Source organism: Ovis canadensis, chromosome 23 (genome assembly GCF_042477335.2).
Source record: "Ovis canadensis isolate MfBH-ARS-UI-01 breed Bighorn chromosome 23, ARS-UI_OviCan_v2, whole genome shotgun sequence".
Lineage (NCBI taxonomy): Eukaryota > Metazoa > Chordata > Mammalia > Artiodactyla > Bovidae > Ovis > Ovis canadensis.
This window is the reverse complement of record NC_091267.1, coordinates 38,848,965-38,993,143: the sequence shown is the minus strand read 5'-3', so window position 1 is coordinate 38,993,143 and position 144,179 is coordinate 38,848,965. Positions and strand designations below refer to the sequence as shown.

At 38.9% G+C, this 144,179-nt stretch overlaps 1 protein-coding gene, 2 non-coding genes and 1 pseudogene across 5 annotated transcripts; 2 read left to right on the top strand and 2 right to left on the bottom strand.

Annotated features, from left to right (window-relative positions):
• Positions 1-29,671: 29,671 nt before the first annotated feature.
• TRNAG-ACC (transfer RNA glycine (anticodon ACC)) lies at positions 29,672-29,744 on the bottom strand. The gene has a single exon. It is a non-coding gene; the product is annotated as a tRNA-Gly (tRNA).
• Positions 29,745-55,940: 26,196 nt separating this feature from the next.
• TRAPPC8 (trafficking protein particle complex subunit 8) lies at positions 55,941-142,141 on the bottom strand. 3 transcript variants are annotated; one of them, XM_069568933.1, is made up of 29 exons: positions 140,722-142,141; positions 134,200-134,394; positions 124,363-124,452; positions 122,933-123,107; positions 120,625-120,778; positions 116,803-116,896; positions 115,913-116,172; positions 115,460-115,575; positions 114,596-114,746; positions 109,663-109,763; positions 103,070-103,175; positions 96,875-97,006; positions 92,956-93,180; positions 91,952-92,060; positions 90,314-90,508; positions 89,769-89,899; positions 88,564-88,638; positions 87,953-88,079; positions 85,752-85,906; positions 80,369-80,811; positions 78,691-78,838; positions 77,242-77,338; positions 75,155-75,223; positions 75,006-75,064; positions 73,626-73,799; positions 70,178-70,279; positions 66,641-66,786; positions 58,091-58,180; positions 55,941-56,989 (listed from the first exon to the last, which is right to left on the bottom strand). In XM_069568933.1, exons 1-29 carry the CDS (start codon positions 140,876-140,878, stop codon positions 56,755-56,757), a joined length of 4,311 nt encoding a protein of 1,436 aa, XP_069425034.1. In that variant the 5' UTR covers positions 140,879-142,141; the 3' UTR covers positions 55,941-56,754. The 3 variants fall into 3 exon arrangements, with proteins under 3 accessions (XP_069425034.1, XP_069425036.1, XP_069425035.1); XM_069568935.1 differs by having other exon boundaries at positions 75,006-75,066; positions 75,160-75,223; XM_069568934.1 differs by having other exon boundaries at positions 115,913-116,169.
• TRNAF-AAA (transfer RNA phenylalanine (anticodon AAA)) lies at positions 64,971-65,042 on the top strand. Its single transcript has one exon. It is a non-coding gene; the product is annotated as a tRNA-Phe (tRNA).
• On the top strand, positions 113,045-113,392 carry LOC138428072 (small ubiquitin-related modifier 2 pseudogene; annotated as a pseudogene).
• Positions 142,142-144,179: the final 2,038 nt, after the last annotated feature.

Genomic DNA, 144,179 nt, shown 5'->3' with positions numbered 1-144,179 from the left:
CGGAAATTGAAACGGTAATCAGAAATCTTCCAGCAAACAAAAGCCCAGGTCCAGACGGCTTCACAGCTGAATTCTACCAAAAATTTCGAGAAGAGCTAACACCTATCCTCCTCAAACTCTTTCAGAAAATTGCAGAGGAAGGTAAACTTCCAAACTCATTCTATGAGGCCACCATCACCCTAATACCAAAACCTGACAAAGATGTCACAAAAAAAGAAAACTACAGGCCAAATATCACTGATGAACATAGATGCAAAAATCCTTAACAAAATTCTAGCAATCAGAATCCAACAACACATTAAAAAGATCATACACCATGACCAAGTGGGCTTTATCCCAGGGATGCAAGGATTCTTCAATATCTGCAAATCAATCAATGTAATTCACCACATTAACAAATTGAAAAATAAAAACCATATGATTATCTCAATAGATGCAGAGAAGGCCTTTGACAAAATTCAACATCCATTTATGATAAAAACTCTCCAGAAAGCAGGAATAGAAGGAACATACCTCAACATAATAAAAGCTATATATGACAAACCCACAGCAAACATTATCCTCAATGGTGAAAAATTGAAAGCATTTCCCCTAAAGTCAGGAACAAGACAAGGGTGTCCACCTTCACCGCTACTATTCAACATAGTTCTGGAAGTTTTGGCCACAGCAATCAGAGCAGAAAAAGAAATAAAAGGAATCCAAATTGGAAAAGAAGAAGTAAAACTCTCACTGTTTGCAGATGACATGATCCTCTACATGGAAAACCCCAAAGACTCCACCAGAAAATTACTAGAGCTCATCAATGAATATAGTAAAGTTGCAGGATATAAAATCAACACACAGAAATCCCTTGCATTCCTATACACGCATAATGAGAAAGTAGAAAAAGAAATTATGGAAACAATTCCATTCACCATTGCAACAAAAAGAATAAAATACTTAGGAATATATCTACCTAAAGAAACTAAAGACCTATATATAGAAAACTATAAAACACTGATGAAAGAAATCAAAGAGGACACTAATAGATGGAGAAATATACCATGTTCATGGATTGGAAGAATCAATATAGTGAAAATGAGTATACTACCCAAAGCAATTTACAAATTCAATGCAATCCCTATCAAGCTACCAGCCACATTTTTCACAGAACTAGAACAAATAATTTCAAGATTTGTATGGAAATACAAAAAACCTCGAATAGCCAAAGCAATCTTGAGAAAGAAGAATGGAACTGGAGGAATCAACTTGCCTGACTTCAGGCTCTATTACAAAGCCACAGTCATCAAGACAGTATGGTACTGGCACAAAGACAGACATATAGATCAATGGAACAAAATAGAAAGCCCAGAGATAAATCCGCACACATATGGACACCTTATCTTTGACAAAGGAGGCAAGAATATACAATGGAGTAAAGACAATCTCTTTAACAAGTGGTGCTGGGAAAACTGGTCAACCACTTGTAAAAGAATGAAACTAGATCACTTTCTAACACTGCACACAAAAATAAACTCAAAATGGATTAAAGATCTAAATGTAAGATCAGAAACTATAAAACTCCTAGAGGAGAACATAGGCAAAACACTCTCCGACATAAATCACAGCAGGATCCTCTATGATCCACCTCCCAGAATTCTGGAAATAAAAGCAAAAATAAACAAATGGGATCTAATTAAAATTAAAAGCTTCTGCACAACAGAGGAAAATATAAGCAAGGTGAAAAGACAGCCTTCTGAATGGGAGAAAATAATAGCAAATGAAGCAACTGACAAACAACTAATCTCAAAAATATACAAGCAACTTCTGCAGCTCAATTCCAGAAACATAAACGACCCAATCAAAAAATGGGCCAAAGAACTAAATAGACATTTCTCCAAAGAAGACATACGGATGGCTAACAAACACATGAAAAGATGCTCAACATCACTCATTATTAGAGAAATGCAAATCAAAACCACAATGAGGCACCACTTCACACCAGTCAAAATGTCTGTGATCCAAAAATCTGCAAGCAATAAATGCTGGAGAGGGTGTGGAGAAAAGGGAACCCTCCTACACTGTTGGTGGGAATGCAAGCTAGTACAGCCACTATGGAGAACAGTGTGGAGATTCCTTAAAAAATTGCAAATAGAACTACCTTATGACCCAGCAATCCCACTGCTGGGCATACACACCGAGGAAACCAGAATGGAAAGAGACACATGTACCCCAATGTTCATCGCAGCACTGTTTATAATAGCCAGGACATGGAAACAACCTAGATGTCCATCAGCAGATGAATGGATAAGAAAGCTGTGGTACATATACACAATGGAGTATTACTCAGCCATTAAAAAGAATTCATTTGAATCAGTTCTAATGAGATGGATGAAACTGGAGCCGATTATACAGAGTGAAGTAAGCCAGAAAGAAAAACGCCAATACAGTATACTAACACATATATATGGACTTTAGGAAGATGGCAATGACGACCCTCTATGCAAGACAGGAAAAAAGACACAGATGTGTATAACGGACTTTTGGACTCAGAGGGAGAGGGAGAGGGTGGGATGATTTGGGAGAATGGCATTCTAACATGTATACTATCATGTAAGAATTGAATCGCCAGTCTATGTCTGACGCAGGATACAGCATGCTTGGGGCTGGTGCATGGGGATGACCCAGAGAGATGTTATGGGGAGGGAGGTGGGAGGGGGGTTCATGTTTGGGAACGCATGTAAGAATTAAAGATTTTAAAATTTAAAAAATAAAAAACTAAAAAAAAAAATTCCTTTTAGGTATCTGCCTTTGTTAGAATTAATGGGTAAAGAATTTAGAAGAGAGACGTGTAGAATCTAAGAGTAGCTAAATTCTTCCACATGAGAAAGAGCATGGAGGTGCCCATGAAGAAGAAACTTGGGAAACAGAGAGAATAGGGAGAGCTTGACAAATTGGGGGCTGGGAGTCAAGAAGAGAGCTAGCATGGTGGCAAAGAGCAGCATGTGAAATAGAAAGAAAGATGGCAGAGGGAGTGGATATGAGAGGTTCTGTGGAGGCTGGAACTGTGGGGAGCAGGAGTAGTATTTAAATACAATTGTATTAAAGTTAAATTCAATTATACAAAAATGTAGTATAAATCCAGTTTCCAAATTCTCAAGAGATGTTTGGTAAAGACCTGCATGCAGTCCAGTCTGCATTTCTTTTATGTGTGTAACCATTCAGAGACTGGTCTCATGAAGGGTGGGAACATTTAGGCCCCACTGACTGGGCTGCAGTATTCAGATGCCAGGAAATGTTTACATGGTGGTTGTCCTTCAAAAGGCTCCCCAGGTGACTCAGTGGTAAAGAATCGACCCGCCAGTGCTGGAGGTGCAAGAGATAAGGGTTCAGTCCTTGAGTGAGAAAGATCCCCTGGAGGAGGAAATGGCAACCCACTCCAGTACAGAGGAACCAGGCAAGCTACACTCCATGGTGTCACAAAGAGTCGGACACAACTGAGTATGCTTGTGTGTGTGTGTGCATACACACACACACACACACACACACACACACACACTCACATTATATCCAGACAGTGAAATCATTGGAGAAAAATCAAAATAATAGATCAAGACCAGAAAGGAAATATTAATAGTAGCCAACATATCAAAATAGAATCAACACTGTAAATGTTGGATAGACTCCATTTCCATACTAGAAAGATACTGGGAGAAATACAAAGGGTGAGATAAAAATAAAAGAGAATGATAACAAGGTTCATAATTTGAAACCATGTCATCAGCAGATGCTGTATTGGCTGCCTTCCTGGGCATTTATTTCATTAATAACTCAAAACAACCACTTGCAGTAAATATTACACCATTTTCCAGATGAAAAACACAAGGGTCACTTCCCTAATATCCTTATAGCTTTTTAATAGTGAAGTTAGGATTTGAACACAGATGAGTCTTATTCTAAAGCTTATGTTCTTTACTTCTTCTGGTCTGTACTGTTATTTTGGTGTGTTGCTGTTGAAATTCCTGAGTAAGGTTTATTGCTGTGAACTACAAATTCTGACGAGAAGGAAAAGATTTTCCCAAGCTCACAAATACCAGGCACCATTGTAGACAGAAGGTTAACTAAGCCTCCTGATTCTAGATGAACCCACAGACCTGTCTCATCAAATCAAAACATGAAAGTAGTCTGGGATTTCCCTGGTGGTCCAGTGGTTTAGAATCCACCTGTGAATGCAGGGGACACAGATTCCATCTGTGGTCTGGGAAGGTTCCACATGCTGCTGGGCAGCTAAGCATGTGTGCCCTAACAACTGAGGTCCAGGGGCTTAGTACCTGTGCTCCACAAGAAGAGAAGCCTGCACACCACAACTAGAGAGAGCCCTCTTGACGCAACTGGAGAAAGCCCTTATGCAGCAATGAAGACCTAGCGCAGCCAAATAAACTAAAAAAAAAAAAAAAATCCCATGAAAGTAGTCTGAATAAACTTCCACACAATGACTGTCTGATACGTGAGGAGTCCTTTTGAACAAGCATGGCAATATCTTTCTAAATGAGCTCGATAAAATTAAAACCAGACTAATCCAAAGATGCTAGAATCCCTAGATATTAAAAGACATAGACACTACTTGTGTTTCTTCCATTGCCAGCTTCCTCTAAGGGTACCATGAAGATACGTTCCCAGTCATTTTCCTAAGGAAATGTTACTGAAACTTTTAAAAATTATTATCTTTTTAAGTTGGAATATCCTAAGTGAGGTAAAAAGATTTTAGTGTAATTTTTCAGGAAGACAAAACAAGCTTTATATCCAGAAGCACAAAAGCTGGGAATTCATAGCCTGCCAGTTAAGCCTTGGAATATTCTTTTAAAAAGAAAGAGAAAAGGAAAAGATGAGTAAAAGGTTGAAAGTTCTATATGCTGCATGGAATTCACTTGGGAGAAAAAGAAGTGTCAGGTGGAAGAGGCATAAATGAAATAACCTGGAAGCCCATTTTGCCCCACAACTCAGGGCGCATCAGATGTTTCTATTTCATGTGTGTGTATGAAGGATCAGCAGAAACAAAAATAACCTCCCTCCCAGGAACAGTGAAAGACTTCAACCACAAAGTAGGTCACAGCACCCGGCTACACCGCCCTCTGATGTGCACTGCCCACTGTAAACAGAGTCAAATGACAGGCTTTTTTGGGATCAAATGATGGCGCTTCCCTGCCCATCCCACTAACAGATTCCTGTAGTGAATTGCTCCTGAATGAATCCTACAAACCCCTGAGTCCTCTTTAAACTTCAGTGAAAAGAAATAAAACCTCATAGAAGGAGAAAGGAGACACCAACATTCAGACTCAGATTGATTTTTGTAGCAATGATTTTCATTAGAAATTTAATTGCTGTGTATTAAATATTAGCACTGCTGGGAGCTGGAAGGATATACTTTTTCTTTTTTCTGTTTGTTTTGTTTTCTTTGGTTTGCTTTGCTTTTCTTTGACATCGATAGTAAGTTCTCACTTTTTCTGTCAAGATGTTGGCAATCAGAATGCGGTGAAAACAGAACTAAAGAGAGATGCTCAGAGTCTCCTGGGGAGAGAAACTTGCCCCTTCCCAATGTGCCCCCCACACTAGAGCTGAGGTGATCATCTTCCTAACATATCTCCCTGTGTAAATTGTTTTCTCCCTGCATAAATCATTAAACAATATCTGAAAGATAAAGGTCCCTCGTGATCTGATGTCTTCCTACCCTGGGCCCTATCTGCCAGCACACTTCAAAAGGCACTCTGCACCAGCCCCATATCAAACGACTTGTCTCCAGAAAAAAAGCATAATGTGCTGGCTGACACTTCTTTGCCTTTGTATTGTTATCCCCTCTGCCTAAACTGTCCTTCCTTCTATCTCCTACTTAGCTTTGGGGAGTCTTTCCTAAATCCTCAATCTAAACACAGACCCCTTCTCCCCATACAAGCACAGCGAGGCGCTTGGCACCCTCTTCTGCACCCAATGGTGACTATGTTCAGCTTCGTGAAGACACACTCCACTCTCATGCCACTACACATCCCCCAAGGTCTCAGCACGTGCTTAGGTCTTCACCTGCAGAAGAATGTTGATATTTGTGTGAGTGTGTGTGTGTGTGTGTGTGTGTGTGTGTGTGGTGAAAATACTTAAGTTCTACTCTCATAGCAAAGTTCACAATACAGTATCATCTAGGATGTGCCTTTTTAATAAGCCTGCCCAGATGACTCCGATAGGGATCCTATAAGTTAAAAAGTTAATGGCAGAGCTGGACTGAAATCCTGAGTGATGTTTTGCAATCTCCGCACTTTCTGCTAACTTAGAAGGTTAAATATGAGTATAAGACACTGATTTTGATTCTGAGTGAAACTCTACAACGGAACTCTGTATGGGGCACACCCAAAAGGCAAGTACTACCTTCCCTGCCCCACTTGTTTCTGTATCTTGTACAACATATCCCAGTTTTGGTATCAACCAGATGAGTTTTGAACATTTCTTGCTCTGATCAGCATATGAGTGTCTTAAAAGCAGGCGCTGTGTCTCATTCACTTTTGTGACTCCCAGTGGCAAGGCCTATCACATCATAGACCATCAATAATCTTTAGTGGGTAAATATTTGGATCAAAGTTTCCATTCTAAAATTATTTCAAAACAGAGAAAAAGTTAGAGTGCTAACAGTGCACTAACAGTATTTTTAATCAATATTGCATGACCATTTAATTACAGAAAATAATTTAATATCCTACCAAAACTGAGCAAGTTGTCTAATCAAAGCAACTAAACTAATCTACCAAATAGAGTAGGTGGAGTTAACCAGCATGGCTTCAGCTTGGCAAGGATTTAAATAGAAATATGCCTTTAATGAATTCTAGTACTAAACAAAGTCACCAATGATGCAATGCTCTATCTGAAGAACTAACACTCTATTTCAGGCCAGAACTCCAGATCCTCCTTCCTTACAATTGTCGATATTTACATATTTAATAGCAGCCATGTTTGGAAAACTGGCACCATAGTGAACATGAAGGCGTGTTCACCATAGTGAATGTGAAGTAGGATCTCTCCTGAGGTCGTGCTCTAGGAGAACGGGTTAATGGTGTTTCAGGAACACATCCAGGACCTGCAGTAAAGAATCTTCCTGCCAATCCAGGAGACTGGGGTTCAATCCCTGGGTCTGGAAGATCCCCTGGAGAAGGAAATGACAACCCGCTCCAGTATCTTGCCTCAGAAATCCCATGGACAGAGGAGCCTGATGGGCTATAATCCACAGTGTCTTGGTGACTAAACAACAACAACATTCATAACACAGGCCCCAATAGAAATGACTCCTCCCCACACACACAAAAAATAATGATAATAATTAGACTTAGAACAAAGAGGTAGCACAGACATGAGAAGACTGTAACCTTGAGCAGCCATTCCTTGAGTACTTATAGAAGCAGATAACCAGAATTTTGAAAAGAATATTGGAGAGAAGCAAAGACTTCTTGGTATAACTGAGATAAAGATTGAATTCCTAAAGTAGTAATAAATGTTGATATTTGCTGATGTCAAGGCAAAGAATTGTCTGCAAATACAAATCCACAATCTCTTCTTTGAGAACAGTTGTGTTTCAGACTTCAGGATGTTTCAGATTTTGAAAAGGAAGGCACCACAATAAGAAGCTCAAGCACCATAATGAAGAGTAGCCCCTCGACTAGAGAAAGCCCTCATGCAGCAACAAAGATCCAGAGCAGCCGAAAATAAATAAATCTTAAAGAAGAGAGAGAGAGAGACCTGGCGCAGCCAAATTAATAAATTAATTAAATTAAAAAAAAATCAAAACCCTTCAGTCATCTAGCTTTCTAATCAGCCTTTTCAACATCCTCACGATTCTCAGAAACAAGACCTGAAGGAACTGTAGAGGTTCTTCCCATTCCTCTCTTGAATTTGCCTTGGAGAGACATTTCTCCATATTGGGGATGAATCTTCTGGTCCTAACTGACACCGGAGCCACATTCTTATTCTTCAACCTCATGACTATTAAGCAACCCCTGTTCAAATTATGGGGATCTCTAATGAACTTCGAGAGGTTCCAAACATATTCCCTTTTGTTTAGGCTCTTCCCCCATACCCTCAACCCCAGCAGTGTCAGGCAACATGTGGGATGTTAGTTCCCAGTTATAGTTCAGTTGCTCAATTGTATCCAACTCTTTGTGACCCCATGGACTGCAGCATGCCATGCTTCCCTGTCCTTCACCACCTCCCGGAGCTTGCTCAAACTCATGTTGAATCAGTGATGCCATCCAACCATCTCGTCCTCTGTTGTCCCCTTCTTCTCCTGCCTTCAATCTTTCCCAGCATCAGGGGCTTTTTTAATGAATTGGCTCAATGCATCAGGTGGCCAAAATATTGGAGCTTCACCTTCAGCATTAGTCCTTCCAATGAGTTCCCAGACCAGGGATCAAACCCACATCAACTGCATTGGAAGTGCAGAGTCTTAACCACTGGACTGTCAGGGAAGTCCCTGTTTAGGCTCTTTGAGAGATACACATCCCTTTCTCTTTAGTTCCTCCGCCCTATTTGTTAGGGCAAGACTCCTTACAGTAGGATTTTGCTGGGATTCCTTTCTCCCAAAAACGGGAAAATAATTTTAGAACTTGGAAATAAGTGATCAAAGCAGTCAACCTAACTGTGATGCATTGTATTTGTTCCATCTCTAACAGTCTTAGCGCAAATCTGAAAATACCTATCATTTGTCCCTACTGAATCAGCTACCACCGTCTTTACGGGCAAAATCAGCAACTAATATTAGAAAACTTCACAGCACAACTCTCATCAAGATTCAATAGATCTCTTGAAATCTCTTCCCAGAATGAATCAATATTCTGTAAGTAAAGAAGCCCTTCCAGGCATAAAGACTATAATCGAAGATAACAAGACTTAAGACCTCATGATCCCTTGTACTAGTCTTTGTAATTACTGGTGCAAAAACCTAAGGGGTGAGGGTGGCAGTCTATCTAGGACCTCCCAGCAATAAACAACCTTGTTATCGACACCCAGCTGCCCCTAATTCTCATACATGACTAACATCCATCCCCACTACTGTAGTTGATTTATGCTGTGTAGTCTTTAGTATCTCAGTTGATGAAGCTCGTCAATACTTCACTGCCTTCATCTGGGGAGGAAAAGAGTTCACTTGGACAGCAATGCTTCAGGGTTTTACTGAGAATCCTTCTTATTTTTTTGCAAATCCTTAAAGCTAATCTGTTTGATATACAGTTCCCAAGAGGGTCTAGTTGGTTGCAGGCAATAGTGGGTGATTTGTTTCTTTGCTCTTTTTCTCAGGCCTCATCACACGAAGCCAGAACCTACTTGCTAAAGCATTTAGCCTTAAAGGGATATAAGATCGCCAAGGAAAATTAGAGTTTGCCCAAACCCAGGTTCAATATCTAGGGCATCTGCCATCAGGACAAGGACAACACCTGGATCTAGCTAGGCTTCATGGTGTCCTGAGTTTCCCAAAACTAAGAAGCAACTGTGACATTTTCTCAGGCTGGTGGGTTATTGCTAGAGATCAATTCTAAATGTCTCTCTATGGTCAAACCACTGTGTTTTACTCAACAGTAACAACCCCAGACCTGAGTTCATGGGAAGAACCGTGGGATGTTCAAGGCCTTAAAGGAGAGTTTGATGAATCCACCCTTGGACATCCCATTATTGATTCCCTTTTTCCTTTTGTATATGAGAAGGAAGGGAATGCCCTTGGGGATTAGCATTAGTGGCTAGTGACTAAGTCATGGCCGACTCTTTGCGACCCCATGGACGGTAGCCCGCCAGGCTTTTCTGTCCACAGGAATTCTCCAGGCAAGAATACTGTAGTACGTTGCCATGCTCTCCTCCTGTGGATCTCCCAAACCCAGGGATCAAAGCCAGGTCTCCCGCAATGCTGGTGGATTCTTTACCATCTGAGCCATGAGGGAAGCCCTTGGGGTACTCACCCCCAAACATGGGGCCACCAATGACCCATAGGGTATTACAGCCGGCAACTGGACCCTGGGCCTTGTGGGTAATACCCACCTTGTCTTAGAGCCTTTACAGCCACTGCCTTTTGGGTTAAAGCCACCAGAAAAATCACTGTGGGATCCTCTTTAAACACTTTTGTACCTCGCACAATAGAAGCCCTCCTGAATTCTCATCACATTCAGTATTTCTCAGTCGGATGTCTCGCCTCCTATGAAGTCCCTTGTTAAGTGCTTCTTCCTTCACTCCTTCCCACTGTCATAACCTTAACCTGGCTACTCTTCTCCCCTCTGTCACTGACCAAGTCCCTCATGACTGCTTAACACTGACCTGTCATCTGACTCCTTGCAAAGATCTGCAGGAAATCCCATTGGGTAATGCTGACTTCTTATGGTTTACTGGTGGTTCTAACTTAAAAGTGACAATGGCCAATGATTCACTGGATATGCTATTGCTACTCCTTTTGATATTGTTGAGGCAGCATCTTCAGCAATGGCTACTTCAACCCAACATGCTGAATTATATGCTTTTACGTGAGGGCAAGGGCAAAACTGCCAACATTTATAACTGGTAGTGAACAGGCTTTTGAAATAGCTTATGATTTAGGAATGTAAAGTAAAGAACTAATGTGACTTCCTTATGCCCAGTGGAAATAGAATTTTAAATGGCCCCTATTTCAGGAATTATTGGATATAATGGTTTGACCTGCCGTTTTAGGTGGAAATAGTGGTTGACCTTATTTTTCTGGGCTCCAAAATCACTGCAGATGGTGATTGCAGCCATGAAATTAAGACACTTACTCCTTGGAAGGAAAGTTATGACCAACCTAGATAGCATATTAAAAAGCAGAGACATTACTTTGCCAACAAAGGTCCGTCTAGTCAAGGCTATGGTTTTTCCAGTAGTCATGTATGGATGTGAGAGTTGGACTGTGAAGAAAGCTGAGTGCCAAAGAATTGATACTTTTGAAGTGTAGTTCTGGAGAAGACTCTTGAGAGTCCCTTGGACTGCAAGGAGATCCAACCAGTCCATCCTAAAGGAGATCAGTACTGGATGTTCATTGGAAGGACTGATGTTGAAGCTGCAACTCCAACACTTTGGCCACCTGGTGTGAAGAGCTGACTTATCTGAAAAGACCCTGATACTGGGAAAGATTGAGGGCAGGGGGGGAAGGGGATGACAGAGGACGAGATGGTTGGATGGCATCATCGACTTGATGGACATGGGTTTGGGTGGACTCTGGGAGTTGGTGATGGGCAGGGAGGCCTGGCATGCTGCAGTTCGTGGGGTCACAAAGAGTCAGACACGACTGAGCGACTGAAGATTTCAGGGCATTCTAAACTTGACTCTCTGGAAGCTAAGGGAAAACACCTTGCTGACGTTCCTTCCCCCCCCCCCCCCCCCGCAAAATGCTGCCTTTGAGACTTCCCTGTGGTCCAGTGGCTAAGACTCTTCACTCCCAATGCAGGGGGCCTGGGTTCCATCCCTGGTCACGGAACTAGATCCCACATGCTGCAATGAATATCCAAGATCCAGTGTGCCACAACTAAGACCCTGCACAGCCAAATAAATAGATTTTTAAAATGCTGCTCTTAAAGAAACCAATAGCAGCCAAGTCTCTGCCATTGTCCTAAAAGATACTTCCCTAAATGATAATTTAGGAAAACTTGTTAGAAACGTGCAATAACTGACCTCAGAAAAGGAAAAACAAGATTGAAAATTCAGCAACTGTTGGTTTGTAAAAAGAAGAAACTCTGGTTTGCACCAAATAACAACCTGGTCCTACTGGAGACTCTAAAATTCCCACTCCTCTCCACTGTACATGCTTTAAACCATTGGTCTACTGAAAAAATTGTAGCATTCATGGATCAATATCAGTGGGGAAACATCAGCAAGGCCACAAAAAGTGCCTACTTCACTTATTCCACTTGTTCAAAGTACGACCGAAGGAAGCCTGTTTGTACAGTTCCTGGGCATTTTAAATTGCCTCATGGACCATTTGAGGTTTGGCAAATGGATTTCATACAACATTCTCCATCTCATGGATATAAATATGATTAAGTCATGGCCCATTTATTTTCACTTTGGACTGAAGTCTTCCCATGCGGACAGGCAGCATAAGCCAAGATATACTTTGCAACTTTCAGCCCCATAGAACCATCAGTTGAGGGCTTGGTTGCTTCAAGTCTGGTCCCCTTTGTGGTCTCTGTGCCAGTGTCAGACACAGATGCAACTTTCAACCCTTCCAGACCTTCCAACAGGTCACTATCAATAGTAAATAGATCTCTTTCACACACACACACACACACACACACACACACAATGCTCATGAGGACAAACACTGATTCACAGTATGAACCCATATACTTTTTCATCTGCATGCTTGTTCTGTGTGCTTTTTCCTGCCTTGGGAGTGTATTAATAAGCAAAGCATCTAGTAATGAGCATTCTTAAATTCATCAAAGGCCCAGCATACTCTCTAAATGAATGTTTTGTATTTTTAAAATTTTTCTGCTTTGGAGGGTGATGTCAAATGCTCATGCAATATTTTGGGTCAGTTCTGTAAGATGAAGAACACTGGATGGGCATCTATCAACCTCAGGTCCCCAAAGTATGGGAGAGGCCTTAATTTTCATCTTTCTGAAATGCAGCTATTTCTGAAACCAACTTCCAAGTCCATATCATGAAGACTCGGAGCCCTGGGTCTAGGAAAATGGTCACTTTCCATTCTGGTCTGCAGTTCTCTTCTTGACTCTAAAAATATTTTCCTAGTTTCCCACATCATCATTTCCCACCCTCTGCTGCTTCTGCTGCTGCTGCTGCTAAGTCGCTTCAGTCATGTCTGACTCTGTGCGACCCCATAGATGGTAGCCCACCAGGCGCCCCCGTCCCTGGGATTCTCCAGGCAAGAACACTGGAGTCGGTTGCCATTTCCTTCTCCAATGCATGAAAGTGAAAAGTGAAAGTGAAGTCGCTCAGTTGTGCCCAACTCTAGTGACCCCATGAACTGCAGCCCACCAGGCTCCTCTGTCCATGGGATTTTCCAGGCAAGAGTACTGGAGTGGGGTGCCATTGCCTTCTCCATTCCCACCCTCAGCTACACCTATTTATCATCTTTTTATATTAGGTCTCTTTACTGTAGAGGTTGCTGTAGAGTTGCTTCCCTAGTGGCTCAGACAGTTAAAGGATCTACCTGCAATGCAAGAGACCTGGGTTTGATCCCTGTGTCAGGAAGGTTGCCTGGAGAAGGGAATGGCAACCCACTCCAGTATTCTTGCCCGGGAAATACCATGGAGAAAGGAGCCTGGCAGGCTGCAGTTCATGGGTCACAAACAGTCAGACACGACTGAGCAACTAACACCAACTGCAGAGATAAACAGTCCATTACTTGCAACACCTGTTCACCTAAAACAAATAGACAACCTATTATTTCTCCAGCAAAAAAAAAGTATTACTCAGGATCAACAAAGAATCACAATTCAGGGTCTGCAACCATGGCGAGCCACATGTAAGTTCCCTGCAGCAAGGAGAGAGGGACAGTTTTAAAGAGGAGGAAGGAAGTTGGGGGAGTGTAATAAACAAACTTGTAAGCATTGAAAGTTCAAAGTTTAGTGACTTTTCATTGACTGAGTTGTGACAGCTACTTGTTGGCTGAATTCTTGTAAATGTCATTCTGTTTTTGAAAATTTAAGCTAAATTAGATGAAACTACTTGTTCACACTTGAGAGAGGTCTAAAGTACAACAGATTAGAACTTTGAATGGTCTCCAAGAGGAACCAGAGATCAAATTGCCAACATCTGCTGGATCATCAAAAAACCAAAAGAATTCCAGAAAAACATCTATTTCTGCTTTATTGACTACGCCAAAGCCTTTGACTGTGTGGATCACAATAAACTGTGGAAAATTCTGAAAGAGATGGGAATACCAGACCACCTGACCTGCCTCTTGAGAAATCTGTATGTAGGTCAGGAAGCAACAGTTAGAACTGGACATGGAAGAACAGACTGGTTCCAAATAGGAAAAGGAGTACGTCAAGGCTGTATATTGTCACCCTACTTATTTAACTTATATGAAGAGTACATCATGAGAAACACCAGGCTGGAAGGAGCACAAGCTGGAATCAAGATTGCCCAGAGAAATATCAATAACCTCAGATATGCAGATGACACCACCCTTATGGCACAAAGTGAAGAGGAACTAAAAAGCCTCTTGACGAAATTAAAAGAGGAGAGTGAAAAAGTTGGCTTAAACCTCAACATTCAGAAAACTAAGATCATGGCATCTGTTCCCATCACTTCATGGGAAATAGATGGGGAAACAGTGGCTGACTTTATTTTTCTGGGCTCCAAAATCACTGCAGATGATGACTGCAGCCATGAAATTAAAAGACGCTTACTCCTTGGAAGGAAACTAATGACCAACCTAGACAGCATATTCAAAAGCAGAGACATTACTTTGCCAACAAAGGTCCATCTAGTCAAGGCTATGGTTTTTCCAGTGGTCATGTATGGATGTGAGAGTTGGACTGTGAAGAAAGCTGAGTGCCGAAGAATTGATGCTTTTGAGCTGTGGTGTCGGAGAAGACTCTTGAGAGTCCCTTGGACTGCAAGGAGATCCAATCAGTCCATCCTAAAGGAGACCAGTTCTGGGAGTTCATTGGAAGGACTGATGTTGAAGCTGAAGCTCCAATACTTTGGCCACCTGATGTGAAGAGCTGACTCATTTGAAAAGACCCTGATGCTGGGAAAGACTGAGGGCAGGAGAAGAAGGGGGCAACAGAGGATGAGATGGTTGGATGGCATCATCGACTCAATGGACATGGGTTTGGGTGGACTCTGGGAGTTGGTGATGGACACGGAGGCCTGGTGTTCATGGGGTTGCAAAGAATTGGACAGAACTGAGTGACTGCACTGAACTGAAGGGTTTCCTTGAAATAAAAGCTATGACAAACCTAGACAGCATATTAAAAAGCAGACATTACTTTGCTGACAAAGGTCCACATAGTCAAGCTATCGTTTTTTTGTTTTTTGTTTTTTTCCAGTCATCATGTATGGATGTGAGAATTGTGTGATAAAGAAGGCTGGGCCCTGAAGAATGAATGTTTTCAAACTGTGGTGTTGGAGAAGACTCCTGAGAGTCCCTTGGACGGCAAGGAGATACAACCAGTCCATCCTAAAAGAAATCAATCCTGAATATTCATCAGAAGGACTGATGCTGAAGCTGTAATAATTTGTCTACCCTTTCCTACTGGTTGGAAAAGACCCTGATGCTGGGAAAGATTGAAGGCAGGAGGAGAAGGGGGCAACCGAGGATGAAATGGTTGAGTGGCATCACCGACTCAATGGACATGAGTTTGAGCAAGCTCCACAAGATAGTGAAGGACAGGGAAGCCTGGCATGCTGCAGTCCATGGGGTTGCAAAGAGTAGGACATGAGTGAGTGACTAAACAATAACAAGGGTTTCTGCAAATTCCCCAGAGTTTATGTTTCCCTGAGCAACTCCGGGTTTGTGCTCCCAGAGGACTCATGAAACTCAGAGATCTGCCACCTCCTGTGTGCCAGCCTGGATGTCAGATCCAACTTCTTTTCCTTGCTTAACACACGCATAGACTCGTATGCTCACACAGAGTCAAATGAGGCATTCATGCATATAACAGAATTTACTGACATTTGAGGTCGACAGAGGTATCCATGAGACAGCAATTCCAAATCCTAAAAATTAGATGAAGCCCATTCTTAAACTGTTTCTCACGACCTCATCATGTTATTCAACTGCCCTGATTCCTCCAACACCATTCTCTTTTCAGAAATCCCCTTTCTCACATAGTCCACAGAAACTTAACTCTCCTCACTTTATTAGTTAGAACAATTATATTGTCCCATATGCTCTTTAATAGTATTGTTAGGGGAATCACTGACTTGAAACCACCTGCCCTGAGCAGGACCAATAGTAACCACTTGCATGAGTTATCCAAAACAGGAGGTCCTGGTAAGGAATGTGGAGTTAACAAGTTACCACCAACCGAAAGAATTCAGCAGAGGTCTAACGGAGAGAGGAGATGTCAGTCTGTATGTCCTGCCAACCTCCCAGACTCCCCTCACTGGAATCAATCTTAGTTGAATGATATGTACCACCAGGAAGGACCCTGAGTCAGAAAGATTGTTCAGAGACAACCTGGAAACTAACCCAACTACCATAAAACTCGAGACTAAAGCCACAAGGCAGAGCAGTCCTCCTGGGCTCCCTCCCCTGGCTCTCCGCCCAGGCGCCCCTTCCCAGTAAAGTCTCTTGCTTTGTCAGCATGCGTGTCTTCTCAGACAATACATTTCTGAGTTAGAAAAGAGCCCACTCTTGGACCCTGGATAGGGCTCCCCCTTCCTGCAACAATATCATGGGGGGAGAATAGTCTCCAGACTGGAAAGTAACAGAACTGTGTGTTCTGCATCTTTGTTTGGATTCTGAAAAGCATCATGACAGGCAACGGCCTGTTTAAAGTTCAGCTGCATTCCTGGGCCCTTCACTTCTGCTCTCTGCCTGACCCCATGTCACCCTTTCAGGTTGAGGGGACTAATGAGCACCTCAGCTGGGGGAAGAAATTTTGTTAATCCAGTGATGAGCACCATAGATATATCTGCATCATCGGCTTGTAGATGGTTGTTCGTTCCTGTTGGGTAGACAGCACAACTGGCACCTGGGACCCAGCCCTCACAGCCTTTTTTTTGTAACCACTGCTAGAGTCGTGAAATGAAATGAAATGAAATGAAACTATAATATTTCCTACTCTGAAAAACACTAGCTGCTTATGTAATCATTCTTTCTCCCAGCTAGTTAATACCTTGATTTTCATTGCCTCTGTCCTTCTCCGCTTTGAATTTTACTGGTTCCCTTGACCCTAGAAAATTAGCAGCAGAAATTTAATAAATGTAGGCAAAATCATGATCAAATTTGTCTAAGAAATTTTGTTCAACAATAAGCTCTTCTAAATTAATGACCAAAAGTTACATGAAAAGACAAATTTATGGGGGAAATACAATTTAAATCCCCCAAGAGTTACTACCTCAAATCTACTAGAATCATTAAATGTAAAAGAACATCTCAAGTGTTGGGGAGGCCATGAATGACCTGGACTGCTGGTGGCAATATAAAGTGATACAGCCCACTTTGGAAAACATTTTGGTAGTTTCTGAGGTGGGTAAATGAACACCTATTCTGTAATCCAGACACTTCACTCCTTGGCATTTTACCAAAAGAAATGAAAATACATGTCCATTGAAAGACATATACACAAATGTTCATAGCTGTTAGCTAAAGTTCATTATGAGAGCCAAAATCTGGATATGTCCTAAATATCCATCTACAGGTGAATGGATAAGCAAACTAAAAGACTAGGTTCTTACAATTCAATTCATATATTAGCTTGGTGCAAATGTAATTGTGGTTTTTGACCATGAATTTTAAATCATTGTAACTAGGCTCAAACACATCTTTATTAATCAAAATAGAAACCATTGCAATCAACAGATTTTTTGCCAATGAGAAATAAGTTTGTTTATTCCTGTAGCATAAAAGTCTGTGCTTTGGGATTTGACAAACTCTTGGAAAGCATTTTTTTTTTCTGCCTCTTGCTAGTTGTGGAATTGTCTTCCCTGCAAAAATTTGTCAAGATGCTTGAAGAAGTGACAGGTAGGTCAGAGGTCAGATGAATATGGCAGATGAGGCAAAACTTTGTAGCCCAGTTTGTTCAATTTTTGAAGCCCTGGTTGTGCAATGTGCAGTCAGGCATTGGGGCCCTTTCTGTTGACCAATGTCGGCTGCAAGCTTTGCTGTTTTTGGTGCATCTCATCAATTTGCTGAGCATGTGTCTCAGATATAACGGTTTCAACAGATTCAGAAAGCAGTAGTGGATCAGATGGGCAGTAGACCACCACACAGTGACCATGACCTTTTTTTGGTACCAGTCTGGCTTTGTAAAGGGTTTCCCTGGTGGCTCAGATGATAAAGAATCTGCCTGCAACACAAGAGACCCAGGTTCAATGCCTGGGTAGGGAAAATCCCCTGGAGAAGGGAATGGCTACCCACTCCAGTATTCTTGCCTGGAGAATTCCATGGACAGAGGATCCTGGTGAGTTACTGTCCATGGGGTCACAAAGAGTTGGACAGGACTGAGAGACTAACACTTTGGCTTTGGGAAGTGTTTTGGGGTTTCTTCTCTGTCCAACTGTCCAACTACCGAGCTGGTCATCACCAGTTGTCATATAAAATCCACTTTCCATTGCACATGAAATGATGAGAATCTGAAAAATGGTTTGTTGTTTTTGTGTAGAATAAGAGAAGACACTTCAAAATGATGATTTTTTTGATTTGCAGTCAGCTCATGAAGCACCCATGTATTGAGCTTTTTCACCCTTTCAATTTGCTTCAGATGCTGAATAACCATAAAATGGTCAACACTGAGCTCTTGGGCAACTTCTTATGTAGTTGTAAGAGGATCAGTTTCGATAATGCTCTCAACTGGTGTTGTCAGCTTCTGTAGAATGGCCACTGAGCTTTTCATCTTCAAGGCTCTTGTCTCCTTTGCAAAACTTCTTGAACCACCACTGCACTGTATGTTCACCTGGGTTAAATGCATTGTTGAATCTGTGAGTTGTCTCCACTGCTTTATAACCCATTTTGAACTCAAAAAAGAAAACTGCTTAAATTTGTTTTTTGTCTAACATCATTTCCCTAGTTTAAAATAAATATAAAATGCACAGCAAGTAACAAGTGATTAGCAAAAATAAATAAAGCAAGAAATGAACATTAAAATAATGTACATGATGTGTAACATAACCACATTTATTTAAGAATCTGTTCCAGTACTGTGCTGTGTGTAGTCACTCAATCATGTCTGACTCTTTGCAATCCCATGGACTATAGCCTGCCAGGCTGCTCTGTCCATAGGGATTCTCCAGAGAAGAATACTGGAGTGGGTTGCCATGCCCTCCTGGGGGCAAATTTCAACAATGCAAAAACCGCAATTACTTTTGCACCAACCTAATAAAATCATAAGAAATGCATACTAATGTGGAATAACAGAAAGCAGATCAGTGGTTGCCTTGGGCACAGAGGAGTTGGTGAAGAACAAGAAGGAGAAATGACAAAGGGGACTTGGGGAGTCTTTGTGGAGGGGGTATATTCATTATATTCATTATACTCATTGTATGAATACATTCATTATCTTGATTACATTCATTATCTTGATTCTGCTGGTAGTTTCACAGGTGTATGTACCACTTGTCAAAATTTACCAAATGTACACACTCTAAATATGCACAGTTTATTATGTGCCAGTTACACATAAATAAGACTGTTAGACAAAGACTTTGTGTAATTTTATTTATTTATTTACTTTGGGCTACCCTGGATCTTTGTCGCTGCTCAGGGTTTCTCTGGTTGCTGTGAGCCAGAGCTCCTCTCTAGTTGTGGAGCTTGGGCTTCTCATTGCGGTGGCTTCTCTCGTTGTGGAGCACAGGCTCTAGGTGCTGGGCTTCAGCAGCTGCAGTACACAGGCTCAGTAGTTGTCATTCACGGGCTTAGTTGCTCCACAGCATGTGGAATCTTCCTGGACCAGAGATGGAACCAGTGCCCCCTACATTGGCAGGTGGATGTTATCTACTGGGCCACCAGGGAAGTTCCAGAATGTCACCTTATGTGGAGTCAGTCTTTACAAAAGTCATCAAGTTAAAATGATGACATTAGGTGGGGCCCTAATCCAACAGGATTGGTGTCCTTATAAAAGGGGGAAATTTGGGGTCATCTACACTTACAGGCAGAATGCCACATGAACATGGAGATGGCTATCTACAAGTCAAGGAGAAAAGTCTAGAACAGATTCTGCTCTCACAGCCTCAGAAGAAGCCAGTCTGCTGACACCTCAATTTCAGCCTTCCACCCTCCAGCACCGTGAGACAAGGAACTTCGGTTATCTGAGCCAACTATTCGTGATACTCTGTTACAGCAGTCCTGGCAAACCAATATAACACTCTTGTGTAGAAGAAAGACAATGTTCTCATCTGGAATTTATGACCAGGGATGGAATTTTTGAGAGAACCTGTGAGGAAAATATCACTTGGACTCCACTGGGTAAGAAGCTAATTGTGCCAAAAGATACATATTTGGATTAAGGAGATTAATAACTCCTTAACTAAATTATAAGGAAAAGCCTGTTGGTAAGCAATAACAGATCACATTTGGTTCCTGTTAGAGAGAGGGTGGGATGATTTGGGACAATGGCATTCTAACATGTATACTATCATGTAAGAATCGAATCGCCAGTCTATGTCTGACGCAGGATACAGCATGCTTGGGGCTGGTGCATGGGGATGACCCAGAGAGATGTTATGGGGAAGGAGGTGGGAGGGGGGTTAATGTTTGGGAACGCATGTAATAATTAAATATTTTAAAATTTAAAAAAAAAAAGACAAAAAAAAAACATTAAAAAAAAAAAAAGAAGTTTCTTGAGGGGCTACCAGGGAAAGAGGCTCTGGAAAATGAGAAGAGAAGGGCATCAGCTGACCCAATTTTGACTTATGAGGAAACGTACTTTTTAAACTTTCTATTATATATTGGAATATAGCTGATTAACAATGTCGTGATAGTTTCAGGTGGACAGAAAAGGGACTCAGCCATATATATACATGTATCCACTGTCCCTCCAACACCTCTCCCATCTAAGCTGCCACATAACATTGAGCAAAGTTTCCTGTGCTATATGGGAGGAGGTTTAGTCGCTAAACTTTAGAGCAGTTCTCCTGGGTTCCCTTACCCTACTGCTCTCCCCCCGGGTGCCCTTTCCCAATAAAATCTCTTGCTTTGTCAGCACATGTGTCTCCTCGGACAATTCATTTCCAAGTGTTAGACAAGAGCCCGGTTTCGGGCCCTGGAAGGGGTCCCTCTTCCTGCAACAAATGGCGACTCTGGCGGGGACTCTTCTTCACTGAGACAGACATCCTGACCACTCGGGGTACTCAGGGGCCAGCTTGCCTGCCAATGGACCAGACCCAGCGGCCACAACTGGGACCCTTTTGTCCCTGGTCTCCTCCTGACACAGACAACTGGCCAGAGTGCCCCGACCGGTAAGGAACAAGAGACTTTATTGACCTCTTTCCCCTCTCTCCTTAACCCTTCCTATCCAACCCTGTTTTTCTAGTCCCCCGGTCCTGGACGCAGGAATCTGGTCGAAGGGCCCTCAGCCTGAGCTAAGGATTGGAGACTGATCACCTCCTCTTGGCAAAGAACTCGAATTCTGGTTCTGGTCTGGTCTGATTTCTGGTAGGGCCGAGTTCCAGTCCTCCCTTCTCTGGAGGCCCAGGGAAAAGTCCCATAATGCCTGGGTATCTGTAGGTGGCAGGAGACGTCTGTAAGGCCACCCCTTTCGCCCCCCTCTCCCGCCTCCTCCCCCTTCTTCTTTCAACCTGGCTTCCTTTCCTCCCTTGAAATCTTTGATGTTAGTACTTGGATCTGAAGTTCTGTGTCTCTATAGGAGGTTTTCTGAGAGACTGTATTCTTGCATTTAAGGGCTTCCCTGGTGCTGCAGAGGTTAAAGCGTCTGCCTCCAACGTGGGAGACCTGGGTTTGATCCCTGGGTCAGGAAGATCCCCTGGAGAAGGAAATGACAAGCCACTCCAGTATTCTTGCCTGGAGAATCCCATGGACAGAGGAGCTTGGTGGGCTACAGTCCACGGGTCGCAAAGAGTTGGACAGGACTGAGCGACTTCACTTTCACTTTCACTTTCACTGTAAGTCCTGTCTGACTTTTGTGATTCCAGAGACTGAAGCCTGCCAGGCTCCTCTGTCCATGGGATTCTGCAGGTGAGGATACTGGAATAGGTTGCCATTTCCTTCTCCAGAGGGTCTTCCTGACCCAGGAGTCAAACCCAGGTCTCCTGCAATGCAGGCAGATTCCTTACTGACTGAGCTATGAGGGTAGTCCTGTGCTGTATAGTAGGTCCTTGTTGGTTATCCATTTTAAATATACCAATGTGTACATTTCCATCCCAAACTCCCTAACTATCTCTTCCCCCCACCCAATCCCCTGGCAACCATAGATTCATTCTCTAAGTTTGAGAGTCTGTTTCTATTTTATAAATAAGTTCATTTGTATCATTTCTTTATAGACTCCACAAAAAAGGGATATCGTATGATATTTCTCTTTCTCTGTCTGACTTACTTCACTTGGTATGACAGTCTCTAGGTCTATCCATGTAGCTGCCAATGGCATTATCTCATTCTTTTTAATGGCTGACTAATATTCCACTGTGTATGCGCACCACATCTTCTTTATCCATTCCTCTGTCCATGAATATTCAGGTTGCTGCCATGTCTTGGCTACTGTGAAACAATGCTGCAATGAACATTCAAATATACTTTCAAACCATGTTTTTCTCCAGATATATGCCCAGGAGTGGGATTGCAGGGTCATACGGTAGCTCCATTTTTACCTTTTCAGAGAAACTCCATACTGTTCTCCATAGTAGCTGCACTAATTTACAATCCCACCAACAGTCTAAGAGGATTCCCAAGAAACATATTTTTTAAGGAAGTTATTTTTTAATCATGTGAATGTAAATATTAGATAGCAGATACTACTAGACAACAGGCTTTAGTGTGATTTGTTTCCCTATACATTTTGTATATCATTGAATTATTTGTTTGTAAGTATATTGTTCAACTTACCATATACTCAAGTAAAAAAAATCATAATTAAAAACTGATTATAAAAAGTCAGATTCAGTTCAGTTCAGTTCAGTCGCTCAGTGGTATCCGACTCTTTGTGACCCCATGAATTGCAGCACACCAGGCCTCCCTGTCCATCACCAACTACTGGAGTTCACTCAAACTCATGTCCATCTAGTCGGTGATGCCATCCAGCCATCTCATCCTCTGTCGTCCCCTTCTCCTCCTGCCCCCAATCCCTCCCAGCATCAGAGTCTTTTCCAATGAGTCAACTCTTCACATGAGGTGGCCAAAGTACTGGAGTTTCAGCTTTAGCATCATTCCTTCCAAAGAACACCCAGAGCTGATCTCCTTCAGAATGGACTGGTTGGATCTCCTTGCAGTCCAAGGGACTCTCAAGAGTCTTCTCCAACACCACAGTTCAAAAGCATCAATTCTTTGGTGCTCAGCTTTCTTCACAGTCCAACTCTCGCATCCATACATGACCACTGGAAAAACCATAGCCTTGACCAGATGGAATTTTTTTGGCAAAGTAATGTCTCTGCTTTTGAATATGCTATCTAGGTTGGTCATAACTTTTCTTCCAAGGAGTAAGCGTCTTTTAATTTCATGGCTGCAATCACCATCTGCAGTGATTTTGGAGCCCAGAAGAATAGTCTGACACTGTTTCCACTGTTTCCCCATCTATTTCCCGTGAAGAGATGGGACCAGATGCCATGATCTTCGTTTTCTGAACTTTGAGCTTTAAGCCAACTTTTTCACTCTCCTCTTTCACTTTCACCAAGAGGCTTTTTAGTTCCTCTTCACTTTCTGCCATAAGGGTGGTGTCATCTGCATATCTGAAGTTATTGATATTTCTCCCAGCAATTTTGATTCCAGCTTGTGCTTCTTCCAGCCCAGCGTTTCTCATGATGTACTCTTCATATAAGTTAAATAAGCAGGGTGACAATATACAGCCTTGACGTACTCCTTTTCCTATTTGGAACCATGTCCAGTTCTAACTGTTGCTTCCTGACCTGCATATAGGTTTCTCAAGAGGCAGGTCATGTGGTCTTACATTATATTTATGACACAAGGTGAGTCAGAAATACAATGAAAATAAAATCCAAAGTTACAAATGTGGCATTTACAGCCACGATTTTATTAATTTTTCTCATTAATGTTTAAAATAATTAGTGACCATAGATAAAATAGTTCAAATAATAAAAACACAACATGGATGAGCATAATAAAAAAAACTCATAAACGGAGAACTTCACAGCAGCTAATTTTAAGGAAAATGTTCCCTTCTGTTTTTAACCCTACTTTCAGAAGTGCCTGGGAGCTATGTGAATGCTAATCACAGCTCTTGTTGAAACAAGAAATTCAGCCTCACAGCAGAATCTATACCAAGGAATCTATCAGGTAGATCTAAACAGTAGCCATTAAATTTATAAGACACTTAATGTAACTGCTCTCCAATGCATTTATAGGAATCTCATGTTCTCTATATTGTAGTCAATGACTTTTTTTTTTGAAAAGTACAACAGAACATTTCAAAGTACCATCTGTTTCTACCCAACCCCCAACCAGCTTCCTTCTGCTCTTGGCATATTGCTCTGAATGGGAAAAAATATGAAACCAAGAGACATTTAGACCTCCTCTCAATCTAAAGTGGCCGCTTTAGTCACTCTCACACTCATAGGGATATCAACAAGGAAAAGAAAAGGAAGAGACGAAAGAGAAGAAAAGGAAAGGAAAGAAAAGAAAAATTTCTAACTTGCATTTGCTTTGGTGGTTCCCAGAGGCTACTGAAGTTTGCTCCCCACCTGGATTTTCCAGGAAATCTGAATACAATATGATTTGATGACTCCCAGGAAAGAATCATACCCCAAATTCCTCCTACCTGAGTCTGCTATTGACAAATGGATTTTCCACTATGAAAGAAAAATTATTTTTCTGAAAATGTTGTCCTTTTTTAAAATGTAAAAAGGCAAAAACAAGAAGACTAACACTAAGCAAAGATCCAGATGTAATACCTTAGTTGATCAATGATAACTGATAGAAGATATTGGTTGGATGGAAAGATACCCATTTTGCTTTATATCTGGCTAGACCAGATGGCTCAGGTGGTAAAGATTCTACCTACCAGTGCAGGAGACAAAGGTTTGATTCGTGAAGATCCTCCAGGGAATATCCCCTGGAGGAGGAGATGGCAACCCACAGCAGTATTCTTGCCTGGAGAATCCCATGGACAGAGCAGTCTGGTAGGCTACAGTATATGGGATCACAAAGAGTCAGACATGACTGAAGTGTCTGAGCACACATGCAGAGCAGGGTTTCTCCACTTCTGGACCTGGATAATACTTTGTAGTCAGGTGTGGGGAGGGAGCTGTCCTCGCTGGACCCAACATTCAGCAGTGTCCTTGGCCTCTAATCATTACATGCCAGTAACAACCTGGTCATGTGACAACCAAAAATGTCCCTAGGGAATTCCCTGGCTGTCCACTGATTAGGATTTTGCACTGTCCCTTGCCAGAACCTCAGTTCAATCCCCGGGTGGGGAACTAAGATCCCACCAGCCACACAGCACAGTCAAAAGAAAAGAAAATGACTCAAAAAAAAAAAAAATGTCTCCAGATAATGCTAACTGTCCTTGGAGGGGCAAAACTGCCCTTGATTGAGAGCCACTGGACTAGAGTTTTAAATGAAATAAAGTTACTGATACATGCAACAATATGAATGAACCTCAGAAACATTATGAGTGAGAAAAGCCTCACCCCAAAAGAATGTATATTGTATAATTTTATTTATATGAAGTTCTAGAACAGGCAAAATCCATGGTGGTAAAAAGTAAAACAGTGGTTGCCAGTCAGGTCCAGGGATTAATGGGGTGAGACATGAGGACATGAAGGGACTTTCTGCAGTCAAGGTAATGTTCTACAGTTTGAACAGAATTTGTATTATACAAGTGTACGCGTCTGTCAGAAGTCAGCAAATGTATGGGACTTCCCTGATTGTCCAATGGCTAAGACTCCATGCTCCCCGTGCAGGGAGACCAGGTTCGATCCCTGGTCAGGGAACTAGATCCACCTGCCGCAACTAGAGATCCAGCATGCAGAAGCAAAGATCAAAGATCCCATGTGCCCCAGCTAAGACCAAGTGGGATCAAATAAATAAATATTTTTAAAAATCTGAAAGACTTAACAACAAAGTTTCCTTTCTTTAAAAAGTTCAGTTCAGTTCAATCGCTCAGCTGTGTCCAACTCTTTGTGACCCCATAGACTGCAGCACGCCGCCTCCCTGTCCATTGACAACTCCTTGGAGCTTGCTCAAACTCATGTCCATTGAGTTGGTGATGCCATCCAACCATCTCATCCTCTGTCATCCCCTTCTTCAATCCTCCTGCCTTCAATCTTTCCCAGCATCAGGGTCTTTTCAAATGAGTCAGCTCTTCACATCAGGTGGCCAAAGCATTGGAGTTTCAGCTTTAGCATCAGTCCTTCCAACGAATATTCAAGGCTGATTCCCTTTAGGATGGACTGTTTGGATCTCCCTGCAGTCCAAGGGACTCTCAAGAGTCTTCTCCAAAACCACAGTTCAAAAGCATCAATTCTTCAGCATTCAGCTTTCTTTATAGTCCAACTCTCATCCATATATGACTACTGGAAAAACCATACCTTTGACTAGATGGACCTTTGTTAGCAAAATAATGTCTCTACTTTTTAATATGCTGTCTAGGTTAGTCATAACTTTTCTTCCAAGGAGCAAAAAAAAAAAAAAAAAAAGGCAAACATGTACTTAAGATTTGTACTTTTCATTTTACATACAGGAAAAAGAACCTAAAAAAATTGAACTAATGATATGTATGCTGAAGTATTTAGGGGAAAATATTCAAATGTCTTTAATTTACTGTCAATTGTATCAGGAAAAAGAAAAAGATGACTTGATGGATGAATAGGAGATGGATAGAGAGATGTGTGATAAAGCAAAATGTTTACAGTGGGATCTAGGTGGTGGTACATGGTGTTCAATGGAAAATTATTTCAGCTTTTCTAAATCTTTAACATTTTATTAGGGAAAAAATGACATGGCTGGTTAGTGGTGTCAGATGACCTAAACCAGCAGCTTCATAAATATTCATGCTGATAAAGCCAGTTTTTGGTTTGTGCCCTCACTTCATCCAGTCTCCACTCAAATGTCACCTTAGACAGCAAAGCTGTCTCTGACCCCTTCTGTAAAAATAATGCCACAACCCCTGTCAAACCCTGATGTTGTCTTCCGAATCATTTTTCTCTTTAGTTCATGTCATAACTTGACATATATTTATTTCCTAGTTGCTCATCTCCTTCTGCTAGAACACTAACTCCATGCAATCAGATTCACCATCTGTTTTATACACTACTAACTCCCCAAAGTCTAGAACAATGTCTGACTCACAGTAGCAGCTCAATAAATATGTGTTGGATGAAAAAAATGTTGAAAGAACCAAGAAGATTTGTCATGTGTGACCACTGTGTGCAAGATGCTGGGCCAGACATAAAAAGCAAGACTGGGTATCATTGCTGCTTTCAGTAGATAGACCTTTAGTCTAGTTGGATGTCACAGGACTGTAATAAATAAGATAATAGCAACACACAGCGGCAAATGAAAAGTGCCGGAGGAAAGCTAAACAACAAAGCAATAAAGGGCCTCCTGGAGATGAGATTTAAGCTTGGTCTCAAATGAACACTTGGTTTCCTTGGAAATTATATGTGTCACTATAAATACATTAGCATGCCACTTTTCAGGGTTGTGTGATGTATCAGTCCTGGGGAATTCACTCAGTGTAACAGAGGTTGACATAATCAAGCTTTGGGGAATCACAAAGCTGGGGAAAGCTAATGAAAGAAAGAATTTGAAGACAGGAAATAACTGAGAGAAGCAGGTCTCAGAAGTGGAATCACTCAGGTGGAGGGATTTACGTGGGACAGGATGCCTGCATTGAAATCCTAGTTGTGGTACTTAGTAGCTGTGTGACCTTGAGCAAGTTATATAATGTCTCTGTGCCTTGATTTCCTCATCTATAAAATGAGGCAAGAATAATAGTATCTACCATCCAGGGTTGTTAGGAGAATTGAATGTAAATGAATTAATACTTACTAAGAAGTGCTTTGAGCAGTGACTGACACATAGTCAGTATATTATTATTCAGAAGCTTAGGTTTGTAAGAACTATGTGAGAAAGCAGACCAAGAGAAGGGTAAAACGAAATTCCAATGATGCTTAAACAAGGTTGCAGACTATGAGTTGATTGCTGTACTAAATATGTTTAGGGAGGATAAACTGGGAGATTGGGATTGACATATATGCATTACTACATATAATATGTATATGGCATCGTCTACTCCAAAATCACTGCAGGTGGTGATTGCAGCCATGAAATTAAAAGACGCTTACCCCTTGGAAGGGAAGTTATGACCAACCTAGATAGCATATTGAAAAGCAGAGATATTACTTTGCCAACAAAGGTCCGTCTAGTTAAGGCTATGGTTTTTCCAGTGGTCATGTATGGATGTGAGAGTTGGACTGTGAAGAAGGCTGAGCAACGAAGAATTGATGGTTTTGAACTGTGGTGTTGGAGAAGACTCTTGAGAGTCCCTTGGACTGCAAGGAGATCCAACCAGTCCATACTAAAGGAGATCAGTCCTGGGTGTTCATTGGAAAGACTGATGCTGAAGCTGAAACTCCAATATTTTGGCCACCTCATGCGAAGAGTTGACTCATTGGAAAAGACTCTGATGCTGGGAGGGATTGGAGGCAGGAGGAGAAGGGGACGACAGAGGATGAGACGGCTGGATGGCATCACAGACTCGATGGACATGAGTTTGGGTAAACTCCAGGAGTTGATAATGGACAAGGAGGCCTGGCGTGCTGTGATTCATGGGGTCGCAAAGAGTCAGACACGACTGAGCAACTGAACTGAACTGAACTCAGTGAATTTTAGCAAACTCTGAGAGACAGTGAAGCCTCCCAAGACGGGGGAGCCTGGTGTACTATAGTCCATGGGGTTGCAAAGAGTCGAACATGACTTAGTACCTGAACTGTCAAACATATAAAATAGATAACTAATAAGAACCTACTGTATAGCACAAGAAATTCTACTCAATACTCTGTTCTAACATATATGGGAACTGAATCTAAAAAAAAGAGTTGATATATGTATCTCTACAACTGATTCAGTTTTCTGTACTGCAGAAACTAACACAAAAGTGTAAATCAACCATGCTCCAATAAAAATCAATTAAAAATGAATAAATAAAGATGCTTAGATTTTCTCAAGAAGAGCTAAGCTACCTGATGCTGAAGAAGAGAAAGGGGACTTTAGGACATATCCCAGGCTGAGGGCCTCCAGAGTGAGCTGTGTGGAACCATGAAGGATCTTCAAATTGAGACCAATGAGGAGGGAGTATCAGTGGGTCAACCTGGTTGTAAAGATGTGAGCTCTGCTGCTGGGTCTTCCATTCGCTGGAGTCACCCAGGGTGACAGCCTGAGGGATGGTGGGGGCAAAACTGGATTCTGGGGTGAGCATCCTCATGTGAAGGGGAGTCTCCCAGTGCCCGGTCATGGGTGACAAGGACTTTATGGGAAGGAGAGGCAGTCACAGAAAGTTATCAGTGGGGAAAGTCATCAATGGAGAGAAGTTGCATTCTCTGGGCATCCAAACTTCATGGTGTTCCTGGGGGTGTGGGGAAGAGGAAGGAGGGTGTTGTGAACAAAATTCACATGGAAGCCCCATCACCCAGTGCGATTACATTTGTAGACAGAACCTTTAAAGAGGTAATTAGGATCATAAGGGTGGGCCTGTAATTCAGGAAGATCAGTGCCCTTTACTTTTTATTTTAAAATATTTATTATTTATTTGTTTGGCTGGAGTTGCAATACACGGGATCTTTGTAAGGTCGAGGCATGCAGGGTGTTTTAGTTGCAGGATTTTTCGTCGCAGCATGCAGGATCTAGTTCCCTGACCAGGGATTGAACCTGGGCCCCCTGCATTGGTAGAGCAGAGTCTTAGCCACTGGACCACCAGGGAAGTTCCTGATCAGTGTCCTTTATAAAAAGAGGAAGAGACATCAGGGATGTGTACACAGAGAAAAGGCCTTGTGAGGACACAGTAGGAAAACAACCATCTGCAGGCCAGAGAGGCCGCAGGAGAAGCAAACCTGTCCACACCTGATCTTGGATTCTCAGGCCCCAGAACTGTGAGAAAATAAAATTTCATTGTTTGAGCCACCCAGTCCATGGTACTTTGCTCTGCCAACCAGAACAGACTAATATAAGAGGCTATGGCCCCAGATGTCATTTTTGTTTCTGAAAAAAAAAAAAAAAAAAAAAGATTTTGTTGTGTACATAACACAAAGACTGATTCCTATGTACCAAACTCAAAAAAAAAAAAAAAAAAAAGACTGTTTTATGGACCAGAAGAGTACTATGGATTAATAAGCAAAATAAAGCCTGAAGGAGAACTGGAAAACACACTAATACTACCAACGTGGGCTTCCTTGGTGGCTCAGTAATAAAGAATCCCCCTGCAATGCAGGAGATGAGAGTTCCATCCCTGGGTCGGGAAGATCCTCTGGAGAAAGAAATGGCAAATCACTCCAGTATTCTTGCCTGGAGAATCCCATGGGCAGAGGAGCCTGGCGGGCTACAGTCCATGGGGTTGCAAAGAGTCAAACATGACTGAGCAACTAAACGACAATAACTCTCAATGTATTCTCTCTCTGCTGGCAGACACTGGGGAAGCTAAAGCACTATTTGAAGGTCAACAGCTGAGTGTGGCTTTAGGGGAAAGGGAGGTGGACGGTGCTGAAAGACATTTCTGTGACTCCTGTTACTAGTGACATCGGCCTGTGATCTCAGAGCCGGCTTACATCTTTGTTTATTCAACTTATTTTGAAACAGACACCCACAGGCACGCTTCCTCCAAAGTGCCATCCTAGCTATTTGTGGGCATTTCCAAGGTCTCCAGGTTTCTTTTTAACCTGCAACCCTGATAAACCTTATGAAATCGTCCCCTAGTGGGGTCAGCTGTCCTTTGTGACAACCAAACCACTGCTTCCACTTGGTCTTCAGGTCAGAGATCATGTTGCCACTAACAGCTGAAACCAGATGGTGGCTTTTACTGATTTTTGGTAAGGAGGAATACAAGAGAGCGTCCCAGGTGGCGCTAGTGGTAAAGAACCCATCAGCCAATGCAAGAGACATACGAAACTCGGGATCAACCCCTGGGTTAGGAAGATTCCCTGGAGGAGGGCATGGCAATCCACTCCAGTATTCTTGCCTGGAGAAACCCAGGGACAGAGGAGACTGGTGGGCTACAGTCCATAGGATCGCAAAGAGTGTCCACGACTGAAGTGATATAGCATGCATGCACAGGCATACGGAAAATGCTGCTGAGATGACCATTACATCTACTACTGTGGGCAAGAATCCCTTAGAAGAAATGCAGTAGCCCTCATAGTCAACAAAAAAGTCCAAAATGCAGTACTTGGGTACAATCTCAAAAATGACAGAATGATCTCTTTGTTCCCAAGGCAAACCATTCAATATCACCGTAATCCAAGTCTATGCCCCAACCAGTAATGCTGAAGAAGCTGAAGTTGAACAGTTCTATGAAGACCTACAAGACCTTTTAGAAATGACACCCAAAAAAGATGTCTTTTTTATCATAGGGGACCGGAATGCAAAAGTAGAAAGTCAAGAGATACCTGGAGTAACAGGCAAATTTGGCCTTGGAGTACAGAATGAAGCAGGGCAAACGCTAACAGTTGTGCCAAGAGAATGCCCTGGTCAAAGCAAATACCCTCTTCCAACAACACAAGAGAAGACTCTACACATGGACGTCACCAGATGGTCAACACCGAAATCAGACTGATTATATTCTTTTTAGCCAAAGACGGAGAAGCTCTATACAGTCAGCACAAACAAGACCAGGAGCTGACTGTGGCTCAGATCATGAGCTCCTTATTGCCAAATTCAGTCTTAAATTGAAGAAAGTGGGGAAAACCACTAGACCATTCAGGTGTGACCTAAATTAAATCCCTTATGATTATACAGTGGAAGTGAGAAATAGATTCTAGGGATTAGATCTGATAGATAGAGTGCCTGATGAACTATGGACGGAGGTTTGTGACATTGTATAGGAGGCAGTGATCAAGACCATCACCAAGAAAAAGAAGTTCAAAGAGGCAAAATGGTTTTCTGAGGAGGCCTTACAAATAGCTGTGAAAAGAAGAGAAGCAAAAAGCAAAGGAGAAAAGGAAAGACAAATCCATTTGAATTCAGAGTTTCAAAGAATAGCAAGGAGAGACAAGAAAGCCTTCCTCAGTGATCAATGCAAAGAAATAGAGGAAAACAACAGAATGGGAAAGACTAGAGATCTCTTCAAGAAAATTAGAGATGCCAAGGGAATATTTCATGCAAGGATGAACACAATAAAGGACAGAAGTGGTAGGAACCTAACAGAAGCAGAAGATATTAAGAAGAGGTGGCAACAAATACACAGAAGAACTATATAAAAAAGATCTTCATGACCCAGATAACCACAAATGGTGTGATCACTCACCTAGATCCAGACATCCTGAAATGTGAAGTCAAGAAGCCTTAGGAAGCATCACTAGGAACAAAGCTAGGGTAGGTATTCCAGTTGAGCTATTTCAAGTCCTAAAAGATGATGCTGTGAAAGTGCTGCACTCAATATGCCAGCAAATTTGGAAAACTCAGCAGTGGCCACAGGACAGGAAAAGGTCAGTTTTCATTCCAATTCCAAAGAAGGGCAATGCCAAAGAATGTTCAATCTACTGCACAATTGCACTCATCTCACACGCTAGCAAAGTAATACTTAAAATTCTCCAAGCCAGGCTTCAACAGTACATGAACTGTGAACTTCCAGATGTTCAAGCTGGATTTAGAAAAGGCAGAGGAACCAGAGGTCAAGTTGCCAACATCTGTTGGATCATTGAAAAAGTGAGAGAGTTCCAGAAAAACATCTATTTCTGCTTTGTTGACTATGCCAGAGCCTTTGACTGTGTGGATCACAACAAACTGGATAAGTCTTCAAGAGATGGGAATAGCAGACCAACTGACCTGCCTCCTGGGAAATCTGTATGCAGGTCAAGAAGCAACAGTTAGAACTGGACATGGAACAACAGACTGGTTCCAAATCGGGAAAGCAGTACGTCAAGGCTGTATATTGTCACCCTGCTTAATTAACTTCTATGCAGACTGCATCATGAGGAACGCTGGACTGGATGAAGCACAAGCTGGAATCGAGACTTCTGGGAGAAATATCAATAACCTCGGATATGCAGATGACACCACACTTATGGCAGAAAGTGAAGAACTAAAGAGCCTCTTGATGAAAGTGAAAGAGGAGAGTGAAAAAGCAGAGACATTACTTTGCCAGCAAAGGTCCATCTAGTCAAAGCTATGGTTTTTCCAGTGGTCATGTATGGATGTGAGAGTTGGACTATAAAGAAAGCTGAGCGCCGAAGAATTGATGCTTTTGAACTGTGGTGTTGGAGAAGATTCTTGAGAGTCCCTTGGACAGCAAGGAGATCCGACTGGTCCATCCTAAGGGAGATCAGTCCCGAATATTCATTGGAAGGACTGATGTTGAAGCTGAAACTCCAATACTTTGGCCACCTGATGCAAAGAACTGACTCTCTGGAAAAGACCCCCATGCTGGGAAAGATTGAAGGCAGGAAGAGAAGGGGTTGACAGAGAATGAGATGGTTGATGGCATCATCGACTCGATAGACATGAGTTTGAGCAAGCTCCGGGAATTGGTGATGCACGGGAAAACCTGGCGTGCTCCCATCCATAGGGTCAGAAGAAGTCGGACACAACTGAGCAACTGAACTGAATTGAACTGGAGGCCATGGTTGATGGAGAAGAAGGGATGCAGGCTGGAGAAGCAAGACGAGAACAGAGGAAAGCAGTTCCCTCATTTCCCAGGGGGGACCCCCCAGCTCTCTTTGGCCTGTGACTCTTGTTAAATTAAACAAGGAGGCCATTAGACAGAGGTGGCTCAGATGTCCTGCCTTCCTGCATTAGAAACCAGTGTGATGTACATGCCTCAAGGTGACAAATCAAAATGCCAAGGACAGCAGGTCACAAACAGCCACTTAGGCGCTAGGCGATAGCCAATCAAAGAATTTTCTTTCCTTCTCTGAACTTTCTCTGAGTGTCTCCCAGCTCCCAACTTTAGGAAACTAAGCAGGACTCGAGGGGCTACAGGGCCTTTCCATGTTCCCCATTCCTTGTTTGTAGGGAACAGACTCCAGACGCCATGATCTTTCCTGAGTCCTAAAGGGCAGATTCCAAGAGTTGCTAATCAGGGAAGGGAGGGGATGCAGAGACAAGAGAGGAGCAGCCAAGAGGACCCCATTAGGCAGGGTCCTGATTCCCCCTCAAGGGATACACATAATAATATATTTGAGCTCTTTACAGAACCACAGTTCAGTTTAGTCGCTCAGTCGTGTCCGACTCTTACAGAACCACAACCCCTAACAAATGGAGTTAGCATTCTTTATTACAGAGAAAATCAACTGAGGTCAGAATAAAGGAACCAGAGAAGCTCATTAAGGAATTGCCTGAGACCCGATTAAATGAGTGCATGTCCTCAGTTCAGTTCAGTTCAGTTGCTCAGTCATATCCAACTCTTTGCAACCCCATGGACTGCAGCACACCAGGCTTCCATGTCCATCACCAGCTCCTGGAGTTTACTCAAACTCATGTCCATCGAGTTGGCGATGCCATGCAGCCATCTCATCCTCTGTCGTTCCCTTCTTCTCCTGCCTTCAATCTTTCCCAGCATCGGGGTCTTTTCCAATAAATCAGTTCTTTGCATCAGGTGGCCAAAGTTTTGGAGTTTCAGCTTCAACATCAGTCCTTCCAATGAATATTCAGGACTGATTTCCTTTAGGATGGACTGGTTGGATCTCCTTGCTGTCCAAAGGACTCTCAAGAGTCTTCTCCAACACCACAGTTCAAAAGCATCAATTCTTCAGCACTCAGCTTTCTTTATAGTCCAACTCTCACATCTATACATGATCACTGGAAAAACCATAGCTTTGACTAGATGGACCTTTGTCAGCATAGTAATGTCTCTGATTTTTAATATGCTATCTAGGTTGGTCATAACTTTTCTTCCAAGGAGCAAGCGTCTTTTAATTTCATGGCTGCAGTCACCATCTGTAGTGATTTTGGAGCCCTTCAAAATAAATTCTGTCACTGTTTCCATTGTTTCCCCATGTATTTGCCATGAAGTGATGGGACCAGATGCCGTGATCTTAGTTTTCTGAATGTTGAGTTTTAAGCCAAGTTTTTCACTCTCCTCTTTCACTTTCATCAAGAGGCTCTTTAGTTCTTCACTTTCTGTCATAAGTGTGGTGTCATCTGAGTATCTGAGGTTATTGATATTTCTCCCAGCAACCTTGACTCCAGGTTGTGCTTCATCCAGTCCAGCGTTTCTCATGATGTACTCTGCATATAAGTTAAATAAGCAGGATGACAATATACAGCCTTGATGTACTGCTTTCCTGATTTGGAACCAGTCTGTTTTCCATGTTCAGTTCTAACTGTTGCTTCTTGACTTGCATAGAGATTTCTCAGGAGGCAGGTCAGGTGGTCTGGTATTCCCATCTCTTGAAGACTTTTCCAGTTTGTTGTGATCCACACAGTCAAAGGCTTTGGCATAGTCAACAAAGCAGAAATAGATGTTTTTCTGGAACTCTCTTGCTTTTTCGATGATCCAACAGATGTTGGCAACTTGATCTTTGGCTCCTCTGCCTTTTCTAGGTCCAGTTTGAACATCTGGAAGTTCACAGTTCATGTACTGTTGAAGCCTGGCTTGGAGAATTTTGAGCATTACTTTGACAAAACATGGTCCACTGGAGAAAGGAATGGCAAACCACTTCAGTATTCCTGCCTTGAGAACCCCATGAACAGTATGAAAAGGCAAAAAGATAGGATACTGAAAGATGAACTCCCCAGGTCAGTAGGTGCCCAATATGCTGCCTGAGAAGAGTAGAGAAATAACTTCAGAAAGAATGAAGAGACGGAGCCAAAGCAAAAACAACACCCAGTTGTGGATATGACTGATGATGAAAGCAAAGTCTGATGCTGTAAAGAGCAATATTGCATAGGAACCTGGAATGTTAGGTCCATGAATCAAGGCAAATTGGAAGTGGTCAAGCAGGAGATGGCAAGAGTGAACATCGACATTTTAGGAATCAGCAAACTAAAATGGACTGGAATGGGTGAATTTAACTCAGATGACCATTTTATCTACTTCTGTGGGCAGGAATCCCTTAGAAGAAATGGAGTGGCCATAATAGTCAACAAAAGTGTCCAAAATGCAGTACTTGGGTGCAGGTCCTGAACACACCCTAATCATATAAGGTCCTTTCCTATAAAGTGCCTTAGGCAAGGTAACACTAACCTGGGTGGGTTCTAGAAAGAGATTGTGAGAAGAAGAAAAAGCCATTTATCGCCATCCGGATTAAGAGGTGAAAATAAAACAGATATTCTTTGCCTCTGCAAATACATGTTACAGCTCATGAGATGCAAAATTGGTGTGAAATGGACTACTACATTTTTTAAAGATTATTTTCCTTGTTTATTTTCTTGTGTGTCCTTGGCCCTAAAACTTAGGAGAAAACCTTCAAAGTTGAGAAGAGAGATGCCAAAAGGAGACCAAGCCAGAATGTAAGAACTTCATTTACATCAGAAACCATCTGCCAGTTTTAACTGTTAAGCAAAATCTATTAGCTTGTTTAATGCTGACAACTTGATCTGAATGGGTGAATTGTGCTGAAAGAAAACATTATGCGTTTATCTTCCTTTCCTTTTGGTGTAAAACCAGTTCTGAGGTTATCTCTGCAAGGAAAACTGGCATTTCATGGTCTTGTATTTGCATAATGACTATCCTTTGTGGCTCCTGCCAGTCCCAGCTAATTGCCTTCGACTACTTCTGCTACATCTGTTGGGTTTTCCACTTTCTTTTGTTGTTGTTCAGTCTCCAAGTCATGTCTGACTCTGTAACCCCATGGACTCAGCACGCCAGGCTCCTCTGTCCTCCATTATCTCCTAGAGTTTGCTCAAACTAATGTCCATTGAGTCAGTGATACCATCCAACCATCTCATCTTCTATCACCCACTTCTCCTGCCCTCAATCTTTTCCAACATCAGAGCAGATAAAACCAAGGAGGGTCTTGGAATGTAGGAACAGAAAAATCAGACCCTTATCGTCCTCCGCACACCCCCCACCCCATACTGTAACTCTTAATGGATTTCAGGTCCTCCTGAGCAGCATAACCTGTCTCCTCTCCTACCCCAAAGAGAGAAGGTATTTGCCTTACTCTTCCCCCAACCCCGTATACGTGCCTCATCCAATCAGCAAATGACCTGCAAGACCCCTATCCCACTCCTTGTACCCTGGGTACTAGGGACTAAGGACCCCTGTTCAATGTCACTTCTCCCTTGAGCTGGCTCGTTGTTCTAACAGCGTCTCCCACTCTAATAAACTTTATTTCCCTCTCATTCTGCCTCATGTCTGGAAATTCTTTTCCAACCCACGCCAGGACCATAACAAATAGTAGAAGGTATAGATATGGTTTCTAAGGCTATCCAAATTCCTTGATTCTTGGCTAGCAATTCCAACAATTTCTTTCATTTTTGGGCCATGACACAAGGCTCATGAGCTCTTAGTTCGCCAACCAGGGGTTGAACCCACACTCCCTGAATTAGAAGGGCAGGGTCTTAACCACTTATCAAAGCCAAAGTGTTAGTCCCTCAGTCGTGTCCAAATCTTTGTGACTCCATGGACTATAGCCTACCAGGCTCCTCTGTCCATGGAATTTCCCAGGCAAGAATACTGGAGTGGGTTGCCAGGGATTGGGTTGCCATTTCCTATTCCAGGGCATCTTCCCAAATCAGGATTCAAACCCGAGTGACCGGCACTGCAGGAGGATTCTTTACCAACTGAGGTACCAGGGAAGCCCTCAGATTACACGCTGAGGTATAAAAGTGTTTCTCCAGTCTTATCATTACTCTGGAAAGTTCTTAATATTCAAGTAGCCTCAAGGGACAGAATACTGCTATCTCTTGGGAGACAGTTCTCCATGGGGCTTCTGCTTTTCTGCTTGTCTTGTAAGCTAATTAACTGCTTATTTAACTTATATGCAGAGTACATCATGAGAAACGCTGGACTGGAAGAAACACAAGCTGGAATCAAGATTGCCAGGAGAAACAGCAATAACCTCAGATATGCAGATGACACCACCCTTAAGGCAGAAAGTGAAGAGGAACTAAAGAGCCTCTTGATGAAAGTGAAAGAGGAGAGCGAAAAAGTTGGCTTAAAGCTCAACATTCAGAAAACGAAGATCATGGCATCCAGTCCCATCACTTCATGGGAAATAGATGGGGAAACAGTGGAAACAGTGTCAGACTTTATTTTTTGGGCTCCAAAATCACTGCAGATGGTGATTGCAGCCATGAAATTAAAAGACACTTACTCCTTGGAAGAAAAGTTATGAGCAACCTAGATAGTATATTCAAAAGCAGAGACATTGCTTTGCCAACTAAAGTCCGCCTAGTCAAGGCTATGGTTTTTCCAGTGGTCTTGTATGGATGTGAGAGTTGGACTGTGAAGAAGGCTGAGCACCGAAGAATTGATGCTTTTGAACTGTGGTGTTGGAGAAGACTCTTTGAGAGTCCCTTGGACTGCAAAGAGATCTAACCAGTCCATTCTGAAGGAGATCAACCCTGGGATTTCTTTGAAAGGAATGATGCTAAAGCTGAAACTCCAGTACTTTGGCCACCTCATGAGAAGAGTTGACTCGTTGGAAAAGACTCTGATGCTGGGAGGGACTGGGGGCAGGAGGAGAAGGGGATGACCGAGGATGAGATGGCTGGATGGCTTCACGGACTCGATGGACTTGAGTCTGAATGAACTCCAGGAGATGGTGATGAACAGGGAGGCCTGGCCTGCTGCGATTCATGGGGTCGCAAAGAGTTGGACACGACTGAGCGACTGAACTGAACTGTAAGCTAAGCCTTTCTCTGGCCCTTGGTAGCAGACCACCCTTTTCAGGATGTTTTGTGTAGTAAACAGTCTTGGAAGATAGGACTGGGGAAAAACTAGCTAACAACACCCTCTGCAGTGAAGTGCAGGCAAGTTGGATTTATAGCCCATTATAAAGAAGTATCTTACAAATGATGAAATAAAATTCGTATTTTATGGCAAGACAAGAAAAATTTAACATAAAATTTTTCTCTGCCCAGATAGGCCTCCTCCCTCCCTTCCAGTGTGTCTGGTACATCTGCATTAAGCAGCCTGTCTTAGGAGATAAACTTCCTTCTTCCACCTTCCTCCTCCCTGGTATAGTCGGTGAAGAAGCCGCCTGCAATGCAGGAGACCCCTATGATCCCTGGGTTGGGGAGATCTCCTGGAGCAGGAAATGGCAACCCACTCCAGTACTCTTGTCTGGAAAATCCCATGAATGGAGAAGCCTGGTAGATTTCCGTGGGGTCGCAAAGAGTCGGACACAACTTCACTTTCACGTGGCAGCTAAAGATGTGGGGCTCTATTATGTGAAAGGAGGAGAGAATGGGTATCATGAGGTAATCAGCAATCAATCTCCATCCATAGCTTGTATAACGCAATACAGCAGGCAGTGCCCTGTGAGCTATGGGAGCAACTTCCAGGCTTTGCGGGGGGGGGGGGGGGGGGGGCGGTTCAGGGGGGCTTCGGGGAAGAGAGCTAGCTGGAATCCTGAAGGACAGGCTAGGCTTGTCCTGAAGGCATGTGTGGGAAGGGACATTCCAGGCAGAGGGCAGTTCATATAAAGACTCAGATGTGAGAGAAAGCACAAAGCACTGGAGAAGCCCGTGGCCCTGTTGAAAGCCGAACTCAGAGTGCAAGGTTAAGGTAGGTGGGAGATGAGTCTAAAATAAAATTCAGAATGAAGAGCTTGCTGGGAGTTTAGACTTTCTTTGGGGGGAAAAGAGGGGCCAATGGGGAAACAACTTGAACAGCTTTGCATTTTACTCATTTTTTTCCCCCATGGGTTAAGATTAATTGCTTTTTGCTTCTTACCGACTTCTGAGAGTCTATGATAATCGAGCTTTCAATCACAACTTTGATCAAGACTTGGCAAAATTCTGATCGATGACAGAACTTACTTTGGGTAATTTTTCTATTAGTTTCTTCTTCTTCTTAAAACCTTTTTTTTAAAATTGGAGTATAATTACAATGTTGTGTTAGTTTCTGCGTACAGCACAGTGAATCAGCTACATGTATACATGTCTCCTGCCTCTGGAATCTCCCTCCCCTCCCCTGCCCCATTTAGGTCAACAGAGAGCACCAAGCTCAGCTCCCTGTGCCACACAGCAGTGTGTGTACATCAATGCTTAGATGGAAACTCTGACTGTAGTGCGGCAACTCGATTGGAGGTGAGGTCGCACAAGGGTTAGACCCATGAGATCATTTTTGTGGTAAACCAGACTAGCCACCAGAGCAGTCTGGAGTTCTGGAAGTATCAGGGCAAAAGGAGAAAGAAGACAAATTCATGTGGAGGAGACAGTACTGAGAGGACACAGCAGTTCATTGGACGTAGAGAATGAGGGAGAGGATGAGGTTGGGAATAAGTCTGTGTGTCATGGCTTGGGTGTGGCTGATGGTAATGCCATCTCTTGAGACAAGGAAGCTGATAGAAGCAACACGTTGGGGAGGGTAGGGGAGCTCAGAACACACTGAGGTCAAATGTCTGGGGCTAAGGCTCAGAGAGAAATTTTGACTGAAGATACAAATCTGAGATTGATCAACATGTTCAAATGGTGGACCTAAGTTTACATTTTAAAGTCTTTTTTAAGTGGACCATTTTTAAAGTCTTTATTGAATTTGTTACAATATTGTTTCTGTTCCGTGTTTTGGCATGTGGAATCTTAGCTTCCCAACCAGGATTCGCCCCCTACCTTGGAAGGCAAAGTCTAAACCACTAGACCGCCAGGAAAGTCCCTAGGCTTAAATCTTAAATGAATTATAACTGACAAATAAAGGTATATGTTTGTGAAAAGTACCCAATTCCAAATTCCTGTCAGTTCAGTTAGTTCAGTCGCTCAGTTGTGTCCGACTCTTTGTGACCTCATGAATCACAGCACGCAGGCCTCCCTGTCCATCACCAACTCCCGGAGTTCACTCAAACTCATGTCCATCGAGTCAGTGGTGCCATCCAGCCATCTCATTCTCTGTTGTCCCCTTCTCCTCCTGCCCCCAATCCCAGCATCAGGGTCTTTTCCAATGAATCAACTCTTCACATGAGGTGGCCAAAGTATTTGGAGTTTCCACTTTAGCATCAGTCCTTCCAATGAACACCCAGGACTGAACTCTTTTAGGATGTCCTGGTTGGACCTCCTTGCAGTCCAAGGGACTCTCAAGAGTCTTCTCCAACACCACAGTTCAAAAGCATCAATTCTTTGGCCCTCAGCTTTCTTCACAGTCCAACTCACATCCATATATGACCACTGGAAAAACATAACCTTGACTAGATGGACCTTTGCTGGCAAAGTACTATCTCTGCTTTTGAATATGCTATCTAGGTTGGTCATTACTTTCCTTCCAAGGAGTGTCTTTTAATTTCATGGCTGCAATCACCATCTGCAGTGATTTTGGAGCCCCCCAAAATAAAGTCTGACACTGTATGGTAGACCTAAATTTACATTTTAAAATAATTGTAAATAGGCAGATGAGTGTTTATGTAAAGCTGCCCCTTCCAAGTTCCTATATAAAAAAATAAAGGAATTATTATGTTACATTAATTAGATTAATTATGGCATTAGCAATAATCATTTATTTCATAAATCACACCTGATTTGCAGTTATCCATTTTCTGATTGATTCAATACAAAACATACAGCATAAAAAATTTAACTGCTAGGCAGATAGCCCCAATTTTTAATATATTAAACTTAACAAGTTTCGATCTCCCCAAACTGCAATTCATTTTAGATTAACAGACATTTCCTAGATTTTAATTAACTTTCCTTGAGCCTATGATTCTGGGTTTCATAATAAAAGAATAACTTTCTAAAGAATAGCATTTATTATATCAGAATATTTTAAAAATTCATTTTACCTCATTTCTTTGGAATTCTTTTTCTATTATAAAGCTATTTCTCTGTTGTCCTTTTTATTAATTCATCTAGTCCATGAGCACCAATAATTTTTAAATGCTTAATTTGGCACCCGAGAAATTCAGGAGGAAGTTCACTTTCCCTATGATTCCGTGAGCATATTAACCCCCAATCTCAGAGAAGTGTGGAAATAAAAATTAGGAGCAGAATCAAATGCCCCTTTTAATGGAAACTTCACTCTGTGCCCCAAGCAGCTCACTCTTTAAGAAACAACCAGGGACTTCCTTGGGGGTGCAGTGGACATGAATCCGCCAATTCCGAGGACACGGGTTCGATCCCTGGTCCAGGAAAATCCCAGTGCCTCAGAGCAACCAAGCCCATGCTCCACAACTTCTGAGCCATTGCTCCAGAGCCCGGGAGCTGCAAGCACTGAAGCCCGAGCGCCTAGAGCCCACACTCAGCAACAAGAGAAGCCTCCGCAGTCAGCCTGAGCGCCACACCGGAGAGCAGCCCCCGCGCGCCGCGACTAGAGAAAGCCCGAGTACAGCGACGAAGATCCGGCACAGCCACGAGAAATCATTAAACAATTCAGACTACCTGTTGGTGGCTGAAGAAAGGAAAAGAAGCTTAAAAAGGAGACACAAAAGAAGCACCAGATGTGTCTGAGGAAAACCAGAAGTGTGTTCTGTCATAAAAAGTCAACGGGACAGTCTCTCCTGTTTGAGTCTGAATCTGAAGAAAAGCAGTGAAGGCAGGGCTGAGCAAGAAATTACACTGACAAGCCATTTCTGTGAGAAAAAAACAAAACCTTGCAGTGAGGCAGAGTGGAGCAAAACATCCCGCAGCAGTTTCTACAGCTATTAATCTCAGTTGGCTAAAAAGTAGCAAAGGCTAAAATTATAGATGTATGTGTACCTAAAAAACCTTCAATCATAAGAAAAATTACTGGGATACAACATTATCAACTACATACAACCTTCTCTCCAAGGACCTCTTGCAAATAGGAGCAATAGATCAAGGAACTCATTTCTTTTAAAGATGGGTTTTAGAAACTGTACTAGAATATGTATTATAAATGAATATTTGGGCTTCGCTGGTGGCTCAGTAGGTAAGGAATCTGCCTGCAATGCAGAGACCCGGGTTTGATCCCTGCGTCTGAAAGTTTCCCTGGAGAAGGAAATGCCCACTCCAGTATTCTTGCCTGGGAAATCCCATGGACCCCTACAGTCCATGGGGTCACAAAAGAGTCGGACATGACTGCATGACTGAGTGACTAAACCACCACCACTATATATGTATATATATATGGGCTTCCCTGGTGCTCAGCTGGTAAAGAATCCGCTTGCAATGTGGGAGACCTGGTTACGATCCCTGGGTTGGGAAGATCCCCTGGAGAAGGGAACAGCTACCTACTTCAGTATTCTGGCCTGGAGAATTCCATGGACTCTATAGTCCATGGGGTTGCAAAGTTGGACACAACTGAGTGACTTTCACAATGACAATATATAAATATATACATACACACATATATGGAATACCACAAGGAAAAAGGAAGAACGAGAGAAATTATCAGAATAACATTAACACAGAGCAGGCAGAATACGTAACCAAAGATACACCCATCAGATAAAAAACCAAACACTTAATGAACCAAACCCCTCTACATAGCAAGAGCACAAGATACAGAATCTCAAGGACAAGATGTGGAGAATGAGATTTAAATAGTTACCAAGCCCAAAGTGCCCAGAGGACGTCAGTGCCAGATTCCCACTGCCTCAGGGAGAGAGGACAAATTCTGGGAGATTTGGAGGCAGCCAGGCATATCAAGACAGAAGGGGAGAAGAGTACATTACAAAAAGGGAGAAGTTGGCCACACTGCCCCCTGCCCAATTTAAGGCTTCCTTCCCAGCAGAAAACTAGAGCTTTAACATTATGACATTCAGAATGCTGGCTGTTGAAGTGTTTTGAAAATTTAGTGATAGAATTGAGGCTGTTGTTAAGATTTAGAGTGACAGGAGGATGTTGAAAGAGTTACTGACATTTCAATCAATATGCCTGGGTGCGTTGGGGGTGTGTAATTGGGGTGGGTGGGGGGTGGAGAAGAATAGAAGTCTTTCTGTTTCACTCCTACAGAGTCCTGCTCTTTCCAAGCTGCACAAGACAGAAGATTGCAGGTCTGGAGGCAGTCCAAAGGGGAGACAGTGAGGTCTGGAGGCCAGATGATAAGATGGAAACTGTAGGAAGTAGGTGAGTGGGAAATGATGCCCAAGGATAAGGGTCATTGAAGGACTTTGACTTGGAAGACTGGTTTCCATTTGCTGTTGGGCTGGCTTCAAGATCAAAGTCCTCCGATGCCACAAAACTTCAAGTTCCTGTTACACACAGAATTTGGGTCACTGGTTCTTTAGAGAATGAAACTGAGCATCATGTGAGGAAATAAGATGTGTTTTGCCCCATGAGTGATGTAAAATAACTCATGAGAATCTCTGTGGGAACATGCCCGTTCTTTGTCATCAAGGGGAATGGATCCAAAAACATCATTTAGAGACAAAGAGAAACTAGATTATTATGAGTCTAGTTAATGTGAAAACTGCAGTAATTACCAGCAAAAACTGGTAAATATTGATGCTATGCATTCCTTCAGGAGAGAATTCTACATTCTATCATGACATTCATAACAACAAATTCTCAAGGAAACCTAAAAAGTTAACATTTTTGTTGTTAAATTTATAAATTCATGATTCCCTACTCAGAGCTGCTTAATTAAAAGCTGGAAATTAGCTTTTAAGCTATTTGTTTGTAGTTATTTCAATTTTTAAAAGAAAGATATTTGCCTAGTTTGAAATAGTGAAAAACAAGTTTCCTTTCCACTCTTGTCCCACTGTTAACAACTTTCCAGTCCAGAGGCAACCACCATAATTGGGTTCTTCTGTAACCTTCCAGAAATATAGTCTAAAAATCATGCATTTTTCAAAATGTGTATTTAAATAACAGCCACAATCATCAACTTTTGTGTGCTTGGAGGTTATAACCTATTCACATTTTAGAAAGCATGTTTGTAAGCTAATTGTCTTAATAGGCAGTAATACTTGCAACACTTTTGCTTGCTTGCTCAGTTGCTCAGTCATGTCCAACTCTTTGTGACCCCATGGACTGTAGCCCATCAGGCTCCTCTGTCCATGGGATTTTTCAGGCAAGAATACTGGAGTGGGTTGCCATTTTCCTCCTCCAGGGAGTCTTTCCAACCCAGGGATCAAACCCACATCTCCTGTCTCTCCTGCACTGCAGGCAGATTCTTTCCCTGCTGAGCCATCAGGGAAAGCCCATTAAGTCACATGCTAATTAATATATTACAACAAGATTTAAAACCTGTAATGAAAACAAAGTGATTTTCCTTCTAAGAAAAAGATACAAAGAGAGTCCTCAAATGTCAAGAGAGGACAGGATTTATATAGCATAACAAGTACAGTATGAACAGTAGATATCTACCATATTAAAAAAAATTTTTTAAGCAATATCTATTAGAGAAATGCTAATGAAGACAACTAAGAGGGGAATTCCTTGGTGGTCCAGTGGTTAAGACTCCACACTTCCATTGCAAGGGGCATGGGTTCAAGCCCTGCTCAGGGAACTAACATCCCACAAGCCATGCGGTATGGCCAAAAAGAAAAAAAAAAAGAAACGCTAAGAATTAATGTACCTATTACATTACAATACAATAGCTACATTACAATAGCTAAAATGTTTGAAAATAAATACTAATTGCTGGAAAGAATGCAGAGAAACAAAAATTCTCATTCACTGCTGGTGAGAATGCAACAGGTAGAGTCACCTTAGAAAAAATTAGGGAATTTCTTATCCAGTTAAACATACTCTACCTGCGTATATGTGACATAGTAATTCCATTCCTAGGAATTCACCAGGAAAAAAAAAAAAATCAAAACTACAGTCATATAAAAACATGAATGTGAATGTTAATAGCAAGCTTATTTATGATCTCCAAAAACTGACATTAACTCAAATATCCTGCAGCTGGTGAATGGATAAGCAAACTTGGTACATCCACTGAATGGAATACTCCTCAGCAATAAAAAGGGATATAAGCTACTGATACAGGCAACAATGTGTACGAATCTCTAATACAGTATGCTAAATGAAAGAAGCCAGAGACAAGAATCTCTACTGTGTAATTCTACTTACATGACATTCTGAAAAAGGAACAATTACGGACCTGAAAACAGGTCAGCGGCTGCCAGGGATGACAGTTGGGGTAGTGGCTGGCTACTGTTATGAGTTGAATTGTGTCCCCACCCCCTAAATCAATTTATATAAAGTCCTAATTCCCCAGTACCTCAAAGTGTGGACTTATTTGGAAATGGGGTCATTGCAGATGTATTAAGCTGAAGTCTTGCTGGAGTAGGATGGGCCCTTCCTTCAAAATGACTGGTGTCTTCATAAAAAAAAAAAAAAGACAGAGAAAAATTGTGACATAGACATCCACACAGAGAACCCCAGGAGAAGACGAGGGCAGAGATAGGATGGTGATTCCGCACACCAACAACCGCCAGCAAGCCAACCAAAGGGAGGGGAGAGGGGCCAAAAAGGGCTCACAGCTCTCAGAAGGAACCAGCTCTGCCAGCTTTGATCTTAGACTCTGGCCTCCAGAACCAATGTGAAATTAATTTCTGTTGTGCGATTCAGCCAGTTTGCGGTCTTTATGGTCTTTATTACAGCAGTCCTAGGAAACGACAGAGGCAGCACGAGGGGATATGGGGGGTGTGATGAGCTCTTCTGTAAGTAACTCATGATGGCAATCACATGATTATATGTATTTGTCAAAACTCAAAAGCGTACACCAAAAGGAATGCATTTACATTATGTACATAAAGTAAGCAAAAAACGTAAGGGTTGTGACTTGAAAAATGTAAACAAAAGATTTCATTGCCTGGTTTAGTAAATTCACATAGCAAAATATTTTCCTGTAACTTTCAAAGATGAAATTCTGATTCTTCACAAATGTACTACTCATATAGTTGTTGTCTGAAGAGTGCCACATTTAAGGTAAAAAAATTAATGTATTTTTTTTTTAATTTATGTATCTATTTGGCTGATTCCAAATTGATAAAGGAGTACATCAAGGCTGTATATCGTCACCTTGCTTATTTAACTTATATGTACTTCACAGAGTACATCATGTGAAATGCCAGGCTGGATGAACCACAAGCTGGAATCAAGATTGCCGGGAGAAATATCAATAACCTCAGATATGCAGATGACACCACCGTTATGGCAGAAAGTGGAAAAGGAGAGTGAAAATGCTGGATTAAAACTCAACGTTCAAAAAACGAAGATCATGGCATCCGGACCTATCACTTCATGGCAAAGAGATGGGGAACCAATGGAAACAGTGACAGACTTTATTTTCTTGGGCTCCAAAATCACTTGCAGATGGTGACTGTAGCCATGAAATTAAAAGATGCTTGCTCCTTGGAAAAAAAGCTATGACCAACCTAGACAGCATATTAAAAAGCAAGAGACATTACCTTACCGTCTATCTAGTGAAAGCTATGGTTTTTCCAGTAGCCATGTGTGGATGTGAGTTGGACCATAAAGAAAGCTGAGTGCCAAAGAATTGATGCTTTTGAACTATGGTGTTGGAGAAGACTCTTGAGAGTCCCTTGGACTGCAAGGAGATCCAACCAGTCAATTCTAAAGGAAATCAGTCCTGAATATTCATTGGAAAGACTGATATTGAAGCTGAAACTCCAATATTTTGGCCACCTGATGCGAAGAACTGACTCATTGGAAAAGAGCCTGGGAAAGATTGAAAGCAGGAGAAGAAGGGGATGATAGAGGATGAGATGGTTGGATGGCATCACCAACTCGATGGACATGAGTTTGAGCATGCTCTGGGAGTTGTCAATGGACAAGGAAGCCTGGCGTGCTGCAGTTCATGGGGCTGCAAAGAGTAGGACATGACTGAGCGAGTGACCTGACCGACATCTATTTGGCTGCACCAGGTCTTAGTTGCTGCATGTAGGATCCAGTTCCCCCACCAGGGATTGAACCCTGCCTGGGCCCTGCATTGGGAGCGTGAAGTCTTAGCCACTTAACCACCAGGGAAGTCCCCAAAAGTTAGTATCTTTAATTCAGTATTAGCTATTACTGCAGCCAATGCCTAGGATGGGGTTTCTAGCACCTAAAACAGGGCCAAGGCAAAACTACATTCATAAATATTGAATGAATGATCCATTAGAACTCCTATACTTGAAGTCACTTTTAGTGAAAATGTCAGCAAAACAGGCAAATACAGAAGCAAACCCAGTGTTTCCAATTCCCTACAATTCTTAATTCTTTTGTCATGGATAAAAGACTAGTTATTGTTTTCTTCCATTTTCTTAGCAGGAAAATGAATCCAAGTATGTGAATTCAGTTTTAAAAACTCATTTTTATCAAACTAAGTGCCAGGATTATGAATATTTCTCATCTATAAAGCATTGTAAAGGGCTTCCCTGGTGGCTCAGTGGTAAAGAATCTGCCTGTCAGTGTAAGAGACATGGGTTTGATCCCTGATCTGGGAAGATCCCACGTGCCATGGAACAACTAAGCCTGTGCACCACAACTACCAAGGTTGTGTTCTAGAGCCTGGGAGCCACAGCTACTGAGCCCACGCAGTACAACTACTGTAGCCCATGCACCAGAGAGCCCATGCTCTGCAACAAGAGAAGCTATTGCAATGAGGAGCCTGCACACCTCAGCTAGAGAGTAGCCCTCGCTTGCCACAACTAGAGAAAAGCCCCCAGCATGGCCAAAAACAAATAAACATTTTTAAAAAAGGCATTATACATATGTTAAATAAAGCCACTGAAGAACTGTTGCTCCCTGGCACTGCTAATCACACAATACATTCTACTTGTAATAGACAAAAGGTAATTTAACCAAGTCTTCGGTTCAACTCAACAAGAATTTCTAGCATATGTCCTGCACTGTTCTTAGTATTAAGGAAAGGACGATATGAAGGGAGCAAATCTTTTTGCTTCCTTCATGAGGCTCAAGGCGATGAGCATGAGGCCCAAGCCTGTAATCCAAATAAAGCTTATAATCATGAACAAAATTGGAAACTTAAAATAGTGCAGTGGCTGCTATAGATAGAATTGATTATGGGTTTATGGTTCATAGTCATTTGAAATGGCATCTATTAGAGGAACTTACAATGGGTATTCTCAAATGGGATTTAAGTAAATCATATTTAAAAATAACAGATCATTGAGTCTTCACTACCAGTAGGTGAACTAATAAATTTATGAAATTTTGGCATTTGATCACCACAATGACCCATTGAGAGGGGAACTGTTGTTGTCACACTGTATGAATGAGAAGACTAATGTGGGTGGTTCAGTTATTTTTACTTTCCCAAGGTCTCATGTTTGAAGGAGCAATGCCTTGGTTTCCAATCCATGTAGACTTAGGAGTCATCTGTACTAGCTCTTCCAAGGTAGTCTTGTTTGCGGAGATTGTGATTGGTTATCCACAAGTAAACTCATATGCCCCAAATCATAGTCCCTTCCATTTTTGCTTAGGAAATATTACAACTTCCCTTTAAATATCTAAAATATTTAAGTATTATACTTGATACCTCAATCTTAATATGATTTTGAAATCAATGTTTTAGTTTATAATACTGTAACTTGTTTCAAAATGTGAAAGATTATGCATGCTAACTTCTTCTTAGCCCCAGATTATGACTTTTGGGTAACGGTGAGATACTTTAAAAAAGCTGCCCAGGGACTTCCCTGGTGGTCCAGTGACTAAGACTCCGAGCTCCCCAAGCAGGGGGAGCGAACTAGATCCCACATGCTGCCACTAAAGGTCGTGCATGCCTCAACCTAAGACCTGCCACAACCAAATAAATACTTTAAAAAATAAAATAAAAATGACTGAATCAAGCTGATAAGTTTTCTTGTTCTCCACATCGCCTGCAAGTTCTTCTGGTTTAAGTCATCTTGCCCTGTAATGTCATATCCTGCTGGAAGGAATTTTCCAGTAGCTCACTGATGCATGATTTGACTTAGCCAGCATGCACTGGATACCAACCAACCTCTAAGAACTTTAAAAACTCATTATCTCAAGAATCAATCTTGTGTTATAAGGAAACAAAGACATTAAGAGGTTTGTCCACAGCTAATAAACGGGGATGGAAGAAGTCTCACCCATGTATTTTATCAGAGGTTTCATTAATAATTTTCCATTTTAGCCTTCATTTTAGTTTGCGCAATGACAAATTAAAGACTTTTGATCAATAAAATTTTAAAGTGTCTTAAAATACTGTTTCAAGAAAACTCATCTATCTTGATTCTCTGAAATAAAGACTACTAAAAACTCAGCAACAGCTTTCATTAGGAAGTATTTTCTGAGTTAATATTGTAACTTTCAGTTCAGTTCAGTCGCTCAGTCATGTCCGACTCTTTGCAACCCCATGAATCAGCACGCCAGGCCTCCCTGTCCATCACCATCTCCTGGAGTTCACTCAGACTCACGTCCATCGAGTCCGTGATGCCATCCTGCCATCTCATCCTCATTCATCCCCTCCAGACCCTAGCCTGCCTGCCGGCCTAACCGCTACGCTACCGCGCCTTGCTACTACTGTAACTTTAAGTTGGTGCTATCATTAATTTGATTAATTCTCTACAGTAGAGGATAAAATGTTTGATGTGATACCCAACTCTACCAAGTGCTATCTCATAAAATGCTAATCCCAACATTTTAAAGGCAAGTAGTAAGGATGACTGGAGAAGGCAATGGCACCCCACTCCAGTACTCTTGCCTAGAAAATTCCATGGACGGAGAGCCTGGTAGGCTGCAGTCCATGGGGTTGCAAAGAGTTGGACACGACTGAGTGACTTCACTTTCACTTTCACGCATTGGAGAAGGAAATGGCAACCCACTCCACTGCTCTTGTCTGGAGAATCCCAGGAACGGCGGAGCCTGGTGGGCTGCTGTCTATGGGGTTGCACAAAGTCAGACAGGACTGAAGCGACTTAGCAGCAGCAGCAGCAGCAGTAAGAATGGCACTGAGGCAAAACTGCACCTCTGCTGCCCTCTAGTGGATAGTTGGTTTCAGGACCCACTTGTTATGTTTTAATGGAAAAAATGCCCTAGGAAAAGGACTTTTCTGGTGGCTCAGGAGTAAAGAATCTGCCCGCAATGCAGAAATGGCAGGAGACTTGGGTTCAATCTCCGGGTCCATCTGGAAGATCCCCTGGGAGAGGTCATAGCAACACGCTCTGGTTCTCTTACCTGGGGAATCCCATGGACAGAGGAACCTGGTGGGTTACAGTCCATGGGGTCGCAAGAGTCGGACACGACTTAGCAACTAAACAAGCACAACAAGGTAGTCCTTTCTTCTTTCTCCTCTAGCCTTGTCCAGGTTCCCAAAATACGCTGACAGTATCCCCCAGTGTCAAAGCTAATATAACTTTATTTACAGAAACGGGTGTGTATTTACAAAAATAGTCACAATCATTCATTTACATTTTGTGTTTGACTGTTTTTGCACTACAATGGGAAGAACTGAGTAGTTGCAACAGGCTGTATGACCCACAAAGCCTAAACTATCTGCCACTTTGCAGAAAAAGGTTGCCAATCTCTAGTCTATGAGCATATCATTAGTTCTAAAAAAAATGCTTTGGTTAGTAAGGCCTGATCCCTATCAATATGTTTGGGAAACTCTCTCGAAATACACATCAGCAATAAAGATAACTTTTTAGGTTAATTCCGTATTTCCCTACTTTTTCATCTAATACCTATTAACACCTTATTCAGTGGAAGACAATTTGGGAAATTCAAGTTTATAATATTGTGCTTAAGTTTAAGACTTAAGTCTTATTACACTTCTTATCAACCTTAGAGCTCTGTAGCTTAGACAGTAAAGTGTCTGCCTACAATGTGGGAGACCTGGGTTTGATCCCTGGGTCGGGAAGATCCCCTGAAGAAAATGGCATCCCACTCCAGTATTCCTGCCTGGAAAATCCCATGGACTGAGGAGCCTGGTAGGCTACAGTCCATGGGGTCACAAAGAGTCCAACATGACTGAGCAACTTCACTTTCACACTTATCAATCTAAAAGGATATTCTGTCTTGAACATTGTGCCTTGGGAATCAAATGCTATAGAGTATAATTTACTTTAAAATATTTTACCAAAGATAGTGTGACAAATATGTATTTAACATATTTGTTAAGTATGTTAACTTAACCACCTAGGAGTAGTAAAAAAACACTTTCAAGTATCTAACCCGGGGATGGTTATTTAGCCTTTGAAAAATTGGTCAGTCCACAAATCCAGAAGTGGCTACCAAAAGCCTTTCAAGTATCAGCTCTCCTAGCAGACATTAACTAGCATTGGAAACCAACGTAGAGGAGATGTAAGTGGAGTTAAAAGCTATGTGTCTTGGCTAAAAATATTGTAAAGCTCCTCCACACTGGAGTTTAGGACTCTAGCTGGGCCAGTAACCTATTCTCATTGCAGTGGCATTCTTGGCCCAGGGCTAAAATTCAGTCCTTGTTCCAGGTACTAAGTCATCAGCTGATTCTACCTCCTGATTCCATCCTATCTGAAGGTTAGCTGAATCTTGTCACCCATTATCACATCTGAATTGTGTTTCTGCCAGCTGGAAAACTGCGGGTTCCAGTCCCATCTGAGGTGTGTGGTTTCACACGTACTTACTACATCTCCCTCTCATACTCAAATTTGCTTTTTTTTTCCCTGCAGCTCATGGCCCTTAACTTCCAAGAAGGAAATACATGTTTCCAGAGGTGACTTTCCTCTCCACCTTGCCACACACCTGCACTTAGAATTCAGGCAGGTGTGGTGGGGTAGATGAGATGCCCGCACGAGATGACAGCATGGATCAGCAGCTTTGCTCTCAGGAGGCTCAGTCTTTCTGAACTTGGAAAATGTGGTTATTGATCTCTCCTCACTTCTGTGCGGCTCCTCCAGAGGGCCGCTGGAAAACAGACTGGGACAGACAATCTGCTGTCTAGTGGCAGCAGGGTTGGGTCCACTTGCCCCAGTACAGCCACCCTGGCTCACCCATAGCCCTTCTCCTTCAAGGATGAAAGCTCCCTTCCAACCACCCTCCTCCTCTTCCTCTGCCCTTTGCGTTAAAATTCCCTATTGTTTGCCTCTTGCAGCCAAATGCCTCTTCTCTAGTTCAAAAAGTTATAAATTTTAAAAGTTTTTTTTAATTGGTTTTTGGCTGTGCTTGATCTTCACTGCTGTGAGCAGGGGCTACTCTCCAGTTGTGATGCCCGGGTTTCTCCTATTGTGGAGCATGGATTCTAGGGGGAGTGGGCTCAGTAGTTACAGCTCATGGGCTTGGTTGTCCTGCGGCATATGGAATGTTCCCGGATCAGGGATCGAACCCATGTCCCCTGCATCGGCAGGCGAATTCCTTACCACTGGACCACCAGGGAAGTCCCAAAAAGTTATTTTGAGAGCCGACTTTCTAAGCAAGATTGCTAAGTCTTAAAAGATTTCAGATGGTTTTATACAATACCTCCTGGTAGAATACTCAGTTAACTAATGAACTATTCATTCATATGTGAAAATGAACATTTGCTTTTTGCCTTTCACAAACATCCAATTATCAGATGTGTCCTTTCCTGTCATCAAGTACAGAGTAATTAATTCAAGTAGGTAAGGAACTGAGAACTGCTAACAAGTTTTAGAAAAGTTTATGTCAATCACAGCTTACAAATCAAAACAAAAACATGGGGAGAAATAACACAGGACACCCAAACTTTTATCCTGAGGTGAGAAACACCAAATAGGATTGACCCTAAGCAAAATCATGAAATAGATCAAGCTTTCTTTCCTTCAGCATCCTATCCCTTGCTCCTCCTCTCCCCAATTTCTGCTTCTCCCACCTCTAGACACTGTTCTGTGTCCTATTCCAAGTCTCACTGCCCTCTTACAGGATGCCTGAAAAATCTTACATTTTAAAGACGCATGTGGGGTGGTGGTGGTTTTGGGGTACCTACAGGCATTTGCATTTTTTGAATATTTTGCATTTTACGTTTTAATTGAAGGGTCACTGCCTTACAGTATTGGGTTGATTTTTGCCATATATCAACACAGATCAGCCATAGGTATACATGTCTCCTCCTTCTTGAACCTCCCTCCCCATCCTATCCCAGCCTTCTAGGTTATTTTAACGGAGTCTTCTGGAACTCAGGCCAAAGGGTCCGAATCTTTAATGGAACAATTTCACTTGATTTGAGCTGCACAAGCCTCAAAATACTCAACACTCTAATTCCTACCAGGAAGCACTTCCTTAGCCATGTAATGGACAGACCCTGCTCTCCCCCGCTGCTCCTACAATGCCCCACTGCAAAGCTTCAAGTCCCTTGCCTGTCACAAGAGCTCCAGTCTGCCTCGTACTCTTAACAGTCAGGATGACTTTCTCTTTGTTGAGTTCTTTTATCTCCCTTCCACAGTGTCTTTCCAGATTCCTGTCTTCCCCACATCCATCCGTTCTACAAAGATTTGCCATAGATTCTCAAGATAGGCAGCTGGAATTTAAGGCTACATTTTCAGATTATGTGCAGATAGTCTGAAGTTAGTATTCTGTCTAGTTATGCTAAAAGCACAAGGTAGGCATGGTTTCATTTGCTCTTGTTGATTTGTATTCTTCATTTGGAGAATGAGTGCAAAGATTTAGATTTAGGCAGACACCATAGGGTTTTCTAGGTGGCTCGGTGGTTAAAAATCTGCCTGCCAATGCAGGAGTTGCAAGAGACACAGGTTTGATGGCTGGGTCGGGAAGATCCCCTGGAGGAGGAAATAGCAACCCACTTCAGTATTCTTGCCTGGAAAATCCCATGGACAGAAGCACCTGGTGGGATACAGTCCATGGGGGTGCAAAGAGTCAGACATGATGGAACATGTGTGCATGCAGGTACACACATACATACACACACACACACACCATTATCCTCAGTCACCAGGAAGGAAGTAAACTCTCTGGTTTTGTCTCAAAATATCTTTGTTTCACTTCCCTTAACAGGTATCCTTGTTGTTTAGAATTCAGGCTTAGCAATTAATAGGGTATCTTCAAAGGACTGAAAGGAACTATCTTCTGTCTTTCACTATTTTTGTTCAGAAGTCTGCTATCACTTGAATTACTGCTACCATTCGCTCATGTAAGTTTTGTCTTCTGTACTCAGGACAGGTTCTCCTCTTGTCTTTAAATTCCAGCGGTTTCACTATGATGCTTCTGGATACAGGTTCCTTTTTATTTATGTTGTCTGGGATTTACTGAACTACTTGAAGCCGTAACTTGTCCATCTTGGAAAATTCTCAAATCCTATACTGCTCCTGCCCTATCCTCTCCCCTTTCTCAGACTCCAGATAAATATATAAGACTTTCTTACAGAATCCAGTAGGTTTCTTATCTTTTGGGGGCCTACTTTCCAACCTTTTTCTCTTCTTCCTTCAGTTTCAAATAGTCCTCCTGACCTATACTTCTTGTCTTAAAGTCAACTGTAGACTCCACTTCTCAGCTGCCTCTTGCTACGTGGGCAACCTCCCAAGGCAAAGTAGGCCCAAGTCCCATCTCTCTAGACTTCTTCTCTTGGATTCCGGTCTTCTAATAACAAACTATATTGACAATGCTTTGTTTTTAGCAGTAAAACATATTCTTTGATTTTGTTCTGACGTTTTGCTTTTCTTCAGCAGGAGAGCTACATTACCTAGTTCTCCGTAACCAGCATCAGAGTCTGCACCGTGGTTACTGACACAATAGTGTTAAGAAGCATTGATCTTCCTTTCTCCCAAGATATGAAAGGATTATCAAAGTTGTAACTAGGTATCAGATATGACACATTGAAAACAAAATGCATTTGCTCATTTATAACACAGCCAGCAAGGACTGTAAGAACAAAGACTGTTCTTCACTTTTGGAAACAAAGGTAACACTTTCTCAGGAAACTGATCTGCTACCTGCTATAATAATATGGTTGGCACTGATTCTGAATAAAGAATATATTAAGTTCTCAGAATTTTTTTAAAAAAGGCATCTAATCAATCTATACAGTGAATAGCATGTCTTTATTCTATTTACAGTACATTTGTTATAAATATAATACATTTTTGAAAAGCTTATTTTTAATTAACTTGAGTAGATTTATATTTTAAACAGATCAACTCAATTGTTAAAGTTACATAATAAAGAATATGATAATTTAAATGACAAAAATCTCATTTGTGAAATAGTGCACTCTATGCTGAGATGAATGAGAAGGGGGGGAAAGTCAAACTCCTTTCAAAACTATATTCAAAGCATCAGAAAAAAATTTTTTTCTTTTTACAAAGTTATGTATAAGCCATAGGAACGACCAGATACTGAAGTATGAAGACTCATAACCAAAGTTCAAAACTGATTTTAGAGAATTGTGTGAAGTAAGACAAGAAACCGTGTATCTGCCACTCTATAGAACTTCACAGTAAAGCTGGAATTTATAGACTAATGGCTTAACAGGAGGATTGCCAACAAGGCCTTTTCTTTCTCAGATCATCTCCTAATGTTCACATACCATCAGTAAGTTGTAACAGCAGACTCAGACACTGGTTTTAAGATGGGGCTTAATAAGGTGCATGGATATGCTGAAATTCTGTATTATGAGCATGTAAATTATTACCAGGGTTTAAAGAAATACAAAACAAGAATTTAAGTATTCTCAGTCCTACGTGCTTTGCATCATCAACAAATAGACAAACCAAAAGTATTCTGCGGTGATCCAACACCAACCTCCCGAACAAGTTAGGTATTTCAAATACTGCTGTAAAACCCATTCAGTAAAATAAAACTGATTCCTGTGCATTTCAGTACAAATCTGTAAGTTGTCACACATTATTGATGATGATCAGGGCAGGCATGGAGCTCTGCTGACTTGTTTCAAACACCGTGACTTGGTCCGATAACTTGGCAAATACCCTCGGAGTTCCAAGGTTATAAACACCTGTGTGGACAAAGCATGCTTTCAGCTGCAAACTGTGAATCTCCTGGCTTTTAAGCTGAAGTTTATACTGTGTTTGTCCCAGCCATGTAAATGATCCATGGATTTCCAAAGCTTCTGGGCTAAGGGAGGAGGAAAATGGTAAGTTGGAGGATATTTTTTCTTCAGGAATTTTTTCCCAAAGCCCCAGTAACACATCCCTTTCATCCAGCAACTCTAATTCTAGAAATTATTTATGATGCCAACTGTTTATTAATAATAACATCAACAGTAATAACTAATATTACTATTTCTATAATAACTAACATTTAGTAACAGTTATTATGTTCTAGACATAATGCTAAGAATGAATTATTTAACACTCACAACAGCAGCCAGTAAATAGGGAACCTGATTTCAAACCTGAGCTTTTAACCACCTGGTTCTCCATACATAAAAATAAATGTATATATAAGAATGGGTATAATATTGAGACTGTTTATAATATTGAAACAAGGAGAGCAACCCAGTGTCTACCAAAAAGACATTAGTTAATTAATTTATGATACACAAAATGTGTTCAGATTTCAGAGAGCTGACCCAGATCCTGTTTGCAGTGTTATACCATAATTAATAATCAGCATATGCTTCACACTGCTTTTCTAAAGATCCCAAATTTTCTGAATTCTGAAAAGCACCTAGCTCTTAGGAGAGCCAATATAGACCTGCATTTTTTTTTTTTTTTGCTGTTAAGCACTGTTTTATAAATCAGAAAACAAGACTAAAAAAACTTCTATCATGAACTTACTGATTTTCAAGTTTAGAGTTCTTTATCACCAACAAGCTTTTATAAAAATTGTCACCTCTGGCCAGAATTGCTGCTTCTGGAAACCAGTTTTCATTTGCGACTACTGAAATGCTAAGAAAACTCTCTGTAACTCTTCTCTAACACTTCTTTTTTTATTTGGCTGTGCCAAGTCTTAGTTGCAACACACAGGATCTTCAATCTTAGCTGTGGCATATGGGATCTAGTTCCCCAACCAGGGATCGAACCTGGGATGCCTGCCTTCAGAGCACAGAGTCAGCAAGTCCCTTTGCTAACACTTATTAATACCAAACAAAAAAGGGGATGCCTGAGTAAACTCTATCTATATTAGATAATTATTTGCATAATTTCAAAATATTAAACTACTTTCAACTCAATCATTAACTACAAAATAAACCTGCCCTAAATAAATCTTTACCTTGTTGTTTTATGCCGAAGATCAACTATTACATCAACGTTGGCCTTGGAACAATTGGAAAGTAAAAGGGTCACTGGTACTAAACAAAGGCTGTGGAAAAGAAAAACCAAAAAAAGATTAGTGGGGTATTGAAAACAAAAACACTTTCTTGAAAATAAAACTTACAGTTACCTTACAGCATAAGATCCTGAAAAACAATTACATTCAAGTAAGGAAAAAAATTGAGTTCTAAAATCACTCAAGCCAAATGAGTTGCATAAATAAGAAGTAAAACGTATTAATACAATGCTTGAATACTAAATATTAGAATATATACATTCACAAAACCATTTTTATTTCCTTTTATTAAAGCTAATCTTTAAAAATAACCAGAATGTTTCTAGGTTATTTCCCAAAATGAAAAACAGAAGGAAACAACTGCAACTAAGAAAGACAAATGGAGGGGAAAAGATATCGTGAAAATGCCAACAACCAATGCTGTTCTTTGTGTTTCTCAAAAATTACTTAACTTTGAGAACTTGGCCTAGATTTACATTTGCTATCCTATCAAATCTGCACAGAAGCCATCATGTTTGGGAGACTATGAGAATTATTTTTGTATAACAAGTTATGAGAAAAGCCCTTTCAAGTAGACATATTTGCTCACTTAACCTAGTCTGATCTCACTTAGCACAGGAGAAAGGACAGGGAGTGAGAGAAGAGGACCTAAGAACAGACTGGTGCAGAGTTCTTATTAAGAACATAATAAATGAACACACTCTAGGCACAAATGAAGCCTCAGTTCAGTTCAGTTCAGTCCAGTCGCTCAGTCGTGTCTGACTCTTTGCGACCCCATGAATCGCAGCACGCCAGGCCTCCCTGTCCAGAGGAGGAACTCCCAGAGTTCACTCAGACTCACGTCCATCGAATCCGTGATGCCATCCAGCCATCTCATCCTCGGTCGTCCCCTTCTCCTCCTGCCCCCAATCCCTCCAAGTATCAGAGTCTTTTCCAATGAGTCAACTCTTTTCATGAGGTGGCCAAAGTATTGGAGTTTCAGCTTTAGCATCACTCCTTCCAAAGAAATCTCAGGGTTGATCTCCTTCAGAATGGACTGGTTAGATCTCCTTGCAGTCCCAAGGGACTCTCAGAGAGTCTTCCCCAACACCACAGTTCAAAAGCATCAATTCTTCGGCACTCAGCCTTCTTCACAGTCCAACTCTCACATCCATACATGACCACAGGAAAAACCACAGCCTTGACTAGATGGACTTTAGTCGGCAAAGTAATGTGTCTGCTTTTGAATATACTATCTAGGTTGATCATAACTTTTCTTCCAAGAAGTAAGCATCTTTTAATTTCATGGCTGCAATCACCATCTGCAGTGATTTTGGAGCCCCCAAAAATAAAGTCTGACACTGTTTCCACTGTTTCCCCATCTATTTCCCATGAAGTGATGGGACTGGATGCCATGATCTTCATTTTCTGAATGTTGAGCTTTAGGCCAACTTTTTCACTCTCCACTTTCACTTTCATCAAGAGGCTTTTTAATTCCTCTTCACTTTCTGCCATAAGGGTGGTGTCATCTGCATATCCAAGGTTATTGATATTTCTCCCGGCAATCTTGATTCCAGCTTGTGTTTCTTCCAGTCCAGCGTTTCTCATAATGCACTCTGCATAGAAGTTAAATAAGTTGGGTGACAATATACAGCCTTGATGTACTCCTTTTCCTATTTGGAACCAGTCTGTTGTTCCATGTCCAGTTCTAACTGTTGCTTCCTGATCTGCATACAGATTTCTCAAGAGGCAGGTTAGGTGGTTTGGTATTCCCATCTCTTTCAGAATTTTCCACAGTTTATTGTGATCCACACAGTCAAAGGCTTTGGCATAGTCAAGAAAGCAGAAATAGATGTTTTTCTGGAACTCTCTTGCTTTTTCCATGATCCAGCGGATGTTGGCAATTTGATCTCTGGTTTCTCTGCCTTTTCTAAAACCAGCTTGAACATCAGGGAGTTCACGGTTCACATTATTGCTGAATCCTGGCTTGGAGAATTTTGAGCATTACTTTACTAGTATGTGAGATGAGTGCAATTCTGCGGTAGTTTGAGCATTCTTTTGCATTGCCTTTCTTTGGAACTGGAATGAAAACTGACGTTTTCCTGTCCTGTGGCCACTGCTGAGTTTTCCAAATGTGCTGGCATATTGAGTGCAGCACTTTCACAGCATCATCTTTCAGGATTTGAAACAGCTCAACTGGAATTCCATCACCTCCACTAGCTTTGTTCATAGTGATGCTTTCTAAGGCCCACTTGACTTCACTTTCCAAGATGTCTGGCTCCAGATTAGTGATCACATCATCATGATGAACCGCTAGACCATTCAGGTATGACCTAAATCAAATCCCTTACTCAGTGGAAGTGAGAAATAGTTAAGGGCCTAGATCTGATTGATAAGAGTGCCTGATGAACTATGGAAGCCTGGTTACATAGTATTATTTAAAATACTTTATCCTATTAACATAAAGAACAATAGTAAAGAGATAGTAAAAAAAAAAAATCTTATGAGCTCACACAATATTAAAATTCTGCTCAGATAATATATTTTATGCTCTCAGAAATTTTATATCCCTTTACTAAGAAATGCTTCCTAAACCACACTGCAAATAACAGATTTCCCTAGACAAAAACTAGGATAATTTAAAAAACTCATCCTTAGATTATACTGTTGCAACACCCTTACCTTCCCCACAAACTTCTCACAGGAATGGAGGACAACCTAGACTAATGAACAGGGGTTCAGTCTAGAGCCCCTCATTAAGTTAAATTCAAGCCATGTAACTTGTAACCCAAAGCAAAACCTCAGGAACTCTAGTAGTGTTACCACTTGAGCCTCAAATCTGCCATGCTCTATCTAAATGCCTCCAGTGAAAGAAGAAATAAGAACATCTGGACGCTTCCTAACCCCAAAGTCATTATCTTCATTCCTCTTCTTCCTCCATCACTGTCTCAGTGAACAGCACTCTCATCTCCCCAGCAAAGCTTGGGCATCATCCCAAGTGGTTTTTTTTTTTTAAAGTGGGAATGGGGGCTACTGCCTCATTAGCCCCCCATTCTCAACTTTCTACTATTAGTCACAAATTCCTATCAATTCTGTTTCCCACACAGCTCTGGAGGCTGGTGACTTCATTCAAAATTCACATTCCTTACGAGTTCAAGTCACTCCATCTCTTGGTTTACTAATCACCTCTGAATTAGTGTTCTGACGTAAACCAATCTTCAACTGGGTGTTTCTCATACCTGACGTGTGATCATTCCACTACAACGCGCACCATAGTCACGGTAGGGCTTGGTAAAAGAGACTGCTGGGCTGCATCCCCAGAGCTCCTCATTCAGAAGGGCTGGGTGGGCCCAAAATCTGCATTTCTAGTAAGTTCCCAACTGCTGCTGCTCTGGGACCACCTTTCAAAACTCATTGCTTCACACAACAGCTTTTATAAAACGCTCATCTGATGAGCCAAAAACAGTGCCTAGAGACCAAACTGCTAACAAGCATTCCCCCACCACTAAAATCTGGTATTATTAAAGGCATGAGTTCTAGAATCAGACTGCTATAAGTCACGTCAGCTCAACAATTCTGCTTCTCAGCTTCCTCAACTGTAACCTAGGAATAATAACTCTACCCATCTCTCGAGTTTCTTGTGGTGGCTGGTAAGATAAAATATGCTAAGCGCTGACAATAATGCCTAGCACAAGTTCAAAAGCTTCACAAACACTGTGTCGCACGACTTCTCACTGTGAGGAGCGACGGCAGCTGAGCCCAGTGTGCCGCTTTGTTGTCTCCCGTATTCTCACTCTTCTGCTGCCCCGCGTCCCACTGCCGTGACCAAGCTGCCTCCTGTCGCGCCCTCCCCACTTCCCATGGCTTGAAGAACACTCCTCCAGATCCTGTCTCTTCTCTTTATGTGTCCACACCTCACTTTAACTGAAATCTGGCTGAGGACACAGCTGCCTCTACAGGCTTTGCCATAACAGATGCTGTTTATCTTCCAGCATCTTCTGCATCTCAGGCCAGAATGTCTCATTAATGTAGTCAATACCACTTGTCGAGTTCTTCCTCCTCTCTCTCCTATAAAAACACCTCCACTTTCGTCATTAACTACTCCAAGGTTTTTATTCTTTTTCTTTGCCCTCAAACTGACAAACTAAACCAGTGAGCGTAACTCAGTGCAACAGAGATTCCTTGGGGCAGGGGAAGGGGTAAGCATTTTGAAATATCTGAGGTAAAGATGAGGGAAGCATCTGCTTCACCCCACCCCACCCTCGATTCATGTATTATGCGGGTCAAGCAGAGGCCTGCCACCTAGACAGAAAGCGCTGCACAGGCTTCTTCCACACCGTCTTACTGGTTTCATTTATTAAAAGCTTCTGCATGAGTTTGCTTTCTTCTTTTCAATCCTGAATTTTGTCATCTTTTTGGCGAACTTCACTGTTTCCGTTCAGTTCAGTTCAGTCGCTCAGTCGTGTCTGACTTTTCCACCCCATGAATCCCAGCACTCCAGGCCTCCCTGTCCATCACCAACTCCCGGAGTTCACCCAGACTCATGTCCATCGAATCCGTGATGCCATCCAGCCACCTCATCCTCGGTCATCCCCTTCTCCTCCTGCCCCCAATCCCTCCCAGGATCAGAGTCTTTTCCAATGAATCAACTCTTCGCATGAGGTGGCCAAAGTACTGGAGTTTCAGCTTTAGCACCATTCCTTCCAAAGAACACCCAGGACTGATCTCCTTCAGAATGGGCTGGTTGGATCTCCTTGCAGTCCAAGGGACTCTCAAGAGTCTTCTCCAGCACAACAGTTCAAAAGCATCAACTCTTCAGCGCTCAGCTTTCTTCACAGTCCAACTTTCACATCCATACATGACCACTGGAAAAACCATAGCCTTGACTAGACGGACCTTTGTTGGCAAAGTAATATCTCTGCTTTTGAATATACTATCTAGGTTGGTCATAACTTTTCTTCCAAGGAGTAAGCGTCTTTTAATTTCATGGCTGCAGTCACCATCTGCAGTTAGGTAGACAATTTATTCAGCTCCTTCTCAAACCCTTGATCTATCACCTCCATAACCACCAGGAGTATTCAAAACTCAGCCATCTATCTTTCATGACTTAATTGTGAATTTTTTTTTAGTCACCAAAAATAACTACCTCTGAAATACTCCTCAGCTTTTCCACTCACTGACCACAATCGCCAGCTCTCTCACTCAACTATGCTTTTGATCTTCAGCTTCACAGGAATGTCCAATCATCTGACCCTCTACTTCACCCATTCTCAACCCTGATTACTGTGGTAATGGTGATTATTGTTTAACAATTATTCACTCTCCTCACCTTCCAGCTGTGTGATGGGGGATCGTCTTGTTGACTGTGAATTAGAGGCTATTTGGCCAGTGGAGTAATAATGACGGACGCAAGCAGAAGCTTTAAATGTGCTACTGCAACGTGGCTCACTTTCCGTACTTCAGAGACATGCCATGAGAATAATAATAGCTAGTTGCTGCACATTTAGACTGACCCCTAAGATACATGTACACAGATGTGAATCCAACCAACCCACAGCCTGAAGGAGAATCGAAATTGTCGATGCTCTGCAGACCCATGAGCGTGGGAATAAATGTCCTGTAAGCTGCTGAATTCTGGAGTGGTATCTCACGAAGCATTACTGTGGCAATCTGAGGATTTATTTAAAATATACAGACACCTGGGTCCTACTCCCAGAGGTTCTGATTTAATTGGCCTGAATATCAGGATTTTAAAAATTCTCCAGGTGATTCTAATGTGCAGCCAAGTTGGAAGAAACTGCCGTATCTTATCCTTCTCAACCCTTCCTGTTTTCACATACTTCCATGCACAGTTTGAATTCTGTGATGCTTTATTTTAGCTCACTGTTCTGTTTTAGTGTGATCAAATCTGTCCTGTTCTACATACTTCTCTGCACCGCCAAGTTTCTATGATGCTTTTCAACCTTAACAAAATCACATGGAGAAGTCCTTCATGTTCCAGCCTCTAACGCACAGCCCAGGTTTTAGCCACTAAGCAGCACCATGGAATCTAAGATGTTCAGGAAATACATGAAGCAGGACAGGGTTTGATAAACAGGGACAAAGTAGAATCGTGAGGTAAAATGAAATATTATGGAATCAAAACTGTCTATGGAAGCATGTAAAGTCAAGACAGGTTCAGTAGGGATAAAACATTTCTTTCCTCAGCTTTGGCTGCACATTAGAATCACCTGGAGAACTTCAGGAGCTCTGGATGTCCTGCTCCCACCCTCGGCCAATCAAACGGGAATCTCTGGGAGTAGGATCAAAGCATCTGTATTTTTTTTTAAATTTCCGCAAGTGATCCCAGCATGCCTCTGTCAGTCAAAGGCACACAGACTGAGTACCAAGCAATTAAGACCTAGACAAGATTTAAGACCAAAAGTATTTAAAAATAAATGGCTAAAATTTTTAAAAGTCTGACAACAGAAAGTGTTGGTGAAGGTATCAACAGAAGCAACTCCCACGTACTACTAGTGGGGATGTACTAATTAGTAAAAGTAGTTTGAAAGAAAGTGGGCATAAAAAGAATAAACTCTGTATAATACCACTTACACAATAAAGTTAAAAAACCCCACAAAAATCAAAATACGGAGATGTGAACTTGGTTGGAAAATTATAAAGAAAGAGGAGCAAAGAAATGACTGCTAATACTGGGGATGGATGGCAAGTACACAGGGGGCTTCTCAGATTGCTACCAATTTAAAATTTCTTCCCTAGAGATGATTTTTTGGGTATTAGTTTTGTGAAAAAGAATCACTATGGCCACACATTTTCAGTTTTGAGAACTTTTCTATGTTATACTTCCCTGGTGGCTCAGATGGTAAAGCGTCTGCCTAAAATGCAGGAGACCTGGGTTCGATTCCTGGATGGGGAAGATCCCCTGCAGAAGGAAATGGCAACCCACTCCAGCCCTCTTGCCTGGAAAATCCCACAGATGGAGGAGCCTGGTGGGCTACAGTCCATGGGGTCACAAAGAGTCAGACACAACTGAGTGACTTCACTTTTTATGTGCTATATTTCACAATAAGAAGGTTTAAAAATGGTTAGCACCATTCAAGTTACTTTTTAGATGCTTCTGATGCTCCTAAGTCTCTGTGAAGGTCTTCATTTTGCCCAGCACTCTGTGTGTTCTCAGCCGGCTTCTCATTCCTCTCAGTAGTTATCCTCAAATTTCACTTTTAAAAATTCTCTACCTTTTCTCCTCTTTATTTCCTAGAGTACTCTGAGTACTTAACCTTGCTCCTACAAACTCTCTAAAAGGGAGGCATGTGCAAACTTGTTAAAATTTCTCCCTACTTTCACCTTTCTGTCCAAAGCTAATCCTGCCACTTTTCAGTGTTACCTTTTCATCTATTAAGGGTTTTGTTGCCCTTCTTGCGTCCCATCATTTCCTTCAAGACCATAAATACAATCCATATCTTCTAAGTAAGAAACCAGTAATACTGAAGGGTATTCCCTGATCCCTGTTCACAGCCAGGCTTCTTGAAAGGCTGGTGGTCTACACCAGTATCCTTACTTCCTTCCCGCCTCTATCTCTCCTCAAAACCTACTGTGTCACGCTTCTACCCTCCATACAGTTAAGAGTCTTCTCAAAGTCAGGAACGATTTCTTTATCATCAGAACCAGTGGAACCACTTTTCTGCAGCACTTGAGAGTAATAGCCACTTTCCTCTCCTTGAACTGCTCTCACTCCACCTCCGTGATCCCACTTTCTACTCACTGGTCTTGTCTTCCTAATTCTTGGACTGCTACTTCTCAACCAGGCTTCTTGATGGACTCCTTTTTCCTTAGCTCATCTCTCCAGTACCACCGTTCTATGGGTCACCATTCTCTTTTGTTCGATCCCACCTCTTCCCTACCCCTACCCACGGTGACTTCACCAAAACTTACACCTTCAATTCTGATTTACAGACTGCCACTAACAGACTTCACTTCATCTTGTTTTATATCTGCAAACCAGTGCCTTTTTGAAGTATCACCTGACTTAGGACCTTTTATTTTAGAACCTCAAATTTATGTAATCAAGCTATTTATCAAAATTATAAATACATCATCCCCTCAGAAGTTTAACACTTGGTAAACCTTAAGTCAATGATGCTGTCTAAATTTAAACTGTTTGATGAATCTGTATCATCTCATAGTCATGTCTTAGGTTTAATCTGTATCTAAAACAAAAACAAAATGATACACTATTTTTCCCTTCTTTTTGACTTAATGATAAATATGTTCATCAAAAGAAAACTTTTGACAACTAATTGGCTGAGGAAATAGCCATCTGTTAATTACAGTAGCAACACATAATAACCACAGTAAGGGGTAAATTACTTGATGGCAGCTTCTGTAGACTCAATATTATTCCCGATTTCTTCTTCAGCGTTTGTGTTGATGCTATTAATAAATGTGTGGATGTGTGTGCATGCATATACAGGTGTGCATATTGCAGAAAAATTTTAACAAAAATACATCTCAAACCTTTTTTGATGAAAGGGATGATTAAATGATTCTGGATAGTGAAGACTTGTTTTAATCAGATTAGAAAGCTGCTCTGCTGATGGTCTTGAGGAAACTGTAGTGTTATCTGGCCTGAAAAATTTTAATAGTTCCATTTCTGGTGGTTCCTGAAAAAAGAAAAAATATGACAATGAAAACACTGCCTTCTTAAAATAAGGTGTAACAGATACAAAAAAAAGAAGCTAAAACCAGTGGAAATAAAGTAAAGCATGTACAATACTTTTTCTGCTGTAAAAATGAACAAACTAACAGTAGGAATCATGTGCAATACAACCTAGGATAAAAACTAGGATCTGTAATCATTTATTCATTCTCTATTATGTGCTAGTGTTAACTTGCTATCCAACCACCTCACATAATAGTTCTATGATCCTGGGTAAGTTATTTATTACTTCAAGACTTAATTTCCTCATACATAAAAATGGGTTCACAATAATAATAATTTCAAAAGTTGCTGTGTTTCTCATCTAATAAAACTGCTTAGTACTTAGGCTGTAGACATTCAATTGTATATCACCTGCTTCAAGAGTTTTTAAAAATATTCTCCCTATCTATTTGTGGCTGCACTGGGTCTTCCTTGCTGCGGGTGTGCGCTCTCTATCGCAGCAAGCAGGGGCTGCTCTCTAGCTGCAGTGCACAGGCCTCTCACTGTGTGGGCTCTCCTGCTGAGGAGCACAGGCTCTAGGCGCACGGGCTTCAGTAGTTGTGGCTCACCAGCCTAGCTGTCCCCAGGCATGTGGTATCTTCCCAGACCGAGGATCAAACCCATGTCCTCTGCACTGACAGGCAGACTCCCCACCACTGGACCACCATGGAAGTCTTCTTCCTTGATTAATTTTTTCTCCATTTTCCTTTACCATCAGAAAATTTTGATTTTTTAATTTCCTGGTAGCCTAGCTGGAATCTGATCTACACCCAGGACTGGTGAACCACAGCCCATGGGCCAAAGCCAGCTTACTTCTGAGGCTTTTGTAAAGAGAGTTTTATGGAAACAGAGCCACATCCATTTGTTTACATGCCGGCTATGGCTGCTTTTGGACTCTAAACAACAGAGATGAATAATTCTGACAAAAACCTTCTGGCCAGCAAAGTCAGAAATGTTTATTATCCAGCTTTCCTCAGAAAAAGTTTGCTGACCCTTGATTTATACAGCTGCAAAAGTAATATTCAAATTTGTTTTTGACTTATGAGTGAGAGGAAAGTGACTGTAAAGGTTTACTCTGGAGGAAGAAAAACTTGTGCCTGGAAGCCAGAAGGAGCCGAACTTCTGAAGTTCCCTTTCTTAATCTGAGTCCTGCTTATACTGGAGTGTTCTTCAATTTGTGAAAAGTCACTCTTCTGCACTTCTGTTAAACTTTAATAAAAAGTTTAAAAAATATCCTATTGTTTAACATAATATAATCATCTAAGACAAACAAGCTGCTATTTGAGACTTCTAAACTATATTGAATCTCTACATACCACTTACCAGGAGGCAAACACATGAACAACAGCCATAAAAGGATACCAAAAACCTAAAGCTAATATACTGAGGGAATACTGATAAAAGTGTCCTTCTCTCTCAGCTTAAAAGCAGCAACAAGTTTCAAAATGAGTGCTGGACAATTTGTACAACAGTTTTTTCCAATAAGGTTGACAGACAGTTATACCCCAAGACAGAGTTCCATCATAAGAGAGGCAAGATATAAAATACTCCTTGTTTTATAAGTAAGCTAAAGTTTATCAAGTTATGCAAGTAAATTGCACTAGGTCATCAATCTTAAAGACTCTGAGCTCCATATATATTATTCTCAACTCAGTATGATGAACATGCCACATCTTCCAACTCAGCTAATCATGTTAAATATTTCAAAGGTGAAATACAGAGAAATAAAAACACTATGCCTTAGACAGTATTTTTGTAAAATGGGACTATGAGTAAATTTTATAGAGAACACTTTGTTTCATTTAATAAATGAAAATCTTGCCTTGAGATGTTCCAAATTATCAAAATATGACAATTTATAAATAAAATTAGATTTTTAATTACTCAAATCAGTTTGAGAAAAACAACTTTCTTAAAGTACGAAACAGATTTGGGGTTAAATATATCTTCATTAAACCTAACAAAATTACCATTAGTCATCACTAAAGTAAAAATCAATTCAAATTATATTATTACCAATGGAATGTAAAGCTAGTATACCTAACTTTGATGAGAAATCACATTTACACAGTCCCACATCATCTCCCCAAATTACTTCTTCTTATAAATAAGAAGAAAAAATAGTAATACTGTGGAGAAACATGGCAGGTAATATCTTAATCAAATGATCCATCACCAATAACAGCATGAATTAATATCAAGTGCCTTTTTTTTTTTTTTAAGATTTTTTTTGACGTGGACCATTTTTAAAGTCTCTATTGAATTTGTTACAATATTGACTTTATTTTACGTTTTGGTTTTTCGGCCCTGAGGCATGTGGGATCTCAGCTCCCCAACCAGGGATCAAACCAACCTCTTGCACTGAAAGGCAAAGTCTTAACTGCTGGACCATCAGGGGAGACCCTCATGTGCCTTCTGATATAATACACTGACAGGGATATAACATCACTTAGGAAGTATTTCAGTCAAAAATGTGTAATTTTAATTTGATCATAAGAAATATTCAAAGTATTATTCTACATTAAAATAACTGGCCAAGGCTCTTCAAAAATGTCTACATAACTGAAAAATAAAGGTTCAGAAAATATTCCAGATTAAGAGAGACTGAAGAGACAAGTAAACACAATGTGCGATCCAGGACTGAATTCTGAATGGGAAAAAGCAAACCAAGTCTTACAACTAAGACCGTTATGACATCTGAATTTAGAGTGTATATGAATACTGCATCAATATTAAGCTTCCTGAATTAATAACGGTTTCTGTGATTATGGAGAAGACTGTCTTTGTCTTCAGGAATACTCAAGTCAAGTATTTGGGGGCAGATAGGCAGATGTCTGCAACTTACTTTGAATCACAGGTCTAATATGCTTAAGTTTTACTTATATATGATGAGAACTTTTGATAAGATTAAACAGTATTTTAGGAGAAATAAGAAAACAAACAGTACTAACAGCTGCTGTGCAACTTCAGAGGCCCTCCTTTACACTATATGACCAGCCCTGTTGAGTTTTGCAATGGTGTGGGCCTACTGAACAATAAGCAAGGTAAGATAGAGGATATGGTTCCTTCCTCTGATACAAGTCAACTCTTTTTATAACTATGAGTTCTAGGTTCAATAAAAAGTATATCTTAGGAAACTCCAGGATCACAAATGCATCTTAATTGTCTTATTAAGGGCTAGTGAACTTCAAAATCAATTTACGTTCATTTTTAATTTTAATCAGCTTTCTGCCACCAACCCCCAACTCAAATCTCAGTATATAAGCTTGCAGAAATCAGACACCTTCAAAAATACAAAACAACCAAACAAAAACCCCTACAAGTTCACAGGAGGCCCCAAAGCATGTCATTACCTGTTTCTGAGGATATGAAAAAGCTTCTTTTCCTATAGTGCGAAGAACGACATGGTGCTGACCTTCCAAAATAAGCTGCTTACTGTCTTCCACTACGTAAGCCTAAGAAGAACAAAACACAAAATTGTTACCCCTGCTTGGCAGTAACCTCAAAAGTAACCAAGGCAAAATCTGCTGGAAAGTTGAGGTATTACAGCTAATATCTATCAAATACCAATACTCATGACTTTGTCAGCATTTCTAACTTTTATTCACTCCTTCAATCAATAGAGTATCTGTCAAAATCTGCTCTGCCTCAATATAAAACAGCTGGCCTGGATATTGGAGAAACAAATCTTGAAACCTTTCCCAATTTTCTCTAGAGTGCTTAAGAAGCTAGCCCAAAAAGAACAGCGCTATTCCATAACACAAGCTTTTTTCTTTACTGGACTGACAATATATGGGCAAAAGGGTTTTTCTTATACTTGTGCTTCTAAGATGCACCAGAGTTATCACATAGTAGAGCAAAATCAGTGAGTATAATTGTAAATCCTATAAGTGGAAATGCCAGGTCCTTGGAGATCTTAAATTTAAGTACGTAAGCTTAAAAAAAAAAAAAAAAAAAAAAGGCTTTTTTTTCTTCTTGTATAAGAAGAAAACTGTATAATGGCCTGATTTAATCTATATTAAAACTTATTCCAACATGTAATTCTTCTTCTTTAACAACTTCTATCCTGGAGAAAATAAAATCTCTAAATGGCTCTGATACACTTAACATCACATTACGCAAATACAAATAAATTATTATTTTTTTTTGACAAGTCCAATGTTTTTTAACTATTAGACTCAACAGATTCAAAATTACTTAGTCAAATGCTATAGACATTCCACAAATGTTTATTTTCAATTTCTATACTTATCACGTGTGGCAATTTGCCATCCACTGATCACACCTGGAGAAGTGCTGCACTAAGGCCCAGGCAGGCCCAAGGCCTGCTTAGCATCCATCCACGCACAACTGAGAAATGCAGGAGTTAAACAAATACTTGATGAAGTGACCTTTAATCAAGAGGATGACAATGGATAAAGTCCTGACACAGGACATACATCTCTTTCAGCAGTCTTGTGGGATCAAAAAAAAAAAAAAAAATCATGATAACCCTACAATGCAGTCTCTCCTGCACCAAGTCTTCATTTTTCAAAACAAACCTTAATTTCTGGTCAATGTATGCCAAAACCAATACAGTAAATTAAAAAAAAAAAAAAAAAGAAGAAGAAAAAACAAAGAATAATTAGAAGCTGTATTACACCCCTTTGGGCTTTCCCTGGTGGCTCAGATGGTAAAGAATTTGCCTGCCATGCAGTAGACCCGGGTTCAGTCCCTGGGTTGGGAAGATCGCCTGGAGAAGGGCATGGCAACCCACTCCAGTATTCTTGTCTGGAAAATCCCATGGGCAGAGGAGCCTGGGGGGCTACATTCCATGAAGCTGCATAGTTGGACACAACTGAGTAAGTAACACTTTCACACTTTCAATTATATCCCCTTACAACTAATTTTGTTAAAACAAAAATGTTGTCCAAGGTCTTAGTTTTCTTCTGAATCATATTTTATTAGAGTGCTATGTTCCCTAAGCATCCACTCCACAACTTAAATGAATTGTCAAGTTTTCTTTCAGTCAAGGGGATACTTTGTGCATTATCCAGAGCCCTCACTGAGGAAAATCTACTAGTCACTTTCTCAAATGAGCTGAATCATAAACTTATCACAGACTAGCCACTACCAGACAATATCTCATCCTTTAATCTATTCAAACTTCCATTTCCTAACTAAGGAGCATCACAATCTTGGGTAGTTTTCTTCTTCTTAATGGGATCAGCAATAGTAGTAGTTGATTTTCATTCAGGGTGATTTTTAAAATGATAACTCACCCCTCCAACCAAGGTTACTGTGGGCTCAACAATAAGTACAAAGTACAGCATACATTACTCAAGATCCTGTCTTGGATATATTATAATTGTTACATGGCAGGCATTTGTGGAGTGACAGCTACAAATGCACAGGGTCTATTATACATTTAATGGATGGTTGGTTTACATAAAGGGGCAATGCTACTGAGGCTAAAAATAGAATTTGCTTGACTCAAAGCTTCAAGGACATTTGATTTCAAGATAACAATGTGTAATTTATCCTTTTAGCATTAAGCATCTTCACCTTCTATAATCAACAAAAGTCAATTTGCTTAAGTACTTTTATTGGAACTCATGTAAAGCCAGCTTGGTTTCAGGTAAGTTTATTTAAAAATGTACAGCTTAGTAAAAAGAACACGCTAGAACATTTGAATCAATTTAAAATGCATGTTCCAATCATCTACCATGAACATGTCCCAATGTTAGGCCTCTGTACTAGAGAACACAAAATAAAACCTCTTCACATACTTCAGGTGAATATCCCTAGGCAAGATCCTATATTTCAGTGTAGAATCATTTCTAAAGACACATACTTAAGATACAAAAGTATATACTGTGAAAAATAAATCTCTGTATTATAGTTTAAGTTAACTTTGCATGCATGCTAAGTCACTTCCATCATGTCCAACTCTTTGCAACCCAAAGGACTGTAGCCTGCCAGGCTTCTCTGTCCGTAGGGATTCTCTAGGCAAGAACAATGGAACGGGTTGCATGCCATGCCCTCCTCCAGGGGAACTTCCCAACCCCGGGATGGAACCCTCAGTTAGGGGAGACCAATGCCTAAATTACCTCATTCTATTCTGCCATGTGTATGTGTAGATGGCATTTGAATCTGTTTTTTTAATTAAAATGGTATTTTCAAACAATCTGAAAGACTTCAGAGATCAACCATTAGGTAATTATAAAGAATTTTTGTTAATTAGAGTGAGATAATCATACGGCAGGGTTATATTAAACAAGAAAGTCCTCACCTGCTAGAAAAGCAGTTTACAAAATGCTTTTACAGATGAAATATTATGTCATTAAAAATATACAGTACAGCATAAAAAATAAAGGAAGGTAAAAATAAAGTAAAGGAGCTAATGGAATACAGGTGGAAAATGAACAGCAGCAAATTAGTGGCTGCTGGAGCCTGAGTAATGGGTACCTAGAGTTATGTGGTGTTATTTTCCCTTTTACAGAGTTTGAAAATGCCCACAATAAGAGTTTAATAATACCACTTTGCTTTCATGGAGCTTATCATGTTTTACAATATTCTCGGTACCTCTTGTAAGTAATAAGTAACAGAACAAAGTTATTTAATTTGAATGAATTTTTTTTCTTTTAGGCAAAAAAATAAATAAAAGTCATCTGGAACTGTTAACAAAAAGTTATAAAACAGCTTTCAAACTCAAACTGGAAAATTTAAGCAGAAAAAAATATACACAGTAGCTTACATTTACTGTTTAGCTTAAGAATCCAGTATAAATAAGGCTTGCTGAAATAATTTAACAACACATACCTTCCACAACACCACAATATTCAAATCCACCTCATTGCACTTCTGGATTAATCTCATAACATCCTCTACTGACTGTTTTTCTGTATGCATCGAAGACTGGGCTTGTGGTTTCTTCAATTCAGAGGATAAACTCCTATAGAAGAAGTCTGCACATGGGCTTGCTGAACTTACTATCTGTTAAAAGAAAATCACTTGTCTCTATGTGTTTTCAATCAGATATACCCTGCCAAAATTTGTATTTCTACAACTTACATATTTCTTACCAACTTGGTTGAATATAAGAAGGCCACCCTAATGCTTTAACACCCTAAATATTTGGTACAAATTACCCTGAATCTTAAATCCAGACAGCCATGACATTAACTTGGACCTTCCAAGTATCCAGGGAAGACAAATGAGTATTCAAAGAAAATAGGAAGTTAACTGTTGAGAATCTGAAGAACATATACATAAATATGTATATATAACTGAATCAATTTGCTGTACACTTGAAACTAACAAAATATTGTAAACCATTCTTCAGTTTTAAAAAAGTAAATTGTTAAAAAGAAAAATTTTTAATTATTTTTTCCTATTGAAAAATTTGTTTTACTACTTAAAATAACAAGTATTTCCCAATCAAATACTTGGAAGACTAGGTGATACCCAATGAAACACAACTCAAATGAAGTTACTGGCATTAACTTGGCTTTTACACTTGAAGGGAGAGAATAAGAGAAAAGATTTTTAAACAGACTTAGAACTACAGAATTTCCCCTAGTTAATAGAATAGTGTGTTTCACTGTAGAATCTTGACACTTAATTTCCTATATTATAAATTCTGTTAAGTAGATGTTAAGCTTCCAAGTTAATTATTAAATATTAATAAATAAGTAAGATTTACCCCCTCAGACATGAACTTTTTTCACTGTTCACATAGTTCATTCATAACAAAAATTACAAAAAATTTTCACAGTTATCTCATTACCAAAAAAAAAAAATATATATATGAACAGCTTATTATTTGGATCTCAGAACCATTTGATATTCCCAAATCCAGGGGATCATCATCTGTATGTTCCACTGTGACCACTTTTCCAAATAGATAGGTTCTTTCATTTAATCCTGTTTCTTTTTTTAATGCCAGGGGCTAAATTTATCTCCTGAGTATCTTACAATCTAAAAGAAAGCTAATTTTAAATTACTAATTAAAATGGCATACTATATATAGCATTTTTATTTGCTTTGGGGCATGACAACAGTTGCAAAACTCAACAAAGCTGATACGTTCATCCACCAAAGAATTTAGAGATTAGTAGAGTTAACATTTTTGCAAAAACAGTCAAGATACTCCAGAATTACAACTTTAAATATCAAATGCTATTAGGTTTACTTGCATACCTGTTCATTTCCAAAGATGATATCTGCAAAGGTGTATTTTTCTGAGGCCTCTGTAGCAACTAAAAAATGGAGGAGAACAAACTAATCATGTCATTGGCACGAAATAGAAAATGACCATTTAAGAAAGTGTGACACTAAAATGAATTTACCTTCTTCTTCTTTACATTGTGTTGCCTTGAAACAAAACTTTCCCTTCTCCCTACTGGCAAGTTTGGCATCTAGGAAAAGAAGAGAGTAAATTTCAAAAATCTTTCTCCGTTTGTAACATGGTAAAACCTAGTTCATTACTCAGACTTCTAGAGTCAAACTGGAAAACATTTCATCGTTAGAAATAATGTTTAATGGAATCTGGTCCTATCACTTCATGGCAAACGGAGAAACCACGGAAACACTGAGAGACTATTTTCGTGGGCTCCAAATCACTGCAGATGGTGACTGCAGCCATGAAATTAAAAGATGCTTGCTCCTTGGAATAAAACCTATGATCAACCATTAGACAGCATATTAAAAAGCAGAGACATTACTTTGCCAACAAAGGTCCAAAGAGTCAAAGCTATGGTTTTTCCAGTAGTCATGTATGGATGTGAGACCTGGACTATGAAGAAAGCCGAGTGCCAAAGAATTGATACTTTTGAATTGCGGTGTTAGAGAAGACACTTGAGAGTCCCTTGGACTGCAAGATCTAACCAGTCAAACCTAAAGGGAATCAGTCTTGAATATTCATTGGAAGGACTGATGTTGAAACTGAAACTCCAATACTTTGGCCACCTGATGCGAAGAACTGACTGACTGGAAAAGACCCTAATGCTGGGAAAGATTGAAGGCAGGAGAAGAAAGGGACGACAGAGGATGAGATGGTTGGATGGTATCACCGACTCGATGGACAAGAGTTTGAGCAAGCTCTGGGAGCTGGTGACGGACAGGGAAGCCTGGCATACTGCAGTCCATGGGGTCGCAAAGACTCAGACACGACTGAACAACTGAACTGACTGAGAAACATTTTTGCTTTTCTCTCAATGAAGCAAATCTCATTCAATTCTTTAAAAGGGTAAGATTAAATTTTCCTGAAATTCATGTTCATACAGATAAACAGAAATTTTGAAAACTCAGAATTTGGGAGCCACAGAGTACATAACCCCACCACTCTATCGTTCCATTTCCTATCAGTATTTTTTCATGTGGATAATTTATATCAATATTATTATATGCACATAGTTTGCTATGATACATTTTCCCACTATATTACAGACACATTTTAAAAGGTTATATATTTTAATGACAAGATGAGTTATAGCTTAATTCACATTAAAGATACATTCAATTTTTCCCTATTAAACATAACCCTGAAATAAACTGCTCTGAATATATGGATCTTCTTATATTTTTGAATTAATTCCTTTGTATAAAATCCAAAAATAAGGATTACTGTGAGGCTAAGTAAGGGTTTAAAACATTTTTTTAATCTTTTAAAATACATGTACAATTATTTCTAGAAAGAGTACCATTTTGCCAGCTTCAATCTATTCTGACAAACACTAAGCACTCTCATACTACTGGCAAGATGATAAAATGATAGAAATATTTTGGAAAACAATTAGACAATACGTATCACAAGTGTGCACGTTCTTTTAAGTGTTATATGGGTTTGGAAATACACAGAAAAGCCAATCAACATACAAGTATGATTATACACAGAAAAACCAGCTTACCAACAGTAAAGGAAACAAAGAGAAACTAGTCTGTATGCTTCTGTACTATTTGGAATTTTGACTGTGACCATGTATTCAAGCACTAATTTTATAACTGAATTTTTTTTTTGGTAGATCATTTTTAAAAGTCGCTATTGAATTTATTACAGTACTGCTTCAGTTTTATGTTTTAGCTTTTAGCCATGAGGCATGTGGGATCTTAGCTCCCCAATTAGGGATCGAACCTGCACCCACTGCATTGGAAGGTGAAGTCTTAACCACTAGACCACCAGGGAAGTCCCACAACTGAATTTTTAAAAAAAGAATATACAAATAGAAAAGATGTGGAATAAAAAGATGGGAAATCATCGATTAAGATGGGTAGTTTCATTAAAAATCATGCGATGTAATGAATGCACAATTTAATGCTTAAAAAAGTGAACTATAAGAAAGGCACCAATAATCTTATTATATTCTGGTACTGTTCTGAAGAAAAGTAAACTAATAAAGATAGCAGAATTTATTCTGAAGAAGGAAAAAGCACAAACCTTTGTTTTCAGAGAGATTTACAGACTTCTGTAACTTCCAGTGTTTACTACTACTTGATACTTGTACTATATGGAATTCCTTCACACCTGCTTCACTCTATCAAAAAGAAGTGAGAGTCATTCAGGATTTAGCAGCACTTAGTATATTCTTCTGAGAAGGACACTGCTACCAAAGTCACTGTCAGTTAACATAAGATGCAATTTTTATTCTGAAATAAATTAACACTACATATTTCAGGAATGGCAATTATTTAAATTCCTCCACAAACATTCTTAAAACAGGTAAGTCATCACCTATCCAAGAAACAGATTTAATGATACTTCTGGTGGCTAATTTTGAAAGGCATTCAGTTATTAGAATCTATCATAGTGAGCTATTTATCAAAAACTATTTGTCAATTTTTAATCAAAACCATAGCACTTTCATTTTATTTTTTCTCATGTTTCTATCACATTCTTATTAAGGCAAAAAAGCAACAAAGAACAGAACCTCCAAATACAATCAACTACATTTATTTAAACTGCATGCAATTTTTGTATTCTCCTTAATAAGAACTAATTTGAAATTATCCAGACGTTTTTCCTATTACAAATACTGATTTTTGGGAAGATCACCAAACAAAATGACCTTACAAATTTACGGAGTTGAAAGAAAAAGGACATTACAGAATTAATAACAATTCAAATAGGTAGCTAAACAGCATCAATCTGAAGCTAAGATTCTATTTTAATAAGATCACATTCCCTTCCTTCAAGAATTTTCATTTTGATCTTTAGAGTACATAAACAGGGATGGTAAATAAAATGTTTGAAATGCTTTATATAAAGGAAATGGTACTGTTGGCAATGTGTCAGTGAGGGGTTATCAAGTTATGATTGAATGTGAAATCCTAATAGAACTTTGTAAATTTAATCACATCAAAAGATGCTCTCAATGGTGAGACTAGAAAGCATTTTATAAGATCTCTTTTGGGTTGAATTACTGGTATGTATGGCTATATACGGAGAAGGCAATGGCACCCCACTCCAGTACTCTTGCCTGGAAAATCCCATGGATGGAGGAGCCTGGTAGGCTGCAGTCCATAGGCTCGCACAGAGCTGGACACTACTGAGCGACTTAGCAGCAGCAGCAGCAGCATGGCTATATACCACACGACTAGTTCTTGCCTGGAGAAGCCCAGGGACGGTGGAGCCCAGTGGGCTGCCGTCCATGGGGTCACACAGAGTCGGACACGACCGAATCGACTTAGCAGCAGCAGTAGCATGCAGCATATTAATACCACTAGATCCTTTTATTTGAAGCACGAAAGGATAAAACCACAAAAGCAACTTGAGAAGTAGGATTTTTTATATTTTATTCAGAATGAATACTCCCTAAATTCCTAGCTTATGCTGTCTTGTGAAGGAAAAAAATTCATTATTAAAAACAAAGTTTATTTTTAAACTTACAGTATTGGTATTTTCCACATCCACAAAGACTAGCATATTGCCTCCTCTGCCCTCCTCATCTTCAAGAGAATTACTTCTGCAGACAGTGGCTCGCACATTCAAAGATCGACTGGTACAAATGACTGCAGTATGTCTTAATATTCTGTGACTAAAGAAGTAAAAATTACAAATTTAATCTAAGAACCTCTCCCAGTATAATGATTCTCTAATTCCAAATAAAGTTTTTAAAACCTATTCACTCTCAGGACCATTTATACTATTAAAAAAACAAAGACAAATACAATAATGTAAGAGTAACTAGTTAGCCTAACTTTAGTTCAATTCTTTACTCCCAGTTTGGACGAAAACTATTAGTCTTCCTTTTCCCCTGCTCAAACTCATCCATAGCACAGACCTGAAAATAATCATCATTTAGTTACATCTTGATTATGACTCTTCTGATAATAGTTCCAAAGTTACTGGACGCCTACCAAGCACTAATAAATTACACACTTTCACCTGGCATTCAAGGCTTTCCACAACAAAGCTTTACAATTCAATCTTTATTCCCATTTTATACTGTAGCCAAACTAACTATATTCAGTTTGTATCTCCTAACTTGTCAATATTTATCCATAAATACAGCTACTTCCTGGAATACCCACTACTCTTTTGCCTATACCCTTTGACATTCAAATTCTGAAATCTTTACTTTCTTTGGAAGCTCATTTCACCACTACTACATTCCACAAAGCCTTAATGAATTGCTTTAGCCAGAAGACTCATCTTCTTAAGGGGAATTAACATTTACAGAGGACCTACGACGTACTTTTCCTTACAAGTATTGCATCTTTTTGTTCTCACAGTAAGCCTTTTATGATATTTTAAATAGTCAAATAATTCTAAAAAGTAGCACAATTATTCCAAGTTAATTCTGTAAAAATGACAATGGGATTAGCATGAAATACTCTCGTGCAAATATACAAGCTATGGCTCCTTGTGTTTTGATTTCTTCAGAGATATCCATAACACCACCCAAATTACTTGCTCTGCAAACACATAAATTTGGGGAGGCAGAGGAGGGCACTAGAGAAAAGGAAAAGTTAAAATAATTTTCTTTAAAAAGGGTGACTGTAGGCAACCTGTCTTCATATACTAATGACACTCTTAATTCATGGTACCTGTGAATTTCATTATTATGTGGTAACTCTGACCACAGTACTTAGCTGTATCAAAAAGCCATGAAGTTTACAGAAAGAAGCATGAAAAAGATTAATGTAGCTTAATCTTTTTCTACTTTTGGCTACTCAGATTAGGGACAACCTCAGATATAAACTTCATGCATAATTTGGTTAAGAGTAATTTCTTAGTAAACAATGACATAGGTTAACAAATAATAAAATGTTTATTTGAATGGATATATACTTTCCTGGTGGCTCAGATGATAAAGAATCTGCCTGCAATGTAAGAGACCCAAGTTAGATCCCTGGGTCAGGAAGATCCCCTAGAAAAGGGAATGGCTACCCATTCTAGTTTTCATGCCTGGAGAATTCCATGGACAAAGGAGCCTGGCAGGCTACATAAAGTCCATAGGGTTGCAAAGAGTTGGACACCACTGAGCAACTAACCCTTTCACTTTTTTTCATATATACGTATCCTTAACGCAGAGGTTAAATCTAAAACATTTTATAATACTCACCGTATTTTAGGCTGCTTTTTAACACTTTCATAGTAAAACAGAAAGTTAATTTCATGGACACCTTCTGCATCTGGCCCACGTAACCACATTGGTAGCTGAACTGAAGCTCCAGGTAGAAGAACAGTGTCAGGAAGGGGAACAGAAATCACCTCTGGCTGACTTCCTATGCCGATGCCAAAGTCCACAGAAGAAGCTGACGACACTAGTGCTGGACACACAGAGGTGGAATCTGTCACAACAGTCTTGTAAGCACTACAGTTCTCGGAAGCTGAGGGACTCAGCGGTGTTAGAACAGCTGTGTTACCGCCAAAGGTAAAGAACTCTGGACGCTTAGAAACAACCTTCAATCCAGTAAGAGGACATTTGCTGACATTGACAAATTCTACATAGGCTTTTCGGATTTCTCCACAGAGGAGCCCTGTAGGAAAATGTATAAAGAACACCTGCATTGGAGGGAAAAAATATTATTATATTGTCTGTTAAAAATTCTGAACCTCTACTGAATAACACTTTAAGATGCTGTTATTTCTCTGCTACAGGGTTGCAAGTATTTTATGCATTCTCTTTGATATCTCCCTGTGTATGTGGTTACTAAGAACTCCGTTTTTAAAAAGAGGGTAAGACAGAGACCAATGTTACTCAGTAGCAGATTTCAGAGTTACATATTAAAGGTACAATGTCAACAACTAGAGGGTCACTGGCAAAATTTTCACAACTGTGTAGATTATGGTTAAGACAAGCTATTAAGTCATTTAACATGATTACATGAACAGTTATCAGCCGAAGAGCCCTTAACACTGTCAACTTAAAAAGTAGCTCATCTATTTATTTATACATCATCAAAATGAAGTGATACACAATAGGTCTGAAAAGAGGAGAACATACAGAAGCATGATTCCATATACATAATTTTTAAACCTGGTATCTCTGAATATCCTCAGGGTTCCCATAACCCAATGCGTGAGGGAAACCTGATCTGACTAACAGAGACTCTTTATAGACTTTCCCATTTAGTGCGATATTCATGTGGTTCATTCAAGCTATGTTAATGTGTTTGACAACTGGTGCTGCCACAAACCCAACAGGGGTCACAAAATGTGGAAGATAAAAACACATGTATATGCATGATTTCTAAAAATTGAAACAAAAACAAAAAACAGACTTTCAATACCTGCCTGGCCTCAGGATTTCAGATAGGGACTGTCGACCTGTGCTAAAGAGCTGGGAATATGGACTAACCAAATCATCCAGTAAGTCATTCGCATGTACAAGATCCAAAGCATAAATGTCAGAAGTACTCTGACAGAATCACAGGAAGGAGGGATAAGAGGGTAAGAGTATGAGGAGTAAGGGTACAGCCAGCTGTCCCAAAGGAGTTACCAAAGTCCAATGGAAATATCTGTGTCTGTCAATCTAAGTTTGAATAAGACTTCTTTCTGGCCAAATTCTTTTTTTTTTTTTTCTGGCCAAATTCTTAAGAAATCAGATAAAATCAGGGGAAATGAGAAGCTTCAGAAATGGACATGAGAAAATAAGGGATTAACACAGAAATCCAAAACACAAGTTAAGAAGTTAGGAAAAAATAAACTAAGCATAACATCATACTGAAAACACAGATAATGTACTAATTAGCCAGTATCAAGTAAGCTTAGTCAAATAAGCTAAAATTTGTGAAGGACTATCAATTTTGAGTTGTTACATCAAAAACAACTGCATGAGTAACCAGTGAAATAAGAGTGCTGTAGAGACACCCAGATACCACGGGTAAGGCAACAGCACTGGCAGAACGGGAAGGCTGATGGGATAGGACCAGTGATAAACCATACATAGGATACTGTGTATGTATCTTCAGAATAAGGTTTTACTAAATATACTATGCTGACTCTAAGGAGAACCAGTACATCTAGCCTTTACTTCAAATGCATTTCTGCTAAAAGTCCTCATAAAAAGTTGATGTTTTAGACAGCTTCAAATTTTAATGGAAAAATAAGACCGAGAACCAGGACTTTCACGTCCACTAATTAATCCTCAAGATGTGTGATAGGCATATAGAGTAAAAATGATACACGTAAGGCTAGTCATTGTGATTTCATCTGTAACATCAAGTGATCTGACATGATAGGCAAGTCTGGTTGAATAAATGTCATATACACAAGATACTGCCTACAGTGAGAACCCGAAGGTTCTGCTCTTCTATTTTTCTATGTAAAACTTTTTTCTAATGAAATGTAAAAAAAATAAGGGAAGAAAAAGTTTTGCAATGACACCTTTTTTTCCCCAACAGAACTTAAAACCTAAATATTTCTAATCAATAGATACAGCTCACAGCTGTACGCTTTCAGTATGCTACCTACACACGTGATAGTTAACACACGACACTTTAATTTGCATCTTTTCTCAGCTTCAGTAATTTTCATGCTCACTCTTGTTTTGATTAAGAGACTATTTCATCAGATGTTGTAGACTGATTACTTCTTTCACTACTCCCTTAAATACTTCAAACTCTACAAAATATTTCTGACATACAATATTAGGAATGAGAATATTCTATGAATTTTTTACTAATATTAAGGTATACTATTACTCATCCAAATATAATAAAAGTTCTCTTAACCAAGTTAAAAATCTTAAATGATGAAAACTGCCAGATGAAAGATAAAGTATGTGCAAGTATTTACTAACCAGAAATGAGCACTGACATCAGTCTGTAAGTCTTCTACTTGCCCTGCACATTTATTTATGATTATTATTATTGTCTCCTGCATTGACAGGCGGATTTTTCACCACAGAGCCACCAGGGAATCCCCCATACAGCTCTTTAAATGCAACGTAATTGTTGTTGCTGTTTAGTCACTAAGTCATGTCTAACTCTTCTGAGACTCCATGGACTACAGCCTGTCAGGCTCCTCTGTCCATGGGATTCTCCAGGCAAGAATACTGGAGTGGCTTGCCATTTCATTCTCCAGGGGATCTTCCCAACCCAGGGATTGAACCCATGTTCTCATACTTGGGTGGTGGACTCTTTACCACTGAACCACCTGGGAAGTTTGCAACATAATTAAGCAAGTGTAAAATCTGGGCAGAAAATATGCAGCTCAACAATACCTTTTGCTCAACACAAACAGCACTATTTTCATGAGCATGTTACCTATCCCACCACTATAAGTATAGGATTAGTGAGTGAAGTCGCTCAATCGTGTCCTACTCTTTGCGACCCCATGGACTGTAGCCTACCAGGCTCCTCCCTCCATGGGATTCTCCAGGCAAGAGTACTGGAGTGGGTTGCCATTTCCTTCTCCAGGGGATCTTCCCGACCCAGGGATCGAACCCGGGTCTCCCACATTGTAGACAGACGCTTAACCCTATGAGCCACCAGGGAAGCAAGTATAGGATTAGTACCCATAAAATCATCCAATGAGAAAAAGGAAGTAACATCCAATTAAAGGGCATCATATGGACTTACAGAAGAAAAAAATCACATGGACAAAAAAAATGAAGACTAACCAACCTTATCAGTTATCAAAGAAATGCCAATTTTCACTAGTCTGATTTACAAAAGTTAAAATAAATAAATAAATAAAAACATGATAGTATCCAGTATGGCACTGACAGGAGGCAATGGCACTCTCATTCTGAAGGAAATCTGTCAATTTCAAGAGGCTTGCTAAAGGAAATTCTGTGGTACATTGCACAATTGATCCAACAATTCCATTTCTAAAAGTTTACAGCCTAAACTAGAGCATGGACAAAATATATACATAGTGTTTACTGCAGAACTGTCAGTAACGATGAAAAGCCAGAACCATACCCATCGATACATAAATGACTAAAATACAGTATGTCTAAATAAAGGCAAACCTTATGCAGCTGTGAAATAATTTTTACTGAATGAAAACAAAGATCAGGTTTTGTTGATAAAGGCAAAAAGCAAGTCACAGAATAAAATGTGCAGTATGATTACTAAAAATATATACAAATATAGAAGGAAAGGTCTGAAAAGAGAAACATCAGTTTGGTATCACTGGCTGAATGTGAATGACTAAGCTTCTAACCCCCCTTCCAGGGAAATCTGAGGATACAGGAGGAAGAACCTCCTTCCAGGGTTCACACTTGCACTCCATGGCCGTGCCAGTGGCCTGCCTCTCAGGTAGACAGCTGATTCAAGGTGGGCCACCTAGATTCAAGGTGTTCTCTCCTAGACACTTGATATATCTTATAATGAAGTGGCGCAAAGACCAGAAGTTGTACGACTAATAAAGTTGTATCAAAATAGGAGTTTGGGATGGACATGTACACACTGCTACTACTGTATACATGTGGAACTCTGCTCAACATTATGTAGTAGGCTGTGGGAGGGGAATTTGGAAGATAACGGATACATGTATATGTATGGCTGAGTCCCTTTACTGACCACCTGAAACTATCACAATATTATTAACTGACTATACTCCAATATAAAATAAAAAGTTATTTAGAAAGTAATGCTTTCTAAAGGTTTTACAAATTTCCCAGAGCTGCTGAGTGCTTATTCTTCCTTGAGCTTACTGTTCTATGATGCTTTATAGTTTCCATGAGGTTATTCCAAAATCCTTTGAAGAAATAACAGTCGGGGGGAGGGGGCAGCAGCGGGTTTAATACTACCTAGCATCAATTTCTATCTTTTGCAGCTGAAAGACTGCATGGCAATCCACTCCAGTACTCTTGCCTGGAAAATCCCATGGATGGAGGAGCCTGGTAGGCTGCAGTCCATGGGATAGCTAAGAGTCGGACACGACTGAGCGACTTCACTTTCACTTTTCACTTTCATGCATTGGAGAAGGCAATGGCAACCCACTCCAGTGTTCTTGCCTGGAGAATTCCAGGGATGAAGAAGGAGCCTGGTGGGCTGCCATCTATGGGGTCACACAGAGTCGGACACAACTGAAGCGACTTAGCAGCAGCAGCAGCAATTTCTATCTTTTGCAGCTAAAAGACTGCATGAAGGCATGACAGTGTGGGACACAAAGAAAGTGAATATTGCTTTTATTCACACACCTATCTATATTGCTTAAACATTTTATAAAAATTAACTCCTGTGTTATTTTTATATCTTACCCAGAAAGAGCCACTGATTTTAACAATCAAAGTGTTCTTTTAGAAGCTTTTTCCCAACTTCTATGAATATTTTGAGGGTTGTATCTTATAACCTGACTGTGACTTAATGCCAATTTGCATGACTATCTTGTCTTTATGAATTACATCTATTTAACATTAGCTTACCAAGAATTTAAAACTGCACTTCAATATATCAACAATCTCAAAGTCTAAAATTAATCTATCCAAATTATCATCCTCACCTTGGAGATAAATTATTAAGCCCATGAAATTTTAAAAAGTGAAATACCTCCAACAGTGGCATTTCCTCAGTGATTATGGGATCTAGACGTCGATCAGGACCATATTTAATAGATGTTTTCTCTTCTTTTGTGTTGTTAAGTCGAGGACCTTGAATTTCTAAATCCTGTCTCCCTCGGACTGACATACTCAAGGAATGTTTTCCTGAAATAAAAAACAATCAATGCCCTAAAATAATTTGATAAGTTAACTGACATCAAGTTAGCCTGAATATATGAGTACTGTCTGTTTCAGATTATTTCTAGAAGACCTCTATAGACAATTACCAATTAACATGGTTAAGCAAAGAACTAAGCATATTTTATGTTCATGTTTAACCACATCTACTATAGCATGCTGCTTAATTTCTCATTTTATTAGGATTTACCTACTTTGCAGAAGGACTGCACATCATCAAATGGGAAGTTTCTGAAACCTATAATTAACCAGAAAGATCTATCTGACAGAATAGCTACTCATATTCAAATATATATACTAATTTCAATTATTTCTGGATTATAAATAACTACACTTTCTCAACAGACTTAACTGTACCTTCTCAATAGACTACACAATGAAAATTATAATAGATATAGCTTTCTCAAAATTAAACTCATTTAACATGCATGTGAGCTTTTCCCCAAAAGCTTCCACACACTGCACATAGGTGTGAAAATGGCAAAGGCAGACAACTGTATTTCCTGCAGGAATATTTAAGACCTATCATTCAGTCATGTCAAACTCTTTGTGACACCATGGACTGTAGCCTACCAACTCCTCTGTCCATGAGATTTTCCAGGCAAGCATACTAGAGTGGGTTGCCATTTTCCTCTTAGCAGGAATACTTAGAACCTTTAATATGCTGAAGCTCACTGTGATATGCCCAGACTAGACATATAATGTAACATTTCCATTACCTCATTTGACCCAGATTCCTGTTAGCATTTAACAATAAAACTTCATTCGAATTCTACTATACGGTACAATTTATTTTAATAGTTAATTCAGGGTCTTCTCCAACTAACATCATAAAAAATTTATAAATGATTTATTAATGCATATATTTGGTACCTTGAATGAAGTAATTAGCTAAAATTTATTGACAATCATAACTTTGTGGTACAAAATTAAAATCATAGGCTAGTGGGAAAGTAAAGAAGCTTCATAAAGTTTTTAACACTCAGCTAACCTACTTAAAATATTTAAAAATTAGCAATATTATTTGTAGAAGCATCTCTGGTGTTTGTCAACCAAGAATTATACACGTAGTACTAAACTGCAGAACACTATACTTTTAGTGGCAATTTTTTGTTTTATAATTTTTGAATTCTTATGGATTCATTCCATTTCAGTATATGTTCCAAAAAAATGTTTTACTAAATTACCCTAGATATGCAAGCAAGTAGAAATTTCAAACTGAACTTTAAAAGAACCAACAAATTTTCCAAGTGGTCCCAAAAGATTTCTCAATATTAATAATCAGCTTTTATAAATGCTAAATTCAGGTCTGCTGACTATTAATTTGTTAAAAATAGCTATTAAAATGAAGAGACAGAAGAGAGGAATTTTACAGTATATTCTCTCGAGTCTTGTCAACTTAAACTCAAATAGCAACATATTATTACAAAATAATATGAGAATGGTTTCCTGAAATTAAAGAAAAAAAAAAAAGGCAAACTGTGTTAAACATGTATCTGGTAGTTTTACTTTTCAAAAATTTGTGAAATTTATCAATTCTGGGGAACCAAGAATACCAGCTTAACTCTAAATCCTTCTCTTTTTACAAAACAGATGACAGAATTTTTTGTCATTTCACATTCAATGATGTGAAAACACTGGTCCTTAGTTCACTCTATGTTTTTATAAATATTCAGAAAAAGAGACTATCCTAAGTCAACCTTTGTACTGGCAGCAGACATCTCAACCAATGGTTAGAATACTTTAATTTAGAATTTACTAAATGTGGATCAGTAACAAAGAAGAAAAATACATAGGGTAGAACCACAGAATTATCAAAAATACATCAGAAGGGAATAAAGTTGTTTTTTTTAAGCAATGGCAGAGTTAAAAATAATTCAAATTATTCGTTCTTTCATCTGATTAAATGTCTTTATTAAAGGTACTTTAAACCTAATTTAAAAATATTTCTCAATTTATTCTAAGGAGATTTACTTATTAGCTTCTAATTGTTCAGTAATGCTATAGCTTTACCTGTGTGACATCCAGGAAGAGCACCAATACCGTCTACTGCCACGGAGCCCTGAATGGTGCCAAGGTTATACACAACTCCCAGAATATGCAGCTCCCCTATGTGATGGGGAAAGAGCTTTAGCCTTGCCTGTGGAGATATTTAAGTCACTCTTATTATCTGTTTTCACAATATCTTAAATAGCACAATACCTAAATTCTGTAATGTTACAGAGATAAAAGCTCAGAACTAAATTTATTTAATTCTCAATTGATTTATCCTACTGGAAAGCATTTTCTTCAAAAGAAACTTTCTAAACTCAATAATTATAGGCATCACAACTTTTAATAAAAACCAAGATATTCTGGCCAATCAAGTATCATATGAAATTACAACACTCAACCCAAGAAGAAAGCAAAACCTTTTTTCACCAGGCTTCTTAGGAAATTAACAAACTAAAAACCACTGCAAACCTACTTTCCCAACCTATTTTCTTCTATGTAATTCCAGTTTCTTAAGATGATAAATTTTAATTTTTAAGAAAACTGGAAAACAAACTGAATAAACAGGCTTTTAAAATCTGTTGTCATCTTACTTTTAGAAAGATGTGACAGAAAAGTAATAAAGTAATTACCACTTTAGATTCTTCACTATTAATTAAGAATTCTGAAATAACTTCAGTTCCAATCATTTCAGGTTCACCTTTTACCTGAAAAGTAAATTATGTAAAATATACATTCAAACAAATAAAGTATCAGATTATTAACACTGCTACATATCAATACTTAGCAACAATGACAATAGCTATAGTTAGCATTTATTAGGTTTTTACTATGTGCTAAGCAATATACAAAGTGAACAACATAACAAAATAGAAACAGTTATAGATACAGAGAAGAAACAGTTGTCAGAGGGGAGGGGCTGGGGGGAAGAAAGAAATAGGTGAATGCGATTTAAGAGTACAAACCTTCACTTACAAAGTAAATGAGTCACAAGAAGTGTACAAAGTGGGGAATATAGTCAGTAACTGTAACATCTTTGAATGGTGACAGACAACAACTAGACTTATGGTGATCTTTTTGAAATGCACAGAAATAGCGAATCACTGGGTTGTGTATCAGGAACTAACGTAGTGTTGTAAGTCAACTATGCTTCAAAAACACAACAAATGAACAACCTCATGGACAGAGAGACTGATGTGTGGTTATTAGAGGCAGGAAGTGGGGAGAGGGGCAACTGGATAAAAGCAATGAAAAGTTATAAACTTCCAGTTATAACACATAAGAAACAATGTAAAGCATAATAAATATAATTAATACTGCTGTATGTTATAAGAAAGCTGTTGAGAGAAAATCTTAAGTGTTCTCATCACACGGAAAAATTCTATACTTTTAATTTTCAACAATAAGCATATTATCCGGAGAAGGCAATGGCACCCCACTCCAGTACTGTGCCTGGAAAATCCCATGGACAGAGGAGCCTGGTAGGCTGCTGCAGTCCATGGGGTCACAAAGAGTTGGGCACGACTTCACTTTCACTTTTCACTTTCCTGCACTGGAGAAGGAAATGGCAACCCACTCCAGTGTTCTTGCCTGGAGAATCCCAGGGATGGGGAGCCTGGTGGGCTGCCATCTATGGGGTCGCACAGAGTCGGACACGACTGAACCGACTTAGCAGCAGCAGCAGCAAGCACATTATCATACATTTTGTAATGAGGGAAAATAAGCATAAGAAAAGAGTAAGTTCAGGTCCCTTTACAGAAACTGCTGAAATGTTATTACAGCATCTGTTAGACTATTACTGAAACATGCTTATTACAAATACCTTTTAACAACTTACTAGTTCTTTAACTTCTTCATTATCCTTTCCACTGACATATTTAGGTTGAAACTTCCACAGCAATGACAAATCAGTCAACAAAAGTGGAACTTTCAAAGGATTTCTAAAAGCTACTTCCACTGTTATTGGTTCTGTAAAAGAAAGGCCTAAGTTAGTAATTTTAATAAACCCCACACATCACCGTATGCTTCAATTCTCTGAACATACCTTGCTTTCAAAGCTCTGCATTTCTGCCTAGACTGTCCTTTATCACTTTGTAAATGTGCCTTTATTCAGGATTTTTTGAAATTACCTTCCTTAGAAGATTTCCCCCATAATTTTTCTGTACTCTGTCATTCTCTCTTCTACATTCCAAAAGCACATTGAATATTCCTGTATTAAAGTCCCCACTGCTTGGTTTTATAAATGCAGCTCACTAGTACTCAATTTACTTTTGTATCCTCAGCCTCCAGTCATATTTGGCATGCAAAAAATTACCATGAATACGCTGTAAGCAAAACAAACAAGTAAAAAACCGTGAATAAAAATTCAAGTGTATTAATTACCTTCCACAACTGCAAGGGGAAACCTTGAGTTATCTGAATAGTTGTTCAAACAATATTGCGTGGGATGGAAGTTGGACGGAAGGACTCCTCTATTGACCACAGACACCACTTGTTCCTCAAGTTCTCGCCACTGCTGAGAGGACTCAGAGTCATATTCTTGATCAAGACTTACATGAGTAGCTGCTTGCTTTTCACCTAAAGAAAAAGCGTCACTATTAAATACACATATTTATTAATACCTGCCCTCAAAGGAAATATACTTTAAATAAAAATCGAAGGTATCCAAATACATACATATACCATTCTTGCCTATTTTCAATTTTATCTGAGAGAAAAATATTCTTTTACTAATTCTAGCCTAATTGGAACTCAACTTGTAATACTGATGCTCTTTTCCTTCTGACTCTGACAGAATATATTCTCTTAGTGTCCACAATTTTATATGAATACTTCAAATATACAGACAAAATATGGAAAATAATATAACAAATACTTGTGTATCAAAATTTAAGAAATGTCAACTTTGTTATAAGAAACCAAATTTTATTTAAAAAAATACAATAAATGTTACAGATGGAGCTGATTTCCTCTGTCTCACCTTCCCTAATTCTCTCTCCTTCATCTCTTCCATTGGTACCAATTCTTCCCAGAGCTATTCCAAAGTTGAAGTATAGCATGCACATTCATAATTTTTGTTTTACTTTATCAAATATGAGTGTATATATAAACAACTCACAAAACTAGTGTATATGTTTGAAATTCATATAAATGGAATAACTTTTGATCCATCCTTCTGCAACTTTTTTCATTCAACTTTATGTTGTGGGTATTATCCACATTGAAATATATAGAGCTCATTCACTCATGTCCTACACCATGAAACCAATATATGAAGGTACCAAAATCTATCGATTCATTCTGTTTCATTTTTTTTGCTACTAAAAACAATGCTTCTACAAGTACCCTGATAATATTTTAAATAAAAGACTAAATTAGCTCTCAAAAAGAAACATACTAAGCTCCAATTAAAAAGACTTAAAATTACAAAGTTTAACATGCATAAAGACCTTTAACATATTTAAACTTTTGGCCCAGTATTGCCATTCTAAAGCTCAATGCTAAGGAAATAATCCTGAATTTTTAAAAAGTCTCACAATAAGAACAGCAATTATATTGGCAACTGTTCATTGCATCTGTGTACATTTGAAATTTTCCATAATAAAATGTTAAGACAAGATTCATCCACAAAGATGTCCATTACAACTTAGATGTCACATAATCAAAAAAGATGGACACCATATAGCAAATATTAAAATACTTTATATCCATTGAATGAATTACAACCATTAAAAATGTTTATCAAGATTATATAATCTTTATATTATGAGAATTTCTTTATATTATGTGAGAAAAGTCATTATACGTACAGCTATTTTGTTGTTATTGTTTTTAGATTTTAAAGCTGGAAGGAAAAGCACTGAAGTAGTAGGTTCAAGTGGCAGGATGATAGATGATATGGTATAGTTGTTTACTTTCAAATATTCTTTAACAATTACACAATATTTTTTAGTGGAAAAAGATGAAATAACTTCAAAGAAAAAGTCACTAGGTAACAAAGCCAAATTAAACTTTACTAACCATCTGCTGGTCGTCTGTCATGGCCAAAGAAAACTCGGGTTGCTGAACTGTTAATATATGGTAAAGGAAGCTGCGGTAAAGGGCCATCTGGTGAGAGCTGACTTACATTCTAAGAGAAATACAAAAGACGAAAAGAATTTTTGAGAGAACGCTTATCTGTCCTCATTTTTAATACATAAGTTATTAAAGGCATGTTAAGAAAGAATATTAAGAATCACTAGTTTTACTTAATATATGAGTCATAAAATTTTACAAGGAAGAACTTTAGATATATTTATTTTGGTCCAAGAGAATCTCCTTAAGGTTACTCAGCAAGTTAGTTCTCTCTGGATGCTAAAGCTCCAAATATTATTTTTATATGTATTTTACTTCCTAGACTCATTATAGCATTCTATCTGCCAAAATTCTTACCCATATGATTTCAAATTACTAAAGTGAAAAAGGGTAATTATATTCTGCAGGACAGATAAAATATTTACTATTCATGGACCTTGAGGAAAAAATTACAACTTTCCATTTTGTCCACAAAATAATGCTTTAAATTTGCTATCCTCCTGTCTCAGTGAAATATTTTTTCTTCCTATTAATTTTTCTGCCTTTCATCAAAGTAATGTCTACCTCTCACAGATCCATATCTACTCATCTTTCATAGGAAACAGAGAGGAATGTACTTTTCCAAAGAATGGGACGATAACCCAAACGCTGTAAAACCAGTTTTAATTCAAAAATACATAATGAAGAAAACAGTCCCAAAAGCTCATGGTATTTTTTTTTTTTAGATTTCAAATACAGCCACAAATCAATTCTCTTTTATGAGAACGGTAGAAGGGCAATGTAACTCAGATTTATGACCAAAAAGACTAGTCTGTTGTACTTTATTATGAAAGATAATTATATATAGTCTAATAAAACCACTTATAAGATTCTTACTAGATAGTACTAAAAATGAGTTTTTCTGAAAATAATGACAATTTTAATATCCACTTCTGAGAGTAAGTATTCACCTTGTAAACATAAAGATATTCTCTGAGGAAGGCCCCTTGTTGAGCAGCAGATTGTTTACTTTCATTGATTAAAATATGCCTGAAAGCAGACACAGCATTGTCCAGTTGCCTGAGAGTGTAGGACTGTCGCCCAATGGTGAAGTTAATATGATCCTCTGCAAGAGACCAGCCTTTTCCTTTGTAAACTTGCATGGCTTGACAATAGCAGCGTAAAGCATGTTTTTTCTGTAAGAAATATATAAAGCAAAGTATTACAATCCAAATTGCTCTGGGACTGGACAAACACACACACACAAAAATCAAGTAACTAGTAATGAGTTCTTCTAACAGAGACTGGGATGATGAAGAAAATGAAACTAAACCGCAATGATCGCTAAAAACCAAGAGATCCTGAAGCAGACAAGCAGCTGCTCTGTCCAAGGGTAAGAAGTCTGAGAAGTCAGGGATAATACTGATTTTGTGAAAAACCATCTGGGAATTTCCAGGGCAGCAGCACGGGGAGTCATAGATCAGTGAGAGACTTGCTGTTAACTTGTAGCTGAGAGCTATCTTGCGAAGCTTACATTTGGTTAGTCATTACACCACTGCCCTGGACTGAACAGTAAAGTATGTTCTAATTCTACATATACGAGTATGAAGGTATATGTGTCTACATGTATTTGTTGGTCTTTGATAGTGACATAGTTTGGTATTCTTTTCTTCTGCCTAAGGCTGCATCCTACCACACCCTTAAGTGTAATGTTAGGCTTTAATTACATATTAATGCCACCCTCTGAACTCAAATAACCTCCATTCTAAACACGGGATTTGGTATTCCTGGCAGCTCAAGACCCTGCCTGCAATGCAGGAGACCTAGGTTCAATCCCTCAGTCACGAAGATCCCCTGGAGAAGGAAATGGCTACACACTCCAGTATTCTTGCCTGAAGAATCCCATGGACAGAAGAGCCTGGAGGGCTACAGTCCATGGGGTCACAAAGAATCAGACCTGACTGAGCAACTAACTTTTTTTCACTTTTTCACCAAGAAAAAGGTTTCTCTCCACTAAACCTTTTCCTTCAGAGTAAATTCTTATACCCACCCTCTTCCAAGGTAGATTAACAAAATCTGTATCATTTTCAACCAGAATTGGTCAGTTGTTTTTGGAAATGTTTTCTTGATCAAGAGGTAATAAAGGCAAATCAAAATCATCTGCCACTTGATAGCGTGCAGTGAGAACACAGTCTCTTCTTTGTGATACTCCTACAAATATACCCAATTTGAATCTCAGGATGAGGAAACACTCAACAAGCCTAAATGGCGGCACATCTCTACAAAATAATTGGCCTATAGTCATCAGAAGTGTCAACATCATAAACGTCAAAGTACCCTTCTAACAGGATCCTTCACTATACAACCATCAAAACTTGAAGAGGGTCTGAGGATTAGACAGTAACACTGTATTAAGTGCTAAGTTCTCGACTGGTGTTGTTTTACTGTTGTAGAGGAGAAAAGAATTTTGTTTCTAAGAAAGAGGCAATATATCCTAAAGTATTGGGAGGGTACTGGGGCACCAGGTAGACAACTTAACTCCCAAATGGCTCAGGTAAACCAAAGTTTCTGAACTGTACTTGAAACTGTTTCATAGGTTTGAGATCATTTCAAAATAATTTTTAAGTGATGTTTCTGAAAACAAAACAAAACAAAAAAATCCCCATCTCCATATTGCATTTAGTAAAGGAACACAAATACTGAATCTTAAAAAATGAGAGATACAGAGAAACAATAAAATGCGTCTAAAAGTATCAAGTTCAAGTGCATTTTTTAGGATCTCTTGGAAAAGCATCTAGAGAGATTTAAGAGGTAACAAGGATTTAAAGTCTGCCTTTTAAAGTAATAGAAAGATCGTCCAGGGTATACTGGGCATAATCAGAAACACCTTCTTCAGACTTTAATTTTTTTTAATCCTGATTATAATGTCGGTTCTCTTTTTAAATACCTTTTACTTGTTAATATTCTTAATGGAAAAAACGGAACTATAAACAAATTTCTGGGGACAAGATAAGCAATTCAGCATGAACTTGCAATCACAGAGGACTGAAAAATGACATCACTGTATACATATAATCTCCTCTATGCTCCGCACTCATCTCTGTCAATAGCCACATCTGTTTTTAATGAAAATGTCATGAAAAGTTTTGGAGCTTCTCAGAAACAACTTGGCCCAAGTCAAAATTATGTGCACGATGAGCACCTTATCTTCCAAGGAAGACACTGTTCTTGACCAACTTCAATGGGACATATATTTGCTTTTCTAACAGGTCTGCATATTTCAGATTTCTACTGTTTGAGAAAGTGATCCTCTGGGTTCAAGGTATATAGGTCACAAAACAGCAAACCAGCTGCTTTGGAATCATTAACTCCGCAAGATAACTACAGTTAAAGATGATTATTAGGCCAGAGAGCAAATGTATCTCAACCTACCAGAATGTAGCATTTTTAACCTGCCATGCACTTCCTAGAGGCAATATGCCCTGTACCTTTAGAAGGTAAATACAAGATCCAGTGACAGCATAACCACAAACGAAATCATTCACAAAAGTGGACAAAGATGTGGAAAAATGACAGAACCATTTCTAGTGGGGCATATAATTTTTCTTCTGCCTAACACATTTTGTAGATTTCTTTAATAGAACACTTAAAGCAAAGATAAGCAATGGGATAGTATGTTTCAGATGCTTCATTTGTACCAACTATGGAAAATAGGCTGTGAAAAATCAGCTTTTTTCCCCCTCACTTCAGAACCTGAGAAATTCTAATCATAAAGTACATAAAATTACTATACAGACTTAATTTCATAAATATTTTTACAATTTTATATTTAATATAAAGCAAGTTCACATATTTTCTAATTTCCCATTTTCAAAAAGTAGAGGAACTCAATCTTGAAAAGTTGATTTTTATAAATCATGACATTCTTCCATTAGAGTAATTCTGAACACCTTTCCTTCTTTACATCTGTGAATTAACACCAGTATGTTTTGATTATCACAGACTTTGAAAAAGGAAAGTTCATAAAAATTCATATTAATTAAATTTAAAAAGAAATCCTCATACTCCCTGACTAGATTAAAAAATTCCTTAAGAGACAAGAGCATGTTAGTTTTACAACTGTAAGCTCAGCTCCTAGCAGAGTGCTTGGAATATACAGATGATTACTCAGCCCACATTTTTACGTATACTTATAGTAAACCACCATGGACAGAGAAGCCTGGCAGGGGTCACAGTCATGCAGTCCATGGGGCTGCAGAAAGTCAGAAACAACTGAGCACACACAGACTCAAATGACCATATCTCAGGCACTATTACCATTCTCTGCCTCAAGAAAGCTCCCTTCAGCTAATGTTTAAAAGGACTATTGGGGACCAGAGAATAGCTCCAAATTAATAAAGATCTCTTCTAACCCAGCTGCTCCCAGAGAGAAGAGATAGATGATTTCTACCCATTAAATATTTAGCAAATACCATTAAGAGATACTCTGAGAAACAACAGAAGACCAGAGTTGAAGTAGGGAAGGTTCAATCACCTTTAAGAAGAATTGAAGTTACTTAAGGGAAGTATATCTAGCCTTCACATATATCATTTAGCCTCACAGAAACTTGGGCAAATCACAAATTAAAAAAAAAAAAAAGGCTCAAAGATATAACTTTAAAAAGTTAAGTTGTGAGCACAAGATCAAGATTTAAACTCAGATTTGTTTAAAGCCAAATCTCATGTCCTTACCAATGTAACACATTACCTCAGAACAAAATTTAGTTTTATTTTAAAAATTTTAAATCAAAAAATTGACAAATAACATACATTTATAAAATAAACAAGTTACAACAAATAAAAATTAAAATAAATAACAAATTATCTTCTTTTTAAAGCAAACGCACTCACCTGCCCTGCTTTACTGAACCGGTGGCCTGCCAATATCATATGAAACGCATATTTTCTAACCATGGGACTCTTCATGTTTATAAAGCAATGTGCCGCCTGTTCCAAAAGAAGTGCACTTCGAAGATCAGAATCCTATTGAATGTTTAAAGAAAAAGGTTAATTTCACAAAAATTATAGTTAATTAGTGAAAAAACATTTTCTTCCTTAAAATAATATACAGCGTATCCAATATAAATTAGTAGTATCTGAGGACAGAGATCAAGAGCCAATCCAGTCTTGATGATTCTTTCTTCCAATAAGCACAAATTTTAAAAAAAAGTTCAAAAAAGTCTCTACCATGAAATATTTTCTTTCACTTTACATAAAGCCAAAAGTCTGGGTGTGATATGCACCATGTAATAAATCTGTGAAGAAATGCAATCCCTTTTCATATGGCAAAAAAAGATTATAAACTGAGAATTTGATATAGGTATACACACTTGAACCAGAAAGCAGAGTACAGAAAAACAGATTCATATCTAATTTCTTCTGGAAACGGATCTGTGACATACAATAGCCTATTTCTATTCATCCAATAAAAGAGGAAAGCCAAAACAGAATGTGTGCAGATCATTAAATAATCAAATCTGTTATTTTATCTTCTATAAAGGTTAACTATACTTAAAAGGAATTCTCAGTTTTGCTCTAGTTTAAAACAGCCAAAGAAAATGCTTTTCATTGAAACATCCAGAAGGTTTCCCCTTCAAAGATTATCACCTACTATTAGTATATTAGTAAATGGTACAACTCAAATTAGTTTCCACTGCAACTGACTTACGACAGAGTCTACAAAAACCACATTGTACATTTATAGCCTCGCCCATAAGGACAATCTTTCAACTGACAGAGCCATCATCACTTGACAAATAACTGAGAAAGTACTGAAGGTTGCTGATTAAGCATCAACACTTTCACCAAACTTTCTCTAACTTTTCAGCTATTCTCAAGCTGAACTTACCATGCCCTTCCATGTGTTCTGCTGCCATTATTTTCCCCAGGGAAAGTTGAAAACAGAAAACATTGACTTTAAATGCAACAATTTCAACAAATTATAGTCACATCAAAAAGTGTTCATAGACTATTGATTACTGCAACTATCTCCGTAGCAATCATAAAATTATACCAGAGCGGAAGCATCTGAGGAAAAGCATTCAGTAAATGGTAGATATTATTTATTTCAGACCCCCTCATAACAAAAGCTAAATGATCAGATGATTTTCTTAATTAGATCCGAAAGCTAGTGAGTGGGAAAATTAGGAATGTACAATTAACAAGCAGTTGTTAACCAAGGCATCAGAATTACTTGGGGAAGATAGGGCGCTTACTTCTCTATTTTTTTTAGGAAAATGCTTTCTTCTTAAAAAATTATTAAATATGGCCTCTTTATTTTTCCCTTTAAGAATGAATGTTTGAAGAAAACAAGGAAGCATCTTTCTTCCCTACTTCATGCCTCATCTGACTCCGGGATAACTGCCATTACCAGCATGGCGCCGGCCTGTGTCACTTCTCTCCTTCTAAATAGGTATGCACTTATATGTCAAATGCCACAGCTTTGATACTCATACTTTCTTATACAGAAATAGTATTACACAGAGTATTATCTCACTTTTTACCTTAGGATCATCGACATCCTTCCAAAACATCTACATCTCTCATTTCTTTTAAAGCCACACTGTATTCTATTATATAAATGCATAATTTATTAATATAGTCTCCACTTGATTGATTCAATATTGCCACAAATTTTTACTACTACAAAAAAAAACTCTTCCATAAACATCTTTAAAAGTATTTTTTAATAACTGTACACACAAATATTTTTATTAGACAAGTGTTTGGAAATAGAAGTGCTGAGTTAATGAAAGCTATGCATATACTTCAAATTCCAATCAATATATAATGTATATTGGTACAAAAAGGTCATATCAGTAAAAAACTCTCAGAGAGTAAGAGTTTATTTTCTACTCTACCCAGTCAAAAATAAATTTTAAGATTTTTGACCTTCCATAAAAGCAAAATAATACTTAGTTCCTCAACTTAGACTTCTTTAATAGTAAGGCTGTTCATCTAACATAGGTTTAAGGGTCTTTGTACTTTTTTTTGCAAACTGCCTGTTATGCCCATGTGTGAATGGGTTTTTGTGATTATCTAGTTTGTAAGAACCCTTTGTATGCTTAATCAATATTAAGCCTTTGTCATACATTTGTAAATGGTATTTCCCAGTTTTACTATAAAAGAGTCTATTCTTTAGTAGTCAAACACTATCTTCACTTTCATGGCTTCAAAATACTGCATCAAACTAAGAATGTTATCATTCCTAAATTTAAAAAATGCTCTTCCATATTCTCTTCTCTGGGTGTGCATCTGTATGTTCAGTCACGCAGTCATGTCCGCCTCTTTGTGACCCTACGGACTGCAGCCTGCCAGGCTCCACTGTTCACGGAATTTTCCAGGCAAAGAATGGTTGCCATTTCCTACTCCAGGGATCTTCCTGACCCAGGGACCAAACGCATGTCTCTTGCATTTCCTACAGTGGCAGGCAGATTCTTTACCACTGTGCTACCTGCGAAGCTCCATATTTTCTTCAAGGTTGTTTTGTTTTTTCATATTTTAATCGAGCTATAATTACATTATGCAATGAATAAGACAGGAATCAGCTAATCAGGTGTCACAATACCATTCAGTGAATAATCTAACGTTTCCCACTAATATGACACAATGACAGCCAATCATATGTAGCATTTAAATTCTCATTCTATTCTATTACTTTATCATTAATATCTAGAACAGGTAGATACCCCCTAATTCTATTTTGGAATTTAGGTTTCTCAATGGAGTCAGTTTAAGTCCGATAAATTTCTCAAGTTTATTCCCAGCAATGCAGACACATCCACACACACACACATACATGCACACACAGAGCATAAAAACATCTTAATTCTCTACAAAGCTTCATTATCCTGCAAAACTTGGTAGGCAGCAATCCTGGACATTCTGATTAAAATAAGGAATATACACTAGATAATTGTGGTGGTGTGTAATGATTCTATTAAGATTGTACATCAACTGAGAACCAGGACAGTAAACCCTCAGCAGTCTCCACTTTAACTGGATTGACCAATTCAAGAAAGACCTGCAAAGTCCACAGCATATATTAACTTAGCTTAAGCAAAATGTGCCTCCTGCGTTCAGTAAAGCTGCTGAGAGTTGATCTGCAGGGCTAAACATGCACTTATATCTCACTGCAGCTTTGTTCTTTGCTTGGTTCCTGTCTTACAGAGACACCTAAAGTAGGAAAACATTGCTTTGAAGCCAAAAAATGGCCCAGAAAAGAATGCTAACTATCACCAGTGTTGACGGAAGAAAAATGGCAGTATGTCACAGAGGGATAGTTTTATCCAGAAAGCAGAGGCTTTGAATGTTTGAAGTATACAATTTTACTTCAGTGGCAGTTCACAACCATGCTATGACAAGGCCATCATGCATGCTCTCTGAGGAGCTGAGAAAAGAAAAAACCCATGGTTGCCACTTCAGCAAGAACTCCAGTCTATGAACTTTGCCCACAACCAGCTATAAAATCATTTGGGGTAGAGGCTTCGGTAAAAACTGCCATAAAAACGCAGTTGATAAAGACAACAAACTTCAGTGAATCAGATCTCAAGGATGGCATGGCACTAAGATTTTTTTCCTTTGCATAATTGTGAAATTAATAGCAAAGGTGCTAAGAGCTGATCAACTTACCAGAGAAACAGAACAGTTCCTCCCAAGCTGGAGAAACTTATTAAAAAAACTGCTGCTATTACTATACCTCTGATAAGCTGATTTATTTGCATTTAAATGGGAGTAACACACAAAAAGCATTATACAACCAAAATAAATGTTCAACACAGAAATACAGACACAAGTAGAGGGAAAGTATCATGCTTTAAAGCACCAAATTTAGACATACTACCTATGTGCTGATAAATGTGCCATGTTTTATCATTAAGCCGCATTTGCTCTGCCATGCTGAAAATCCCAGAACACGACCCGAGAATAAGGTCCACTTGCCCACAGACTTACAGTACAAACAACAAACTCATAGCTCAACTCTTTTCATCCAGGCCTCACAGCTGTCAAGTGCTATAATGGTATTAACAAAAAACTAGGAAAAACAATTCCTGAGTGTCAAGACTATGTGACTCAGTTCTCTATCCTCAGGATAAATGCACTTCTCATTTTATACAGCTTCTCCAGTAAACAAAAGTACAATAAATATAAATTATTAGCTAAAATTTAATAATCTTAGACACATTATGCCTAGCAGTCTCTACTTTCAAGTTACTTCAAAGAAATACCTGAAAAGCACAGTAGAAAAGGCCACTAAAAATCACAGCTTCCAGGGAAATACACATTCACCCCCATCTTTCACCCCAAAGCAGTAAAAGACAATGATAAATTTTCTAGAATTTCATGACAAAATAAATCATCCAGGTTTGAAAAAGGGTTAAAAAAAAAAAAAGAGTTGGAAAGAAAAAACAGTGAAAGAAAATAATGTTACAATGAGACACAAGAATCTGCTCTAATGAAAGAAATTTTATTCCAAGCTTCTAAACCATAAACTCCTTTTACAGTCACTGATAATTCCTAGGCTGAAAAACATGGCCAACATATTCAAACCTAAGCTAAGATTATTTATTAATAGACAGAACATCAACACACTCAAGAACCTATACTCAGCTCTACTAAACAGTCTAACGTCTGACAACTGTTCGTATTGGTCAGTGTCCACACAGTATCAATTATAAAATATTTTTAATATCATCCCTTAGCCTACTTAGTTGTATTCTAAAGAAACTTTTTAGAATAATTAGTGGTTCAGCTTAACAAACATCTGTAAATCATATACCATGTTTCAAACCCAGTGTTAGGCACTAGGGAAAAATAACGTTGAAAGCAACAGTTTCCTATCCTCAAGAAGCTAACAGCTTATAAATTTTCAATATATGATACGGCGGTCTCACAGCATATAAGAGGGCATGACAAACACACTGAAGACAACCTGGGTACTATCTGAAGGATCTGACTGATATCGGAACCACTGAACTGAGGTGAAGAAAAGATGAAATGGGACGAAGTCCAGGAGAAGGACATTAAGGACACGAACCAGGATAGTAATAGGAGGGATTTTAAAAAGAGAAAGATAAGTGAAATATTTGAAGTTATAAAAAGAACACATATTTAAGAAGTTAAAACATCTTCTGTGTCACTAACAGTATAGAAGACTACAGGAGCATCTCAAATAGTTTCTGCCTTGAGCAAATTAGGAGCTGCTTGGCTATAATTTAAAATCATGATCTACAAACTATTAAGTTTAGTTATTGACATGTGGACTCAAAGGTGCATTGGAAACACTTGAGTAGGTGAGTCTAAAAGACAGTTGGTCATTCAAATCTAAAGCTCCAGGCCATTCAAATCTAAAGCTCTAGGGCTGGAAAGATTTGAGAGTGAAAATCATAACTGTAAATAGATTACACAAAAGTAAAAAGGTACAATGGTCCAAGGGTTAAAACCGTAGGTTAAGTTAATATTTAAGGGGCAAACAAAGGTGTCTGTTTTTTCTGTTCTTGAGCACTCATCTAAAAAAACATGTCTTTAATCATATTACTGCCATTCTTTACAAGCCTATAGTCAATGCAATTTAATATTGTTGGAAACCTGAAATAGCAGCTATAAGCAGATTTTTCCTCCTTTTGAAATATTCATAATATAGAATTTTTAAAATGTTTAGGATGATTTAACAAGTTCATATGAATAAAAACAAAATTTAAAATTCCCGAATATTTTTAAGTATTGATTTTACATCAGGAATGATGTATATGTATGTTGCTTTAAATACTGTTATCCATAAGTCAAAACCTAATTCACAGAAGACATACAATGGATGGTCGTGGTTAATAATCATGTAGACTTAAAATGTGTAAATAAAATAAACCCTGTTTACAAAACATTGCATTTAAAATTAATTCTACAAATTACTAAAGTAGCCAGGTTATAAATTCCAAAAAAGAGGTCCCCCTTTAATTTCGTTCTGCATAACCTTCTCAAGAAGAAAGAAAATATTTTTAAAAATATGAAACAATACTAATTAAAATAAATACTACACAGTTTTAGTACCTCACTGGTCAACCGTATTAGGAGAGCTGCAGCCTCTGAATATTTGCCTTGGCTTTTTAAGATTTCAGCACTAAGCAATACACATCTTTCAGCCAATACCATATTCCTAAAGAAAAAAAGTCAAGAAAAATATAATTAGCACTACAATGATATTTTAGTATATCACAGTAACCATGAGTTCAACAAAAATTTCCAATTCTAAAAGAAATCCGTATCCTTGTTTTCCACTTACCAAAAATGGTTAAATAAAACAACTTCAAAGAATTCTCTTAACTCATCAAGACTTTGTATCATTGTATAATTCTGCAGTAAGAATACAATATAAGGAGACTTCCCTGGTGGTCTAGTGGCTAAGATACTGCACTCCCAATGCAGGGGGCCCAGGTGTAATCCTTGGTCAGGGAACTAGACCTCACATGTCTCAACTAAAGACGCCATGTGCCACAACCAAAACCTGGCACAGTCAAATAAATAAATGTTTAAAGAAAAAAGAAGAACACAATACAAAGTCACATTTCCTATATGAAAAATGCTAGAACATAACCAGAACCAGCAGTTAGTAAACAAAGCCTGCTTTCAGACATAAAGGAAGGTACACATTTCACCCAGATTTCTTTTCTTTCCTTACTGTAAACTCTGGTTATGTGTATTTCATTTTACTGATTACTTTTAGGAATAATGGGACATTTTCTCTGGGGTAGTACTATCGGGATGTTTCACCTGGAGATATCGAGGAGCTAGTGCTGTCTAGCTGTTCCTGACCAAAATCTTCTTTTTGAAAATATGAAATCAGCTGATTTTTCTCACGGACTTCTACCATCAAAAACCTAGAATTGGATTATTTATTCTTGAATAAAAATAAATGAAAACTGAGAAACTTCAAGATGGAATCCTTTTGTTCAGAAATACACCTGACCCTAGAACAAGTCGTGGGGTGGGGTTGCTGACTGCCCAGTGTAGTCAAACATATGCGGTTGGCCCTCAGTACCCACAGTTACACATCCATGGATTCAACCAACTCAGAATTGTGTAGTACTATTGTAGTACATATTTTGTGAAAAAATACATGTATAAGTTGGACCCACAGAGTTCAAACCCATTTTGATCAAGGGTCAACTGAAGCCGCAAAGTTCTTCTCATTTTACATTCTAATCCTTAATGAAAATACCACCTGACCTTAAAATTACAACCAAAGATCACTAACTTGAAGGCCGTTCTGAACAGTTATACTTTTAAAAAACAATTCATTGCTTCCAAAATTATTGTAGTGATCTGCCATAAACTTTCTACAAACCATGATATTTCTTAGAGGGTTGGTATTTATGACTATTTGAGAATGTTTTGGGCTTCCCAGGTGGCTCAGTGGTAAAGAATCCGCCCACCAATATAGAAGACATAGGAAACATGGGTTCAATCCCTGGGCTGGGAAGATCCCCTGGAGAAAAATGGCAACCCACTCAAGTATTCTTTCCTGGGAAATCCCATGGACAGAGGTGCCTGGTAGGCTACAGTCCATGGGGTCACAAAGAGTCGGACATAACTTAGCAACTAAACAACTTACACATAGTACAACACACTCAAAACGCTCAGTTCTTAGAGAATCTTTAGTGAACTTTGTAAATCTATAACACAATTGTTTTACTTTTGTCTTCACATATTCCCCCATATGATCAGTTATGAAGTCACAAGGCTACCACAAGTCTAGGACTTTATTGTTTCTTTAAGCAACATTTTAAACTCAGTGTGTCAAGCAGTGGAAGTGCTACAGAGACAAGCGTTTCTAAAACACAATTCCTATCTAAAAGCAGAAACTGACGTAAAACAGATAATGAATAGAGTACAACTAATTTTCATTATGATACGAGAGATAAAGGAGGGAAGAGAAAGTTTCATAAGAAATTAATCCAGATAAATAGGACTGCATCAGTTAAAAAGTGGGGTGTGGTATTCTAAGGGCACTGGTAAAGTACACAGTATTTCCTGTATTTTAAGAAAATTTATTTATATTTTAATATTTCTCAGATCGGGGAGATTCTTAAAATTGATATGTATAACTAATGTAGTGTTTCTAATTTATCCCCAAATATCTATTACGTTTATGATAAACTTTACCAATCATGGTAACTTAGGAGGAGGATTATATGGTAAATGCATGACAGTTAAGAGTGTATTTAGAAAAGGCATACAATCTGTTGTGAACAGGAGGACAAAACCAGATTGTCATATAGCTATCTGGGTCAATGGATATTTTCACTTTTGTCTTGCATCATTCTACATGAATCTCCCTAAAAGCTCTGGGCTTCATGAAGACAAAGAAAATCATCTCAGAGAAAGGACTTTATGGGACTTTATGAGAATTCTAGCCCTTTGTGGAGAAAGGACTTTATAGGAATTTAAAGGACTTCAGGCTTCCTTACTGCCTCCCTCTCATAGTTCTTCCACCTTCTGAAACTCTTTCAAAATTCTTCAAAGGTTCCTCTTTGACAGAAGGCTGTTTCTTCTGCCAGAAACTTCCAATATATTCTCAAACAATTATAAAAAGGGCAAGATTTGACACTGGCTCAATCATTTATTAACTGCATGCCCTTCAGTTCAGTTGCTCAGTCGTTTTCAACTCTTTGTGACCCCATAGACTGCAGCATGCCAGGCATCCCTGTCCATCACCAACTCCCAGAGCTTATTCAAACTTATGTTCACTGAGTCAATGATGTCATCCAACCATCTCATCCTCTGTCATCCCCTTCTCCTCCTGCCTTCAATCTTTCCCGGCATCAGGGTGTTTTCAAATGAGTCAGTTCTTTGCATCAGGTGGCCAAAGTATTGGAGTTTCAGCTTCAACATCAGTCCTTCCATTGAATATTCAGGACTGATTTCCTTTAGAATGGACTGGTTGGATCTCCTTGCAGTCCAAAGGACTCTCAAGAGTCTTCTCCAACATCACAGTTCAAAAGCATCAATTCTTCAGAGCTCAGCTTTCTTTATAGTCCAACTCTTCACATCCATACATGCTGCTGCTGCTGCTAAGTCACTTCAGTCATGTCTGACTCTGCAACCCCATAGACGGCAGCCCACCAGGCTCCCCGGTCCCTGGGATTCTCCAGGCAAGAACACTGGAGTGGGCTGCCGTTTCCTTCTCCAATGCATGAAAGTGAAAGTGAAGTCACTCAGTTGTGTCTGACTCTTAGCGACCCCATGGACTGCAGCCTACCAGACTCCTCCATCCATGGGATTTTCCAGGCCAAGAGTACTAGAGTGGGGTGCCATTGCCTTCTCCGCATCCATACATGTCGATTGGAAAAACCACAGCCTTGACTCAACGGACTTTTGTTGGCAAAGTAATGTCTGCTTTTTAATATGCTGTCTAGGTTGCTCATAACTTTTCTTCCAAGGAGCAAGTGTCTTTTAATTTCATGGCTGCAGTCACCATCTGCAGTGATTTTGGAGCTCCTCAAAATAAAGACTTTCATTGTTTCCACTGTTTCCCCATCTATTTCCCATGAAGTGATGGGACCAGATGCCATGATCTTCGTTTTCTGAACGTTGAGCTTTAAGCCAACTTTTTCACTCTCTTCTTTCACTTTCATCAAGAGGCTTTTTAGCTCCTCTTCACTTTCTGCCATAAGGGTGGTGTCATCTGCATATCTGAGGTTACTGATATTTCTCCCGGCAATCTTGATTCCAGCCTACGCTGCATCCAGCCCAGCGTTTCTCATGATGTACTCTGCATAGAAGTTAAATAAGCAAGGTGACAATATATAGCCTTGATGTACTCTCTCCCCAATTTGGAACCAGTCTGTTTTTCCATGTCCAGTTCTAACTGCTGCTTCCTGACCTGCATACAGATTTCTCAAGAGGCAGGTCAGGTGGTCTGGTATTCCCATTTTTGACGAATTTTCCAGAGTTTGTAGTGATCCATGCAGTCAAAGGCTTTGGCATAGTCGATAAAGCAGATGTTTTTCTGAAACTCTCTTGCTTTTTCAATAATCCAATGGATGTTGGCAATTTGATCTCTGGTTCCTCTGTCTTTTCTAAAACCAGCTTGAACATCTGGAAGTTCATGGTTCACATACTGTTGAAGCCTGGCCTGGAGAATTTTGAGCAATATTTTACTAGCATGTGAGATGAGTGCAATTGTGCAGTACTTTGGGCATTCTTTGGGACTGGAATGAAAAGTGATCTTTTCCAGTCCTGTGGCCACTGCTGAGTTTTCCAAATGTGCTGGCATACTGAGTGTAGCACTTTCACAGCATCATCTTTTAGGATTTGAAATAGCTCGACTGGAATTTCATCACCTCCACTAGCTTTGTTCATAGTGATGCTTCCTAAGGCCCACTTGACTTTGCATTCCAGGATGTCTGGCTCTAGGTGAGTGACCATACCTTTGTGATTATCTGGGTCATGAAGATCTTTTTTGTATAGTTTGTCTGCGTATTCTTGCCACCTCTTTTTAACATCTCCTGCTTCTCTTAGGTGCACACCATTTCTGTCCTTTATCGAGCCCATCTTTGCATGAAATGTTCCCCTGGTATCTCTAGTTTTCTTGAAGAGATCTCTAGTCTTTCCCATTCTGTTGTTTTCCTCTATTTCTTTGCATTGATCGCTTAGGAAGGCTCTCTTCTCTCTCCTTGCTATTCTTTGGAACTCTGCATTCAAGTGGGTATATCTTTCCTTTTCTCCTTTGTTTTTCGCTTCTCTTCTTTTCACAGCTATTTTTAAGGCCTCATCAGACAACCATTTGGCTTTTTTGCATTTCTTTTTCTTGGAGATGGTCTTGATCCCTGTCTGCTGCACAATGTCATGAACCTCCATCCATAGTTCCTCAGGCACTCTATCAGATCTAATCCTTTGAATCTATTTCTCACTTCCACTGTATAATCATAAGGGATTTGATTTAGGTCATATCCAAATAGTTTAGTGGTTCTCCCTACTTTCTTCAATTTAACTCTGAATTTGGCTATAAGGAATTCATGATATGAGCCACAGTCAGCTCCCGGTCTTGTTTGTGCTAACTGTCCAGAGAGTCTCCATCTTTGGCTACAAAGAATATAATCAATCTGATTTCAGTGTTGACCATCTGGTGATGTCCGTGTGTAGCGTCTTCTCTTGTGTTGCTGGAAGAGGGTGTTTGCTATGACCAGTGCATTCTCTTGGCAGAACTCTATTAGCCTTTGCCTTGCTTCATTCTGTACTCCAAGGCCAAATTTGCCTGTTACTCCAGGTGTTTCTTAACCTCCTACTTTTGCATTCCAGTCCCCTATAATGAAAAGGACATCTTTTTTGGGTGTTAGTTCTAGGTCTTATAGATCTTCATAGAACCATTCAACTTTAGCTTTTTCAGAGTTACTGGTTGGGGCTTAGACTTGGATTACCATGATATTGAATGGTTTGCCTTAGAAACAAACAGAGATCATTCTGTCGTTTTTGAAATTGCATCCAAATACTGCATTTCAGACTCTTTTGCTGACTATGAAGTTTACTCCATTTCCTCTAAGGGATTATTGCCGACAGTAGTAGATACAATGATCATCTGAGTTAAATTCACCCATTCCAGCAAGTTAAACTCTTTTGTTTCAATCTCCTTGCCTGTAGAATGCAGTAATGCACCATTTCATACATTTGTTGTAAAGATTAAATGAGCATATAAGTTAGTTTGGCACAGTGGTAAACGCTGAGTACTAACAGTGTTAATCTTTATTACCAGTGCTGTATTCTAAACACATTATTATGACTACTACTACTACTTCAACACTATAGCAGACAAAGCTGCCTTTGTGTCCTCATCTTTTAATTTTTCCATTCTACATAGAAAAGGCTAGAATTAATCTTTCTGAAAAATAACCATGTCAAAGCTCTACTCAAATATTCAGTAACTCCCCATTTATTAAACACAGATCTTAACCACAGCTTAAAAATAGTGATAAATGAGAGTTAAGGTTCTTCCACACTTATTTCTCTCAAAACACCTTTCCATATACACAAAACCCTCTAATCTAGCCCAGGCTCTCTTCCTTTTCTCCAGTAATGTTACATCCAAAATACTGTTCCTGCCAACCAAAATTCCTGGAATATCTTTATGGTTCTCAAATCCCAACCACCTTTCTTTAAAGGTCTATTCCTCAAACATACCATGAAACCCTCTCTGGACCAACTTTCATAGTCTCCTTTACAGGTGGAGAGTTCTAATTTCCATGGAGTTTCAACAGAACTCACTACACGTACAGAACGTTCCTCATTTTCTTCCTGAGGCCATTATCTACCTCTCTGTATCTGCCTATTTAACAAGGAAAAGTTCAAACTAGCTAATTCCTGGCTTTATAGTAGTTAAAGTTAAAAATGTTCTCAAAACACAAATCGCCCTCAATGAAACAAGTAAGTTCAACATTACATTTAACTAATTCCTAACTATAAATCCTTCCAGGAAAGGAAAATATAGTAAAACACTAGTTTTAAATGATCACCTCGTTTATATATTAACTTGATTTGGGAACTTAAGATTAAAACATAAAAAAACAAAGAACCACTTATATTTAATTACAATATAAATGTCAAGTTTATCTCTAAAGGGATAGAACATAAATATTCTAGTCACCTACTTGCAGATATCCCTGTATGTCTGAATTGCTGTATCCATATAATGTGCAGGGTATGGCCTGGGTGCTCCTGGCTGAAGAAAAGCTGACACAGCTGCCATTTCCTAGAAGAAAAGACATCACAGTATTTCAAAACGACAAAATTCTTGCCGTCAGTTTAGCATTCAGAGTCTAAAATTTGGAATGCAGTTCACTGAGTTTTTTTATGTGGCCACATATATAAATTTTATAGCCTAATGCAGACTTGGAAATAATTACATTTATATGCTTTCAGTTTTAAAGTTCTCCAATCACATTCCAAAGTCTGTCACTATTTAAATGAGTGTTTTTCAAGAAGACCTAGTAAACACTTTTGGTCATGGTCTGTAACTATCAAGTAAGATTTCTGCTGCCACCTCCTCGTGACTGCCTGTTCCTTAGAGACTAGAGAACGGACCAATGATAGAACCATAGAGAGAGAAACAGACTGCATCTGTTTCCAATTTACTGGCTTCGATATTTGAAAACAGAGCTCATAACAACTTGTACTATATACCTTTCACCTCTTACAAACTCTAGGGTTCATATTCTGTATCAGAAGGCACAAAAATCATTTCTGAAACCGATCTGTCAACTTTTTAGGACTCCTTACTTCAAAGACCCATTCCATTGTTAATAATTCAAATAATATACAATGGTGCTAAAGGATTTAAAAATGAAGGTGAGGGGCTTCCCTTGCAGTCCAGTGGTTAAGACTCTCTGCTCCCCGTGCAGGAGGCACGGGTTCCATCCCTAGTGGGGAACTGGGATCCTGCATGCCTCACTGTGCAGCCAAAACAGAAAAGAAATGAAAATAAAACTGAAGGTTTTGGACTCTTAGTAAAATACTATATTACATTCATACTTGTAGTCTTATATAGACCAACTTTTAATAAAAATTTAACTAGAAATAAATGAAACTTCCATAAATCGGGGGGAAATTTGCTAATGTCAACCTACTTTTAGGATGAATAAACACTTTTCTGCAACAGTTTTTAAAATAGAGGAAAAAACACAAAAATAATTTATGTAAAAATTGGGATATGATTAAGGCCTTTAACCTGACAGACTGTTTAAGTTCCATGACAGTATGAACCCTACCTGTTTCAGAATATCTGTATCCTCAGCATCCAGCGCAAAAATTTATTGAAGAAATTGAATGAAAATATGTGATCTCCATGTGACAAAATTTTCTATGGCTCTGAAACATCATGTTTTCTTAACTAGCTTATATTTTAACTAATAAATATAATGAATACACATAGGGTTCTATATTACACAAAAAAACTAAAATACATTACATATATAGCTTGAAAGTGGAAATGTTAGTCACTCAGTCATGCCTGACTTTTTGAGATACCATGAACTGTAGCCCACCAGACTTCTCTGTTCATGGAATTCTTGAGGCAAGAATACTGGAGTGGGTAGCCATTCCCTTCTCTAGGGATCTTCCCAACCTTGAACCCAGGTCTCCTGCACTGCAGGCAGATTCTTAACCATCTGAGCCACCAGGGAAGCCCCACATATATTGTATAATACTATATAAAAATACATTATATTTGCTACATATGCACTATATATACTACATACAAACACACACACACATACATACACCAATAAAAGTGTACTAAGGAAAAAATTCTGTAAGAAAAATAGGCTTCGAATTCTAAGTCACTTTCTAATTTAATTCTACAAGAAATCACTAGTCAATATACATACAAGCTAACAATTTCTAAGAATACAATGAGAACATTCAGAATGATCACCGCCAAGAAACTGTATGATCTTCAATAATCAACCATTAAATCATTTCTTACAGTATATAGTAATGGGTTAACACATTTTACAAAGACTTTAGTCAAGAACTGGAATGACCTGCTTAACCTTCAGCTGTTATGACAAATTAAACTACAAAATAAACTGTATTTCTCCAAAAATTTTTTTTTGGTTTTCTGTGATGTACCTTTTAACTTTATAGTTAAAAATAATTAAGTATCTTAATTTTCATCAAAAAGGGCAGGCAATATAGTTTGTGATCAATTATCTATTATGTGAATGGTAAATAGGAAGGTAGTATCAGTACAAACAGAATTTTTATTCATTCAAAAATAGTTTTTCTTAGGCAAGGGGATCAAAAATAGCAAATATAGACTTATAACCTTCAGCAAGAAAGGAAAAAGCTCTGAACTTAGCTGCTGCCCAAGCAGGAGCTTTTGTAATCTGTGCTTTAAGAAAATAAAAAATGAATGCCTACTCCTTGTATGTGTGTGACTGGGGAGCAAGGGGCGTCTCTCTAGAGATGTATACTCCCAGCCTTGCACAGCTCTTGCTCAAGGCAGGCTGCACTTCTTTCCATGCTTACGTTCATGACAATTCCACTGGTTACGAGTTCTTTTCCCCACTCCAGGGTTCACAAACTGGTTTTGTGTACTTTTTTTATTTCTTGGGATAACTTCCACCATGCGAAGCTGCCTCACACAACATCTTATTCTCTGGTTACAAAGATACATAGCTTTTATGAGGATTCTACCAGATCAATTTTTCTCTAAGGCTTATGATTTTTAGGGTAATTATAGACTACAATGATTTTTAGGTGTGCATATGTTATAGTAGCTATGCCTTTACTTTCCAGTGTTCAATTATTTTTCCTTCATATGCCTCTACTAATATGCTCAATATGCCACTAATTTGCCTCCATCTAAATGGTTTAAATGCAGTATTAATCAGATTGTAGACAGAAATGAAAAAGCTTAAATACGATAAAATCATACAAATTTTGTGCCATAAGATTTTTCCAAACTTTCAATTTGCAGATACATTATGCACAATTTTGAAATTATGAACTTATGTTATAAAGTATTGATGAAATAACATTTAAGTGTTTGTGATTTTCTATTAGCTTATGTTAGTTAACCACAGACTACAGGCTGTCTAGCCAAGGACAATCCATATACTTTTTCAAATACTTTTATTCATCAACATTTTCAGTTCTTAAAGGTTTTTTTTAAAGTTAGATGACTTTTTGCTATTTTAGCTTTACTTGTTAAAATTATTATCTTATTTTTAAAGATACAGTATTAAAATAGATGCAAAATAGATGGCAGTTATTAAACAGGTTATCTACATGGTAATTATCAATGAAGTAGAGTTCTTATGTATTTCTATTCTTCACACTGATGTTTATAGCTTACATGTTTTTAAGAAGACTACACAGGCACGCAGAGTGGGGAAGGGAGCACATGACTTGTGCTCTTTGCCTCCGCCACCACTGCCGCCGCCTCCTCCTGCCACTCGCTCATATGCCCCTTTGGTGTGGACCTGGCACTGCTTTTTTGAAGCAACAGCTGAGGAGACTCCTGCACATGCCATGGCCAATGAAAAGCCCAAGGGAGAAGTCAAGACTGAGAATGATGATCCTAGTCATGTGAAGGGGGCAGGACAGAAGGGTTCTGTGGCGCAGTTTAAGATCAAGAGGCACACACCTCTTAGTAAACTAATGGAAGCCTACTGTGAACAACAGGCTTTGTCAAGGAGCCAGACCAGATTCCCATTTGTCTGGATGCCAATCAATGAAACAGACACACCTGCACAGTTGGAAATGGAGGCTGAAGATACAACTGATTGTGGAAGACAAGAGGTTTCCACCAAAGAGGGAACCTGCTGCTTAACTCCAGAATTCTGTTCCTCCAGACCAAGAAGACATTCTCAGTTATAACACTGCAATTTGGTTCCACCACATCCTGACTACTACTGTAGTTTCTCTGTTCTTTCCTTTTCCCCTTCCCCATTCTTTAACTGAACATAAAGTAACTGGTGTCTGTGCACAAGCACGTTGCATTATTTTTTAAATCAAATGGCCAATGGTATGCTTTGTTCAACATCGAATGGAGATGAGATGGGGAAAAATACTGGTTCTCTGAAAATATCCCTTTCCCTTTTCTCCATTAGTGGCATGCTCTTTCAGCTCATATTTTTATATTCCAGCAACTCACTTTGTTCTAATAAAAAAAGAACATAAAAATCCTTGCATACCTTATCCAGTTGGAAAATTTTAATGTTTTTCATTTATCATTTAAAACCAAGAACAATTTTATAACTTTTCTATATGTAGCTGTTACATGCAGGGCAATCTGTCCTTATGTGGGATAAATTACCCTAAAAGAAATGAATCCTAGTTTCCCTTTAAGTCATGTGTCCTGTTGTTTAAATAGACTATGTAGAAAGTAACCATGCTAGTTTACTCTTTTCTAAGCACAGAAAGTACATTACAAACATATTTATGACAACTTTTCAAATACAGTAAAGGTTTATAAGGCAGCACAGAAAATAGTTTCTGAAACACCTAGGTTCTATATCAATTACAAAACTAACACTGCCAATGCCTATTGACAGCCTAAATATAAGGTAGTGTGCCAGACACTTTACAAACCTAGTACCTCGTCTAACCATATTTAGGATTCACATTCCACAGATGAGAAAACTAAGGCTTAGAGATGTTCAGTAACTTGCCTAAGATGAAAGTTTGTCACACACCAAAATACAAGTTCTTAACCAATAAATGGTCTTAGATCAGAAAAAAACATTTTGAACAATTTTAAAACATTTTTCAAAACATAAAAAAGAATCCTCTAAAAAAGAGAAGTTCTTATACTGGGACTACAGTACAAACTATAATTCAAATTAAATAGAAAGCATTAATCAAATCTAAGAAACTCTCATGTATGACCATGTTTGAAGATACTAATTTAATAGAAATCCATCAAGTTATCATCAATTAATTCAAAATCTATAAAGCATTATGTGCTCCCTAAGTACAACTTTAACCTAGGGAAAATTCTGCTTGCCATTTCATGAAGAAAAATGTCTAAGTCATTCATGGTAGCAGGAACAAGAAATTATAGTACTACAGAATACCAACCAAGGCACCAGCTGCATAAAGCATTGCTTGATCATTAAGAAAATCTTTCTTTGCAGTATGATAGCAACTGTACGCCAAATCATAGTGCTGCACCAAAAAGCACAGGTCAGCCATTTTCCTGATCTGAAGCTCTGGCGCTTCTGGTGGATACCTGTAGATACAAAACAAAAAATGAATTCAGAATCTATGATCACTAAGCCATTAAATATTACAAAATGTCTAAAAAGATGCCCAACTGTCCAAAACATACGAAAACCTGATCCTGTCTTATAAAAATTCTACCTCCAAGGAGGTCGAATTTCTCAAAGATATCTGGAAACAGACTGTTACATCTGTATCTATATAATTTATGTCCCTATACTGAGAACTTCTCAGCAGAAGGCAAGCACTTTCTCCATGGTCAAATTAGGAAGCAAATGATCAATTCCAGGTGACTCACCTTTATGTAGTCAAAAAAAAAATATCTAAAATGAATTTTATTTTCCCTTAAAACCAGATTTTAGAGAAAATTTCTAAATACATGCTATGTCTTAGAATTACTAGACCTCAGTACTTTAATAAAGAAGAGTTATCAATGAATACCTAATCCAACTCATCTTTTTAAGGAAAAGAGACCCAATAATGGAAAACAGACCCAATAATGTGAACTCCCTGTGATCTTATTTATTTTTAGATATCAATTACTTATAGGTTTTTTTAAAATTTAATATAACTTATTTATGGTCACAATTCTTATCCACTGGAGTTTTGACCAAACTGAAACTAAGAAACTAGAGATATAGTCATTTTTTGCAGAACATCATTAGTTAAACATTAATCAGAGTTAAATACAGGAAAACTAAAAACAGTTAATATTTTACTCACAGCAATCCAGATGTATTTTTTAGCTCATTAACACTCTTTTCTGGAACTTTACTGCCACTAAACCATTTTTTAGTTGCAGAAAATAGAGATCGACTCAAACCTTTTCTTGATATTAGCTAAGAAAACAAATGAAATATGTTGACAAACATGAGTTTAGTTTTCTTTATTTACATAGAAAAGAAAAAAGTCTAAATAACTAAAAAGTTTTAAGAGTAAGCAAATGTGTACTTTAATAACAATGATTTAAAGAAAAGTATCCAAAATCCCTAATAAAAATAAATAAGCCTCTTCTAGGATTTACTAGAATTTCATCACTGATAATAAGTTAATAAATACTAATATTGGTCTATTTTAAAAATAAAAACATACACTCTTAAAGTTATACTACTATATTCCCAAGTTTACTATTTCCTGAAATTTTAAAAAATACTAATGCAAATAATTAAATCTTACCTGATCATTTAACTGCCGAATTGTTTTCTCTATATGTGGCAAAAGGCCCCGAAATGTGAACTCTTGTATAAACTGTCGAATTCTATCATGATCAGTAAGGGTTAAACATGCACCATGAATAATTCCAGCATTTGCTTTCTTTGTTTCGTGTAATGATGAAGTGGATTTTACATGATCTGGGCCATCAATGCTATTAGAAGAGTCACTGGAGGGGTCCAATTGAAGTGGGTGAGCTCTAAAGTTATTTGGTAAGCCATCTACTGAAAAACAAATCTTTCTTTTACCCAGAAAGCACCAGAAAATTGCGGCATTACTACTATACTGCTAAAGAAAAGAAACAGTATTGGAACCCTTTCTCTTACTGTATGTCTTAGAAGTCTAAGACAACAGCACTCAAATCTCCCCCTAAAATCAGTACTTGGGTTAATACTTATTACATGTAATAGAAAATTTTTAATTCATGTAAATAAATGAAGAAAAACAGTGTTAAATACAAAAATTATTTTTAAATAGCACAACCAATGAGAAAAATTATGGCAAAAATTTTAAAGCTATCACTATCCAAATTGTTATTTAAAATACAAAAATAAAACTCTCAAAATCACATGAACAGGGGATTAATTAATGCTACATATCATACTGTCCCTTGCTCTCTACCAAAAAAATTTTTATGAAGTTTGACTTATTACTCTTATAAAACAAATTTTTAAATCTCAAAAAACATCAACTCAAATAACTCAATAAAATCTTCAAAGGAAAAGCTAATCTGACCATTATCTCTTTTCACTATGAAAATTTCCCCCATCTTTTACATATAAAGATTAGCATGCTTTAACAAGAGTGCTATTTTCGATCAAAAGACCCAAACTTAAGAGAAAGTATATCAAGACCTTTGACTTCGTTATCTAATCCATCCAATGAAAGCAAGTTACTATCAGAATTCTTATTGGAAGTTATAGTACAAGGGCCATCTTCATATGATTCCTATCAAAATAAAATATAAAAAATATTAATAGTTATACTTAATCATGTTTAAGATATCACCAAATTTATCAACTACAGTAAACCTCATTTTTTTTGCTACAGCAAAAAATGTCTAATTCTCCAAATTCTTAACTTCTTCCATGTATCATACTCTATCACTTAAATCCACACCTACTATATCCTTCTATTGTTTCACATGCACACTACCCTAATTCTTCTGAATTCAAGTTACTTCTGTCTCAGTTTATCTATTTATATGTGATATGCATATGCCTATATGAATCCCTGTATATGCAACTAGGAATAATGTTAAGACAGATGGGACTACTGGACGGGTTAAAAAAAGGATGGTATGGAATCCCCTGGCTCATGGACGCAGTATTAATAGGCTGGGGTGCATTCTGAATACACAGAAGTTTTGGGAAAATATCCAATGCAATGCTTACTTGTACAAAGGGTATTGGTTTCAGCCACCAAAACAACTGTAAAAAATGTCCAGACTACTCCATGAGCCTACTAATATCATGAGGTATTATTCTGAGTGCCAGACTTTGAGAAAAATATATAATCTAGAACTTAATAAGAGGAAGGTGATCAGGACAAGAAACTGACTAAAAACAACATTTAAGAAAGAGCTGAAAAATGGTATATTTAGCCTAGAAAAATATTTCAAAAAGACATGAGAGTTATGTTCTATATTCTGAAAGTCATTTTAATGAAAAACTGACATGATCCCTATAGGATTGAGTACAAGCTTGATCCTCAAGCTGCTTAAACATAGAGCAGGTCACCTAAAAACACAGTAAGTACTTTCAATAGATGAGGTCACTCATAGATTTAAAGGAAATTAAAGCATCACGACCTAACAGAAGCAGAAGATATTAAGAAGAGGTGGCAGGAACACACGGAAGAACTGTACAAAAAATATCTTCACAACCCGGATAATCACTATGGTGTGATCACTCATCTAGAGCCAGACATCCTGGAAGGTCAAGTCAAGTGGGCCTTAGAAAGCATCACTACGAACAAAGCTAGTGGAGGTGATAGAATTCCAGTTGAGCTGTTTCAAATCCTGAAAGATGATGCTGTGAAAGTGCTGCACTCAATATGCCAGCACATTTGGAAAACTCAGCAGTGGCCACAAGACTGGAAAAGGTCACTTTTCATTCCAATCCCAAAGAAAGGCAATGCCAAAGAATGCTCAAACTACCGCACAACTGCACTCATCTCACACGCTAGTAAAGTAATGCTCAAAATTCTCCACGCCAGGCTTCAACAATACGTGAACTGTGAATTTCCTGATGTTCAAGCTGGTTTTAGAAAAGGCAGAGGAACCAGAGATCAAACTGCCAACAGCTGCTGGATCATCAAAAAAGCAAGAGAGTTCCAGAAAAACATCTATTTCTGCTTTATTGACTATGCCAAAGCCTTTGACTGTGTGGATCACAATAAACTGTGGAAAATTCTGAAAGAGATGGGAATACCAGACCACCTGACCTGCCTCTTGAGAAATCTGTATGCAGGTCAGGAAGCAGCAGTTAGAACTGGACATGGAACAACAGACTGGTTCCAAATAGGAAAAGGAGTACGTCAAGGCTGTATATTGTCACCCTACTTATTTAACTTCTATGCAGAGTACATCATGAGAAACGCTGGGCTGGAAGAAACACAAGCTGGAATCAAGATTGCCGGGAGAAATATCAATAACCTCAGATATGCAGATGACACCACCCTTATGGCAGAAAGTGAAGAGGAACTAAAAAGCCTCTTGATGAAAGTGAAAGAGGAGAGTGAAAAAGTTGGCCTAAAGCTCAACATTCAGAAAACGAAGATCATGGCATCTGGTCCCATCACTTCATGGGAAATAGATGGGGAAACAGTGGAAACAGTGTCAGACTTTATTTTTGGGGACTCCAAAATCACTGCAGATGGTGACTGCAGCCACAAAATTAAAAGATGCTTACTCCTTGGAAGAAAAGTTATGACCAACCTAGATAGTATTTTCAAAACCAGAGACATTACTTTGCCAACTAAGGTCCGTCTAGTCAAGGCTATGGTTTTTCCAGTAGTGTTGTATGGATGTGAGAGTTGGACTGTGAAGAAGGCTGAGCACCGAAGAATTGATGCTTTTGCACTGTGGTGTTGGAGAAGACTCGAGAGTCCCTTGGACTGCAAGGAGATCCAACCAGTCCATTCTGAAGGAGATCAGCCCTGGGATTTCTTTGGAGGGAATGATACTAAAGCTGAAACTCCAATACTTTGGCCACCTCATGAGAAGAGTTGACTCACTGGAAAAGACTTTGATGCTGGGAGGTATTGGGGGCAGGAGGAGAAGGGGACCACAGAGGATGAGATGGCTGGATGGCATCACGGACTCGATGGACGTGAATCTGAGTGAACTCCAGGAGTTGGTGATGGACAGGGAGACCTGGCATGCTGCAATTCATGGGGTCTCAAAGTCGGACACGTCTGAGCGACTGAACTGAACTGAAAGCATCACGACAACGACTGGATCTGACAACCTTTAAACTATCCTCCAATCCTGGACTTCTAGAATTCTAAGCTGTAGAATATCTATAACTCTGTCTTCTGTTAAAAGTTCTCCAACTGCACAATCTGACCTATTATGTTCCCTTTCCCAACCTTAACCGAGTATTTCAATACTATTCCTATTCTGAGTATGGCCCTGAAACACTATTTAAAGCTCTTCTACCTCCAACTGGTTCTTTTTCTCTTCAGACATTTTTCCCCAGCATTATAAAATTAAAGTGAGTAAAACTGGATTTAAAATTTCATATATAAACAGATTAAACTATTTCTATTAGAACATCAAAATGTACATACTTTCTAATTCATATTTTTAAATAGTATCACATAAAGTATATAATGCAGCTTAATATACAAAATATATTTTCCATTTACTTTGGAAATCTTCCTTCTAAACAAAAAATAGTCAACTCTTGATTACCTGAACTAAGCGTATAACCTGGCATTCGACTAGCACCAAGTGGCATAAAATTCTATCTTAAAAGTTGGACAGAACATGAAACATTACAGCCACCACACACCAGCCAACAGACAGCAATTAACATTAGTCTAGAAATCAACATTAGAAAAGTTGATTAGGAAGAAACAAAACTTCCTGGAAATTCAAAAGAAAAGGAAATCAAAGGAAAGTTAGGGAAAAAAGCCCACCCACCTAAAAAGTGTGAGCTCCAAAAGGTGGCCATAAGAACAGCATGTTGAAAATGAAGGAAGGCAACCCCCAGAGCATGTGGATAATAAAGAATTGACTGTAAGCATTCATAATGAATTTAATGTGCAAGCCAAAAATTCTATTATCTACGTGTTTAGTCAATCTAATTCAATTCTTAAGGTATAATTCACTTTTCATCTTTTTTTTGCCACACCATGCGCCTTGTGGGATCTTAGTTCCCCACTCAGTGGAGGCACAGAGTCTTAACCACTGGACTGTCAGGGAAGTCTCCACTTTTCTTTCAAGAAAACAATTAACACTGATATTTATACCTGAAAGGTATACAAAGAAGGGATTACTGCAGTTAAAAACAGCTTTTGAAACATTAAGAGCTCACATAGTAGTGGATCAAAACTAGCCAGATTCCATAAAATAACTATTAGTAATTCTACAAATTCTACAGTGATGCCATTAGCCATAAAACTGAAATATAGCTTTTGTGGTTTGCTTCATTATTGTTTTTTACATATACCTGGTTTTGAATACTATTTTTCTGGAGATACTGACTCCAAGGATCTGGTATCTGTTCATCTGATGCTCGATTAGATGTTCGAGAATTAATTTTAAGTAGATAGCAACCCTGAGTTCCATATTTCTGTTTCATTTCTTCATAAATTGACTCAGCTCTAAAATAAAAAATGGAAATATTTGTAGCCAACGAAGACAGGATCTTAGACAATAATAGATATTAAAATAATACAAAAACCATGAAAAAAACAGTTCCCAAAAAAGACATTAGAAGTAGCATAATTTTAAAAATTTCAACAAAGTTCATGATTCTAACTGAAGTTTAGCTAGCTTGGTTATCACCTTAAAGTACAGTTACCAAAGTACGTCTCATGGAATAAATTTTGCAAAAATACCCATGTTATTAAAAAAGAAAGTTTCAGTGGTCAAACTAGTTTGGGGAACTACAGTAATCAAGCCAACCAGTTTCTTTGCAGCAGACCACCTCTGAGTCTTCCATTTGCTACTGTGTATAGTGAATTTCCAAAGAGTGGCTTCAAACTTATAAATCAGAAACTCAACTATGTGGACTAGCCTTCAGGAAATACAACTTTGGGAAATTCTGCCTTAGATAACAGATAACTTACCAAAAAATATAATTGCTAAAATAGATAACTGTAGCATCTGCCCCAAAAAATCATCTTTTACTGCTACAGTTTACCCTTCCCTAAGCAGTCTCCAGAGAAAACAGTTTAGAAGAAGGGAAAAAAAAAAAGAAAACACAAAAAAAGCAGTCAAAATACTTATTATATAAAAATCCAACTTTTTTGCTAAGTTTATTATCAGCTGGACCCATAAGCCAATCTCAAATGCAACAAAAAGCAGGTGATTTCCTTACTTTTAGTTAACTAGACTTGCTAGTTGGTAAGAGATAAGATAATTCAAATAAGTCAACCTAAGAATCATTCTAATGGAAATGAAATTTTGGTACATAGAACTAACCTAATTAGGTTTTCTCCCTAAACTCATCAGCTATCTGGTGTCAAAAAACATGTAGATATAGCCCATTCAAATGCAGATACTAATACTATACAAATAACAAACCTAACGAATAATTAAATCTTATTACACACTGTAAAATTAAGGCTGGTTAAGTAAAACAGTTATAAATTTGTATAAACACATAAAATATATGTGTGTGTATATTTACTCACATACAATAAACTAAACATCTACTTGCTTTACCAATGACACTTAAGCATAAGAACCACTGATCTAATACTTTCATTACCACTTAAATATCCACGTTATAACCATTTAATATGGAAGGTATCCATATTCAAACGACTGAAACTAATAAAAGCCAGTTCAAATTATTTCTATTTATAAAATACACTTTATCCAAGAGGTTACAGATTATTTATGATATCAAAAAAATTATAAAGGTTAGTAATCCTCAGAACAATTCTTTGGTTTTATCAAGGAAACTTTATTTTAAAACGATGGCATGTGCTCAGGACAAGGACAAAAACAATTATTTAACTGCATATGCTAAACAGCATTGACATAAGAGAATAACAGTTTGAAACAAAAGATTAATTTTGATCAATACCTTGAACCAAAAATCAAAATAAACTGCAAAGCAGGAAACAGTCGTAATGCATTTATTTTTAACCTTTTTTGGACATTTAAGTTTCCCTCTTAACAAAAAAGTATCAGGTGTCCCATCTTCTCCCCAGTCCGCACTGGCCAGAAAAGGCCACAAAAGTAAAACTGTTTTAATATTATCTTTTTCCAAGAACTCATCTTTAACGATAAGCTATTCTCTTATCCCAAATAAAAGGACTATGGTAAATCACTAACAAAGAACATTAAAGGGGACATAAGAAACAAGTGTTTGGATGTTTTTTTGAGACTGTGAAAAACATCAAGTTTAAAAATATAAAGTGATAAGAGTGAAGAGTGAAAAAAGAAGTGCCTATAAACCAGGAAACAAAAAATTACAGGAAAACCCGGAAAGGGACAAGAGAAAAAAATGAGCAATAATAATATACAAAGTAAGATACAGCTAAGAAATACAGCTAAGATTTATAAATATAAAATGGCAAGTACTCGTGAACAAAGATTAATAGACATATACACTGAAGGAAAAGTTTGGATAAGCATATGAAATAGATGTAGATGCTGAATATAACTTCAAATAAAAGATTGAGCTAATTTATTAATAAACTTACTTTCTTAGATGAAAAATGTATCAAAAACTTAAGCCATGTCAAAATTAATGTTAACTCATTTGACAGGAAATATTTTAAAATTAAAAAGAATAAACTTACCTCTGTTCATCTCCTGCACTTACATCATGTAAAAGTACATAATATTTAAGTGTATTTGGTATAAACCATTTGGGGTAGGAATAGTCATTATTGTGCTGAATTCGATGTTGTTCTTGTGACAATTTTGAAAACTGTTCCACAGGTTCAGCTTCACCAGAGGATGCCACCAACATACCTTGTAAACCACATTAAGGTAATTATCACTTATCATTTAATAGTAACTATTATCCTATTAAAATAAACTGCAAGCATGCGTGCACACTCAGTAGTGTCCAATTCTTTGCAACCCGCCAGGTTCCTCTATCCATGAGATTTCCCAGGCAAGAATACTGGAGTGGGATGCCATTTCCTTCTCCAGAGTAATCTTTCCGACTCAAAGGTCGAACCTGTGTCTCTTGCATCTCCTGAACTGGCAGGTGGATTCTTTACCACTGTGCCATCTAGGAAGTCCAATAATTAATATTATTCTTTAAAAATAAATTTAGGGAGGTATTTTATAAGCTAAAACAAACAAAATCTGATTTTTACAGTTTTTCCTGCAAGCATAAAATAATTTCTTCGACATTTCTAAGTAATTCAAGATTCTAAGTACTAAAGATATCTTGTTGACAGCTGTTTAGATCACTTATATATACAATAAGGAAATCCATGAAAATAAAAACGGACAATATGAAAACTGTTCAACTATCAACACAGTGAAAACTTCTGCTGAGTCTTGATCCTCTCCATTCCGTCTCAGTGAAATTTCATACTCTGTCCCTTTCTCAACTTTTCTCTGTAACCACGTTAAAAAAAATGAAAGTCACAACTGTGAAAGGAGGTTAACAGCTATAAAACATGTTACTAAAGGGTGGAAAGCTGTTTCTAAATCTGAGCTTTTGCATAAGCAGTTAATTTTGAAAGTAAAAGGGTTAGTCGCTCAGTTGTGTCCCACCCTTTTGAGACCCCATAGACTGTAGCTCGCCAGGCTCCTCTGGCCACGGAATTCTCCAGGCAACAATACTGGAGTGGGTAGCCATTCCCTTCTCCATGGGATTCTCCTGATCCAGGGATCAAACCTGGGTCTCTTGCATTGCAGGCAGATTCTTTAGTATCTGAACCACCAGGGAATTTTGAGACAATCAGCAAAAGCAGTTAACACTGACAGTTTACATTTTTTCTTTCTAAAATAGCTTAAAAACATATTAAGCATGAAATGTGCAAGTTGGATGACAAAAACTAAGCAGGCTCTTAGTATTCTTATTTTTTAATCAAACTTAGCTCTACCAGTCTTGAATCTAGGATGCCATTTAACAAGGACAACAAGAAAATCTGAAGCATATCAATAAAAAATAATTTTTACATCCTCTCAACAATTTTGCGTTTATGTAACTCTTTCTGAGATTAGTAACTTCCACATATTTTAAGAGAACATAAAAGTCAAAGGATACATGCTAAATAGTGGTTCAGAAATTCATGATCTGACGCTGGCATCGACTGAAGAAAGGTCTCTCTGTAAGACTCAAACCATGGCGTAGTAGCTAAAATTAATAAAGAAAAAGTTAAAACTGTTCAGTAAAATTAGTTTACAACAGACCACATTTCAAGTTCATATTCCTGAAAGGTATAAAACATCATTTCTAGCAATACACAAGCATTTTTCACATGTGCTTTAATTAATATATATATTGATATACATACATGAGCCATACACACAAATATATTCATAGATGGCAGTACATGTACTTGCAAAAATAAAACTGACCTATTCCCAACCTACATCATGATACCACAGTTTATTAATGCTTTCAATATTACCTATGTGAACAACCAGATTTTAGAACTACAGTTTTCCCTTCCACTAGTCACGCTGTTATAAGTAGCTCTTTCTCATAAATGGCATTATTTCTAAACAGCAGTCCTCAACCAAGAGCAATCATACCCCAGGAAACATCTGGCACTGTCTGGGGATACTGTGAGTTGTCACAAATAGGTACAAGGAGGTGTGCTACTGGCATCTAGGGAAACAGGTCAGGAACGATGGAATAATGAGAACATCCTACACTTAGGAAAACAGGATTTACAATACCCCACACACACCCCTCTCCAACACCAGCAAAGAATTATCTCGCTCAAAACATCAACAGTGGTGAGGCTGACAAACCTTACTTTATAATTTGATTACTCGAGTAAGACAGCAACTAAACCTCTCCAAATGGAATTTCAAAACAGGCTTACCTCACAATCAAATACAAAGACGTGTATTTTTACTTTTTGTATACATGTATGTGATGTGATTCTTAAAATGTCAAATCTTTCTCACTCTATGCTAAGCATTTTACATTACAACTATTCTAACTTGTTAAAAACTTGAATTTTCTTAAACTTGGTCATTTCATTAGGACACTGTATTCCTAGTTACTTATGTTGACTATAAAACCTTATGTACTTTTTGTTTTATTCTTAGAATCACTGAAAGCACAGCAAGTATATTTTCTGTTTACACTGTAATACACATTAAACTGGGAAGGGTGAAATAATAAACTATTCATCTTAACCAAGTAGAATATCCAACCCAGTATCATATATACAAAAAAACTTTAATTCCAACAAATGGATTATGAGAATAACCCACATATTGTTTAGGAGGATTAGTACTACAAAAATTTCATGTTTTCTTGCTACAGAAGAGGAAAAACATTCCCAGAGATAGTACTATATATATACACACACACATACATACATACATACACGAAAAGTGGCATAATTGGAGAATGACACAGACTAGTCTGTTACAACAGGAAACCAATTTTCTTACTAACCAGTAAACATATCTTTCCCCTAAATCAGTCAAAATGAGTCTCTACCTTGAAAATTAGTTTTTATTTTCACTCAGTACCAATGAAGAGAAAATAAAATATAAATAATAATGAAAAATTTGGTTAGATAAGAAATCACCACAGATGGTGGGAGAAATGACCTTATCAACTTTATTTTTCTATTTTCCTTGTTGCTTCAATCATGCTTAAGTTTAACAAATAACAGGTAAGTTGTAGACATATGACAAGGGGTCTATTTCACAGTGGGTTGGGGAGTCCTGAATAAACAAATTAGGCCTTCCAAAATAGCTATTCATTGCAACATTTCCTGTAATAAAAGACTAGAAAATGCACGTGTCCGCCAGGAGGGGACTGGTTAAGTAAACTGTGGTACACACACTGGATGTGCTATGGAGTTTTAAGAGAAAGGGGAAAATCTCCACATGGTTACTATGAAGTGCCCCCAGGATATATTAAGTGAAAAAAGACAACAGCAGAAATGTATGCAATTTTGTGAAAGAAAGGAAAAAAGAAAGAGAGCCACACGTGTATTAGTTTACTCTGTCAAAGAGAAATGACAGAATGAATCTAACAAATGCCACCATGTGTAAGACAAAAAAGAGATGAGAAAGGGGAAGGGCTCGAAGAGAAGCTAGGCCTCTGTGAATACACCTTCTTTCATAGTTTTGACTCTGCAACTGTATGTTCCAGATAACAAGACCTAACAAAAAAATAAATCAAAAACAAAAAAAAGCAGGCATACACATGCAGGAGTTCTTAAACTAAAATAATACTTTCTAAATACTGGTACAAGAAAACACTGGGTACTCAACAAAGAATATAGGAACAAAGGAAAATTTTCTAAATATATATGGCAGAAGTGGGTTTTATCCTTCAAGTGGGTCACATTCAGGTTGATGAGGTAACTTTTTCCTTCAGCTACATGCTTCCTTGAAGGGCTAATTGACTAGGGCATCATTCTCTTTCTGCTTTTTCAAGCAACATTTTTGCAGAACGTAGCAGGAAAAAAGGTGTTTGGTTTTTTTAATGTTAACATAAGACTAACATTTAGTGACACTTCTCATCCCTTAAAAATTCTCTTGTACATGTTTTGGGATGAAATTAGTATTTTGCTCACATTCCTTTCCCTCTCTACATGTTCTTTGTTTGGAACTGAAACAGCAACCATAATATCCTACCAGTTAAAGTTTCTCTATGTAGAATGTACTCTTCCCCTGGTAAGAAAGGAAAGAAGACAGCCAAGAAGTAAAAAAAAAAAAAATGTAATGCTCTATCCTCCACTCTACAAAAGGCAGCCCTCTCTCTCTATCCCCATTTCTTCTTTGTTCCCTTCTTAGTGCCAGTAACTTGGCAAAAAGAGTTGTGTGTGCATGCTTAGTCGTGTCCAGCTCTTTGCAACCCCGTAGACTGTAGCCCACCAGGCCCTTCTGTCCACGGAATTTCCTAGGCAAGAATACTGAAATGAGTTGCCATTTCCTACTCCAGGGGATCTTCCAGATACAGGAATTGAACCCGTGTCTCTTGCGTCTCGTGCACTGGCAGGTGGATTCTTTACTAATGTGCCACCTGGGAAGCCGAAGTTATTAGTGTTCAAATACATATCTAACAAGGGCTGCAGGCAGTGAGACAGACCTACAGCAACTCTGGTCTTCTTTCTACTGAAACCAAATACTATCATCAGTGATCCCAAACCTGCAAGTGAAAAAGACTGGCTACCCTAAACATAAACATTACCCGTAAATCACGTATTTTCCCTCTCTAATCATTCACAAACGTTCAAAGTACCAGAAAACGACCACTCAGACTAAAGAAAAAGGCACTAAGAAATATTACAAATTCCACATAATGTTGGCACTTAAGACTTTAACTTTTGATAAACAGTAGTCGCAAAATAATATCTTCCCGTATGAAAACATTCAAGGGAAAGAAATATGATAATTAGATGTATAATTATGTAATTCAATAAGTCTCAAGTCAAAAATACTTAACACTTATAACAGTGATTATCAAAATATATGGTTTAATTCAGAAGACTTCAACAAAAGCTCCAAAAAACTAAAACCAGAACTTTTATATAAAATTTATAAGCATTTTGCAAATCAAATAATCTTAAATAATATGAAGAGCTAAGAAATACTAACCTTGCATTTTAACAACACCCTTGAGAACTATCCTTGAAGAGACTATTTCTAATCAAGTGTTTTCTAAAAAAAAAATCAGCAAAAATCAAAGTATTCGAAAGAGGTGAAAGCCATGATTACTTATGCCCAATAATTAAATTTCTCATACACCAGATTTTTTTTAAAAACAGATCATTCTTTTTTGAAACTATATTCCTTTTAACCCTCAGTATATCAAGAAAAATAGTCATTGCATTTACTATCTGGATTTAATTGACACCTGATATTTTATTGTATTTCTAATTCATTTTGTAAATTATTCACAGAATTAAGAATAAAACCTAAACAAGCTTTTTATAAATTTTAATAAAGCAATCTCAAATTGTATTCCATCTATTTCCAGTTTCAAATATATGTGCCTCAATTAGGCAATGTTTTTTGAATGTCCATCAACTATTATGCACAAACCTAGAACACATTCACAGTGTAAATACTGATTCCAGATTTAAACACATGTCTAACAACTTCTAGTTTATGATTATTTCTGGTTTTTCTTGCACAGCCAAGGTGCAACATTTTGGAAAAACGTGATGGCTCAAAATTTTGCTGAAAACAAAAAGGTCATTTTATTTTTCTCCATCACTGCAAAGCATTTTCATTCTTCAGACTTCTAAACAGCAAACACAACGATTAAGTTAATGAATTTTCATCTCTACATTATCTGATTCCTTCCAATTACCTTCATACACATGCCTGACACTAACAAACTATATTAAGTAAATTTACACAAATATCATAAAAGATGAAAGAATATGGTCACATGTCCTTTAACAAAATGGAATGGTCTAGGTTAGCATTTCAAAATATTATATGAAGTCCTACCTGTTAAATTAAGTCCTTCCTGTTAAATTGGGTGAAATACTATACTTTCTTTTTGTTTTTAGAAATACATTGCTCATTCATCAACTCTTGAGTTTGAAGACAACTGTCCTAGATACTGTCATCTGAAGACTCAAAAGACTAGGATTTCTATATATGATCAATTTCACCACTGTCATCAGAGTCCAATAAGGTAAGTAACCACTAGCCATATGCGGCTCTTGGGCACTTGAAATGTGACTTGTCTGAATTGAGGTGTGCTGTTAAGTATAAAATACACATAAAATTTTGAAGATAATACAAAAGAAATTTTCCATTGATTACATTTGAAATGGTAATATTTGGGTTAAAATTAAACATATTATTAAAATTAATTTCACTCATTTCTTTCTACATTCTTTTTTTTCCCCTCTCTTGGCAATGTGACAAAGTTTGTGAGATCTAGTTCCCTGACCAAGGATTGAACTTGGGTCCCCTGGCAGTGAAAGCACAGAGTCCTACCACTGGGCCGCCAGGGAATTTCCTATTCTTACATTCTTTATTGTAGCTACAGAACATGGAAAATAACCTAAGTGGCTCATTTATTTCTACTAGATAGCGTTAGTCTGAACTGCCATATGTCACTGCATTCATCTTCTAATTTGTCTAGTTAACGGTGAAAAATTGTGTATTCCACTGTCAATTTTCTTTTCTTTGTCAAAATGCACTAAAAATCCCCAAGTCTCAACTGTGTTCAATGGAGAAAAAAAAAAAGATAAAGATGATGACTATGAAGATGTTGTCTCCAAACTTCTTTCATAACTTCCTGAAAGAAGATTTAGAACTTTGGGCAATACAAAATTTCAAACTGAAGGATGATATAACAGCGATTTTGTTCACTATTGCATCATCCTAGAGAATTTCATTACTTCTGGACTTTCTCATAGTTCAGAGTAACTGGTATTGATAAACAATTCCCAGGAAGAAAAACAGAAAAATACTTCAAGATACTAGAAAAATAAGAACAATAATTTCCTATTTGGCACTACCCACATTTTAAATAATAACCACTTTTTTAAAGGGTTCTTCATGCTTTTAAGTAAAAATCTTTGGAAAGACATTAAGGAATATTTAAACAATCTCCTAAAACACTGTTTACACTTCACTATTCACTGAAGTCTCATGGTATCTTACAGAGTATTAGTAGTTAACATAAAGGCAATCAGAAAAAAAGTATACTACATACTGAAAAAGAGTGGAAAACATGTTCTTCCTTCTTACCAAAACAAGGTGCAGCCCAAATTATACTTTTCAAGGTCAATGCCTGAGTTTAGCAGATAATACTGTAAATCAAGAGTAAATACAATAGGTAATAGATAAGAGATTACAAAAGTTATCTCCGTTTTAGAAAAATTAAACAGACGTGTTAACTGAAACAAATACAAAAAAGTAGTAGTTGAGTGGAAAAAAAAGTAATAGACAAGGAGTAGATTGTGAACAATCTGGAAAACTGAGACCACCAGAGGAAATACCTGTATATAATGAGGATTCTTTCAATTCCATCATTATGTCTCTCCAATTACTGTACGAAGGAACACTAGCTTTAATTGACCAATCTGATGAAGAAACTGCACTGTGAAAGCTAGGCTTATGAGTGAAGTATCTAACATGTATTTCATAAACAGAATGAGTGAAAAGTATGATGACTCACATTAATGGTAAAACTAGAGTATTTCTAGACAAAGAATTAATCTTACTTAAAATGGATAAAACCACTCAAATCTCCGAAGAGTATTATTCTAACAGAATTTTATTTAAATGAATTCAGTACTTCATCATCTCACATTCTCAAATCTCCAGAGTATTATTCTAACATAATTTTATTAAAATAAATTCAGTACTTCAGCATCTCACATTCTCAGTCTTCAAGACCAACAAAACAATAAAGCTACAGGGAAGTGCCTTAAGTAGCAGAGAAAGAAGCTAAAGAAACTGTTTTCTTCTGAAGCTTGTCCTAACCACTTGAGATTCTTTTTTAAAGTCTGCCTACTCAGATGGTAAAGCGTCTGCCTGCAGTGCAGGAGACCCGGGTTCGATCCCTAGGTCGAGAAGATCCCCTAGAGAAGGAAATGGCAACCCCCTCCAGTACTCTTGCCTGGAGAATCCTATGGATGGAGGAACCTGGTAGCTTACAGTCCATGGGGTCGCAAAGAGTCGGACATGACTGAGTGATTTCACTTCACTAAGGAGTTTCAGACATTCATTCCTCAAAAATTTTACCTTCCAAAACATAAATCTTTTTTTAGGAAAATACCGGAGATGTCCTTTACCAAATCAATGAAATATACCTAAAGATATGAATGAGAGGCTACAGAGAAGGGGAGGAAATCTCCAGGATGGCAGCTGTGGAGCAGGTCCTGGAGTGCAGCCAAACCATGACAGAGTAGAACAGCGTTTGAAACTTCCATTTCATTATATTCCCTCTCCCCTCCAACCCCTCAACCCCGGCTGGTAAACTTTTAAAAATATCCTTCTAACTGTTCCTTCCGGAGAAGGCAATGGCACCCCACTCCAGTACTCTTGCCTGGAAAATCCCAGGGACAGAGGAGCCTGGTGGGCTGCAGTCCATGGGGTCACTATGAGTCGGACACGACTGAGCGACTTTTCACATCTCACTTTTGGAGAAGGAAATGGCAACCCACTCCAAGTGTTCTTGCCTGGAGAATCCCTGGCAAGAACACTGGAGTGGATGTATCCATTAATGTACTGTGATCCTTTGGAGAGCCACAAATCATTGCAGTATACACTTTTTGTCCCCCAACTACCAAGTTTTCATCCCCTTGAAGGATACTTATCATTCCCTATTGAGAATGTGTGGAGTAGAAAGAGAGAAGACATTAGGAAGGTCTTAATAAATGTATTATCTCATAAATTAATCTATCAAGGGGAAAATCTAACTGAGAGGCTATTGGAAGTTTGAGAAACTAGCAAAAAATACGAAGAACTCTGGGCAAGTTGTTTTTTAAAAGGTGATTAAATCCTGAAAAAAACAAAATGCTATATAAAAATGAACTGAAAGCCCAATATTTGGCTCAGCAGTGAAGAAGTGAATACTTAGTATTGCCAACAGTGAGTATTAACCAAAAATTATAAAAAACCACACTAGGGAGATGGAAGAAGGGGCGTACTTAAGCTAAATCTTCATCAATTATGAGAAATCAATAAATAATAATTTTAAATAAGCCATGCTGCTGCTGCTAAGTCACTTCAGTCGTGTCTGACTCTGTGCGACCCCATAGACGGCAGCCCACAGGATTCTCCAGGCAAGAACACTGGTGTGGGTTGCCATTTCCTTCTCCAATGCATGAAAGTGAAAAGTGAAAGTGAAGTCGCTCAGTCGTGTCCGACTCTAGCAACCCCATGGACTGCAGGCCAGCAGGCTCCTCCGCCCATGGGATTTTCCAGGCAAGAGTACCAGAGTGGGGTGCCATTGCCATAAACAACCACATAAAAATATTACTTAGAAACACAAAATGAATACCAGAGAAAACCACTAAAAGTTGGTGGGGCAGGGGTACAGAGAGCAGATTACTGTTGCTTTTTTCTCTTAAGTCTTTTCAGCATTATCTTTGTATTGGGCTTCCCTGGTGGCTCAGACAGTAAAGATTCTGCATGTAATGCGGCAGACAGAAGAGATGAGAGTTCAATCCCTGGGTTGGGAAGATCCCCTGGAGAAAGAAATGGCAAGTCACTCCAGTATTCTGGCCTGGAAAATTCCACGGACAGAGGAGCCTGGACGACTGACACTTTTGCTTTTTTTCTGTACATGTATCATTTTAATAAATTTTTTTAAAATAAAAGGTATACAAGCTTTGGAGGTCAGGAAACTATCTGCACTATAAAAAAAGATAATTTTGAAAAAATATGATAGTTTATTCCTCTCTCTGTGCCCCTCAGCACTCTGGCATATTAGATATGCTATATCTCTATTATAATGTATTTTAAGATACTATAAATTAGAATGTCTCCTAATTATTGATCAGGTTATGAAGTTACAAATAGCATCTTACCTCAGTGCAAAGCATAATAGTAAGAAATCAATAAATATTTGTTGCATGAGTAATAAAAATGTTAAAGTCCCTATAAAACAGAATCACAGGATTAAAGGTCTAGAAGAGGCCTTAGGAAGTAATCTAGTCAAATTCTCTCATCTTCAGAGAACAGAACTGATTCCGAGTAAGTAACTTATTCAGATTATCCAACTAACTATAACTAACCCTGGCAGTGGTAATATAAAAACCTGGACACTCTGGCATTAGATTCAGTGCCTTTCAAATTCAAATTTTCCACTGATGAGAGAAATAATTCAAACTCCATCACTTTCTCCCAAAAATATGCAGATCTCGCCTCATGAAAATAAAGTTATGCCAGGAACTGCTTTAAGTACATATCCTGAAATGGATTCCTTTGATTTAAAGATAATCAAAATTTTCTAAACTTAATCTTATCAAGGTAACTTATCTTGTTGGAATTAAAATGACATAGAAAACAAGAAAAATTGTTAATTTTTAAACAAAGTAAATCTACAAATATTTTTAACTATACAAGTGCAACCAAGTAACTTCATGATCTAAAACATACCTCTTAATTTCTCTTTGTATGTTTCAACTATGCAATTAGGAGGGATTAATCTAATAGATGATAAGTTACACTGATCTGAGATGATTATTAGGTAGCTAAAATAGCCTAATTAGATGATGTATGGAGCATGCAGGAGCTAAGTTCCCTGCCCAAGGATCAAACTCATGCCTCTCTGCAGTGGAAGCTGGAGTCCTAACCACTGGACCACCAGAAAATTCCTAGATGATGTACTTTTCATCTTTGCCCTCTAAAAATCTATCCTATGTCCCCCCATCAAGTTTTTTCTACACTGGCAAAGAGTCACACCAAATACTGCTAACTCACTTTACATATTATTACATAGTTTCACCTAACAATTTTATTATGAAAACATTTACGAGTCACATCAGATTAGGATAAGTATTTATTTACATACTATAAACATTTCCTCTATTTAACACTAAGCAAGATAAAAGATACAATAAAACTGAACGCTTTTACATAATCATTGTATTACTAATGTCACAAAAGAATAGTTTTGTCTACTGTTGGTTCTTTCATTCAAGAAATATTATGCACATGTTCTAGGCATTAACTTTACAAGTAGAACTACAAAAAATTTTTTCATTATGAAAAAGTGAAATCACATATTTCGTAGTTATTTGAATGGCTGCCTGCTTACTCGATTGCAATCTCCTAAAAAGCAAGGACCTGTCTTCCACATTGTATTCTCAGGCTTGAGCACTCAGCAAGTACTTAAGTGTGTGTTGAATGATTTCCAAGTTACAGAATTACCTTTTCTAACAAAAGAAGTATCATTTAAAAGATAATAATAAACCTTATTACATACCACTGAGGTTGAGGTCATAATCTCCTGCCGTTATCACATTAGCTACTAATCCTTCCGCAGGCTGACTGCCAGAAACCACATCATTCAAGAGTTTCCGAATGGCTCCAGGCTGAGGTGGTTGGGTGGTAATGTTGCTTACAGCTATCTTCAAGTTTTTAATTACATGAAGCTGATTATTGGGATCTCTCATATGAACTTAAAAAAAGAAAAAATAAAACTTGAAATTAATTCTACACAAAGTATAACAAGCCAACAATTATAATGACAATTAAAAAGAAAAAAACTTGGGTTAATGATTTACAAAGGATGCTCAATTTGGAAATCAGAAATTCCAAGTGTAACAAGTCTTCCAAAACACAACTGACTTATAGTGTGCTACAGTCCACAGGGTCCCAAAGAGGACTTGGCAAAGGAACAACACAACGTTCCATTACACAACAAAGGGCTAGCTAGACAGTCTATCCTTCCTCTCCAGTAACGCTACTGCTCACAGCTACTCTACCATAGGTCTTTTCCTTCCTCTTACCTTTGGAATTGACAGGGAGGGTGTCTCAGGTGGCTAGCGGTAAAGAATCCACCAGCAGGTAAAGAACTCCTGCCAATGCAGGAGACAAAAGAGATGTGGGTTCAATCCTGGGTTGAGAATATCCCCTGGAGGAGGGAGGGCATGGCAACCCATTCCAGTATTCATGCCTGGAGCATCCCCATAGACAGAGAAGCCTGGCGGGCAACAGTCCACAGGGTCACAGTTGGACATGACTGAAGCGACTGACCACGCAGCACATAACCACCATCTACATGGTGGTGGTTCAGTTGCTAAGTTGGTTCCGACTTAGATGGCCAGGCTCCTCTGTCCATGGGATGTTCCAGGCATGAATACTGGCTGCTGCTGCTGCTAAGTCACTTCAGTCATGTCCGACTCTGTGCGACCCCATAGACGGCAGCCCACCAGGCTCCTCTATGGGATTCTCCAGGCAAGAACACTGGAATGGGTTGCCATCTCCTTTTCCAGGGGATCTTTCCAACCCAGAGATCAAACCCCCATCTCCTGCTTGGCAGGCGGATTCTGTACCACTAAGTTACCTGGGAAGCCCAACCACCATCCATACCAAATCTCTTGATTCTCACTTTACCTTAAAGCTGGTCCAAGGCAGTGTGAGATCTATGGTTATCAAAACTGAAAATCAGGGAAGAAAAGGCATTAAATGCTGCACACAGGGTTCCTCTGGTTCCCTGACAGAGATGCCTGCATTCTCAGCCCCTGTTCTATCATAAAGATCAATGCCCACTCTAGTGTGGGATGCTGTACACATATCCTAACAGGAGGTATACGAGAACTCTATTTTCCGCTCATTTCTGCTGTGAATCTAATACGGCTCTAAACAACAAAGTCTAGTAAAAAGGAAGAAAACAAAAATCAGTGCCCATAGTCCTTCTCCTAACCTAATCAATACCTCCTCCCTACTACAGGCCTTGTCTCAGTCTAGATGATTTATAACCAGGGCTCAGAGCTTCAAGGCCAGGCAAGAGGTTCTCAGGCAACTGTAGTAAGACAGGGCTCATGGTGCACAGTAGGAAATGTAAGTATATTTTTTTCTTATAATCAGATAAGATGATTAGCTTCCATGGTAGCACTAGAAGCAATTCATTGTATAGATTAAGGATCCAAATCCTGGAGTCAGACTTTACTTGAAATATTAACCCACTACTTTTAACTGGGTTATCCTAAACAACTTTTAACCTTTTCCATGCTTCATTTTTTTTCTTCACCTATAACATATGAAGGAAATAACCTACTTCACAGGGTTATTTTAAGAATTTAGATGAGATATTGTTAGAAGACATAGTAAGTGCAAAGCACTCAGCACAGGCCTAACACACGAGTAGTTAGGATGGTGGCAGCACATAGAACATCTTCTGTTTCAAGTATGTCATGAATCATCATACACCAACACAGGGCAATTCTTAGAAAACTGACTTTGAGTACCTACCCACTAAAACATGCCATTTCCTCCTAATGGGACATGCTTTTTAATAAACGTTTAAGTTCAGGTCCGCCTATGTCTTAAATAAAGTTACATCCATTAAAAACTGTCTTCCTAAATTTCCAGTGTATTCTCTCAGCTGACGTCTAAATTTTCAATTAAAAAATATAAGACAAAAAGCTTTTAAAAATACTACATGACATGAATATGCGTACTTGAAAACTAAATATATGTACAGAAAGTATACACACAAATTCCATTATAATGATTACCTATGATAAAAGCAGGAAAGAAATGGGACTAAGGAAGGGTAAAAAGGTGAATTCAACTTCGTTTCTTAAAGCAAAGAAAGATACAAAGCAAATATGACAAGATTCGCTGGCTTTAGGTAGTGTCGAGCTGGATGCTTCTTGCATTCTTCTGCACTCATCTGTAACTGCTTGTTTTCTAAATGATTTAAATAAACAAACTCCTTAATTAAACTTCTCAGCTGGTCTATGAAACAGAGAAACCAAAAAACATCAAAATACTATGATACATTTCTGGTATTTTTAGGATACAAGCAGTTTCCTTGAAGTTGATCCCTAATTGTCAAATAATATAAGCAACTATTATGTATATTAAACCTCTCTTAAAATTTTAAATTGACTCTGGTATTCTTAAGTGTTAACACAAAAAAAGTTATTCTACTAAGAGTTGTGTCTTATATTCAGAATGGGTCATTAGTTATTGGGTAATCTTATCAATAATCCAGAAATGAGTCAATGTGTGGCAGCCAGCCTCTGAAATGGCACCTGATGATCTGATATTTCCCAGTATATGCTCTCCCACATCCCAGGATGGATATGTGTGACCAATGTTCTTATTGTTTAGTTGCTAGGTCATATCTGATTCTTTTGGGACCCCATGGACTGTAGCCTACCAGGCTCTGCAGTCCATGGGATTTCTCAGGCAAGAATACTGGTTGCCATTTCCTTCTCCAGAGGATCTTCCTGACCCAGGAATCGAATCCATGTTTCCTGCATTGCAGGTGGATATGTTACTAGAGCCACCTGGGAAGCCCACGTGTGACCACTGGAACACAGCAAAAACTACTGCGGTAAGGTTATAAGAGATAAGGTTACTGAGATAAGGTTTTAAGAGTATGGCTTCCATTTTGGGTTCTCTCTCTGATCACTCCCTCTAGGAGAAACTTACTGCCAGGTTATAAAGACACTCAAGGAACCTCCAGAGAGGCCCATATGGCAGAGAACTGGGGTCTCAGGTCAACACCCAGTGAGGAGGTGAAACAACAACTGTAGGAGTGAGCTTGCAAGTGGATCCTCCAGCCCTAGATGACCACAGTCCCTGCTGACAGCTCCAGGGCAACCTCAAGAGACAATAGTCCAGCTAAGCCACTCCCAGACCTCTGAGAAACTGAGGGATACAAGATGCTTTGGGGGCTTCCCTGGTGGCTCAGTGGTAAAGAATCTGCCTGCCAGTGGAGGAGACACAGGTTCGATCCCTAATCCAGGAAGATCTCACATGCCACAGAGTAGCTGGGCCAGTGTGCCACAACTGTTGAGTGTGTGCCCTAGAGCCCAGGAGCCGTGACTATTGAAGCCTGCGCTGTAACAGCAGTAGCCCCCTGCCACAACTAGAGAAAAGCCCACCCAGCATCCAAGACCCATCAGAGCCAAAAATAAGTAAATAAAATTAATTTTTAAAAACGCCTTTAAGGTGCTAAGTTTCAGGGCAATTTATTACATAACAATTGATACATATACACTGGAGTAGCACAAAATCAGCTTAATAAAGAGAAAGGCAAGAATTAAGAATGACTGACAAAAGTTCTTAAATCACACACAAAAAAATCCAAAAGCTTCAAAATTAAATAATTATATTAAGGCTTTATTAAGATTATAACGTCACAAAAGGTGACTTTATATAGCATATAACATCTCAATTTCAGGGTGAAATTCGGCTCCACCACTGCCTTACTTTTATAGACTGCCACATATAGCTCCTTGAAGCAACATTCCCCAGTACGTGCTGCCCACAGATTACTGGCTGCTCAAGACAACTGTTTCTGAAAACTCAACTTCATGTTCAAATAAATTTGGAAAACTAGATTACACTTTTAAAAGGTCTCTTGACAGTAGTAGGTGTTCCCAGAGCTCTTAATACACTAAATGACACTAATTCTCCCAAATACATGCTTTTTAAGCAAACTCGACCACAAATTTTTTTCAGGAAACATACATAACTGGTGTTCTACAGAATGTATTTTGAAAAATAATGACATCTTTTATCTTTACACAACACATAAAACTTTACTGTATTAAAAAAGAAAACCTCAGTTGCTTACAAACCACACAACTTCCCCCAAACTCCATGCCCTTGCTCAAATCTTTTGACTATCACATATCCACAAGATAGAAAAGCAAAAATTCCTTTCCCAGAGTTCAAGATCCTTCCTTATCTAGGCCTTTTTCCTTACTATTCTGTACTGAAAAGGGAGTTTTCCCACTGTTCCCCGACCACTCAATTATCATTTCTACCTTAGTCCATACCATTCTAACCTCATCTCTGTTCTCAAAAGCGAATGCTCATCCTCTTCCATTCCACCAACATCTACCTATTCAAGTCTATCTCATTATACTCCATCCCTAAATCTTTTGCAGTCTACACAAGGAAAAAAGTAAAGATTTCAGCCTCTATTCACTGCACTGTCCAATACAGGAGGCACCAGGCACAAGTGTCTACGGAGCACTTCAAATACATCTAGTCCAAACTTAGGTGTTGATATGTGTAAGATGCACACCAACTTTCAAAGACTTAGCCATAAAAAAAGAATGCAAATTATCTCATTAAGTTTTTTTATACTTATTACCTGCTGAAATGACAAGTTTGGAAATACTGGATTAAATAAAATATTATTTAATCTCCTTCACCAATTTCTTTTTATCTTTTTACAATGTGACTACAAAGTAACTTCAAGTTATGCATGTGAGTCACATTGTTACTACTGGATGGCACCGCTCCTGCCTGTGAACAAGTGATTTTTAATATTATCAGGAGATAAGATGATCTGACTAAGAACACCTTGTCTTGAATCACACTGCCTGTTTTTAAATCTTTCCCACCTGTCTAGGACTGACCAAGTTAGTATCTCCATGCCTGGATGTCCTCAAATTTAAAATGGTGTTAACTACCTTTCTCATAGGACTCAAGACAGACTAAAAGAGAAACGCTAAGTATATACATCAGTTAGCGTTACTATTCTTTATTAACAGAGAAGGAAAGAGCACTCCAATCACAGGCAAACTTGCTCCTCTGTTTTGTTTTTTAATATTTAAGAATGTAGAGCACTTTGTCGTTTTTGTTGAGTTAGTAAAAAATACTGCAGGAGATGAGATGGATGGCTAAGGTACAGGCTGAAGGAAATTCAAGAGTTCTCAACCTGTTTATTTTGGATAGCTCCTTGTCTCCTTTAAATACAAAAGTGAACTTATAATGGAGGTATTCTCCCAAAGAATACACACGTGTGGCCTGTAAATACATATAACTTATGGCACAGCATTTGTGTGTGTGAAGTCATCATAACCAAATAAACATCATGGTCGTTGTCTTGACAACCTTTATTATAGAACCTTTTTAAAGTCTATAACAAAAAAATCTTACCCATATTTTTCAATGTTCTGTTTGCAAAGTACAGGTAAAGATATTGATTAAACACACTAGACTATTATTACGCTTACTTTTCCCTAATAAAGAATCTAAAGCTGGAGAAAACAGGCAACTCTTCAATAAAAGCTATTTCTTCTGTTGATTAAATTTTTATCTGAAAAAAAAAAAACCACCCACAAACTTCAGGACTTTTCCAACCCTATAAATCTAGATAACTGCCATTAACTCGATTAAATTATTATAACTACAACTTGTCCTTATTTCCTCATCCATCAGACCAAATAAAAGGCTGTTCCAAGTTTCACTACTTCTATAATACCTTTTATTTGCTTGAGAGGTAAAGTAAAATTCTGGATACCTAGAGAAATATTTTCAAAAGAAAAAAGTAAAGTAAACGTTAAGTCTTGAAAGGGATACGCCTCACTGCTAAAGAATATAATACTTAAGGCAACTTTGAAAACCCAGTTTAACTCCCAGCGGAAGACGATTCGTCTTCTTTACTAAGACCTCATTGGTCTAACAGCGAGCATCTTCTTAGCCTGACCTCCTTGCAACTTCCTAATTCCCTCCCTACGGCCCTTGAGAACAGGCTCAATGCCCTTCTCTGCGGCTCACATTTAATTACCCAGCAGTCTGGTTTGTCCGGGAAGTGCCCGAAAAACTGGACGTCAGAACCACGCTGCTGTCTTGACCATCTCTTTTACGGAACCTCCTCCTGCGGCCACTAAAGACACCGCGGGGCCCCAGCCCGACGCCACTCTCCCGGCTCCAAGATGTAAACACCGCCCTTCTCTTCCCCGCCCGCCCCCAACTTCCCTCTCCCGGCCCCGGCTTTGCAGGAGCTCAGTGCAAAGGGGAGAGCACATACCCTCGGAAGTGAGGCGAGAAAAGGGCTTAAGCAACTCCGCGAAGCTAAGGTGATTGAGACGAGTAAGCCGCTCGGCTTCGTCGCTACACAGCGCGGCCACACAGGGGACGAAGGAGTCCGGGATGAGCTCCTGCACTGATTGTACACACTGGGCCATCACCGCGGCAGAGGCAGCGGCGGCGTCCGCCCTCCGGCCCACTCTCGGAGGCTGATCCTGCGGCTGCAGCAGCTACCGCCGCCGCCCGCCGGCCTGGCCCGGCCGGGCGGGGCCGGGCGCTGAAGCCTTGAGACCAATAGAACGAACAGACGCTGCCGCCTTGGCTCCCGGAGCACCCGCCACCGACCCCTCCCAGTCACCGCCGCTCCTCAACGCTCGCCCCGGCGTCCTCGCATTCCACCCTGATAGGTGGAGACGCCGGCAGTCGCCAGTTAGTCCTCTCGACGGCAAAGCCTTGGTCACTGCCGGACTGGAACCGCCATATTGAGGCCGAACCCTGACCCACCGGCGTACTTATCCCGGCAGCCCCCGCGTTCGCCCCTCACGTGACAGTGTTAAAGTCGATAGGGGCGGGAGAAGAGAGCCTGGAAGAGGGAAGGAGGCTAGTCGGCCGGCTGATGCCGGAAGTGTGATAGGCGGACCTCCTGTTGGGCGGGTCTGGGGCGGGGCTACGAGCGTGGTGGGCGGAGCTAGGCCGGTAGGCACGCGATGTTCGGCCTGGTTCTCTCAGCGCGTAAAAGACCAGAGAGGTGTGATGAGGGAGTAGATAGGATGACGCTCGTGGTCGGTGCTGTCACAGTGGGGAGGTGCCCATTCGCCTTCCACGCCGACTTGGTCCTCCCTGGAAACGGTGGACAAACCTTGTGTGGCTGTTCTCACAGCTTCCGGCCAGCTCGCCCCGCCCTTCCCACGCTTCTGGTGGAATGACTAGGGGCAGGTCTCCGTAGAGAGCTAGCTGCCTGCCGGATTCTTGGAGGTTTGTCTGGAGCCGGTTTAAACCGCCCACGTACCGTTTGAACACAACCATGCTTTTAGAAAGGGCTGCTACGAAGGTGGACTCAACCAGCGGGCATAAATTTGTGCCGTTGTGGCACGTAAATATGTGGCAGTTAACCAGTGTAAGAGAAACTCCTGCATTTTCGTTGGTCTCAGGGAAAGCCTTGGCCCCCGACCTTTTCATCATCCTCGGGCGCTTCCTTTTCACACTCTGCTGGAAAAATTACTTCCTAGGAATGAAGGTGTGGGAAGCCAGTAATCATGTACCGAATGAAGACCTGAATTGGCTTCTTCTCTTCCTAGCTTTCATTTCTATAGATTTTTCTTCTAAACGTGTAGAAGTGAATGAAAGGAATTTTACTAAAATATTCAACTGATTGGACTTATTCTGAATTGTATGTCAAAAATACAAGACAGAAAACTGCAACTCCGTATCATGGCTTTATGGTCCATGGTTTAAAGGAGGCTTCTCCAAGCAAGGGGGCTTCCCTGATGGCTTAGTGGGTAAAGGAATCCACCTGCAATGCAGGAGACACAGGAGATGGCTTGGACAGAGGATACAGTCCATGGGGTCGCAAAGAGTCAGACATGACCGAGCGACTAAGCATATTCCCCAAACAAGAGTATCTCAAACTGTCGGATTGTTTGGCACCCTGAAGTTTCCACCATGGTAAGAATTCATGACAGGTAAGTATGCCTTTCTCCTATAAATTGAAAAATGGGAAGTAGGAAAGGGCAATAGGAACTTAATGACATGGCAACTTAGCCACAGATCAGTCTAGAAACTATAACACATGCAAGTTGGGGATCTGGAAATTCATTTCCTTAGAACCATCTGTGCCTGAGAACCTCTTGGAAAGTCTTTTATCCCTTGGAGTATACATACTCCCCTTTGAATACCTTTGATATGTCCCTTATGCTTTATAATGTGAGAATCTTATGTAACTGCGGGTGACTCAAGTTATACATTTTTTGTAACAGGGCACCTCAGTGCAAGCATGCTACTTTAGTTCTCAACTCAGAAGTTAAAAAGGCAACTTGTTTTTTACATTGGAGGTAAACTAACTGTATTAGACTCAGGGAGAAGGACTCTCAAGTGTAATTTACTCTAAATGGATATTTGGAGATAGACTTCACATATCATAAAATTCACTCCTATAAAGTGTACAGTTCAGTGGTTTTTACTGTATTCAGAAAGTTGCACAATCATTACTGGTAATCCTGGGACACTTTCATCACCCCCCAAAGAAGCTTATTGCCCACTATCAGTCACTCTGCACCCCAACACCCCTCTAAAGTGAAGTCGCTCAGTCGTGTGCGACTCTTTGCAACCCTGTGGACTGTAGCCCGCCAGGCACTTCCAGCCATGGGATTTTTCCAGGCAAGCATACTGGAGTGTGTTGCCATTTCCTTCTACAGGAGATCTTCCCAACCCAGGAATTGAACCTGGTTGAATTCCAGAGATGGGGGAGCCTGGTGGGCTGCCATCTATGGGGTCGCACAGAGTCGGACATGACTGAAGCAACTTAGCAGCAGCAGCAGCTCCCACATTGCAGGCTGACTGCTTACCGTCTGAGCTACCAGAGAAGTCCCTAGAGCACGCCTCTAGCCCCTGGAAATCTCTCGTCTATTTTATGTCTCTATGGGTTTACCTATTCTGAACATTTCACATAAATTGAATCATACAATACATGGCCTTCGGTGTCTGACTTCTTTCACTTGGAGTAATGTTCAAGGCTCATCCATATTGTAGCATGAATCAGAATGTCATTCCTCTTTATATCTAAGCATAAATGGATTGTTAGCTTATGCATTGAATTTACTATCTAACACCACATGCACAGTTTCCAGTGAGTGACTGCACTGTTAGTATCTATTTCCTAGTCTATCCTAAACTACCTCACATGTTCATCTTCTAAGGTATTTTCTTTCCGTATAGATTAAAGCTGAGTCACTGCCATATTTGCATTTCAGCCTACAGGAATGGGGAAAAGAGAATGGAAAAGTAAATGACTAATGATTTCAGATCAAATTTAAAAATGGCATCCAGCAATTTCACTCTTATATCACTGGCTCTAGTGTCTCCAAAGGAGACTAGAAAGTGTAGGCCTGAGAGTTCTGTTGCTAAATGAAGAGAATGAAAGTGGGATGACAGGGCAAGTTTCTCCTCCCCACTTGATTAGGAATGAGGTACCCCGCAAGATGTATTTGCCTGAATTCTAAGATATGACACTTCTCTGATTTCTCTGACTCCCCTGGACATTGACCCTTTTTACATCACTTGTCCTCTGAACCATTTACTTTCTGCAGAACCCTCAAGGCCAGGAGGATAAGATCTATCACTAAAAGAGAGGAAGCTTGCTGGGCCAAATGATTATAACACAAACAACTAAGGATCTCTTTTCCAAGTACTGAAGATGAGACCCAACTTCTTAGACTCCCAAAATCAAAGAATCCCATAAAA

Bases quoted from the DNA above. Each gene is read 5' to 3' on its own strand.
- TRAPPC8 (XM_069568933.1), bottom strand. From the start codon at position 140,878: ATGGCCCAGTGTGTACAATCAGTGCAGGAGCTCATCCCGGACTCCTTC. The intron at 115,576-115,912 runs GTAAGATTTAAT...TTGTTTTCTTAG, and splicing joins TTCGGCAGTTAAATGATCAG to CTAATATCAAGAAAAGGTTT. The intron at 77,339-78,690 runs GTAAGTTTAAAA...TCTTTTTGATAG, and splicing joins ATGTGGAAAATACCAATACT to AGTGAAGCAGGTGTGAAGGA.